The sequence below is a fragment of the Mya arenaria genome, chromosome 9, assembly GCF_026914265.1.
Source record: "Mya arenaria isolate MELC-2E11 chromosome 9, ASM2691426v1".
Lineage (NCBI taxonomy): Eukaryota > Metazoa > Mollusca > Bivalvia > Myida > Myidae > Mya > Mya arenaria.
The window spans coordinates 31,648,241-31,779,961 of record NC_069130.1 but is presented as its reverse complement, the minus strand read 5'-3'; the positions used below and the strand labels follow the sequence as shown (position 1 = coordinate 31,779,961).

The 131,721-nt window shown below is 35.8% G+C and overlaps 3 protein-coding genes and 5 long non-coding RNA genes across 11 annotated transcripts; 5 read left to right on the top strand and 3 right to left on the bottom strand.

The window, feature by feature from the left end:
• Nucleotides 1–17,223: 17,223 nt before the first annotated feature.
• LOC128246818 (solute carrier family 25 member 36-like) lies at nt 17,224–44,472 on the bottom strand. Its single transcript, XM_052965280.1, has 7 exons — nt 44,346–44,472; nt 41,123–41,362; nt 40,485–40,562; nt 30,094–30,194; nt 23,605–23,671; nt 20,731–21,002; nt 17,224–20,148 (listed from the first exon to the last, which is right to left on the bottom strand). The coding sequence occupies exons 1-7, from the start codon at nt 44,387–44,389 to the stop codon at nt 19,934–19,936; spliced, it is 1,017 nt and encodes a 338-aa protein (XP_052821240.1). The 5' UTR covers nt 44,390–44,472; the 3' UTR covers nt 17,224–19,933.
• A 198-nt stretch (nt 44,473–44,670) lies between these two features.
• Nucleotides 44,671–49,753, top strand: LOC128246821 (uncharacterized). The gene is made up of 3 exons (XR_008263372.1): nt 44,671–44,991; nt 48,676–48,739; nt 49,121–49,753. It is a non-coding gene; the product is annotated as an uncharacterized LOC128246821 (long non-coding RNA).
• Nucleotides 49,754–52,847: 3,094 nt separating this feature from the next.
• LOC128246817 (pleckstrin homology domain-containing family M member 2-like) lies at nt 52,848–117,627 on the bottom strand. Of its 4 annotated transcripts, XR_008263368.1 has the most exons (20): nt 117,422–117,627; nt 114,475–114,581; nt 110,007–110,116; nt 108,089–108,213; nt 107,897–107,959; nt 107,112–107,249; nt 100,600–100,623; nt 95,501–95,691; nt 92,901–94,195; nt 92,477–92,657; nt 82,584–82,656; nt 78,488–78,643; nt 76,482–76,570; nt 73,466–73,598; nt 69,008–69,174; nt 68,596–68,827; nt 67,235–67,408; nt 66,717–66,836; nt 63,604–63,756; nt 62,727–62,973 (listed from the first exon to the last, which is right to left on the bottom strand). XR_008263368.1 is itself a non-coding variant. In XM_052965278.1 (19 exons), the coding sequence occupies exons 1-19, from the start codon at nt 117,524–117,526 to the stop codon at nt 57,355–57,357; spliced, it is 3,579 nt and encodes a 1,192-aa protein (XP_052821238.1). In that variant the 5' UTR covers nt 117,527–117,627; the 3' UTR covers nt 52,848–57,354. The 4 variants fall into 4 exon arrangements, 2 of the variants coding, with proteins under 2 accessions (XP_052821238.1, XP_052821239.1); XM_052965278.1 differs by lacking the exons at nt 62,727–62,973; nt 63,604–63,756 and adding an exon at nt 52,848–57,450; XR_008263369.1 differs by lacking the exon at nt 100,600–100,623.
• LOC128246820 (uncharacterized) lies at nt 61,442–63,468 on the top strand. Its single transcript, XR_008263371.1, has 2 exons — nt 61,442–62,630; nt 62,877–63,468. It is a non-coding gene; the product is annotated as an uncharacterized LOC128246820 (long non-coding RNA).
• On the top strand, nt 83,225–85,794 carry LOC128246822 (uncharacterized). Its single transcript, XR_008263373.1, has 3 exons — nt 83,225–83,366; nt 84,086–84,207; nt 84,515–85,794. It is a non-coding gene; the product is annotated as an uncharacterized LOC128246822 (long non-coding RNA).
• On the top strand, nt 87,134–89,979 carry LOC128246819 (uncharacterized). The gene is made up of 3 exons (XR_008263370.1): nt 87,134–88,062; nt 88,275–88,406; nt 88,587–89,979. It is a non-coding gene; the product is annotated as an uncharacterized LOC128246819 (long non-coding RNA).
• Nucleotides 117,628–121,560: 3,933 nt separating the features above from the next.
• LOC128245626 (uncharacterized) lies at nt 121,561–123,396 on the bottom strand. Its single transcript, XR_008263196.1, has 3 exons — nt 122,534–123,396; nt 122,102–122,251; nt 121,561–121,945 (listed from the first exon to the last, which is right to left on the bottom strand). It is a non-coding gene; the product is annotated as an uncharacterized LOC128245626 (long non-coding RNA).
• An 813-nt stretch (nt 123,397–124,209) lies between these two features.
• On the top strand, nt 124,210–127,290 carry LOC128245935 (zinc finger MYM-type protein 1-like). Its single transcript, XM_052964156.1, has 2 exons — nt 124,210–124,487; nt 125,232–127,290. The coding sequence occupies exons 1-2, from the start codon at nt 124,210–124,212 to the stop codon at nt 127,288–127,290; spliced, it is 2,337 nt and encodes a 778-aa protein (XP_052820116.1).
• Nucleotides 127,291–131,721: the final 4,431 nt, after the last annotated feature.

The window sequence follows — 131,721 nt, the reverse complement described above, 5'->3', positions numbered from 1 at the left end:
TCAATAGCCACGACAGGCACACCGAACCAAGGATGACACAAAAAAGAGAAAACTCTTATTTTCATTGAGGTCGTTTGTTTTGGTGGCTTGGCATAGGGAGGCATTGCATATTTAAATAATAATATAGCTGTAATCGAAATTGCACAAATATATTAAAAGTTAGTCTTTATGCATTAAAAAAAATATTGCCGTAATTATATCACAGTCACTTTACATAATTTAGTAACATAAAGTTATAAGTTGTGAAAGTTAAATGTAATTATCACAATATAGTATGAATATGACAGTATGTAGTACTTATAAAATGCGAAGTTAAAATAGTTCCTTTACTGAAAATCTTTGAATAAATAATTGAAAAAACAAACAAAACCTTTTAATAGCATAATTAATTATGCCAAATTATCTAAAAAAAAAAGAAGATTATTTACTAGCTATTTTAAAACAGGTAATTTCTTCGTCTGTGCGATACAAGATGGCAACTTGTTCCATAAGGAAATACGAGAAAAGAAGAAGGACTTTAACCCAAAACCTTTGACCTCTGACACAGCATAAGCCCCTTTCTGACATAACCTTGTCCTATGTGTGTGCACAGTATCTTGGGAGATGTAGTCCGGGGCTATACCATTTTTTATTCTAAAGACATGACCCAAAATAATCTGGTCTACACGTTTGTTGACAGGTAACCAGTTGAGTAATTTAAAGTGTTCTGGGCCAATGTGAGACCTTGCATCTAGATCCAAAACAAACCTCATAACTTGGTCAGACCATGATACCACATAGAACAGGCATAATCAAAATGGCATTGAATTAAGGCCATGGCAAGGAGTTTCTTGGTGTGTTCCTTTCTTTCGATATAGATATTTCAATCTTGCATTAGCCTTTTTTAATTTAGAATGAGCCATAGAATCAAAAGATAGAGTCTGATAAATATATAGTTGCGACAAGATATTTAACAGCAGAAGTTGGTTCAATAGTGGTACCATTACATGTAATATCAAGTGTTGAGTTTGACCTTATTTTATGTTTAGACCCAAATAAAATTGACTCAGTTTTGCCTAAATGAAGTGACAACTTATTATCAACCAACCATTGACTGACAAGATGCAGGTCATCTTTCAATGGTGTTCCACAGAAAACTTGCATTTAGCTGAAACAAGTATGCCAGAATCATCAGCGTATAACAAGAGCTTGTTTTTAACAACGGCTGACATATCGTTAACATCAATCAAAAATAAAAGAGGGCATAGTATGAAACCCTGTGAAACTCCACATGTAATAGTAGAAGTAGTAGAATGTGTACTGGAGACAGCAACCAGTTGCTTTCTATCTGAAAGATAGGATTCAAACCATCATAAAATGTCATCACCAAGTCCTGCTGATCGAAGCTTCATAAGAAGGATGGAGTGGTCGACTGTATCGAAAGCCTTTTGGAAGTCTAACAGAATCATACCTACTACGTGACCTTTGTCCATTTCCATCATTATGAAATCTGTTAAATTAATTTGACATGTATCTGTTGAGTAGCCACTTCTAAACCCAGACTGAAATTTATACAATAACTTATTTACTTTGAAGTATGATTCAACTTGGTCATATACAACCCTTTCATAAATCTTTCATACAATACTTAAAATAGAAACCGGGCGGTAGTTACCTACATAAGTTTTGTCATTCTTTTTAAATATGGGAACTACTCCAGCTGATTTAAGATCATCTGGTACCACACCTTGAATAAGGGATAAATTTATGACTTGAGCAAGAGGTTCGGCAATAACAGAAGCTCCATCTTTTAAACAAGAGGGCCATGGTGGCCCTAAATCGCTCACCTGAGTAAAAGAGTTTAAACTTTGTAATCAATATAGCTTGATATTTGTTGTCAAAGAATATTGAAAAACATACTGGTCAAACATGTTGCCTGGATAATCACTGACAGGACTTGTCAGAGTTCCCTGCACACTGACTGGACTTGTCACAGTTTCCTGCACACTGACAGGATTTGTCGATTGACTGAACACTGACAGGATTTTGTATAGTTGCCTGCACACTAACAGGACTTGATGATTGACTGCACACTGACAGAATTTGATTCTCATACCTGCACACTAACAGGACTTGATAATTGGCTGCACACTGACAGCACTTGGTACAGATACCTGCACACTGACAGGACTTTTTTCAGTTGCCTGCACACTGACAGAACTTGTTCTTTTGCCTGCACACTGACAGGACTTCATTCAATTGCCTGCACACTGACAAAACTATGTTCAATTGCTTGCACACTAAAATAACTTTTAGTATAGATACACAAACAACAAACATTGCACAGCACCATCCAATAACATCAATAATCTGCCTTAAGCTCTAAAAATCAATGAACAGTACACATTCATATTTTCGATTATTGCTTCTTCCATCTAGGACAACATCACCATCCTTCAAATACTGTACATAATTTATTTCTGTGTTAGGCTTATTCACTATCCACATAAAAGATAAGATTTGTTGTTTTGAATAATCTACAAGTTTACAATAATATACTTCAATGGAAAAGTCTGATTATTAAATTTATCATTAAGTAAAAATGAAATTTCTTCTATGGAATAGAGTGTATAATAATTATTTTAATCTATGACCCTAAAACCCCCCAATAATTACCATATAAGTGACTATGTTGAAGACTTAATAGACTTTTAAAATCTTTTCCCTTGTTACTAAAAATAGAAAGAGGTGGAATCTCCAACAAAAAGGGAGACCATATAGCTAGACTTGCTGCCCTGGTTTCAAAGGTAAACTTATCATAAATCAAAAATAAAAGAGGGCATAGTATGGAACCCTGTGGAACTCCACATGTAATAGTAGAAGTAGTAGAATGTGTACTGGAGACATCAACCAGTTGCTTTCTATCTGAAAGGTAGGATTCAAACCATCTTAAAATGTCATCACCAAGTCCTGCTGATCGAAGCTTCATAAGAAGGATGGAGTGGTCGACTGTATCGAAAGCCTTTTGGAAGTCTAACAGAATCATACCTACTACGTAACCTTTGTCCATTTCCATCCTTATGAAATCTGTTAAATTGATTTGACATGTATCTGTTGAGTAGCCACTTCTAAACACAGACTGAAATTTATACAATAACTTATTTACTTTGAAGTATGATTCAACTTGGTCATATACAACCCTTTCATAAATCTTTGATACAATACTTAAAATAGAAACCGGGCGGTAGTTACCTACATAAGTTTTGTCATTCTTTTTAAATATGGGAACTACTCTAGCTGATTTAAGATCATCTGGTACCACACCTTGAATAAGGGATAAATTTATGACTTGAGCAAGAGGTTCGGCAATAACAGAAGCTCCATCTTTTAAACAAGAGGGCCATGGTGGCCCTAAATCGCTCACCTGAGTAAAAGAGTTTAAACTTTGTAATCAATATAGCTTGATATTTGTTGTCAACGAATATTGAAAAACATACTGGTCAAACATGTTGCCTGGATAATCACTGACAGGACTTGTCAGAGTTCCCTGCACACTGACTGGACTTGTCACAGTTTCCTGCACACTGACAGGATTTGTCGATTGACTGAACACTGACAGGATTTTGTATAGTTGCCTGCACACTAACAGGACTTGATGATTGACTGCACACTGACAGAATTTGATTCTCATACCTGCACACTAACAGGACTTGATAATTGGCTGCACACTGACAGCACTTGGTACAGATACCTGCACACTGACAGGACTTTTTTCAGTTGCCTGCACACTGACAGAACTTGTTCATTTGCCTGTACACTGACAGGACTTCATTCAATTGCCTGCACACTGACAAAACTATGTTCAATTGCTTGCACACTAAAATAACTTTTAGTATAGATACACAAACAACAAACATTACACAGCACCATCCAATAACATCAATAATCTGCCTTAAGCTCTAAAAATCAATGAACAGTACACATTCATATTTTCGATTATTGCTTCTTCCATCTAGGACAACATCACCATCCTTCAAATACTGTACATATTTTTTTTCTGTGTTAGGCTTATTCACTATCCACACAAAAGATAAGATTTGTTGTTTTGAATAATCTACAAGTTTACAATAATATACTTCAATGGAAAAGTCTGATTATTAAATTTATCATTAAGTAAAAATGAAATTTCTTCTATGGAATAGAGTGTATAATAATTATTTTAATCTATGATCCTAAAACCCCCCAATAATTACCATATAAGTGACTATGTTGAAGACTTAATAGACTTTTAAAATCTATTCCCTTGTTACTAAAATTAGAAAGAGGTGGAATCTCCAACAAAAAGGGAGACCATATAGCTAGACTTGCTGCCCTGGTTTCAAAGGTAAACTTATCATAATCAAAAATAAAAGAGGGCATAGTATGGAACCCTGTGGAACTCCACATGTAATAGTAGAAGTAGTAGAATGTGTACTGGAGACATCAACCAGTTGCTTTCTATCTGAAAGGTAGGATTCAAACCATCTTAAAATGTCATCACCAAGTCCTGCTGATCGAAGCTTCATAAGAAGGATGGACTGGTCGACTGTATCGAAAGCCTTTTGGAAGTCTAACAGAATCATACCTACTACGTAACCTTTGTCCATTTCCATCCTTATGAAATCTGTTAAATTGATTTGACATGTATCTGTTGAGTAGCCACTTCTAAACCCAGACTGAAATTTATACAATAACTTATTTACTTTGAAGTATGATTCAACTTGGTCATATACAACCCTTTCATAAATCTTTGATACAATACTTAAAATAGAAACCGGGCGGTAGTTACCTACATAAGTTTTGTCATTCTTTTTAAATATGGGAACTACTCTAGCTGATTTAAGATCATCTGGTACCACACCTTGAATAAGGGATAAATTTATGACTTGAGCAAGAGGTTCGGCAATAACAGAAGCTCCATCTTTTAAACAAGAGGGCCATGGTGGCCCTAAATCGCTCACCTGAGTAAAAGAGTTTAAACTTTGTAATCAATATAGCTTGATATTTGTTGTCAAAGAATATTGAAAAACATACTGGTCAAACATGTTGCCTGGATAATCACTGACAGGACTTGTCAGAGTTCCCTGCACACTGACTGGACTTGTCACAGTTTCCTGCACACTGACAGGATTTGTCGATTGACTGAACACTGACAGGATTTTGTATAGTTGCCTGCACACTAACAGGACTTGATGATTGACTGCACACTGACAGAATTTGATTCTCATACCTGCACACTAACAGGACTTGATAATTGGCTGCACACTGACAGCACTTGGTACAGATACCTGCACACTGACAGGACTTTTTTCAGTTGCCTGCACACTGACAGAACTTGTTCATTTGCCTGCACACTGACAGGACTTCATTCAATTGCCTGCACACTGACAAAACTATGTTCAATTGCTTGCACACTAAAATAACTTTTAGTATAGATACACAAACAACAAACATTGCACAGCACCATCCAATAACATCAATAATCTGCCTTAAGCTCTAAAAATCAATGAACAGTACACATTCATATTTTCGATTATTGCTTCTTCCATCTAGGACAACATCACCATCCTTCAAATACTGTACATAATTTGTTTCTGTGTTAGGCTTATTCACTATCCACACAAAAGATAAGATTTGTTGTTTTGAATAATCTACAAGTTTACAATAATATACTTCAATGGAAAAGTCTGATTATTAAATTTATCATTAAGTAAAAATGAAATTTCTTCTATGGAATAGAGTGTATAATAATTATTTTAATCTATGATCCTAAAACCCCCCAATAATTACCATATAAGTGACTATGTTGAAGACTTAATAGACTTTTAAAATCTATTCCCTTGTTACTAAAATAGAAAGTAGTGGAATCTCCAACAAAAAGGGAGACCATATAGCTAGACTTGCTGCCCTGGTTTCAAAGGTAAACTTATCATAAATCAAAAATAAAAGAGGGCATGGTATGGAACCCTGTGGAACTCCACATGTAATAGTAGAAGTAGTAGAATGTGTACTGGAGACATCAACCAGTTGCTTTCTATCTGAAAGGTAGGATTCAAACCATCTTAAAATGTCATCACCAAGTCCTGCTGATCGAAGCTTCATAAGAAGGATGGAGTGGTCGACTGTATCGAAAGCCTTTTGGAAGTCTAACAGAATCATACCTACTACGTAACCTTTGTCCATTTCCATCCTTATGAAATCTGTTAAATTGATTTGACATGTATCTGTTGAGTAGCCACTTCTAAACCCAGACTGAAATTTATACAATAACTCATTTACTTTGAAGTATGATTCAACTTGGTCATATACAACCCTTTCATAAATCTTTCATACAATACTTAAAATAGAAACCGGGCGGTAGTTACCTACATAAGTTTTGTCATTCTTTTTAAATATGGGAACTACTCTAGCTGATTTAAGATCATCTGGTACCACACCTTGAATAAGGGATAAATTTATGACTTGAGCAAGAGGTTCGGCAATAATAGAAGCTCCATCTTTTAAACAAGAGGGCCATGGTGGCCCTAAATCGCTCACCTGAGTAAAAGAGTTTAAACTTTGTAATCAATATAGCTTGATATTTGTTGTCAAAGAATATTGAAAAACATACTGGTCAAACATGTTGCCTGGATAATCACTGACAGGACTTGTCAGAGTTCCCTGCACACTGACTGGACTTGTCACAGTTTCCTGCACACTGACAGGACTTGTCGATTGACTGAACACTGACAGGATTTTGTATAGTTGCCTGCACACTAACAGGACTTGATGATTGACTGCACGCTGACAGAATTTGATTCTCATACCTGCACACTAACAGGACTTGATAATTGGCTGCACACTGACAGCACTTGGTACAGATACCTGCACACTGACAGGACTTTTTTCAGTTGCCTGCACACTGACAGAACTTGTTCATTTGCCTGCACACTGACAGGACTTCATTCAATTGCCTGCACACTGACAAAACTATGTTCAATTGCTTGCACACTAAAATAACTTTTAGTATAGATACACAAACAACAAACATTGCACGGCACCATCCAATAACATCAATAATCTGCCATAAGCTCTAAAAATCAATGAACAGTACACATTCATATTTTCGATTATTGCTTCTTCCATCTAGGACAACATCACCATCCTTCAAATACTGTACATAATTTTTTTCTGTGTTAGGCTTATTCACTATCCACACAAAAGATAAGATTTGTTGTTTTGAATAATCTACAAGTTTACAATAATATACTTCAATGGAAAAGTCTGATTATTAAATTTATCATTAAGTAAAAATGAAATTTCTTCTATGGAATAGAGTGTATAATAATTATTTTAATCTATGATCCTAAAACCCCCCAATAATTACCATATAAGTGACTATGTTGAAGACTTAATAGACTTTTAAAATCTATTCCCTTGTTACTAAAAATAGAAAGTAGTGGAATCTCCAACAAAAAGGGAGACCATATAGCTAGACTTGCTGCCCTGGTTTCAAAGGTAAACTTATCATAAATCAAAAATAAAAGAGGGCATAGTATGGAACCCTGTGGAACTCCACATGTAATAGTAGAAGTAGTAGAATGTGTACTGGAGACATCAACCAGTTGCTTTCTATCTGAAAGGTAGGATTCAAACCATCTTAAAATGTCATCACCAAGTCCTGCTGATCGAAGCTTCATAAGAAGGATGGAGTGGTCGACTGTATCGAAAGCCTTTTGGAAGTCTAACAGAATCATACCTACTACGTAACCTTTGTCCATTTCCATCCTTATGAAATCTGTTAAATTGATTTGACATGTATCTGTTGAGTAGCCACTTCTAAACCCAGACTGAAATTCATACAATAACTCATTTACTTTGAAGTATGATTCAACTTGGTCATATACAACCCTTTCATAAATCTTTCATACAATACTTAAAATAGAAACCGGGCGGTAGTTACCTACATAAGTTTTGTCATTCTTTTTAAATATGGGAACTACTCTAGCTGATTTAAGATCATCTGGTACCACACCTTGAATAAGGGATAAATTTATGACTTGAGCAAGAGGTTCGGCAATAATAGAAGCTCCATCTTTTAAACAAGAGGGCCATGGTGGCCCTAAATCGCTCACCTGAGTAAAAGAGTTTAAACTTTGTAATCAATATAGCTTGATATTTGTTGTCAAAGAATATTGAAAAACATACTGGTCAAACATGTTGCCTGGATAATCACTGACAGGACTTGTCAGAGTTCCCTGCACACTGACTGGACTTGTCACAGTTTCCTGCACACTGACAGGACTTGTCGATTGACTGAACACTGACAGGATTTTGTATAGTTGCCTGCACACTAACAGGACTTGATGATTGACTGCACACTGACAGAATTTGATTCTCATACCTGCACACTAACAGGACTTGATAATTGACTGCACACTGACAGCACTTGGTACAGATACCAGCACACTGACAGGACTTTTTCAGTTGCCTGCACACTGACAGAACTTGTTCATTTGCCTGCACACTGACAGGACTTCATTCAATTGCCTGCACACTGACAAAACTATGTTCAATTGCTTGCACACTAAAATAACTTTTAGTATAGATACACAAACAACAAACATTGCACAGCACCATCCAATAACATCAATAATCTGCCTTAAGCTCTAAAAATCAATGAACAGTACACATTCATATTTTCGATTATTGCTTCTTCCATCTAGGACAACATCACCATCCTTCAAATACTGTACATAATTTTTTTCTGTGTTAGGCTTATTCACTATCCACACAAAAGATAAGATTTGTTGTTTTGAATAATCTACAAGTTTACAATAATATACTTCAATGGAAAAGTCTGATTATTAAATTTATCATTAAGTAAAAATGAAATTTCTTCTATGGAATAGAGTGTATAATAATTATTTTAATCTATGATCCTAAAACCCCCCAATAATTACCTTATAAGTGACTAAGTTGAAGACTTAATAGACTTTAAAATATATTCCCTTGTTACTAAAAATAGAAAGTAGTGGAATCTCCAACAAAAAGGGAGACCATTTAGCTAGACTTGCTGCCCTAGTTTCAAAGGTAAACTTATCAAATTTTAACAAAATATATTTATAATGAAAACTGTGTTGAGTGAGTCCAATTTTTCTTCAGGGGCATAACATAAATAAACATGGTAGGTAACCAATAGACAATGTAACACACCAAATATTTAAGCACTAGGCCTAATAGTATTTGCCAAAAAAAGTTTTGTAATTTTGTCCTTTAGGTTGCCATGGCAATAGTTCTGCATGGAATTAATTTCTTTGAACAATTTTGAAAAAGCACCAACCAAGGATCATTCCTATGAAGTTTCATCAAAATTGTCCAAGTGGTTTAGGAGAAGAAGATGATTATAACCTATTGTTGACATTTTCCTTTAGGTTGCCATGGCAACCAGACTTCTGCATGGAATTCATTTCTTTGAATAATTTTGAAAAAGCACCAACCAAGGATCATTCCTATGAAGTTTCATCAAAATTGTCCAAGGGGTTTAGGAGAAGATGATGATTATAACCAATTGTTGACATTTTCCTTTAGGTTGTCATGGCAACCAGAGTTCTGCATGGAATTAATTTCTTTGAACAAATTTGAAAAAGAATAATACGCAGTTGTTTAACTGGTGCAATATTGTTAACATATGCATCACATAAGAAATCAATATTACAATCTAAAGAAAAAAACTAATAAGCGATATAAGTTATATTGAATCACAACTAGACAAAAGTACACCTGACAATATCGACATCATCATGCAAGAAATGATACAAAAAAGAAAGAACTAGATTATATTCGCAGTAATCAAATAAAAGGAAATATTGTAAGGGCAAAAGCAATACACGTGGAAAATAATGAAAAAAAAACACAAAATATTTCGCAAACCTTGAGAAAAAACATGCAGAGAAAAAAACAGTGTATAAATTAAAGGTAAACAATGAAATAGTCACAGGCGTAACAAATACACTAAAAGATGAAGTCAAATTGTATAAAAAAAACTATATAAAAAAGACACAACCTTAGATGAGAATATCAGAGCCTTATTCCTTAACGATAATAATAACAAACTTTCCGAAACTAACAGCAACTCCTGCGAAGGCTTACTTACAGTATATGAATGTGGAAATGACCTAAAAGACATGAAAAATAATAAAAGCCCCGGTTCGGATGGTCTCACTGCAGAATTCTATAAGATTTTTTGGAACGATATTCAGAAAATTTTAATAGACTCTTTAAATTACTCCTTCAGAAATGGTCATTTAACACCACTTCAAAAACAAGGTACAATCTCTCTTATTCCAAAACGAGATAAAGACTTAGAAAACCTTTCAAACTGGAGACCGATCAGCTTATTAAACACTGATTATAAGATAGCAACGAAGGCAATTTCGAACAGAATAAAAAGAGTTTTACCTGAACTTATTGATAACGAACAAACGGGCTTTATCAAAGGCTGATATATTGGTGAAAACGTTCGTCTAATAGTTGAGGTCATTGAAAAGAATAATATGCCCGGACTCCTGTTTTTTGCCGAATTTCAAAAAGCCTTTGACAGCGTTGACCACTCTTTTATATTAGACAGTTTGAAAACTTTAAATTTTGGCTCGGATATAATACAATGGACGAAACTCTTCTACAACGATATACAAAGCAAAATAACGAACAATGGTCATTTGTCTGAAACATTCCAAATTGAAAAAGGGGTAAGACAAGGATGTCCACTTTCATCGATTTTATTTATTATCTGCCTACAAATACTGTCTAGCAATATAAAACAAGATACCAATATTAAGCGAATCAAAGTTGTTAATACGGAAATCAAACAATTGCTCTTTGCTGATGATGCAACTTACTTTATTGATGGTTCTGAGAAATCTTTTGAATCCTTGATCAAATCATTAGAGTCCTTTTCTAAATGCTCTGGCCTAAACCTCAACATTAATAAATGTATAATCCTAAGAGTGGGAACGTTAAAGAATACTACAATTAAATTATGTCAATCTAAATCCTTTACATGGACTTCAGAATGTGCGACAGCGTTAGGCATCACATTTTACAATCACAAGCAACAAACAATCGAGACAAATATCAACAAAAAGCTAAACGAACTACATAATACATTAAAACAATGGGAACATCGAAAACTAACTTTGTTGGGTAAAGTAACAGTTGTAAAAACGTATGCGCTACCAAAGATAATTTATCAATTTACCGTGCTGGCGAATCCAAGCAAACCCGTTATTGAAAATGTTAAAAGGGCTATCTTCAAATTTATATGGGATGGGAAGCCAGACAAAATAAAAAGACAATACTGTATCAAAATTACGAATATGGAGGATTAAAACTTACAAACATTGAACATTTTCTTGACTCAATAAAAGCGTTATGGGTTAAACGATACTTGGATGATAATAATAAAAGCCAATAGAAAATCTTCTTTAAAAATAAACTGAAAGCACATGGCAACCAACTAATATTTGAATGTGAAATGGATAAATATTTCATTGATAAAGTGTCAGGACAATGTGCATTTCTAAACAATGTGCTTGAAGCATGGAGCAAAATAAAACAAGTTTACGATCTAAATAAAATAAAAATAGCCAAAACAGTTATATGGAATAACAAAAACGTCCAAAACCTAGGAAACACACTTTTCTACAAACATTGGTATGAAAAAGGTATAAAACTTTTTGAACACATTTTCGATTATAGAACCAATAATTTTTATGTTTTTAATGAAATTGAATACGGCATAGTAAACACCGACTTTATAAGATATCAGACCCTCATTAAATCTATTTCTGCAGAAACGAAACAACAGCTGATAAAAGACGGAATTAACCACATAAACGGCACGTCGCTTCGAGAAACAAGAGGCCCAAAAGGGCCTATGCTCTACTGGCATGGCTTTTGTAATCATATCAATCCAGAGCATGTATGTATGGGTAAAAGGCAACAGACATATAGTTTATGTTTTGTGTTTGGGTTACCTGAAAACGTAGCACGTTCAACATCTGAGCCCAGAAAGTATTGTAAGCAGATTAGTTACATGAACTATTTTAATATGTGTCAAGTAAAAGTCATCTGACAAAAAAAATGCTTTCAAAACTGTACTCATAGTAAAAATTTCTGTAGTTTTAAAAGTTAAAAAAAGTTGGTCAAAAGGTCAAAGTCAAGGGCATCCTAAGACAACATTGATCAATTTGAACAAACATTCACAAACAATTGTGCTGAGATGGATGCACGAGCACACAAAAAGATTTTCAAACCTTTCCAGATTTATGTTTACCAAACCTGTGAGCCCTGGGTGTGGCGAGTAATGACACCAGGTGCATAACTTAAACATTCACAACCAATTTTGTTAAGATGAATGCGCAAACTACAGAACTTAAAGCTAAAAAATGGCCTTTTGGCTTTCAACAAGAACAAGGCAGAGTAATTCACAAAATCAACTGCAGAAGCAAAAAGCAAATTGTCTCTCAAAATCCTAGACTTGCAAATTGTCTCCCTTAACTCTAGACTTGAATTTACATATACATGTAAACTTGGCTAAAAATAGAATTCGCTCATGCAGACCTGGCTAAAAATAGAAAGCATTTCTTTAAAACTTTCATGGCCCATAATCTAGGCATTCATGGGCGGATCTTGCTGGTTTTCGAAAGGAACCAAGCTCTAATGGATATCTGGATACTGTACAAGTTTCATCGAGATACAATCAAAACTGAAGACTGTATCGTGTTCACAAGCAATTGTTTACAGACGCACGACCGCACGGACGCATGGATGCACATACTATGTACACATTACCATCGCATAAGCTCTTCTGGCCTTTCCTGTACTTAATATTGAACAAAGCAACTATTACATCGCCAGCTTCAGAATTAAAATGGAATGAAGCCCTGGAAGAAAATATTGAGTGGAAAAAAATATACTGTAATATATACATATCTATAATAGATACTAGGTTACGTAGCTTTTACTACAAATTTCTTTTAAGGACAATACCAACCAACAAACTGCTTTTTAAATTGAAACTTGTCGATTGTAGCTTATGTACATTCTGTAACTCAGGTATTGAATCTATTGAACATTTATACTGGGAATGTTACAAGACACAACAATTATGGAATAAATTAAACAACTTCATAGCTTCAACAACAATTAACATAATTATAGGTAAACGCGAAGCTTTATTGGGAACAGTGACAAAAAACAAATACAACAACATATGCAACTTTCTTAATATTCTTATGAAATTTTATATACATTCAACCAAGTATAATAACAGAACACTATCCTTTAATGCATACTTGACGTATTTGAGATTAAGGATTAAAATAGAAGAACAAATTGCGTTGAACAATGACAAACTTGAAACTCACAACAAAAAATGGGAAGTACTTAAACATACAATATAATTTGATAATGAAATACACAATTAGCCATACAAAGAAATCTTAGACTTAAAAAATATAGAAAAAACATTAATGAAATCTAATACAGGGGACACCGATCGTATAAACATCATACGATCGAGTGTGTATGAAATGTGTATGTGTGCGTGCATGTGTGCGCGTGTGGGAGCGAGTGTTTGTGCGTGTGCATGAGTGAGAGCATTATTTTTTCTGAATATATGTATTTCCTATCAAAATACATAGATATGTTGTATATGTTGAGAATTTAAAGCTGTATTGATATATGTATCTATGTGAAAAATAAATGAGAAAAAAACAAGAGCTGTCACAGTATGTGACGAATGCCCCCGAATGTGATATTGACCTATGAACAAGGTCAGTACATGAAAAGTTAAAGATCAAACAAATACATATGGCAAGTTATTTTAAATTGCCTCTGAACATAAAAAAATAGCACCCATACTTGACAACCTACATTCTTATGTCCTTATATTCAGCATTCCATTGTGAATAAACACAAAGTGTATCTTTCACCTTAGAGGTAGGGACATGGGTCTTGCACGTGACACGTTGTCTTGGTATGTCGAACACATGTGGCAAGTAATTTTAAAATCTGTCCATACAAGAAAAAGTTACAGCCCGGACATAACAACCAATACTCTGTATCCTTATATGCAGCACTCCATTGTGAATAAACACCTAAGTGTGACCTTGACCTTAGAGGTAGAGACACGGGTCTTGCACGCGACACGTCATATTGGTATGCCGAACACATGTGGCAAGTTATTTTAAAATCTGTCCATACAAGGGAAAGTTACAGCCCGGACACGACAACCTATACTCTATGTCCTTATATGCAGCATTCCATTGTGAATAAACACTAAGTGTAACCTTGACCTTAGAGGTAGGAACACGGGTCTTGCACCCGACACATCGTCTTGGTAATTCAAACACATGTACCAAGTTATTTTATAATCTGTCCATACAAGGGAAAGTTACAGCCCGGACACGACAACCTATACTCTATGTCATTATATGCAGCATTCCATTGTGAATAAACACTAAGTGTGACCTTGACCTAAGAAACCTACATTCTTATGTCCTTATATTCAGCATTCCATTGTGAATAAACACAAAGTGTATCTTTCACCTTAGAGGTAGGGACATGGGTCTTGCACGTGACACGTTGTCTTGGTATGTCGAACACATGTGGCAAGTAATTTTAAAATCTGTCCATACAAGAAAAAGTTACAGCCCGGACATAACAACCAATACTCTGTATCCTTATATGCAGCACTCCATTGTGAATAAACACCTAAGTGTGACCTTGATCTTAGAGGTAGGGACACGGCTCTTGCACGCGACACGTCATATTGGTATGCCAAACACATGTGGCAAGTTATTTTAAAATCTGTCCATACAAGGGAAAGTTACAGCCCGGACACGACAACCTATACTCTATGTCCTTATATGCAGCATTCCATTGTGAATAAACACTAAGTGTGACCTTGACCTAAGAAATAGGGACAGGGATCTTGCACGCGACATGTCGTCTTGGTATGCCGAACACATGTGGCAAGTTATTTTGAATTCTGTCCATACAAGGGAAAGTTACAGCCCGGACACGACAACCTATACTCTATGTCCTTATATGCAGCATTCCATTGTGAATAAACACTAAGTGTGACCTTGACCTTAGAGGTAGGGACAAGGTTCTTGCACGCGACACATCGTCTTGGTATGTCGAACACATGTGGCAAGTTATTTTAAAATCTGTCCATACAAGGGAAAGTTACAGCCAGGACACGACAATCTATACTCCATGTCATTATATGCAGCATTCCATTGTGAATAAACACCTAAGTGTGACCTTGACCTAAGAAGTAGGGACACGGGTCTTGCACCCGACACATCGTCTTGGTAATTCAAACACATGTGCCAAGTTATTTATAATCTGTCCATACAAGGGAAAGTTCCAGCCCGGACAGGACAACCTATACTCTATGTCGTTATATGCAGCATTCCATTGTGAATAAACACTAAGTGTGACCTTGACCTAAGAAATAGGGACACGGATCTTGCACGGGACACGTCGTCTTGGTATGCCGAACACATGTGGCAAGTTATTTTAAAATCTGTCCATACAAGGAAAAGTTACAGCCCGGACACGACAATCTATACTCTATGTCCTTATATGCTGCATTCCATTGTGAATAAACACGTTAGTGTGACCTTGACCTTAAAGGTAGGGACACGGTTCTTGCACGCGACACGTCGTCTTGGTATGCCGAACACATGTGGCAAGTTATTTTAAAATCTGTCCATACAAGGGAAAGTTACAGCCCGGACACGACAACCTATACTCTATGTCCTTATATGCAGCATGCCATTGTGAATAAACACTAAGTGTGACCATGACCTAAGAGGTAGGGACACGGGTCTTGCACGCGACACGTCGTCTTGGTATGCCAAACACATGTGGCAATTTATTTTAAAATCTGTCCATACAAGGAAAAGTTACAGCCCGGACACGACAATCTATACTCTATGTCCTTATATGCAGCATTACATTGTGAATAAACACGTTAGTGTGACCTTGACCTTAGAGGTAGAGACATGGTTCTTGCACGCGACACGTCGTCTTGGTATGACGAACACATGTGGCAAGTTATTTTAAAATCTGTCCATAATATTCTGAGTTATTGAGTCGGACGGACGGACGGACAGTGCGATTTTAATATGCCCACCTTCGGGGGCATAAAAAATGAATAAACGAAAATTCCAAGTATGTTAATATACCCCCAATTGTGCCAACAGACACATACCAACATGTACCACTGGCACTGTAAAATTCCCACTGATTAACTGTAATAGCACTATGACCAACCTTCCTCAGCATTATTACCTATTTTTTATCAATAAGTCAAACAGTAGATAAACCATATTTCCCCACTTATAAGAGGGGGATATTGGGTCCCAATTTTAACCTTAAAGTAGGGGGTCTGTCTTATAACCGAGGCTTTCAGAAGTTCAGAATCGAGTCTGAGTAAGTAATATTCAACAGATGGTATTCGACCGACCTTTTTATTGTCTGTTGATGGCAAGCACTTGTTATAGGTCCAAACACAAGGTTAATCACAGGAGAAACATTTTGCTGCGTTTATAAAGAACATATATCGTTTGCCGTGCTGTTTTTTCCATGTCCGAAATGTACATGTAAGAAAGTACTACATCTTATCAATTCAACATTTTGTATCGCAGGCATCTTTCTTGCATTTAGCACCATCTTATATCCCCGTTTTTTTTTTACACACATTTGAAGAAAGCAGGCCTATGACTAACTAGGAAGCTGCAGCATTTATGCAGGTGACTGCAATTTTTGTTAAGAATACAACCTTTATTTTTAGCCAATGAAATCGCAGATCATGAGATGTGCAATCATTAAGTTTTAGGCTTAATCATAAATAATTTCAACTTTGGTGTGTGTTTAAAGTGTTGCCTACTGCATCTCATCCCATACACAGCTCTGCGTCGAATACTGCATCAAGTTTGTTGTTCGTGCTCACTCCGCCCATTCTAAACCATTAAGATTTTACTTCAGGTCATCTTACTACTACATAAAAATCAGACTGAATACAGATCAATCATTATACTGTTTCAGCTTGTACATTTATCTTTCTTCTGAACCAACACTGTTTCTTTCTCCTTGACTTATCTCCCTTACATCACAATATTCATACTAAAATTGATAACCAACACAGCAAATGTTTTCGAATTTTATTATTTTTTCTTTGACATTTTTTTCTGGGACTTTTTACAACCCCTTTCATTAGTTTTTTCACCATCATGTGTAATAAGCAAACCCTTTTACTGCATGCAACAGTTAACATTGTTCTCAATTTAAGTGGAATATTTTTTCAAATTTAATGGGAATTCGTACAGTGATAACCGTGGAACATACGAGTTAAGGTTAATTTCATTAGGAACTCAGATTGTTAAGACTGTAAGACAATATTGAGGTCGGCATGCCCAGGTTATGTAAAAGGATGACAGCTTCGACACTACACACATGGTCCCTAGCATAGTGTATGTGAATCATGACAAAACAAATCAACAAGATAATGTTTGCATTTTCCCCAACAAGGATACCAAACTGCAAAAGTTATTTACACAGCTTAAAGAAATACTTATAGTGACTGAAGTAACAAACAAGCGTGATTTCAGAAACATTTCAGAAATATGCATCATTACAGAACCAGACATCATTTTAGAAACAGATGTCATTTCTGAAACAGATGTCATCTCAGAAACAGATGTCATTTCAGAAAGATTTGTCATGTCAGAAACAGACATAGAAACAGACATAATTTCAGAAACAGATGTCATTTCAGAAACAGACATAATTTCAGAAACAGATGTCATTTCAGAAACAAAGTCATTTTAGAAACAGACATCATTTCAGAAACAGATAACATTTCAGAAACAGACATCATTTCAGAGAGATTGTCATTTCAGAAAACAGACATTATTTCAGAGACAGACATGATATCAGAACATGAAATTTGCATAATCTAAAGTACAGATTACTAAAAATTTAAGATTAAGTATATCTTGGTAATTTTACATTTGTTGAGGAAAACAAAACAGTTAATACTACTTAGGGAGAAGCTTTACAAATATAAAATTAGCGAAATAGTGGACCTTTTAGGTTAACAGTGATAACATGAATATCTACACTATGTACAATCAATCATTAAATGCAAACATGCATAAGATGCATGTCTCAGAAGCAAATTGTTGTTTTTTGTTTATGAAGTTATCACTTACTAACAAAAAGGTCACATTTTTTAGCAAGTAAGTCAAATATATTTATGGGATCCTAATCAAAAAGATCCGGATAGCAGTTTTTAATATCAGAATTTCATTATATCAACTTAATAGAAATAAGTAAATATTAAGGTACTTGACCCACAAATTTTACGTCTTCTTTCTCTACGCGTACATTATACCACCATAATATGAGGTGAACAGGTATCCAAGTTTCACATAGTGGTGAATCAGATACCTTAAAACACCTATGAACATGACTAATATTTACAAAACATACAGAAACAAAACACATTTCCACAAACATACAATGACAACAATCATATTTTTATCACAATGACTGAAACATTTGTACAATTATCACAAATACTCGAGATAAGATATAAAACAATTGATAATTATTGATAAAATTAACTTAATTTCTACATAAGTTTACGAAAAATGTAAATGTAACAGACCTTTTTGATATGTAACTTTTCTCAAACAAAGATCTTTAAACAAGTGCTCGCAACTTCTTACAGGAAAATCATGTTCTGTCTCCTGAATGCCACAACAATGAAAGGGATTTGTTTGCTGTTGCCTTCAATACTAAATTAAAGATACACACAACCATTTACACATTATGGCGATAATCTGCAGTGAAGGTGAAACCGCTGCAGATAGTTCAGTGCAAGAAATTATGAAGTTTTTATCCACAAACACAAACATATCGGTGTTACAACATTGGTATTTATCAGAAGTCATTTTCTATCTGGACAATAACTTTTTGCATTTACAAAACAGTTAGTTTGATTTTCATTAGTTATTTACTGATGATAAAAACAGCAAGAAAATTTGCATAGCTTTTAATCTTTATATTTCAATCTTTTATAATTCAATCTTTAAATGATGTATCTTAGCAAAGAATTGTAAAAAGTGTTCTTAGCATATCTTATGTTAAAATAACTTAGCATTAAATGCCCCACACTGTCCCAGGTCTCAAATCAACAATGTGTAAGCCATTGAATGATTGATGGAAACATGTCAAGGGCAGAAGCAATGGAAATGCTTAGTGACGCAAATTGCAGAGAAAAACAAAACCAAAGAATGAACATTTGCATGCTGATACTGACCAAAAAATATATATAGTTTAAAAAACAACAACAGAGTATGAAAAAATACCAACAGAATATGAAATATCAAACAGATGAAGAAAAAACTACTGTCATTAAAAATAAACTAGATCAGAATATTTAAAAAATTACATGATATTATAACAAAAGGCGATATCATATTTCAAATCAAACTAAATGTATCAAGAATGATTTTTCTTTTTCTTTATAAAATGGTTTATAAAATTTTCCTTTCAAATTTGCACCAAATAGCTAAATCTTTGTCCTTGAATGACATTTGGTTGTGTCACTTTACCCATCATGCCATTGCTCATTTGAGAGTCCTGATTGGCTGACGCCTCAAATGAGACAAACTTTATTCATGTATCACAACTTGACACTTTCAGCACCACAGCACATCAGAATCAGATGATTGAAGTGAGTCTCCACTTACACCTGTAGCCTCGATATTTCTACGGAATCACTGAACATGCGAAAAATGGTCAGTGGTGATTATTTGAAAGATGGCCAGGATCTAGGCCTGTCTTACATGAGTCATGTCTGGCTTGTTAACTGCCATCTCTCATACATGTAAACTACCAGTTCATAGGTTGCCATCATGGTTGCTGTGTTTGGAATTTGCCGTACAAGCTGCGTGACAAGGCCCCTGTATAGGCCCCGGTAACCCTCTTCCTTCGCAATTAAGACAACAGTCTGGAAAAACGATCGGTATTTGTTCCCTTCCTGTCTTAATCGGGTCCGTACAACCTCTGGAAATAGATTAAATAAAACATTTGAGTAACAAAAATAACATTAACTACATGTATTGCTTTCTGTTTTCTGTTGCTAGGCAAATATAGGGCACATCGAGCAACTATAAAAATGTCCATATTGCTATTAAAAGTAAATGTAACAATTGTTAGAATAAACAGGTTTTTAAAAAGGAGTCTTATGGTGTTTTTACAGAGCAGCAGTATGACAATGCAGGTAAAATGGTGTTGACAGTTTGCATTTGAAATGTGTTTATAGGTCACTAAATCCTCAACAATCACTAGACTTTTGTCTAACACTACAGCAATATTAACTGCCATTCTTAAATTTTTGGGGCAGTGAAACCTAAGTCTTAGTAGTAAAAAACAAATGTCAAGAAGAAGGTGTCCCTCCTAAACCAGCAAAAATGCACATACACAGTGAAATTGCACAGCTGATTTTTTTTTTCTTTAATCCCTTTTTTTATTATGGCAATGAAGGAATTGATAGAAACCTACTGCTCCTCTATTCACTATTTCCTGTATATGACAAGTTCCAGCTTGGTCCTGGTTCATTGAATGTCTCGTCCTAACTGTACTTACCATGCGGGTAAGCGATACACGTGGCACATGTCTTTGAGCAGGCACCAGCAAACATGAAACGCACAAAGTCCGAGGTACTGCGATCACCCAACTGGCTTGATGAAAGACTGTTTTCTAGAAGGTGGGCTTTAACGGCCTCATATATCACAAAGTGTATGACAGTCTCAGTAACTCCAACATAGGAAGCAGTGATGCCCTTGTAGAAGCCCTTCAGCCCGTGGTTGTGGTAGACGTCTCTCACACACTGGCGCACCGTTAACGCGTTATTTTTTCTGAAAATGCATAATGATAACAATGGGCTATGAAATATAAGTAGTATTTTTGCATTTAATCATTTTCAATGAAAAAACCTCAAAGCCTGAAATCAATGAAAACGTTATGAAACGCTATGAGCATTTAAGAGAATGACTTCTAGGTCTCTCTGTGGCTGTTTTAGTTGAAGTCAACAAGAGATGATTGTCAAACATTATACCCCCCCCCCCCCCCCGCCACTAAGCCCCATGTCAGGATTATTTGGACAATTGAATGAAATATGCATGGACCTCGAAGTCAAGTTTGAGGGCCATGAGTGCAGGGGCAGTGCCAAGTTATCAGACAAACAACATTTTCGCATTCAAGGTCACTGTGACATTGAACTTTAACCCGATGACCCCTAAAATCAATAGGGGTTATCTCATCTACTGCACAGGCCCAGCTTCCATGTCGAGTTTGATGACCATAGGTCTAGGCATTGTTGATAAATCATTGGGAAAATATTTAAAATCCTTTTACCATTTAAGGTCACTGTGACCTTGACCTTTGACCCAATGGCCCTTAAAATCAATAAGGGTCACCTACTGGTAAGGCCCTATCTTCATGTGAAGTTTGATGACCATATGTCCAGGAATTGTTGCATTATCACTCGAACAAGCTTTGGTCTACCGATGGACGGACGCACTTACCAACATGTGCAAAGCAGTATACCCCTCTTCTTCGAAGGGGAGCATAATTATCATTGTTGTCTGTTACTGGAGATTTATAAATACAAACTGTTGAATGAGCAACTTAAGGAGTCATATACCATGAATCTGTTGATAAATAAAAAATACTTCATGTAAGTTTAACACACACAAAAAAACATTTAACTTGCTCAAGCAAAACTATTTAACCGTAAGACTGCAAGTAATTTTTGATTACTTGGCATAATTATACTAGTATAATATTGCATGAACCTATTTTATATGAAAATACCCTATCATTCAGTGTGGTTTGAACTTACAAACATTAAGGATGTTGGATAATCACCAATAAAGATGTTATGTAAAGACCTAGTCTACATGTACACCATATCAGATTATCTGACACTTTTAAACTGAATGACATCACTTTGCCAAAAGTCATAAGCCTGATTATTTCAACTACCAGCTAAAAGGTTTGTCCTATCTGAAACATTATTTAAGGTGTGATATATATCATGTGTATAAATAAAATTATAAACTATGTATAGTGATAATTGCAGCAGTGCTTCAGCCAGGATTTGATGTGAAATGAATGAACCTAAATGAGGGTAATAAGTCTTGTAAAGGTCAATATGTTCAATTTATATTGTCTGTGTGACAGTGTTGAGACACTTTTCCCCACTGCTATTTATGCCTAGCTCTGTGGAGCACTGTTTCAGACAAGTAAGTTTCCAAGATCACTGACATTGAAAGTAGGACATTACAAGAATTCTCTGAGAAACTGCCAAACAATATGAGATTTTAAAGAGCAAACCCACATACATATATTTAACCTTTGACTACTAAACTCATTAGAATAACGCCTTCATTTCCAGTTCAATAAGTACACCAGTAGTTATGCTTGCTCCACTTCCATCATTTTACACAGCATGCTTGACTTATTCCATAAATTCTGTTCAAGCAATCTCAAAACCTGAATTTTTCTTCTATTCTTTACCCTATATGCATGTCTGAGAGTTCCAGCATTTCTTTCTTGAAGGACATTCTTTAAAATGAGTTAAAGAGATGAGAACATTTTGGCAATTGGCAATAATCCTATAGACTGCTTCTTTAACCCCAAATTGATTTGCTTCAATCTGTACAAATTATTTGAGTATGCCTAAAAACAAACAAATCCTGTCTGTTTATACTGCTGTGACCTGCAATAACCCAAAGCAAATATATAAACCCTGCACAGCTGTAAACACTTGCTCAATGGGTAATTGGAGGTCACGTGACCTAAGACTGTCTCATATAGGCTAAAAGGACAAGGTTAACATGAAGATCAGCCTGTTATTGTGTATAAACTTTAACATAATATATTGACGCCTGTGGTGATGAACAATATTGTTAAACACTTGCATAACAAGGTTAAATCAAAATTTAGTTTTAACGACATTTTTAATGAGGAATTTATTGTTGGGAACTTTGTGTTTGTAACTTTGTTCATACAATCTTAATTCAATTATGGTTCAAAATCAGGTATTCAAATGGGGTGAAATTGTAGTTTATCAATAGTTGTTCTTGAAAGTTTTCTTAAAATGATGTTATGAAATACTAACTCATTTATTTTTCAGTTGAATATTTGATTTGAAACTCTTCATTGCCATTGAAATGACATTGTTTAGCATAAAATATCCCTTTATTGTCATGTCAGAATCACGTTCATATGAACAGCAATAAAATAAGATGAACTTAAATTACATCACAAACACCTGTTTTTTTGACACAGACATTTTTATATATTTCATTTTAAACAAGGCAAAACTAGTGATTGTCCAAATGTACTCCAGCTCAACAAATATTTTTTGAACATTTATATACGGCACACTGACAGTAAACTAGGTTTACTGTATTATGAGAAACAGCATCAATAAATTGAAAAACCCATACTCACTTTTGGTCAAGTTGCAGTCTTGTTTTAATCAGCCAAATGGGATTTGTAGCCGTGCAAGCTGTCATACCTGTAAAGAGAAGAATGATCAGGTCAGAGAAATCATCACAGCCATCTCAAATGCAAATATATGTCTAATAAAAAAATATATTTGTACAAAGTAGTGTTATTTTCATGTATCAGACACTGTTAGAATACCCAATCCACTGATATACAAATAGCAATTAAAATGGCAGAAAACTGGACAGAAATCAAACTACATTGTAAATAGAACTTCATGTAGTGGCTTCTGCTTATTAATAAATAGAGGAACAAAAAATGGAAAATGAACTCCAAAAGAAGTTCCACAATGCATGTCCTTTGATAACATCATAATATTATTTAGATATGCAGCCATATTTGGCCATGAATTCCTGCTCATTGATAGCGCATCTTTCTTCAAGACTTATAATGTCATTGGCCTTGTTAACTTTGTTCCAATTCATTTACAATGTAATACCAGAGATACCCAGGGCTACAGCAGCTGGTAAGCTTGATCTCTTCAAAAACATAAAGCACTAGAATAATAGCACTGAATTTACTAGAAAACAGTTTAAAAATAATCCACCAAATACATGATATATTATCATAACGCATACAACAGAAAAAGCAATTGATATTCATCGCCATCCAAATGAAAATCACATGATTTACCTTTATATTACAACTTGTGACAATCATATAATTATTAAAGGCCATGTATACATGTATAACAGTTATATAACCATGTACATTTATGGAAATGCTTCCTACAGTACATAAAGATGACGTTATAAAAATGTTAGAGTTATTTGACAGATTGCTCCATTTTACCTCCGACACCAGGAGCCCAGATAGTGAATCTATGGCAGACCGTGTATCATACATGTATAATAACACATCCAAAGTCTGGTGAATCTCTATCAGTCTTTATGTATGAACATCTGAAAAAAGGTTCATTGTATGCACATAGCCAACATGTACATGTACATTCAACTGATTCAACTCATATAAGTCATTCAAAGTGTAGGAAAAGTTGCAATTGTATAAATCTTCCACAAAAACTATTTAAAGCACATGTCAGAGAAGAAAATTTCTGTTGAAAGTGACCTCTAAATTGTTTAAATCATTGCATAGTTTCTTTTTTTACAGCCATATATTACAATTGAAGACAGTGCATATTTTAATAGCTAGTAGTTTTAATTAACTTCATGTTTCTAAACATAGCACCACTCCAGACTACTATGTTTGTATATTTAGGATTATGAATGGAACATAAATGCATGACCTACAAACCACAATAACACTGTGTTGGAGTTATGCCAAACACTATTGTCCTCTAGTTTCAATGAATGATGGAAAAATTTGGTATTCAAAATTATAATAATAATCAATTTAACTTGTACGAAATCATTGAAATGTTAGTAAGTTTCATGATGTCAGCATGATTTCTGATGTAACAGTCAAGTTCATGCAAATTAAATACATGTAAGTCTCCATGTTTGGATGATCATATTTCATTATCTTGAAGCTAAGTTTTCCACAAACACATAATAGACATCAAGACTGTAGTTCAATTGCTTCTTATATTTTCATTATAATGCAGATTACAGTATGAAATCATTAGGTCATTTACATGCATTAAAAAAATAACAGAAGGGTTCTCAATAAGTTTACTGTTGAACAGTCTCAAATAGTAAAGTAACTGACCACCTACGACATATTCTAGTTCATTTATCTCCAAAATTCTTATTGAGAACACTGTATACTTCAACTTTTTTTCAGGCCACTTGACGACCTTGGCATATTCTAGGCTAATGAACTATGAACACATTGTCGTTCAGAAACTTACATAACTAGGCAGTATAAATATACATTTCAAAAAAGTCAAATATAAATAATGCCATGTTATTTTTAAACTTTCATATTTATTAGTGTTTAAATTGCTGACAAACAGATTGTATCTGGAGTAGACCAACACCACAACTGACTTGCAATTTCAGCCTAAAACAGACGCCTCTTGTCCAGTTTCAATATATATATATATATTAGGGATGGCAACGAGTACTCGATCGAACGTCCGAGTACTCGAGTACCAAATCACTTCTGTTCATTTCTGCAGTGCATACTTGTATAAAATGAAACGAATAAGACTAATTAAAAGCCTGAAACAACATTTGTTTTCTTTTTATATCATTTTTTGTTAAAATAGGTAATGAAAGTTTAAAGATGAAAATGACCAAAAATACGACCAACGCACAATATAAGTCACAATACATGTATACACAATCTTGTCTTTGCGAACCAATTCAATTTTTCCGAGTAATCGAGTACCCGAGTACTCGATCGAACGATCGTCCGAGTACTCGCGTATTAATTTTACTACTCGTTGCCATCCCTAATATATATATATATTAGTTGTTTTCCTAACACTGCATCAATGTAAAGGTGCTTATTCACACCTGTTATGGGCAGAATCTGATGCCATGATTTTCTTACTACATTTTTATAGTAACACAGTCAATGCCATTAAAAACAGCAAATTTATGATCTTAAAATCTTTTTGGAAATTTGGTGCTCTAGTGGTTCTGGCTAGTACCAGTAGGTTAGGCCTAAAAAAAAAAAATACATTTGGTTCGGGTTACCCGACCCTACCTACAGAATAGGCGCAGACCCTACCGTTTTTATAGTCAGTTTTTAAAAAATTGAAAAACTAAAAAAACTAAAAAATATTTTTTTTTGCTTTTTTTTTGCTTTTCAATATGTAGTTTAAAACCTTAAATGCTTATATAGAAGATAACTTTAACACCATTCTCCAATGATGAAAATGACATTCTTATATAAAGCCTAATAAAAAAAAAAGAATAAAAAACAAGAGCTGTCACAGTATGTGACGAATGCCCCCAAATGTGACATTGACCTACGAACAAGTTCGGTACATGAAAAGTTGATCTTGCCTTTACGTGTCAAATACATATGGCAAGTTATTTTAAATGGCCTCTGAACATAAAAAATACCACCCATACTTGACAACCTATACTGTTATTTCCTTATATTCAGAATTCCCTTGTGAATCAACACTTAGTGTATCTTTCACCTTAGAGGTAGGGACATGGGTCTTGCACACGACACGTCGTCTTCGTATGTGGAACACATGTAGCAAGTGATTTTAAAATCTGTCCATACAAGGGAAGGTAACAGCCCTAACACGACAACCTATACTCTATGTCCTTATATGCAGCACTTCATTGTGAATAAACACTAAGTGTGACCTTGACCTTTGAGGTAGACCACGGGTCTTGCACGCGACACGTCGTCTTGGTATGTGGAACACATGTGGCAAGTTATTTTAAAATCTGTCCATACAAGGGAAAGTTACAGCCCGGACACGACAACCTATACTCTATGTCCTTATATGCAGCACTCCATTGTGAATAAACACTATGTGTGACCTTGACCTTAGAGGCAGGGACACGGGTCTTGCACGCGACACGTCGTCTTGGTATGTGGAACACATGTGGCAAGTTATTTTAAAATCTGTCCATACAAGAGAAAGTTTCAGCCCAGACCCGACAACCTATACTCTATGTCTTTATATGCAGCTTTCCATTGTGAATAAACACCTAAGTGTGACCTTGACCTTTGAGGTAGGGACACGGGTCTTGCACGCAACATGTCGTCTTGGTATGTGGAACACATGTGGCAAGTTATTTTAAAATCTGTCCATGTAAGGGAAAGTAACAGCCCGGACACGACAACCTATACTCTATGTCCTTATATGCAGCACTCCATTGTGAATAAACACTAAGTGTGACCTTGACCTTTGAGGTAGGGACACTGGTCTTGCACGCGACATGTCGTCTTGGTATGTGGTACACATGTGGCAAGTTATTTTAAAATCTGTCCATACAAGAGAACGTTACATCCCGGACACGACAACCTATACTCTATGTCCTTATATGCAGCACTCCATTGTGAATAAACACTAAGTGTGACCTTGACCTTTGAGGTAGGGACACTGGTCTTGCACGCGACATGTCGTCTTGGTATGTGGTACACATGTGGCAAGTTATTTTAAAATCTGTCCATACAAGAGAACGTTACATCCCGGACACGACAACCTATACTCTATGTCCTTATATGCAGCACTCCATTGTGAATAAACACTAAGTGTGACCTTGACCTTTGAGGTAGGGACACGAGTCTTGCAGGCGACACGTCATCTTGGTATGTGGAAAACATGTGGCAAGTTATTTTAAAATCTGTTCATACAAGGGAAAGTTACAGAGCCGGCCGGCCGGCCGGACAGACGGTGCGATTTCGGGGGCATAAAAAGCCTACCTACCCTACCTTTTTTTTGAAAAGGATGTAACCCTAACCAAACAATTTTTTTTTTAGGCCTTGCAGCAAAAACTTGCAAACTAATATATAGATAATGGTGATGATCAGATCATAGAGGATGAATTTTGTAGTACTATACAGTGAAAAACATTGGCAACAATGAGCATTGCACTACTGCTAGACTAGGAACAGCGTAAGCTTTGCTGTAACTAATCTAGCAGTAGTGCAATGCTCATTGTTGCCAATGTTTTTCACTGTATGTACTACAAAACCATGGGTGAAAGTTGGAAATCATGAGAAGCCTGAAAATTTAGCTGGGGTGGGCAAAGCCCTGGTAGGGGGCCCAGCCGGAAGCTCCTGGGAATTAGTGGTTTTGAGTGCTTGTACAGCACCGTTCCTGGATTATTTGCCCATCTCCATTTGTTAGTTTGTTTACTTTCTAAGTCCTTAGTGTTGTACGCTGGGGGTAGAAACTTCATTTTCAATATTTTTTGCAACGATCTATTATCACAAGAATATTTTTGTTGTTTTTTGAAAGAATCACCTAACCGCCAAAATACCAGCTGGACTACATTGGACTACAGAGTACAGCGAGCCAATCAGAATTGTCGTATTATATCGTTATTCACCGCTACCTAAGTGTTTAAAAAGCGTCTGCAATGTCTCATTGTTCGCGAACATTCCCGATTGGGAGCGATTGGCTTTCCCGTTCGGAACTTATTGGCGGAAACGGTCGGACCCAGCTAGTCGATTTACGGCCGTAGCCGAACGCGCTCTGGGCTATCTAAGTTGCAATGACGAATCGTTACTAAAAATAAATCGCAAAACAAATCGAGTCACAGGAATTTACTTTCGTTTTCGTTTCAACAATTTGAAAGTCAAAGTTGAGTAAGGCCTATACCCCCCTCCACCTCTGAAATCTCAACGGATTTACACGATTTGGAAAAGTGATCCCTGAGGACATAGAAAATCCAGAACTTCCGGAGCAGTCAGAAAACTTTCACCCATGCATAACACTTGTTAACACCCCTTCATATGACTGGATAAACAAACACCTGCCAGATATCCCCAGGAGTAAGCACATGTATGGCATATGCGTATGTAAATGTGTTGTGCTAGGACTAGGGTGAAAATCCTTTGTTTCCCTTTTCAAATATAAATAATTTTCCATATTAGTTCATGTTTTCCACACAATTTGCATCAAATTTATTCATTGATGGACCCTCTCTCCTCTTTTTACAGAGCTATTTTCAAGATGACTCCCAAATGCAGATTGGAAATATGTTCATGACTTTTGACCTACTGACCTCAAAACCAATAGGGTTCATCTACTGAGCATCACCCACCTGTGTACCAAGGCCTAAACAATTGATTGAAAATAGTACTGTTTTACTAGAAGCCGATTTATAGCTCAATGTCACCAAAACCATGACCTTGGACCCAGCATCCTTCAGATATTCATTGTTTATTAACAACAGATTCTGAGCTAAAATTGACCTCAAAATCAATATGGTTAATCTGCTGGTCATCATGACCAACCTGGCTAACAAGTTTAAGATGCTACTTAGAGAAAAATCAAATACACATTTTAAGTTAAATATTAGCCTTTTTTTCCAAGGGAAAGACCCCCACAATTCCAATAACACAATGATTGTCATTAATATTTGAACCATAAAATTGTTATGAGAAAATGAAATACATGGTAAGTTAAGGTTTGAGTTCTTGCAGCATCTGAGAATCAGCACCAGATTTATAGTATTCTCATTTTTAAAACACACAGAGAAAAAACAACTGGCAAATGAAATATTCTAAAAAGGATTTTTGCAGAGACTGTTTTGAAAATCAAGACAAAAATAGAATTGTTATGTATGATCTTTTGTGTTCGTCGAAGATAATATACTATGATATCTTTCTCTTTCTAGAATGTTTCATGATTGTGCAGATCTGTGTGTGTGTATGTGCGTGCATGTGTGTTAGGTAGCTTAATGTGTCACTTTCAAATATAATTATTGTTATCATTATTAATACTTAGGAGTAAAAAGTCACAAAATGAAATGGAAAGTGGTGATATTTAACTATATTAGCAAGGTAATACAGTACCATGGATGTATCTTTGAAAGTATTCCTATTTACCTGCCGTGATAGCTGAGCAAATGTGGACTAGAGGTGTATCTGGATTCCATCTCGCATTCAAAAGTCGCTTGGTGTTTGCATAGCAGAAGAAATAAATAGCCCTGAAATTATCAAATATACATATATGTAATGACATGTAATTTTTCTGTGATATTAGAGTTGAGAATAGGAAAAAAATAACGGTACAATCAATAATGATTATGAGGGACGCAAAACCAATCAATGATTTCATTCATTTATATATTTATAAACACATCAGAGGCACCAACTTGGGTTGTTGGATATATTATAACCATAAGTTTTTCTTTATTATAGATCCTTTGATCGATTTTGGGGGATAATCTAGCATTTGCTGAATGAAATCATTTTAATGCAGCTATATATTTTTATCATAAGGCCAGAGTTTTTATATCTTTAGATTTACGGGAGCGCCGTACCTAAATATTGCAAAACCCAAATAAAAATAAAATTCATTTTCGTAGTTTTATTTTTATTTTTTCCGACGAACGTTGCTCCAATGTTAAGAAAACAATAAAATTAGTGTTCTATAACCCATATCTCAGAACCAACTGGTGTACCAATTGTCATTTATTATCGGTCTTTTTACTGCACAAACCATGTAAACCAGTCGGAAATACGCGGGGAAACATAACAGGTACCCGTTACCATAACAACGTCCTGTCAAAAGTGAAAGTACTTTTTGTCATACCCCTTTATTTCTCAGTTTCTGCAGCTCTGTAGAAATGTTTTACTACAAAAACGTTCCGATGTTTATGTTTCATTATTTAAATCAAACCGTGGTGGATTTAGAGCGTGTTTATTGTGATTTTTTTGTAGATTCAGTATGTTGTTCGCGTTTCGTGGAATGATTGCAAAACTTCCGGTCAAAATAAGGAGACAGAAATACGTGGGTTGTATTTTCTATTAAAAGTCGTTGGCGCACGTCGTATATTAACAAGGATAAATTGGATTACAGCGCAAAAATGTATAGCTTCTGACAAACACAAACTGAAAAATGATATCGTGTTCATCATAGTCAAAATGGATATTTTTTCTGAATTTGACTCTGGGGAGCATTGAACACACTGCTTCACGATCACATATTTGAAGAGAAAAACACAAGGTATCGTGATATTCGTAGTTGTTAATTAGTTTAATAATGATTTAGAATTTAAATCGTTATAGAATACTGAAAATGATGTAATAATAACATAGTGTGTGTTTCCGATAAAACAGAAAAAATCTGAACATAAGATATCTGGCAGTCAGTGCAAGAAGTCAAACTTATCCGTTGCTTATTGCTACGCTGGAATTAGAAGGATATTTTTCAGGACTGATTCTAAAATCAGTTCTTAGACCTGTTTTTTTGAAACACATAACACTTGTAAAATTTATCTTAATGCTCCCGAATTTTCTTTGGTGAAGTACATAAATGTAGATTTTGACTGTCTGTGTATCCCTAAGCCCTGTCAAACTTTGAAGTGAAGAGGAATTTCCATCAGGGCTTCTACTTTTTTTGGTTATATTTTCTATATAAAAACCACATCACGGTAAATTGTCACGGTGCTATTTCGTTAAAGACAGAAAAACACATTTGACCTCCTTATTATACCGTGTCTGAAACTGTGTTCAATGTTTGATTACTTCACAATGGAAAGGATATGCTTATATTGTGGGCAAAAGGTTAGAATTGGCCATTTAAACTTCTTTATTGCACTGACATGTTTCATAAAATCCATGGGTTGATACTATATGCACCTCATATGCATAGGCGCATTCGAACAAATATATACAATTAATTTCAATGATCAATTGAACTCAGTGTTGAGGTCAATATTTTCAGTCATTAAAAGGATCTTTTAATTATGCTTTTGAAACTTTATGGTGATCTATCACCCTTTTTCAGCCTATGATATAGCTGACACAAGTAAGGTGTGTTTTGTCTTCATGATATAAGAAGATTTAAAAAATAAAAAAAATCGGAGAAAAATCCGTTTTATTTTTATTTATTTCTCCTTTGGGACATTTTATGCATTTTATTTTTATTTTTATTTCCTCCTCCTTACCCAACTTTTTGAAAAATCTCCCGTAAATCTAAAGATAAAAAAACTCTGGCCTAATAACTCTGTAATTAGCTTTAATAAATATAGTTGAAATTCTTGAAAACTGCACTTCTCCTCATTGTGCTTTACCATTTTTTGTAGTTTGATTAGAATCCACCTGGAAAGTTTGCTCCAGACAAGAAAAAAAAAAGGCCAATATCCCTGTAATTAACTAGAATAGAGTTAAAGTTACTGAACACTGCACTCCCATTAATGTGCCTTATCATTTTATGAATTTATATAAAAATCTATCTGGTAATTTTCAAGTTACACTCCAGTTAAGAAAAAAGCAAAACAAAGGGCAATTACTCTGCAATTGGCTATTGAGTAATGGTTCTTGATCACTACAATTCCTCTCTTAGTGCATTACCAGTGATTGAAATTTCAATGAAGTACCAGAAGGCAATCACTCTTTAATTGCCTAAACTATTACACGACGGGCAATCCAGTCTGTCTGAAAGTTCGCCGCTATAATACACAGCTATATTGTAGGCCCGCGTGTCCCGCAATAATTTTTGGGGCAAAATGATTTAATAAATATGTGTCAAACGTTTAACTTGTTAATTTTATTAACTAAGCTATGTTTACTTGATCAAACCAACTTAATCAGGGCATTTATCAACCCGAGCTCCTTGGGTTTTGACGAATAGAAATCGTAAATGACTCAAAAATGATGCATAATAAATTTATAATATTATTGTAAATTTGTATTATTACCATTTGAAAGGAGCCGCAAGGCATGCTCTAAATGCCTTTTTAATCAATTAAAGTCAAGAGCAATTATCACCAGAAGTGACAACTTATTATCGATCTGGAATCTATACGGTTTCCATGTCAATTAGCAGCACTCAAACTCAATGATGTGATAACTCTGCCCATTATGCAAAATAACGGATACCTTCGATTTTTTCGCTTAGTACGATGGTTTAAAAAAAAACAACAACGCTTAAATATATTTTGTTTAAGTTTATTATACCATGTCTATATCAATTTAAAAATAGATTTGTATTAGATTTCAATGTGTAAGATAAAAATAAACATTTTTCGTAGCACATGGTCTAACAAGCGCGGGAAGCAGGTGCGCGCTTACCTTCTGTCAATCTTAATAAAAGTGAAAGGAGAACTGCGTAAAACGTTGCCAGTGTATATATAATATAATAATTTAATTGTAATGCCATTTGTGAAAAAATAAAAACAGTGTTGCAATATTGACAATAGGAACGTTGAATGTTTTAGTTTACTTCCGGACAAAATGAAAAACATGAAAGTGAAACTGAAAGTAGAAATGAGAGATGTCGGTGCAATTTAACAATCGCTGTTGCATGTAGGATTCTGACAAGGATGCATAGGGTTACATAAAGAATAGTAAATGCATATTTCCTGTTTCACTGAACATGCAGTAAATAAATAATAGTTCATACGAGTCAAAACATAAATGTCCAAGTTTTGACCCTGGGATTTTTTTAAACCACCTAAGAGCAGGAAATAATACAACAAGGTATAGTCCAGTGCTCAGGCTACATGTAGACCTAAATAGCAGGGTGTGGTAACCTGCTGGTCTTTTCCAGCCTTCTCGCTGCCTTTTTACCACACCCTTCAGTGCCCTTTTGTTTGACAGAGCAGTATTTCAGAAATTAAAGTAAACAAAATATACCTAATTTTGACACTACCGTAATTCACCTAAGAGTTCGGACACTCTAAATATTCGGACACCCATAATTATTTTCCAAAATAATTTATTTTGCGTACCTAATTTTCGGACACCCAAAGGACATCAATCATAACTTTCACAGTTACTGAGTTTCACAGACGAAGATTATTGATTTTTATCTTAACAATGCCTGGCTAGATTACCTAACCGTATACATCACTGTGATAAGTTAATTAGTTACTACCTATCCTAAACGATTTATTGCCCGTTGAAAAGGAAGTGTGATATATTTATTGGAGGATTTTAATCTTAGAAACAACAAGGGCAATCAAGGGATTAAGAAAACATAGACATGACATGTTTGTTAAACGATCTGCCAATAAACTTTCAAACTTGTACCTCACTAATAGACTGTTAGAATCAATAATCCTACAGTTATACATTAATCCTGCATGGCAATGTCCATGCTCTCCACGAGAGGATCTCGTGGGTATAACTGTAAGTTATGTGACTTCACACAGTGTGACTCTTTGATCTGAAGCCAATAGAATGTGTTTATTCAGTTCAATGCATGTATAAAATGGTGTTTTAATTAACTTGATGAAGGATTTACACTTATAGGCGTAATAAATAAGTTTATGACCATTTAAAAGTACGGATAAATTAATAAGTGGTAATATGCAAACATGAAGAAAAAAGGCAGGTTAAACAAACATGTAAATAAAATGTAAAAATGGTAATTTTCTATGTATTCGGACAGCGAAAAAATAATTAATACAAGGTGTCCGAACTCTTAGGTGAATTACGGTAATTAAAGTAAAGACAACAGCTAAGGTGTCCATAGCATGAAAGTAGTTACTACACATACACAATAAGAATTTATCATTGGCCCTTGCAATAATGATTCATGAAGGTTCATTCAATGTACATCAAAATTGCCTTTTAATGGCCTAGCACCCTACCCTTTTCAAATACTGACTGGAGCACGGGTATACTATTAAGTTATATTGATATTTTTTTCTCTTTCTTGAGATTTTTCTTGAATAAAAAGTGAATTAATACAGCTGATCCTAATAAAACACTGGAATTGTAATATTTTTTCATTTAAGTTTTGGAAGTATAGATAATCATGTACCTTGCCATCTTATGACAGATGAGAACTATAATTTATAAAGAAAGACCAAGTACTTAGAAAAACACGGACAGTGACACTTGAAGATCTGATTTTGACTCTTTAAAATCAGATCTCAAAGAGTCATTTACTCTTGGGTTTTAGACAATGTTGGAAGCGCTGACTCAATAAATATACAAAAAATGTTTGGTCCTGCAAAAACTGGTCCGGTCCTGCAATGTAGGCTGTATTGCAGGACCTCGTGTCCTTCAATGTGATAATGACTTTTGTACAGACTGGCAATCATTGGAGCCATAACATTTTGTTATGTGATGAAAATGCTCCAACGTGTCTTCTGTTATAGTGCCAATGAGTGGAATATGATGTAAACAGTGAGTATGGTTTCTTATTTTCATTTTTAGAGGTTTATATGAGTAAATTTAAAAAAATGGAGAATGTAGTTCCACATAAGAATGGCTATGAGTTGTTCTAAATGTAAAAGTTCTGAATAAAATTTAAAATCTGATCATCTAGAACTTGCATAACTTGCTAGAGGATAGTGTTGACAACGTAAAAATCTGGATTTTCGTAAGATTTGTTAATGTACCTTAGGTTTAAGCAATTTCTTTACATGTGTGTGACTTTTTATTGACAAAAGGTTACATCCTTACAAATTTTAAAACTTTGTTCGTTATACTTGCTGCACTATGCTGGATTTTCTGAACGTTGTGGTGCCAATGAATAGGTTGTGGTGCTCATGAATAGTAATTTAATAGGAAACGAATTGTGAAAAACTGGAGCATAACATGAAAATTAACAATAAACTCATTTTTGTAACAAAACTCAACATGACCTCTATTACTCTACACATTTTTATAAACCAGTATGGAAGAATGAGACAGAAATGTCATCTATCATTATCAAGCTAAAGGTGAAAGTTTTATCTAGAGTAAACACTATGGCCTTGTCTATCCTAAGTCTGCACTATCAAGGTGCATGTTTACCTGCAGACTTCAAGGTTAAAGATGCAGATATTCCCAAATAAGCAGTACCACATTACAAATTGTGTATATGCTTCCTACGAAGGATACCATGTTTGATTTGAAAGAAAGCTACACAAAACCTGGTATTTCCAACTTATGAAATCACAAACCAAAACAACAACACACACATGTACGCAAAAAGAAAGACATTGATACATCGCCAGCATTGTCACCACCACTACTTGACAGCGCCACCACTAGAGCAACAGCGCAATCAATTTTATAAATATATGCATATTTCCTTTTGTGTTGTGTTCCAGCACTAGTAATATACGTAACAGTCATATTTGCATGTCATGGGCCAAAGTGTTTTTACAGTGTGTGTAAACAATGAAATATACTTGAAGTAATAGCATATCTCAAATTATGCACAAGTCTGATTTGGGAGAAAAGCTCCTTTCACCACAATTTGCACAATATTGAAACACAGCCTGCAATAAAAGTATTCTTACATGGTACCATATTACATACATGCCATATCCCCCAGAATTTCGACCCATCCCCTGGTCCCCCGCTGGGGGATCCATATCCCCTGGAATTGAAAAAAATATTATTTTTTTTTCTTCAAAACTTGCTTAAGGTTGACAGTGGAAAGCATCAATAATATTATGAGTGTGAAATTCCATGAAGGACCATGATGACTAAGTCAAAAATTTATTGTAATTTGAATGTATTTCTGTATATATTCTTATAATATAAATGCAGGTATTGCGCAAATTTTCGTTGTGTAAAAATCCCCTGGTGTAATATCAAAATCCCTTGGAATTCAGACCAAAAAGGCTCTCAGAAATATGGCATGTATGGGATTATCCGATTTTCCAAATATGTCTGCTAAAATATCAAATAAAATATATATCATACACCTGTTTGTAGAACAAGGCACAGCTGCACTACAAGTGTCAACAGCTAATTTTCTTTGCACCACCATTAAGAGGTGGAGCTGGCTAAGATGTGGAGCTGGCGTTTAATGGACAAGCAAATCCCATTAACAAACAAAACCTAGCAGAAGACACGCTTTGACCAACACAGTATCTAAGATTGCTAATCTAAAGTACTCTCAGGTTCCAGCTCATTATGATACATTTTACGATTATTATCTTGCCATCCGAGCTTGTAGATGTAATTTAACAGTGGAACTGTTTCAACAGTGTACGAAATTCGGATTTGAATCTACTAGCCCATTCGGGCTACCAGATAGGAAATTTTACTAGCCCGAAACCAATTTCACTAGCCCAAACTTAAACGCTATAAAGTATCACTCGATCGGAATAATTTTTGGAAGTTTGAATATGATTCCACAACAATTCTGATCATCTAATCAAGCACGCTCATACAGTTTCAATAAATGTTCCCCAATCTGAACAATGCATCAATAATAAATTATAGTCATACATATAATAGTGTAGTCATCAAAAGTTCAGTCATGCTACGTTTACACTATGTTCCCGGCGGCCACGGCAGCCCTGTTTCAGACAACCGTGGAGAAAACGGGATAAAACTGAGACAGCGCGGGGGAACGAAATATGCAAACGTGACAGATTGTTATTGCCGTGCATGCCGGGCCAGAATTTTAAACTGTCAAAAAAATTGCCACGGCAGCCATGGTGTGGATGAGAAACGTAGTAGGTCGTAGTAAAACGGGGTAAATGCAATGACACGTGACAGTACGTAATAGGCCGTTACACAACTTATAAATCGTCCGTAGGGGGGGGGGGGGGGGGGGGGGAATCATATGTAATCCCCGGCATCTGAAGTTCCTTTCTAGTTTTGTTACGTCGTGCTTCGTTTGGTCACGGTTTTCACGGCAAGCTAAGGTGGACGATAGCCGTTTCGTTACGTTTCATTTGCGGTGAAAACACAAAATCGTCTTCATCTTGGGAATTCATGTTTACTTGTCAAAGTATTCTGATACAGCAATTGCTGTTGCCTGGGGGATTTTCTTTATACCGTGGACACAAACGTAATCCAAAGCTCTGCGGTGTTCGCGTTCGATGCATAGGAGGCCTTGACAAAACGTGGAAAACACATCATACCTTGATCAAGACGTGAACAACGAGAGGGATCCTATCAGAACGTATCAGACCAGGACGCAACGTACATGCATCCCTGGTAGACCGCGCCCGGACCTAAGTGCGCCTTGGACGAACCACTTTTACGCTCCTACAGCTTGTCATGGTTACCACGATAAAACGTGAGGAAACTTAGCACAACCTAACAAAACTTGTTTATGGAGACAAAAATCCAAAATCCCACGGCGCAATACGTTTCGGGCAAACGGGGCTGCCGTGGCCACCGGGAACATAGTGTAAACGTAGCATAACTAATGCACCAGTCAATTGTAACCACGGCCCCCCAAGGTCCGGGGTTATACCGGGGATAGCCGGGGAAATGGGCCGTGTTTTTAACTTCCCGGTGGCCCAGCAGTGCCGGGTGATTGTGGTGGTTTTGTATTCGCGCCAAATATAGTGGGGAATGTGCCTTACTTAGGGTCTCTGGGGTGCGGGGGCATTTGGCGGGGATTTTACTTATCAGTTCGGGGGGTTTACCTGGGCTTGGCTGGACCGAAAGTCAAAGTCCCCGCTATTCCCGGGAGCTGGAGGGGCCGTGGTTACAATTGACTGATGCATAATCAAGTTTTCAAAAAGGTAATAAAAAGAGAAACATGTTTTCTGGACATATCATTTATTTAATGGAAAGAATCATGCATGTACTTCAAGTTCTGTTATCCAATGCATCCTTGTCAAATCCGATATGCCCCAGCGATTGTGCAATGACATTTTTCTCTTTTCAACTTTCAGTTTCACTTTCAAGTTTCGGAAGAAACAACAAAAATATATCGATGTTTATATTGCCAATATTACTATAATTGTTCTTTAAAATAAATGGCAAAGAAATTCAAAGGTATAAAATAGAACCTTACTGTACTGTACACTGACAACGATTTACTATATCCGACAGTTCTCCTTTCACTTTGATTAAATTTGTGAGGAAATAAACGGGCACCTGTTTCCTGCGCATTTAAGACGATGCTTGTAGAATGATTATTTTCTGTTCGCATTACAAACTTAAATATCTTTCTTTTTATTTTAGCTAATAAATAAAATATATTTAAACGAAATAAATAAAATATCAATGTTGATATTTCTATTTTGGCATTGTTGATTTTCATAGCCATCGTAGTTGTCGAAAACTGCCGATGTCATCCGTTAATTTACATAATGGGCGGAGTTATTGACGTCATAGAGTTTGACTGCTGCTAACAGACACAGTTACTGGTTAAAAACTGATCGATAATTACTTGTCACTTCGAGCATTATTAATTTTTACATGTGTTTATATTCATTGATTAAATTGATTAAATAAACAAACATTCAGCACATGGCTTGAGCCCTGAATCGCAGAGCATTTAGCTTTTTGATCATCATAAATTTCGGCGAATCCGACTTCGCCGTTGTCAAGGCGACTTAGTCGCTCCAGTCGCCTTGAAGGACGCATTCTTAAATAATAAGGCATGGCGAAAAATAAAAAAAACGATGTGTTACGCATTTAATTGGCATAGTCTGGGAAAAATCGGTAGCCCCAGCTGAAATTTGGTAGCCTCGGACTATCGGGCTAATGCGAATTTCGAACACTATTTCAATGATTAAAACTTCCTACACAATATAAGTCAAAGGCTACACATTGCACATTGTTGGCATAGTTTAAGTTAAAAAAAAGAAAAGTTTGGTATAGATCTATAAAAGAGTATTCAAATTATGTTTCAGAAAAACTTTCAATTCTGCAGAACCTTCCACAGGCCATTTCAGCGCCTGGTACTGGGGTGTTTGTTTTGATCTAAATCTGCCAAGCGCTTGAAAATCATATTGCATTAAGATCAAGTCCCGTGGCTCTTGTATTTTCCAATGTAAAACTTTTCCAATAGCAAGAAAAATAGGTCCGCAGCATTTTCTTGACCAATTAGCCTGTGCCAAACATGGGTATTATGTAATTTAAATGACAGGATGTTGTTTTAGCAGCTTATTGATATCAGATTGATGACTGTTTTATGATTTGTGCCTATCAATAACTGATCCAAGTCGGTGTTTTTGATGCAGGGTTATTATTTTGCATGATTGGTATCATTAACACCTGGAATCTGTGTTTACAACATAAAATTAGCTCCTTTATTCAAACGAAACTAATGAGAGAGTTTGAAAACTGAAGCAAGATTCATACCAAATGGTAACTTCCTACTCTTTGGTATACTGATATTAAATAATTTCATATTCGCAACAAGGTATGTATTCTGATTTTCGAATATGAGTATCCCAATGAAGAAAGTTAATGTCGAAAAACAAATTGTCGTAATACAAACTTAGTAGTAATTTGGGTTTTGTTTTTGTGTGCGAGTTAATGTTTTAATAAGATCTACAATGCTGCTATATAGCTGACCTTGATTCAACATTCCCTAACTTTACAATTACCCTGACATCATTTTAACATACCTGGAAGGTGCAACTCCGACTAGATTAGGACCAAGTCCTTTGAACAATCCCATTGGACCTTCATTCTGTATAATGTACCTGAAATAAAGTCAGTAATAATGACAATGAGTTAGTAATAAACAAATTATAACACTGCATGTGGCGTCTTTAATTTATACATTTATTTAATACCTACATATAGACAGATTTTAGATATTAAAGGAAGTTTGAAACAGTTAAAAAATGTCTTAAGTAGTTTTGGGCTCAGGACTCATGGTTATACTTATATGTGCCCAAAGTGATTTGAAAATTTTTAAGCTGAGGGGGTGGTGGCGTATGCTTGTCTAATGAGGACTTGAGTAATTATATGGGTTTCCTTTATATATTTTACACTCAATGATATATTTCACTTAATAGGTTGTCTGGGATACACATTATGATCCCTGAATTCAAAATTAATTGAGGGACTCAGGTTTTCTGTGTCAGGGCAAACTCTGTCAGTCTGACATACAATACAGAACAGCTGTATTGATCGAGCTGACCCACATAGAAGATAGATGAAATTGTAATACTAATTTGAATAAATTTCTCATCATGTTGCCCTTCCATCAAGAAAAGACAATACTGCAATATGCTTTTAATAAAAAAGAAATAGTTACTTGAGACAGTAGTACAGTCCAACAGATCTACTCTGGGCCAGATTGAGTGAGGTAGTGTGAACTTTGTTCTGCAGGCTATGACACGAGTTGTAGTTCAGGTTTGAGGAAGTGACTAGGCCCACATTCGGAGCAGGTACTGTCTGTATGTAGACTGGCTGGAAGTTGGCACATGAAGACTGAAGTCGTGTTTTCACAACCTCAAGGGGACATGTCAAAACTGCCCCAACTGTCCCTCCAATTCTGGAAAATCACATAAAATTTTGCCATTACGCTTAATAGTGGAAAAAGTACAATTGGTTTAGATTTTACATTCAATATGTGTGACAAAAAAGCACCACCCAGTATTTCTGATGGTTGGATTTTTACATTTGCATCATTTCTCTTGAATGTCAATGAATATGACAAAGACTGAAAGAGGAACAGAACAGAACAGACATTTTATTAAGACTTATACTAGCGTACATGTATCATCTAATCACATACATTAATTCACTTAAATATGTCATGTGTATGTACAAGGTAAGTTTTAAAGTTGAACAAATATTTGTGTTACAGGAGCGTTATGCAATTATAATGAACTACTATTTATAAGGTATAAATATGTAAACGCAGTAGTGTAACAGCTTAATAAACAGGTTGTAAAAGAGGATGAACAGATTTATGTATCATTGTTTAGAATACAGTTACAGATACATAGTGATTACTTAACATATTTACAGAGCTTAATAAGCTCAAATCAATTAATGCGCAGTTTAATAGTTGATGATATTTAAACACGGAGGGGCGAACATAATGACGTTTTATGTATTTCTGTCTTATAACTAAATAACATGGGCATATATATAAATACAAAATGGTATTCATCTTCAATATCAAGATGGTTACAACACATACAGTAGCGTTCGTTAAAGACATTAGAGATCAATTGGATGTCGTGTCCGCGATGACCGAAATCCGCCAAGGAAAACAGAAAGTGGTAGTTCCGCGTGGAGTGTACTGTATAAATGTATAAAATATCTCATCATCCATTTCCATGTCCTGTGGCTGATCACCTTATGCAGCTCAAAGTCAAGTTCTAATGCACCAGTCAGTTGTAACCATGCCCCCCCCCCCACCCCATATCCAGGTGTATTCCGGGGATAAGTCCATATAAACCGCTGCTTCAGAGTCTTTCACGATTTTTGTTTTGTCCATATCCCACTTGGTTTTCCTAGCCAAGAATGACAGATCCAAGCACTAAGTATATTGCGCCGAAAGATAACGGGCACCTGCCAGATAGTTCAAAATGGTGATGCTTTGTTGACAGATCAATCTGAATTTGTGTTTCATAAAAAACATTAGTGTAATAAGAGAACTGTATTGGCTTAAAAATAATTTATGTGTAACTTTTGTGTTGTTATTATAAAATGCAGTGTTAAATATTGTGGAGTTACAGTTCAATGTAGAATATATTTTACATTGGTATGAATCAGTCGACTTGTGGCATTTAGGGAAAAAATGAATATCCAAATGTTAAAAAAGTTCCCTATACGCGCATTGTTGTGGCTAACTGGGGATAGCCAGGGAAATGGGCTGTGTTTTTACCTTCTCAGTGGCCCCACAGTGCCGGGTGAAAGCGGTTGTTTTGTCTTCGCCAAATTTAGTGGAAAATATGGCCTTACCTAGGATGCCCCTGGGGTGCTGGGGATTTTGGCAGGGCTTTCACCAGCAGTTTGTCCCTGCAGGACAGGGTTTTTACTGGGGGTTGGCTGGTCCCAGGGTTTCTGCCAGCCCTTTATGGCTTGTCGGGCCCGACGTGCCTTCCGTTGGCAAGGCTAATTACCGACACGCGTTATGCGACATGCTTTAATCCGCGTAGCTACAACCCTTATCAAAACAATTATCAGTTTTGGCAATACACAGATTTGTTGCGATTGCAACGGTTGACTGACAGCCAGAAGGCGTGTCGGGACTATTACAGCATTTGTATCAGCCATTCAGGATCGACGACAGCATGAAGGCGTGTCGGTGAGGTTCAACAGTGCAACCAAACTACTCCTATTCTTTATCAAAATGGGAATGTGTGAAAAACACCACTGTCGTAATTGGGACCTTCCTCCCTATAATCATCTATGAACACAAAGTAAACAATAAGTGTTAATTGATTTCGGTAATATAAATCATGTGTCGTTTTATTTTGTTTCTTAATCCCGAGTCCGTTTGTTAACCAATTATTAAATTATAATTGAGAACCGTGTTAAGATATCTCTGTTATAAGGGTTATGCTATGTCATCGTATTTTAATTGAGTAGCGTTCCCATCTTTAGTTTAAAGGTGTAAAGATATATTTTGTGTTGCTTATTATTAAACTGATTATTTTATCGTTCTTTTAATTTATTAAGAAAAAAGATAAATAAATCTGAAAATACACATTACATTCCCTTTAAGTTATTATTTAGCCGACCCGGAAAATATTAGCTGTTGCAGCTTTAAATACGAATACACACACGAGCAGTCGCTTTGCTCCGGGCTCTTTTGTGTTCCAGCTAGCGTGCTTTACAGGTTTTGCTGTAACGTCAACGGTGTCAATATAAATTATACCCGCACTAAACGAAACATGAGTCGATCGTTATCCTCGATATTGTTTTGTCGGAAAACTTGAGAAATACCAATACTTAATGAAGAGAAACCATTAAACCTTTTCACAAATAATTCTAATGTTAATTGGACTTGAGTTGGTAATTCTAAATCATAGGAACATAACTGTAAACTTGTTTAAAATGCAGGAAATTGCACCATTTTGGATACGAAAATATAAAAAAATCGACGTCGGGAGGGGACACCCCTCACAAACTCTCCATTTCCGACATGCCTTATGAAATTCCTGGCGGAAACCCTGGGACCGGAAGCGAAAGTCCCCCTATTCCCCGGATGGGGGTGTGTGACAGTGTTTACAACTGACTGTTGCATAACTGATAAAAAAACATGCTGATAACAAAAAAGTAAAAGTAACCCGTTCATGAACTGCCATTATACAATGTGTTACTACATACTTCTTAAAATTCTAACAAAGTTGCTGATTACCCTGATTAATCATTTTTGGAGTGCATATAGGCTGTACAGTACTGAATACTGTACAGTACACCAGCACTGACTTTATCAACCTCCAAACCGAAGCAAAATGGTAAAATAAGAAAACGAAAATCTATTAAGGAAACAAAAAAAAAATACAAGAATTACTTACCCTCCTGCAAATAAGTGAATTCCATAATTATCTCTGGAAGCCATGGACACATTTAAACTGGTCAATCCGCCATCGAAAAATGAATATATATTTCTGTTGTAAACACTGCAAAATTTTCCACCACGCGCTAAATGTGTACAATAATATCCGACCAATCAAAATGAGGAATATTTCGGTCAACAAATTTCATTGGTTAAGTGTCACACGTTGACCTCGTGAACAAGCAATTTCTGATCTGACCCGCAATATTGGGTCATTGATTCACATTTGTTTACTATACTGGAAATTGTAAACACTGTCATATTTGGAAGGAACGTGTTTTTACTTTAGTGAAAAAAATAAAATGTCGAAACTGTAGCATGAACCTTGAATAAAATGAAAGAATATAGCAATACGGAATACGGAAAGATGTGAATGCGAAAATATAGGTCATGCAATTTTGTTCAGGTCATAACGTACATGTATGTACTGTATATGCAAAGGTTGGAAATGTACTGTCTCTTTCACTGACGCATAAGCTCATTTCGACTATACTTGGGATTATGTTCATGCCAGTCATGGAATATTGTTACAGTACAGTGGAATCATTGAAACATGTCTTCCAATCATGTGGCTGCGGTCATGTTTAGCTACAAATATGTATCAGGTAGTTTTGAAGAAGCAAATGAAATGATTGGATTTTTCATACAACATTAAAATCTGCACCAATCCAAAATTGTTTCTAAGAACAGTATCGAAATATTATCAAAGAACGGTATCTTATATAGAACTACTTTCATACTAGCCCTTAAAAAAATCAAAGTACTGAAAGTACTGTTGGAAGGTGATGTATCCTGCTTTTGTAGCTGGGATCAATAACAAATCCTACTCCCAGTTTATAGTTAAATAAGTTATACATGCATTCGAACCATTAAGTCGAAAATACATAAATGACTTGTGACAGGCAAAATGTGTATGATTGAAAAGTTCATATCTACACAAAATGAAAAAGAATATGGAACTTTGATGCCTCATACATGATGTACCATGAAACTTGGATGTTTTGCACATTGATCACACATTATTCATAACCATATATACTGGAAATTTAAATAATTCGTTCTGAAAATGTTTTCCATACCATTGTCAAATTGCATTATGCCTCGAGAGGCAACATAATGCAAACATTCCCAAGCAGCACTTACAGTACTTTTATTAAGTTTGCAATTGTTTACAATTGTGTGCTTATGCCCCAGTCAAATGTAACCACGGCCCCCCACAGGTCCGGGGAATAGCGGGGACTTTGACTTTCGGTCCAGCCAACCCCGGGTAAAATCCCTGCCATGCGGGGATGAACTGATGGTAAAATCCCTGCCTAATGCCCCCGCACCCAAGGGACCCTAGGTAAGCCCCACTGCGGGCCACCTGAAAGGTAAAAACACAGCCCATTTCCCCGGACCTGGGGGGGGGGGGAGGGGGGTTACAATTGACTGGTGCATTACTAAGTCAAACTCAAAACTAAGACCACACCAAATTGATGTACATGTGTATTTGATAAAATATATAATTGCTAAAACACGAATTTAATTGACTAATTTAAATTCAAGAAATATAAAATTTCAAAGCTTTATTCACATGATTTTTACATAAACATTTCTGATAACAAGTAGGCCATCAACACTGATGGAGAAATCCAAGTTGTATCGATAGTGACCACACAAATGATGAATCGCTATAACAAAAAACATCAGAATTATTTGCTTCCTTTTGCTGTTATTTGTCTTTGTTAAGGGAAAGAGCTTTGCTCGAAAATTGTTTTTTTAAAAGGCGTTTTTAAGTGAAGTTTTATCAATAAGAAACACAGGGTACCATTAGAATATGTTATAGCATAACAGTAGAGACACTTCTAGTATTCTGCAATTTGACCGCTCCAATGGTTCCATTATGTATGCGCAAAGGTTGGGGGTTTAATACCCCGGCCATGTCAAACCGAAAGTAGAATATAATTATGGCACTGTTAGCTTCCCTTCCTAGTGCTGGGCATTTAAAGGGTAGTACTTGGAAATGGTGTACAAGTAAAACCCAAGGAAGTTGTATCCAATGTTTCCGTGCTATACAGCTCAAAGAAACAAGAAATATTCACAGAGAACTGGGATATCTTGTATCTCACTTAGTTTCTACATCTAGATTTGACTGGGAACTATCTCATGTCGTTTATGGCATTTATGGCATTTAAACAAAATTTAAGTAATGATAGCGTAAGGCGTGGGGAGACCTTGATAAACTTAAAAACACAAACAAACATTCAGGGCATTACTCGTTCAATATTGGGATCGTTAGAGCATGTAAGTATTTCATTCAAAGAAACCCCATATGTCCGCCATAACACATCAGCATAATGCTCAGTTTACTGAAATGCTAGTATACATACTTGCAAGTACTTGTATGAACATGATATCGAATGTATGTGTATGGAACATTTTCCACATTTATCCCAAATTGCTGTTTTTTTCTATCACTTATTAGAATGTTTATGCATATATGTTTTAGTTTACCTTTATTTGAATTGATTATGTAAAAAATAAATATATATCCACATTTTAACCTATAGATTCATTCTGTTCTTTGATGTCTCGCATTAAAATTTGTCTTGTTATCATATTACAATGGCTCAGATTTGTCTTGTAAATAATAAAAAAAAAATTATTGTGTCTAACCACGAAACACATATTTATGTATTATAGGTATGTTGTTATATATACTTGTTATATGCACATTTATATACATGTACATTATCTAACTGTTTGATTTGAATTTAATTCACATGTTCATATTATTTTGCAGAAATTCATTGTGCAAATATACATATTTCTCTACATTTGTTATTTTTGTTTTAATCAATGTTTTATGGTTGACATGAGATGAAATTAAAACAGATCAGATACATGCTATCACATTTGCAAATCATGCGGATTAACAGGGGAAAATACAAAGGGAGGCAAATCTTGGATGTACAGTACATTCGTACAAATAATTCAGTAATCTATTTTTAGAAATCCAGGTTACTATGTAAATCATTCTGATTCATTGGAGGGTGGCATAACGCTATTCATTCAAAATTTCAGTTGTCATTGGTCATGACTGGGATAAGATGTAACCCAGTAGAAACTAGAAATGTGTCCATAGGACACGGATGCCCCCACTTCGATTTTTTGTTTTTGGCAAAAAAGGGCCGTAACTCCTAAATGACTAAAGCGATTTCCATGACTATCGAACTTGATCAAGATATTATGGTCACAAACATGTGTTTAAAGTTTGGTGAGGATTGGACAAACAGTTTTTCAAGAATTAGATCGGAAACAATCTTCGGGACGTATTTTTCAAGTCTTTTTTTGCAAATAAAGGGCCGTAACTCCTAAATGACAAAAGCGATTTCCATGGCTAAGGAACTTGATCAAGATATTATGGTCACAAACATGTGTTTAAAGTTTGGTGAGGATTGGACAAACGGTTTTCAAGAATTAGATCGGAAACAATCTTCGGGACGTACGTACGTACAGACAGACAGACGTACGTACGGACAAGGGCAACCCTATATGCCGCCACTTTGTGGGGGCATAAAAATGTATGATAACAAAAAAAACGTTGATACATAGCATTATGACATGCGCCTCTCCCTCATTACCAAAATTTTATATCATTTTAAATGTTGGCGGGCACTTTTAGGGGGGTACTCCCTCCATAAATTTTTAACAACTCGAGGCAGAAATTGTGCATAAATACCAATATTGAAATAAAACTTAAAAGATTTTAGAGGGGCGCACAGAAATACTGCCTGAACCTTATCTTATGGATGTAAATTTTTCCATATAGTATCGAAATCCAAATGTGAATGAAAAAAGTTTGGACCGGACACAAATTATCATCAGTACTACCAGAGGCGGTAATCACGTGGTACATTGTTTTGATACCAAGCACTATAAACAATTTAATTTCCTAAAATCAACCATGTTCCAGCGCCCAATTCTCCCTGTAATATGGTACCTTCATTTTGTCAGACAATTCTGTAGTTTACTTGGAATATGTGTCACAAGTTTTCAATCGAGGCGAAATGTGATGCGGAAATCTTTGAACCAAGCATGAACTGTCCATTTTTTCAAAATTTCGTCCGTGATATATGCTTACATAACTATTCATAAACATTGACCTTACACCTATCGATATGTTTCCATAGCAACGTACGCATTTTGCGGATATAACACTACAACCATTTTTTGAACCAAGCACTTACGAAATATTATTCGAACCATGCACATCATCATTTTATACGCTTAATGTATTTCTTTTTCAGGCTGATAAACAAGCTGTTCAACAGCTGGAAACGCATACTACTCCTGAAGCATAGTACTATAAAGGTTGTAAATGTCTTATAATGTACTATACCATTTAATTTCAAGAAGAATTTTATTGAACAGTCCGGGCATTGCTATTTTTATGGTAAAACTCTTATTTAAAAACAAAATAACACAATTTCTCCGCTCAGAGTTATTTGAAAATCATGATCTATTAAAACATTCATCGAAGATATGGATTTAAAGTTATATAAAAAATATATCAGGAAATGTTTCTGCAATGACTGCACCATGTTGGCGGTGTTTTATTTTCGTCTATACATTAACTTGCATAATATAATGGCCATTTCTTTGTATACAACTCAACAATTCATTCATAAGTACTATTTTGTTGTGATCGTTTATTTTAAATCATAACTAAACTCATGTATTTTCAATTAACAGGTATCATATGCATTTGACTTATCAGCACAGAAATGGTTGCCAGGCCGGAAAATATACGACTGTTTCAACAGATAGAAACGCCTTGCTAAAGGGCAATCTGGGTGTGCATTAGGAGAAAGCCAGTAGAAATGACTCGAAAATGGCTACTACAAAACGGATAGGCTTTGAATAAATAACGATTTACCATAGTATTTATTCATTGTGAAGTGTACTGAACATCATTGTACATTGTATCTCTACTGAGTACAATATTTCGCATATTTTAACGTTTAAAATAAACCAAGAGAATATATGTTGCTATACATTTTAGCTCATAACATTGTATGCGCCTGTCGAATTGTCTCTTATTGATCTGCATACCTTAAAATATTGTATTTTATAGCATCCAGACTATATCAATTAACAGTTAGCTTATAAATTTCTTATACTTTAAGAGTATTAGTTTCGGGTAATGGCTAAGGAACAAATAATCAATTCGAATAAATGTTTATTTTCATTATTTTTATGACAAAAGCATGCAGTGTGAAAACAACACACATAACTAACGTAACAGTATGAGTGTATGTATAGAATGTGTGTAAACCATTGTTAACATGAACATGCTATATTCATGTAATAAATATTGTAAAATTATACTTTGACTTATGCAAAACATACAACCATGAACATATTACAGCAATTAAACAAAAATCGCGAACTGTATCATTAACATAGTAATTACAAATCGCAAACATAAACTGAAGATTATCACAGATTGATATAACATTCAATTGGGTTAAGAACCGATCATCGCAAGCAGATGATAACATTAGTCTGTTTAAAAAATATAAAAAAAACAGTTCACTCAATCACTTATTTGCGCACTTCTGGACGCTTCTATAGTAGCTCAGGCCGCAACGTGAAGCGTATTCTTTACCATAGCTACATTTCCTCCCCTCGGTGGAATAACAGATGAACCACCAGATCTTGTCGAATGTGGTATTTAGCACCACAAATTTCACATTCGATCTGGGCGTCTGTATGTACCATTCTCCGATGGTTAAACAAATCCCCATTTGTGGCGAACACTTTGTCACAGTTGGTACACTGGCTCTGCATTTCCTCGCTATGGGCACTATTTTAAGAATATTTGTATCCTGTATTTGCAAATTGTAACATTTAAAATATTTCTTTATATTTAAGTTAATATTTTATATGCATAAACATAAATGTAACGACTTCGAAATATGGCAGTCTGTAACGGATAGTGGCGTTTTGAGTGGCTTTGGCTAAAGAACATAAGCTCACAGCAACTGTATGGTGCTGAGCCTGTAGGTTTTCTTTAATGTATACTTAATGCGCCTTTGGTCTTGTATGTTTTCCCACAATGTCGGCATAACATATTCTGCAACAATATAAAAATTATATAGTGATTGGTTCGAATAATATTTCGTAAGTGCTTGGTTCGAAAAACGGTTGAAGCGTTATTACGGCAAAATGCGTACATTGCTATGGTAACATAACTTAGGGCATATCGATAGGGCTACATGCAATGTTCTTAAATAGCTCTGTAAACGAAATTGCATATATAAATGATGAAATTTAGAAAAAAAATGGACAGTTCATGCTCGGTTCAAAGATTTCCGCATTTCGCCTCAATTGAAAACTTGTGACACGCATTCCAAATAAACTACAGAACTGTCTGACAAAATGAAGGTACCATATTACAGGGAAAATTGGGCGCTGGAAATGGTTGATGTTAGGAAATTTAATTGTTTAATTATGGAGAGAAAATAAACAAAAATACATATCATCTCACTGGGAGCAGCATTTTGTAAGTGCTTGGTATCAAAACAATGTACCACGTGATTACCGCCTCTGACTACTAATTCAGAAAAAACTGATCAAGATTAGCGGCTTGCAGTGGCCTTGACTTTAAAGGTACGAACATGTGTCTTGTGTGTGACTCATCCTTATATAATGGTGGTTACTTCTGGCTATTTATTTTAAAATCCAAACATGCATGCCAAAGATATGTACTCGGTAAGAATTATCAACAGAAAGTTTATATAGCAAAACATACTAAGTTTAGAAGATTGCTGTGACATTGACCTCAAAGGTATGTTCATGGGTCTTGTGCACTACACATCTACATACTATAGTGGTCACTTCTGCCAAATTATTTTAAAATCTGACTTTGTACAACAAAGACATGGACTGAGCACAATTTATTATCAGTTAGACTTTATATATAGCAAAGTATACTACCTTCCAAAGGTTGCTGTGTCCTAGACCTGAAAGGTAGAAACAGGGGGTCTTAAGCACATCACATCCTGCCAAATAATTTTAAAATCTGACCATGACTGAGACCGGACACAAACTATTATCAGTAAGGCTTTTATAGCAAGTTCAGAAGGTTGCTATGACCTTGACCTCGAAGCCGGAAGGAACAAGGGCTTAAGCATGACATATCCTCATACTACTGTCACTTTTCCTAAATAATTTAAAATCTGACCATGAATGAGAAAGATATGGACCAGACATAAATGGGATGGAAAGACATGATGATGTGTGCGATTCCTACTTAGCCCCCTCTTCACTTTGTAAAAGGGTGTATAATAATTATTTTATGAACTCAAACTTGACTAACTATCCTTGATCGATAACTGAGAGACCAGTAGTATTGTAATACATTGGGAGGAAAACACTGCCAACAAGCATTAAATAGATACTGCTTTTTCTGAAAAAGCGATTGTCTCCCCAATTGGGTGGTCATTGCTGAGAATTAATGATTGATTGACATGAAATTTGTACTTTTGGACTGTAGAGGAACCAACGGTGACCTTGAAGTTTGGCCTATTCACCCATATTCAATAGTGAACATCTACTGCATAAGATCAGTGATCTCAAAATCAATAGGGGTCATCTACTAATCATGACCAACTTGCATATGAAGTTCCTGGCTCTAAGTGTTCTTTAGTTATTGAGCAGAAACTGTTTTTTCCTCAAGGTCACCGTAACCTTCACCTTTGACCTACTGATCTTAAATTCATATCATGTACCAACAATATGTTATATTCAAAGCAGTTTCAAAGTGTGCTTATATTCTAACTGGTACTTGATCTGTTACTAAATATGATTCAAACTGGTACTTGGTCTAGTACCGAATGTGAAGTCATCAGTATTACAGATTTTGCGCTCAACTTTAAGGAGTACATAGTTTGAATGGTGCCATATAGTATATATTCATGTTTAAATTAGATATATATATTTATATATATATATTCACTTACTGAGGAAGAGAAGAAAGTGTTGTTGATTAATCTTGGAAAATGTAAACCTTAACTTGATCACAAAATCAATAGGGGTCATCTCCAATGTACATGACCAACTTACATACCAAGTATGAAGTTCCTGGGTGCAAGCATTCTTTAGTAACTGAGCGGTAACCGTTTCTTCACCTAAAGGTCATGACGACCTTGACCTTTGACCTACTAATCTTAAAATCAATAGGGTTCATCTACTAGTCATGACCAACCAGCATACCAAGTATGAAGTTCCTGGGTCTAAGCGTTCTATAGTTATTGAGGGTAAACAAAGTGTGACATACAGACTAACGGACTGACTGACTGACTGACTGACTGACTGACGGACAGAGCAAAAACAATATGTCTCCCCATGAATGGGGGAGACATAATCATTTGCCAATGATTTCATATAGACCGCAATCAGAAATAGGAACCCAATGCCTCCTTTTTTTATATTTTATTAGATTACTTATGAACAAAGCCATAAACAATATCATTAGAATATTGCACATATAAACTCGATGAAATTAATAGTATAATAATATGAGTGTGAAATCATTGTCAATTCATTCAGATAAATATGTATTATCATATGACACTTGTTTTTGTTTATTTTACACAACATCATGTAGACAACATAACACTCATGTACAGTTATAAAATGGAAAAGAACTCTTGTTAATCTGTGACAATCCAGGGGACATAATACAGCCTAAGCAGCCTAAGAACATTTGAGAATAAATGAGTTGTAAAATTATTTGAAAAAGCTAAAAGTTTAGAATAGTGTGTGTTTTAACAATGACACCTTAGGCCAGGTAAGCAATGAAACATAGCTGCATCCATCATGCAAAGAATTAATGTTTTTTGTTCAATGTTTTAGTAACAAATCTGACTTGAATTTAGAAATAGAAAGGATTTAAAACTAATAAAATCCAAATAAATAATATGACAAGAGCCATCACTGTAAGTGATGAATTCCCCCAAAGCAGTACTAGAGTGTGATTCAAGGGTCATTTAGAAAGGGAAAAAAATTGCAATGAAATGTACGGATAAAGAAGGGAATTGAGCTGGAGGCAAAGATGGACTGAACGTAGGGTTAGGGACATGGGTCTTGCATGAAACACGTCATCTTGATGTCAAACACATGCCGCAAGTTACTCTAAAATATATCCATACCAGAGAAAGTTACAGCCCAGAAACAACCACTTGTACATTATGTCCTTATATGCAAAATTCCAAAGTAAACAAGCATTTTGTGTGACCTTGAACTTAATGGTGTGAACATGGGTCGTGCTCATAAACCTTGTCTTATTATGTCAAAACATGTGCAAGTTATTTTTAAATCTATCCAAGCTATTTTTAAATCTATCCATAATAGAGAAAGTTACCGCCCGGACATAGGCACCTGTACTCTATCATCTATGTCCTTATATGCAGCATTCCATAGTAAAAAACACTAAGTGTGACCTTCAACTTAAAGGTAGGGACACCAGTTGTGCTAATAAACCTTGTTTTATTATTTCACACACAATCCCATGTGACAAGTTATTTTCAAAACTGTGCATACAAAAGAAAGTAACAGCCTGGACATGACCACCTATACTCAATGTCCTCAAATGCAGCATTCCATTTTAAACAAACACTAAGTGTGATCTTGACCTTAGAGGTTAAGATAATGTTACAGTTCGAACAAGCGGGATGGTCAGATGATGCCATTCTATTATGCCGACTTTCAGGGAAAAAAACAAATGACAAGATTGCTATCTGCAAATGTTTGATAACTGCCATTACAAAAGCGTCATGAAAGATATATTCATATTATCATATCAAACCATCAAGATTCAAGACCCAATAACAAAATCAACTACAGAAATCACAGGATGCTATTATTAATACTTCCAATTGTCTCTTTGAAAGGACATGGCAGTTAATTATTTAGAAATACAACCTTAAAATGACAAGGGGAGGGTGTTTTTTTCTTTGTTCATTTTTTAAATGATTGATTTTTATCTTATGCAGTGAACAGGCTTACATTGCAATTTTTCATATGTCTTTCAGTTATGCTGAGGGACAAAATTTGGGTTGCAGAGAAATAAACAAAGAAGCACAAGAAATCTTCATGAATTACAATCAAACATCCTTTGCTTAAACTGCATGCATTCATCTCACCAACTTGGATCTTGGAAGTTTATTCAAACTGCTATCACAAGAAACAGTAACAAAGGGCTAGACAGAGTTATGGTTCTCATACAATGACCTGCCTTACATTGTGCTTTACCATTGTATGAAGTTTTAAATCTAGTAATCTAAAATCTATGCTCCGGTGTAGAAAAGGGTAGAAAGGCTATAATTAGCTAAAATACAGTTACATTCTTGTACACTGCACTTCCTGTCACTTAGCTTTACCATTGTATGGAGTTTCAAAAAATTTCCTCCAGTTATTGTCGAGACAAAATTTTGACAACCAAAAAGGGCATTAAACTGTGTAATTTGCTAAAACAAAGTTATGGTTCTTGTACACTGCACTCCCATTTACTGAGCTTTTCAATGACATGATATTGATTGAAATCCCATCCAACAGTTTTCAAGAAAAAAACCTCTTTAATTTGCTTAAAGTTAAAGAGTTATGGTTCATATACACTACAGTTGCTCTTGTTGTGCTTTTTCTGGTAGTTTTCAAGTTATGATCAGGACAAGAAAAAGTAACAAAAGCCACAACGGGACCAAACCAGGTTTTCAATAATTGACTGAAGAACTTCAGCCTTTGTTGTGAGATTCAGTTTCAACTGTTTTCTATTTTTAAAAACAGTGATCTTGACCTTAACCCTTTGCCACTAAATGTAATTCTATGAACATCTCCTTAAACTCTTCCAACAAACCAAGTTTGGTCACACTATTTCAACCAACAATTTTTCTATTTTTTAGCAACAGTGACCGTGACCCTAAGTCTCTAAACACAAGCACAAAAAAGGCCTCAATAAACTGTTGCTATATACCAAGTCTGGTTACTTTATGTCAAACCAAACTAAAATCATTTGATACCCTAAGTAAGTTTAATGCCAACTGCCTGAACAACAAAGTCTTTAATTCTAATAACCAGGTTTTACTTTGAGAAAATCTGGTTATCAAAGGGAAATAACTCTGTAATTAGCTAAAACCGAGTTATGGTTACTGAACACCTAACTTCCACTCAATATGTTCTATCTTTGTATGAAGTTTAATCCAATTATATCCATTAGTTTTCAAGTTATGCTCCAAACATGAAAAATTGCAAAGGACCAACCGACCACTGGGTGACTCCAATATTCCCCCTTCAAACTTCATTTGTTGGGGTATAAAACAAACTATGTAGAGGTACTAACACATTCATACTCCAAAGAATAAATAAATGTTTTGTATATAACAAATTCTGTCATCAATACAGAAAAGAAATTTAGCAAAAAGCTGCATAAAAGCACAACAGCTACAATTTGAAGCTCAACGTGGTTATTGCACAAACCCACACATAATTACAACATATACAACCATGTTAAAATATACTGGTATGTAATACAAAAATGGAAATGTTAGAAGAGCTTCACCACACTAATAAAGGATACCTGAACATATGAATTAAAATATATTTAAGGTGTTTTTATAGTATTTGGAAAAGAAGTTTAAAAAGTGACTGGCTCGACTAGCCATACATTTCCAGAAAATCTGGATTCCGGATAATCCCAAGCCTTAGGAACAAACCGCATATTCAGACAACAATGTCAGGTTTCAATTTGACTTATTCATACAGAAATGAAATCCACAAGTGTCATCTCTTAAACTTCTACCAGCTTTATTCCTTTGCTTGGACAGTAAACATTTATGCCATTGAATTGATGTCATTATTGGGGTGTGAACATGTACTTTGACTAGCCCAATTGCGTTCATATCCCAAATAATGACATCAATCCTGCAATTTTATTACTTATATTTGCACCAATAGCTCATTATTTTATTTGAATTGTTGAAAAAATACTTCATTCTATTTAAGAAAACCTTAAAGTAACTTTTTCTCACCCATCTTGTAAATAGAACGACCCGACTATAACTGGAAACAGTTTATATCTAATGACGCCATAATGACGCTGGAAAATATCAACCAATTAAAATCAGTTTTAAACATAAAATTGAAACACAAATGTCAATAATACATTGAAGATATCATAAACTAACACTTTCTTAAATGTTGATTTAATTTTTACAGGACCTGCTGACACAACACTTTCCATGTATATTGTTATGCGATGATTTGTGATCCGAACATATCCAAAGATGGTGCGTTCATTGGATGATAACTGCAATTGCTGAAAGGCAGTTCATTTAAGGAATGGAAGTTCAGGTGTAAATATTGTATTACAAGTCTCTACTCGGCCTGAATTAGACTAATGGTAGAAGAAAGCTTGGGAAGAGTTTACTCTTGCTGGGTTTTTTTCAAATGTAATAGTTCCTGTCAAACTAAATGCTTGGGAAGATCAAAGACCGTGGCTTTTACCTGATATTTTTTTAAAATGATGTAGCCATAAGCTCTTTTGTAATCTCTGGTGATAAGCACTTTTAAAATACAACAGACAGAATACACCAGCACCATAAGGATTGCACTGATGAAGTTTACTTAAACATGAAATGATTTCGAACCATATACTGACAACCTTATTTCTGAATGTCCACACAAAAATATACCACGGTAATGCAATTTAAACATATTAATGCTTATATCTATTATATATTCCCTTTCAAAACATTAGTACTGTTTTGTAGTCTTTTAATTAGGAAATACAAGGTTTATTTCTTCTTTTATATCATTTTTTTTAATGTGAAGTTATCTTGCTTGTATGGCTAATGTAACTTGTTATATATAATAGTGCACACAAACAACTGGAAGCTTTTGACAGTTTAACAGCAGATGGTGCCTGCCTAGGGTATGGGGTGGGTCTGTCTGAGGTGCTGGGCCATGTCTGAACACTTCTTTTGCAAGCTGAAATCATCTACAGGGAGCTCTGGAACTGCCACCTGTAACAGATAGGATGGATTACATTATGAACAATGAAGTTTTGCAAGCAAACATGACATTTTTTTGCTTCAGATGATAGACTGATCAAATTACTACAGTCCACCAAGGATTGACCAGTGCTTACAAAAACTATTCAGATCAAAGTTATAATTAACAAGAAGAATTTTGATGCAATGCATTAAAGATTCAGCTGAATATGAATCAAGGGAGAATATATTTTTATCATCATTTGAATGAGGGTAAACATAAATTTAAACGCTCAAATAAGTGATTAAAATAAGCAGGGATGACAAATATTCATAAACCGCGGTAAAACATATTAGATCAAGAGAGCACTATGTTGTCAGAAACATGTTAGAGATTTAATAAAACATGAATACCTTCCAACAGAATGGAAGCAAATAAGTCATTTCACATTAAATGTTTGTGGGACAATTTCGGAGATATGAAAAATGTTCCATACACAAAAGGTTGATATCTATGCAGTTATCACCTTCTTTGAGTTTATATATGTCTGCCTATTTCAGTAATCTCATAATTGCAGTAAGTCTGAGACTTGCACTCTGTGTTTCTCATCGTTAAAACAGGTACCCACATGAATATGCAGGGATTTTAAAGCACAGTGCTTTCCCTTGAAAAAAAAGGAAGTAACCAGTGCGTCTGACCAGCGATCAGTCTAATTGAAGTCAGCAAATAGTTATCAAGCTTACCAAATTTCCCTATATTTCATGATAGTTGAGTGGACTGTAGCTTGTATTCTGTTCATATCTTTTGTGTTCTAGATTCAGTTCATAATAAAGGACCTATGCATTTAAGGATATGAACATTTCTGCAAAAAGATACAATTGGTAAATATACAAGCGTATTCAGAATTAAAAAAAATCATGAATATGTTTGAACAATATAATTGGTCTTAACCTGATTAGCCATGGAGATATTGTCTTAATTCAGAAAATTCAGATTATATCAATTAAATGAACAATGGAAAGTGTGTCACAGCTGTCTTAAAATGTAATTAGTTTCACTTTTACACCGATTGTTTCCAATCGTTATTTCCAAACTGCTGTGTTCAACTTTCCAATCAGTACCTTTCATAAGACGAAGCTGTTTACTGATAATGCTTGTTATCTTTTAACTGTTTTCTGTAAACTATCAAATATTTTATGACTGGTCTGTTTAAAAAGACTTAATGGTTAATGGTTAAGATGGCTAATATGTACATACATAAGTAAATAGTTTGATGCCACACAGTCACATAACCATTTATTTTGTGCTGTACAATCTTAAAATTTTAAGTGGTCTACAATTTACATTACAGTCCAGACTCGCTATGTCGACGTCAGGTATGTCGACTTTCCGGTTGTGTAGACTTTTTCTTCCGGTCCCGAATTTATTCCTTCTTATTCTATATAAAATAAATCTGTTTGTTTCGATTTTTTTATCTCGACTTTTTTGCTATGTCGACCTCGTTTTTCAGTCCCTGTGGTCGAATTTCACACATTTCCTATGTTCTTTATGTTGAACTGTAGATAGAGTCGTAGGTGTGAAAATATTCATGATGGTTTGCGGCATGTCGGAAAATACTGTGCGTGTCAATATAACAAACTGTCATAATAGGAGGATACAAAAATGTAATTGGTAGGTGCGAAAAACAAAAGCTGTTTGTTTATGTTTTAGATTAAAGAGACATTTATTGCTCAAGCTCTTTTTGGTATTGTTTAAAACATGAAAATTTTGTTGATTTGATAACAATCCCGAATGGGCACCAAAAGAATAACTTCATAATGTCAAATGTTAGTTCCACTGCTCTGGTCGACCAATAAATACCGGTAATAGTGCTTGAATGCTTTTTGAGGATGTGCTATATTTCTGTGTATAAACAAAACACGAATGTGCTATTTTATAAAAGTTGTTGTCATATGTGCTATACCGTTTTCTTACAATGTACAAGTGTATGCGATTGTGGTTTTATATGTGTTTTGTGTGATCCATAAATGTAAAAGAAATAAATTTGACACAAATAATTATGCCCCCCTTCGAAGAACAGGGGTATATTGCTTTGCACAGGCATGTCGGTATGTCGGTCGGTCGGTCCGTCGGTAGACCAAAGCTTGTCCGAGTGATAACTCAACAATTCCTGGACGTGTGGTCATCAAACTTGACATGAAGGTTGGGCCTGACCAGTAGATGACCCCTATTGATTTTAGGGCTCATCGGGTCAAAGGTCAAGGTCACAGTGACCTTTAATGGTAAAATAATTTTTAAGCTTGTCCGAGTGATAACTCAACAATGCCTAGACCTATGGTCATCAAACTTGATATGAAAGTTGGGCCTGACCATTAGATGACCCCTATTGTTTTTGGGGGTCATCGGGCCAAAGGTCAAGGTCACAGTGACCTTGAATGGTAAAAGGATGTACGAGTGATAACTCGACAATGCCTGCACCCTTGGCTCTCATTCTTGACTTGGAGGTTGGGCCTGACCAGTAGCTGACCCCTATTGTTTTTGGGGCTCATCGGGTCAAAGATCAAGGTCATAGTGACATTGAATGGTAAAAGGTTGTCTGAGTGATAACTCAACAATGCCTGCACCCATGGCCCTCATAATTGACTTGGAGGTTGGGCCTGACCATTAGATGACCCCTATTGTTTTTGGGGGTCATCGGGCCAAAGGTCAAGGTCACAGTGACCTTGAATGGTAAAAGGATGTACGAGTGATAACTCGACAATGCCTGCACCCTTGGCTCTCATTCTTGACTTGGAGGTTGGGCCTGACCAGTAGCTGACCCCTATTGTTTTTGGGGCTCATCGGGTCAAAGATCAAGGTCATAGTGACATTGAATGGTAAAAGGTTGTCTGAGTGATAACTCAACAATGCCTGCACCCATGGCCCTCATAATTGACTTGGAGGTTGGGCCTGATCAGTAGATGAACCCTAATGTTTTTGGGGGTCATCGGGCCAAAGGTCAAAGTCACAGTGACCTTGAATGGTAAAAGGTTGTCCATGTGATAACTCGACAATGCCTGCACCCACGGCCATCAAACTTGAATTGGAGGTTGGGCCTGACCAGTAGATGGCCCCTATTGATTTTAGGGGTCATTGGGCCAAAGGTCAAGGTAACAAAGACTTTGAACGATAAAAGGTTGCCCGAGTGATAACTCAACAATGCCTGCGCCCATGGCCCTCAAACTTGACTTTAAGGTTGGGCCTGACCAGTAGATGACCCCTATTGATTTAAGGGGTCAGAGGTCAAGGTCACAGTGACCTTGAAAGCAAACTCGACAATTCCTGGACCTATGGTCATCAAACTTGACATGAAGGTTGGGCCTGACCAGTAGATGACCCCTCTTGACTTTGGGGGTCATCAGGCCAAGGTCAAGGTCACAGTAACCTTTAACGCAAAAACGTTAACAAATCTTCTCCCAGTGATATCTCAACAATGCCTGAATCTATGATCATCAAACTTGACATGTAAGTTGGGCCTGACCAGGAGATGACCCTTATTGATTTTAGGAGTCATTGGGTCAAAGGTCAGGTTCACAGTGACCTTGAATGCAAAAATGTTTCAAGTGATAATTGGACAATGCCTGCACCCATGGCCCTCAAACTTGACTTGGAGTTGTGTCTGACCTGTAGATGACCCCTTATGATTTAAGGGGTCATTGGATCAAAGGTCAAGGTTACAGTGACCTTGAAAGAAAAATGCTTGTCTGTGTGATAACTTGTCAATGCCTGCACCCATGGCCCTCAAACTTAACATTTCAATTTTTGACTACTATGGATTTTGAGGTCATAGAGTCAAAGGTCATGGTCATAACACACTCTATCCTCAAACTTTGAATGGTCATAATCTTAAAACTGCCTCAACGGCATAAAATGTTAGCGACAAATCAGCTGTCATTTCGGTCCATGCATATTTCATTCAATTGTCCATATAATCCTGACAACATGGCGCTCAGGGGGGCATAATATTTGACAAACATCTCTTGTTCTTCTTTTGTTTCACTTTTGTTTCACTTTATTATTATTATTTTCAATTTGCTGTTTTCACGAAGGAAATATGTAACCGTTCAATTGTGGATGTAAACATCGGACATCAATCTGACTCACACGTGTTGGAATTGACCTTACGACAGCGGCTTCTAAGCCACGCCCCCTGATATCAAGGGAGCGAACTCTGTCTATGTCCGTCAAACAAACGAGGAAGTAATGGCGTCTCGCGTCGTTTCACTTTCCGATATTCCTGACAAATTATCATAAATGTGACATTACAATGCGAAAAAAATAGAAGTCAAAGGAATTTGTAACTGGCTGCTACATCGGAAGGCTCGATATATCTTTAGAAAATGACGATATCTAACATTTACGGGGTGAAATCTATCCAAGTCAGAGGAAATTGGATAGCCGCCATGTTGTCAATATTGACATCGATACAAAGGAAAAGCGTGTGTGTGACGCATACTGTAAATGCAAACAAGGGTAAGTTTAACTTTTAATAACACCGGTCCTTCTTACAGTATTGTTGAAACAAAGATTAAATCATCGCACAATATGAGTGAATCATAAACGGCCCGAATGGGGAACCCGGAAGTGACATTAAATAACAGTTACATGCCAGCTATACAGTATAACCTTGTATTCTATAGTATGAGCAGAAATGGTTTATTGGGGTTATGCATAAAAAGTTTCAGTTCTAAGCGATTGAACACTCTCCCTAATGAATAATAATGTAATAGTTGACAAGTGACAATCGTGGGTGATACCAATCTGTAACTTTTGCATTGCTCAAACATTCACATGCTTTGATTTTTGTTCTTACAGAAATTGTGGCTGTAAAAGTAGACCTGGGAGGAAAAGTGCCCCCGGTGTGGGGCTCGAACTCACAACCACCAAAACACTAGCCCGGCACTCTAACCAACTAAGCTGACCAGGCAGCTGGTTCTAACCCACACACACTACCCTCCCCCCATTTACCGGTTAAGGCTGGTGGAGGGTCTCCTGCTATTTACCGTTGACACCATTAAAGTATTCTGATTGTCTTCAACAAGCCTACCGCCACAGGAGACCTAGCATAAGACCGGGAAACCGCCCCCCCCCCACACACACACACGATATTTGCCAGTCCAGGCAATGTCAACCGCAAGAGAAAACCAGTGATGACAAGTTTTACAAATAATCGGTAGGACCTATTTTAAAACTTTTTATTACATTTAGGTTTACTTTGCTGTACAAAAGTAATGGACTACCGGTATTTGTCCAGAGAAAAACAACCACAAAACATTAGCTATTATCTTGTCAATATTTCATTATGATATACATGTAGAAAGCAAACATCAAAGGCAGTAGCATTTACAGCTAGTATTAAAATATTTAACAATACATGTAACTGATTTATTTTAATATTGGCATCTTTTATTTATTTCAGGAAAGTGTGGTCTTTTGAAGAGAGTTCTTGAAGTTGTTCAGCATGTTGTTTTGATGGATTCTTGGAAGGATGTACCTCTATGATGTTAGCTCCAGTTCTGGAATATAACACCAGTTGTTGCATATTTAATATCAGATTTATTAAATACATTGTTGTTTTGCAAACATTACTTAAACTTTGATATTTCTTTGGTGTTTATGTATGATATTGTAGGTGAATATCTCTTTATTGCAATGGCAAATATATTTTAAAATATATAGCATTAGCAGAAGTTATTTTTCACTGTTAAAGCTGCACTTTCACAGATTGATCACTTTGACAACTTACACAGGATTCGATTGCATTTATCATATTTTGGCTCGGAGAAGTTTGCTTTGTGATTTATATATTAGGTCTTAATTTAAAGAATGCCAAAATAAGCCGATTCTGAGACAAAAAGTGTCAAACTAGAATTCTGTGAGAGTGCAACTTTAAGAATACTGTTAATCGAGTGTGCATGTGATCCGGACTCTGAACATTGGATGAACTATCATTAAATATTGTAGATTTACGTAAATGGCCCAAAATATAAGAATAACAATGAAAATATGTACATGTTTGACTTGTTCTTTATTCATAATAAGTCTAAGTCTTTACAGCACATGTTTGGCAGAATCAAGTTCTTATAAACATAATAATTGATTTAAATGTACAATGAAATAAATTTGTTTTATACAGAAAATAATACCTTAACGATTCAGACCGATCTGTTCTCGTTTTGTTTTGGTGGCTCAAATATTTATCTGAATTTTGGAGGAGGCCTAGCTGGTGTGAGCTGGTCAAATACAGTAGCTGCTTGAGGGTCAGGGTTTTCTTGATTGGATTTCCCGTCGACAAAGTGCTGATATGAAAATAAAAAATCTATGAAATGTGTCGGAATGACAGCTACAAAAGCCCTTGTTTACATAGGAACCATACGAGCAGATGAGATTCGGAAGCATGCGATGGTTCGGACAAAAATTTAGTTGTACGATATTTCCTGATTTACTTTGAAAGCAAAGCAGTTTATAAAAACTACATAACGGTATCAACAAAAATACCTCTATCTTGAATGAAATCAATCGTGTCCATGTTGAACCTGATATTAAATGGCCATTAATGCCGATTTGACAACACAAGCCAAAGCATAAATGTACGATGTTTATAGTTTAAAAATAGTAACACTTATTTAGGTCATGCACGGACAATTTCAGTATTAAATAAATTTTGAGTGGATTGAAATAAGTAGTTTTGTTCAAAAAAATACTTGTACAGACGTATAGATGTTTCGCCTTTGAACGATCTTTCAAAATTTCCAAGTTCAGCTGTTGATGAGGTCTTCCACAGAGTCTGATTCAGCACTTGCATTTTTCTAAATAACTCGCTGGTTTCGAATACGGAACGAATTAGAAGCCATCTTTAGTCGGCCTGGCTACCTTGTAACCGAATTACAAGTGCCATGACAACACCTTTTTACCATAATACTTAAAAAGGCGAGGAATTGCCAGCGCATGTATATGACGGACTCTGGTCAGTTTGACGGACAAAATGGCGGATAGCAACACGGCTTATCAGTCCTACATTCTGATTGGCTGATAGGACCTGTCAATCAAATCCTGTCGTAAGGTCAATTGGTGATATTTTTTGTAATTCGGATGAGTCGAATTTTCGTTATCTCGACTTTTTTCACTAGGTCCCGAAAAAGTCAACATAACGAGTTTCGACTGTATATTGTTTAATCAACCTACTAACTGGGCCAGCCACTGTATATAGCTAATTTTTCATCTGATTAAAATCAATAACAGCTGGCTGCTGACTTACTGAAATAAATGAATTGAAACACTGCCTTCTCATTGGACAAAATATAATATTGACCATTAATGATACTTTCGATATTATGCTTTGTGTGCATAGTGATTTTTATTTTACAAACCATATCTTATTTTGTTACTTAATACTGATAAATTTCTCCTATTAAATATTATACTTAAGCATAAACCCCCACTGTGTAGGGTTACCTGCTTTGAAAGGTCATAATACCTATTTCTAAAGACAATTCATATTAAAGTCTGGTATCATATTAAAGGGAATGAAATTTTCTTTTGTATCTCATTACTAATGTTTAAGTAGTTCCGTATTATATCATGCATAGGACGCACTTTTTTACCCCCAATTATCGTCTTAAAAATTGCCTGCGTCCTTTCTATGCTATTAGAATTTCATCTGTTTTTTTCCAAGTCCATTTCAGGTCGAAAATATCGGGCCGGGGAAGAACGCGGTAATAGTAAGTATCTGTACTGCGTCACCGAAGTGAACAACTGACATAGGTAAAATCATGCAAGTTAACACACGCAGAAATATATTGAAAGTTTACTTTAAAATGATTTATTGAAAAATAAATTGAAAACAAACATGAGTGTTTACTTTTTTACAAAAGGGACGCTACTCACAAAAACTCGATGTGAGTCAGCACTTTAACTGGATTGAGTTATAACGGCAACGGAAAATCAGGAAAGGAGGTATTTATCAATTAATCGTTGTTCATGATTTTAATGTTTCGATATTTTACAAAACATTTTGTTGTACGTTACTGTTTTAAAAAAATAATAAAGGAATGTGCATAACGCAAAGTAGCATTATTGTCACTATCAAATCTTTTCAAATGTGCGAAGGTGTGAAAAACACCCGCTGTCTGTCATTAGAAAAACATCAATAGAACAAACTATTGCGATGGTAATACCGTATTGTTGTTTGTTCGCACTTTACCCGAGATGCCTTCTGCTGGCAAGGCTAATTACCGACACGCAATAATTATGCCGACATGCTTTAATCCGCGCAGCGACAAGCCTTATCAAAACAATCATTAGTTTTGACAATACACAGTTTTGCAACGGTTGCAACGGTTGACTGTCATTCAGAGGGCATGTCGGGAGATAAAACGGTTGCAACAGTTGACTGTCAGTCAGAACTAGTCTATTACAGCATTTGTATAAGTCTTATATTATGCGTGAATGTTCTCAAAATGTCCAGACATATATCATTGTTGTGTACGTTTAATTACCGAAATACGACGATAATTATCGAAATACACAAGACACTTACCGAAATATGCCTTTTATACAATTTTTGTTTGTTTTTTTACTTCAATATATGTTATAAATACTTTACCAACCTCAATTTTTCGGCTCCGATTTTGACATTTTTCCGCTGCGTCCTATCTTATATATTAAGGGGTTTTACCCGTTTTCTCAACGATTTTTTTGCCTGCGTCCTATCTATGCTAGCGTCCTATACATGATATAATACGGTATATCATATGAAAGATATCAATTGTAATGTACAAACTGCAATAAGCCTTTTTCTTTCAATGGATTAGATCCAAATTTCACAGAACAGATGTACTTGCAATAGACTTTAAATCAGTACCTCAAATTCACTTTATAATAATCTGGAGGAACATCTTGTTTCCACCATACCGGTAACTAAGTCATTTTTTATTTTACCAGATAAATGCGATACGATTTTGAAGATCAGAGCTTCCGTGTCAAATTTGATTGAATTTGGTAAAAAAATATTTTTTTATCAATTTGGGGTGAGTTTATCCTTTCAATTCAGATTTCACAGACCAAACTGCAAATGTTATTCCTACAGACTTCAAGAGCAAATGTATTTAGATCAATATTATAAAGGTCCTTAGAATAATGCATGATCCCTAAATTATAAAAAGTAACAACCTTTATTAGATGCTACTTCACTGCAACATACAAGGGAAATAGCATTTTCAGGAACCCAAATATATTTCCCCTCCTAACAGTGTCATACCTGGTAGTGTGTGTACCAGCAGTCTGAGAGGGCTTTTGTAAAGCGTTCACACTCATGTTCACAGTTGAAGTAAACGACCCACTTGTCATTGTCCATCTTACCCTCGTCCGACTGGAACACCTGCAAAACACATTACCTATGTAACACACGGAAAGGCAAATATCAGCTAAATCACTTTCTTCAGGGCAACCGTCTTTACTTTGAGTTACAACTCAGCAGGTACCATGCCACCAACATTATATGTCATTTTCTTCCTATTTAGAACAGATTTTCATGGAAGGGACAATAGCAAATATAAGTTTCTATAAGTTTGCCATGCCATCCCTCCCTAATGCTATTTTTTTATGGTTTAAAGGTTGGTAATATATATTCTTGAACTAAGAAATGTGACGTTTTTCAACTCATTACATTTCAATTGTCTAAATCAACAATTAGTGAAATAAAGATGTACAGTTGACAATGAAATATAGTAAATAAGTGCACAACTTTCTCCACCACTGGACTATATAAGTACTGACCAGTACTATGTAGCTCTTGTTGAACTCATCAGTGAGAAGCGCAGATACATCATGCAGGTTAGCAGACCCAAGGGTGCGCATAAAGTTTGTCTCCAGATCCTCGTGACACACTAGAAGTTTGAACTTGGACACAACCATACAGCATGGTATGCATGATGCTCTACTGCACTTCATCTGACAGGGATAAGAATATATATCCTTTTTAACTGTTTTTTAAAAGTTGACAATCATTGGACTCATGCCTGATTGTACAAAATAAAAATTTCAAACTTGACATCTGACAAACAAAGCATTTAAAAGAAATCAACAATATCAGTATTGTTTTCAATGTGACACCTAACTGTGTATTCTTTGCACACTTTCAAATTAACATACAATTGTACAAAAGACAATGGCAATGCTACATCATGGATCAAACCTTAAATGGACAGAGCTAGTTAAATTCTGTATGGCAAGATTTTGCATAAGAATACTAAAGAAGTCGACACTTTTGGATATATTGTTTTCTAAATTATTTTACAAAAAAACCTCTCTTAATCGGTATTTGTGAGATTTTCTTTTGCCAAGTACCTTTTAGCAAGGGACTAACATCTTACATAATTCTCTGATAATAAATACTTCATTATTCTAACTTAAGATCAAATGACATCCCTATAATTGGATATTAATCATAACTCAAATTTTATGGTAAATTAAGAACTATGAAAGGACTATACACCAGATTGGCACCCAAAAAAGTTTTTTTTCTGTAACGAATCTCAGGACAATAATTTAATAAAGTGTTTTATTCTATGATATCATTATTGTAAAAAAAGGTAAAAAAAAATCGGAGACCGGGTTCAAACGGTGTCGCCAAAATTGCAGTCCAGTGTTGTATCCACTGTGCTACAAAGGCTTACCCTAAACGGTTGGAATATTTAAGCTAAATAGCTAACTTGGTAATATCACGCGACTAGCCAATCATGCATAAGGAATGAATTCTACTAGGTAGACATACCTAGTAATCTTTTTTAATGGAAAAATACGAAAAAACTGCGAAAAATAAATTAATTGTAAACTAAATGGTACTTCAGTTAGTAAGTTTCAATGCATTGTACACATTGATACCAAGTTTATGTCAGTTTTTGAAAATTTTCTTCTTTTTTTTTGCTATTTCATCATACGGAGTGCAGCCCTTTAAAATATAGACTACACATATATATGAATATCATATTTCATTTTTATGAAATGAGCCCAATTGATCAAGAAAAGTACTTTTGGTTCAAGTAGTTATAATTTTTCTCCTAGGGACAAGTCTATAAATGTATGGAAATGTATTGATTAATCTGATATTTATTGGAGTGAAACCCAACAGGTCATACCTTCAGTCCCTCAGACACAGCCTGACAGAGACACTGGAGCCAGTTGTTGGCCTCAGGCTCCGTCTCCAGTGCCAAGCTCCAGTGAGTGCCGTCCTGTAGGATAATCTTCACTACGTTGTTACGGTCATTGTTGAAGTCCCTCTTACACCCAACACACTGGCCCTCGCTCAGACTTAGAAAGTGGGCTGGTTTGTTGTCCTCCCGACTGTGGTACAGGCACAGCATACCATCCCTAGCGGGGGAGAGATCAGGATACTTGTACTCGTAAACATTACTTTTGTATTCCTTCATTCTCTTATCTTGCAAAAAAGCTTAAATACAAATTGTAAAAAAAGAACAACATAAACATTGAACATTAACCTCTTTTGAACTAAACAAATCAACCATAACCTCTAAATGTTCACACCCTTACTTGAGGACAGCATATCCGTGCTTCCATGTTGGTTGTTTGAACATGTTGAGAGTCTCGTTTGACTTGTAAAAAACCATGCCATCCCTGTCCCACTCACACGAAGCCACATGAGATCGCGGGTCCTCCCAGTGCACCAGCGAATAACACACAACCTCCGCCTCTGATGCCTTAAAATGAAATATTCAATATATTTATTTATAATGCTTATTCCAAATAAGAATACCTTTTAATTAAGGATTGATCTTCATTTTAGTGCGTTTCATGAAACTTTGAAATTGCCCTGATCAAAATGGCAATTTCAGTGAAGTGCCTCCAACCTTATATTTACATTTTAATGCACACTCCAGTAAACTAGTTTGTCTCAAAAAAAGGCTTAATGTTTACATACCAAGGAATCAACTTGTCACTATAGGAATGAACTGAACAGCAAAGTACCACCCCTTATTTAATCTCATCATACCAATGCAATTTTATCAGTACACAGAAAATAGTTCTGTTATACTGTGTCATATTTTATCTTTATTTTATCTTAAAAAAAAAAAGGAAACCTGCCGCACATTTTTCATTAAATGACAGCTCATATCTATCCTTAAAGGAATTTGAAAAGTTTAGCTTTTACTAAAACTCCACAAGTCACTGTGGTATGTGGTCACAAGAGTGAAGATATTTTTTTGTAATAAACTAGAGATTGCTTTTTTGAAAAAGCGCTTGTTGCAAGTGTTCTTTAGTTACTGAGCGGTAACTGTTCTTCACCTGATGGTCACGGCAACCTTGACCTTTGACATACTGATCTCAAAATCACTAGGGGTCATGTTCTAGTAATGACCGACTAGCATACCAAGTATGAAGTTCTTGGGTGCAAGCATTCTTTATTTATTGAGCGGAAACAAAGTGTGACGAACAGACTGACTGACTGACTAACGGACTGATCACAAAATCAATAGGGGTCATCTACTAGTCATGAACAATTTGCAAACCAAGTATGAAGTTCCTGGGTGCTAGTGTTGTTTAGTTACTGAGCGGAAACCGTTTCCTCACCTCAAGGTCATGGTGACCTTGACCTTCGACCTTCTGATCTCACAATCAAAAGGAGTCGTCTTCTAGTCATGACCAACTAGCATACCAAGTATTAGGTGCCTGGGTACAAGCGTTCTTTAGTTATTGACCAGAAACCATTTTTAAGTTTAAAGTCACCGCCAACATGTTTTTTTTACCTGAAGGTAACCTTGACCTTTGACCTTTTGATCTCAAAATCAATAGGGGTCATCTTCTAGTCATGAACAACTAGCATACCAAGTATGAAGTTCCTGGACCCAAAGGATCTTTAGTTATTGAGCCGAAACCGTTTCTTCACCTCAAGGTCATGGCGACCTTGACCTTTGACCTACTGATCTATAAATCAATAGGGGTCATCTACTAGTCATAACCAACTAGCATACAAAGTATGAAGTTTCTGGGTTCTTTAGTTAATGAGCGGAAACGGTTTCTTCACCTCAAGGTCAAAGTGACCTTGACCTTTGACCTACTGATCTTAAAATCAATAGGAATCATCTACTAGTCATGACCAACTAGCATACCAAGTATGAAGTTCCTGGGTACAAGCGTTCTTTAGTTATTGAGCAGAAACCAATTTTAAGCTAAAGGTCACTGCCAACATATCGTTTTTTACCTGAAGGTAACCTTGACCTTCGACCTTTTGATCTCAAAATCAATAGGGGTCATCTAATAGTCATGAACAACTAGCATACCAAGTATGAAGTTCCTGGACCTTAAGGATCTTAAGTTATTGAACAGAAACCATGTCTTCACCTCAAGGTCACCGTGACCTTGACCTTTGACATAGTGACCCCAAAATTAATAGGGGTCATCTACTAGTCATAACCAACTAGCATACCAAATATGAAGTTCCTGGGTCTAAGCATTCTATAGTTATTGAGCGGAAACGAAGAATGAATGGGGGAGACATAATGAGATTAAACAAATTTATCAGTAAGTAAAATAATTATAGTATATAGTTATATTCCTTTGAACATAGTTCTACTTAGTTTTAACATATTCTGTTCAACATATATCAAACAAGAAACGCCGCAATGTGACAAAACCAGGTTTTTAATGATTGACAGAAGAACTTCAGCCTGTGTCTTGTTTTTCTAATTTTAGTAACAGTGACCTTGACCCTAGGGACCCCAAATGCAATCCATTGAAAGGTATCCATAAACTCTTCCTTTATACCAAGTTGTGTCAGAATATGTCAACCCTAACTTAAGTTATTCAGTTTCAACCATTTTTCTATTTTTAGTAGCAGTGACCTTGACCTTGAATCTAGGGACCCCAAACGCAATCCCATGAAAGGTATCTATAAACTCTTTCTATAGTCCAAGTTTGGTCAAGATATGTCAACCCTTACTCAAGTTATTCAGTTTCAACTTTTTTTCTATTTTTAGTAACAGTCACCTTGACCTTGAACCTAGGGACCCCAAACGCAATCCCATGAAAGGTCTCCATAAACTCTTCCTATAGACAAGATATGTCTACCCTTACTAAAGTTATTCAGTTTCAACTGTTTTTCTATTTTTAGTAACAGTGACCTTGACCCTAGGGACCCCAAACGCAATCCCATGAAAGGTCTCCATAAACTCTTCCTGTACACCAAGTTTAGTCAAGATATGTCATCCCTAACTAAAGTTATTCAGTTTCAACCGTTTTTCTATTTTTAGTAACAGTGACCTTGACCTTGACCCTAGGGACCCCAAATGCAATCCCATGAAAGGTACCCATAAACTCTTTCTAAAGACCAAGTTTGGTCAAGATATGTCAACCCTTACTAAAGTTATTCAGTTTCATAGGTGAGTTTGACGCCGCCCGCCCGCCTGAACAACGACGTTCGCCATTATAATAACATAGCAGCATTGTATGTCATAGAATTATATCCATGATATATTGAAACAGATTGAAACAAATTAAAAGCAGAGCTTATAATTATTCTCTCATGATCACTACTTGCTACATGCACCTAGTGAGTATAAAAACCTTTCACTAATTGATCAGTCTATATGGAAAAGCTACTATTACTCCTCCATCTTTGAAATTAATCCTAAATTTCGAAAACTTTGGACATCAATGACATTTAAGCTTATCATGCACCATGGCTCATTTTAGTTGGGGACCAAATGTAACAAACTGCACATATATGCTACCATACGACTTCGCCGCGTTGACTTAGAAGTGAATACTATTATACAATAACAATGTAATATTACCAAGTTTGGTCTGTTTATATCAAACCTAACTAAAATTATTCAATACATAAGGTGACTTTGATGCTACCCTTCCACCACCCAGAAAATGTTGCAAGTCATTCAAATAATTTGATTTCCCATTATGAAAATGTGGTAAAGAATATACAAATATATACAAAAAGGAAATTAAAATAAAATTTAAAAAAATATATATAATAAAAAAAAATTCAAGGGCCATATAGTAAAGCCCTACTTGTTTTCCCTTGGAAAAAAACTGCTTAAGATTCAATGTAAAAATGTGCCTGTAAAAAGAAATTAAAAAAAAAAAATCCAAGGGAGATAATTTGTATTTAGGGTTAAAATGAAGTTATGTTTTTTGTTGTAAGATGGTTGTTAATAATTTTGAATTTTATTAAGTGCATTGAATGAAAGGTATAGAAGTTTTTTTTATTAAAATCCCAACTTGCCCTTAACTTTTACTTGCCTTAAACTTTAACCTAAGTCAATCAGGGGCCATAACTTGTATTAAGGATATGGAGTTATGTAACCTCATTGGGTGATGGTTCTGAACAATTGTGTGAAGTATTAAGTCAATTGAATGAAGGGTATAGAAGTTATTAATAAATATCCCAACCTGCCCTAAAACTTTAACCTAAGTTTCATAGTCAATCAGGGGCCATAATTTGTATAAAAGATAATATGGAGTTATCTAACCTCATTATGTGATGGCTCTGAACAACTGTGTGAAGTATTAAGTCAATTGAATGAATGGTATTGGAGTTTTAAGTGAAAATCCCAACTTGCCCTAAAACTTTAACCTAAGTCAATCAGGGGCCATAACTTGTATTAAGGATAATATGGAGTTATGTAACCTCATTGTGTGATGGTCCTGAACAACTGTGTGAAGTATTAAGTCAATTGAACAAAGGGTATAGAAGTCATTTATAAATATCCCAACCTGCCCTAAAACTTTAACCTAAGTTTCATAGTCAATCAGGGGCCATAATCTGTGTAAAGAATAATATGGAGTTATGTAACCTCATCATGTGATGGCCCTGAACAACTGTGTGAAGTATTAACTTAAATGAATGAAAGGTATTGGACTTATAAGTGAATATCCCAACTTGCCCTAAAACTTTAACCGGACGCCGACGCTGGGGCGAGTAGTATAGCCCACCTATTCTTCGAATAGTCAAGCTAAAAATGAAGATAAGCTCACCTCACACTTGCACTCTGCTGTGATATACTTCTGTAGTGAGACCTTCTGTATGGTGTTACTGGGGTCAACCTCCAATCTACCAGGCCGGAAATCACACTTTTCCATGCTGTCTGCCAGGCAGTCCACTATGCCACTGTAATACAAGAAATAACTTTTACTGGGGTCAACCTCCAATCTACCAGGTTGGAAATCACACTTTTCCATGCTGTCTGCCAGGAAGCCCACTATACCTCTGTAATATAAGAGAACTTTTACTGGGGTCAACCTCCAATCTACCAGACTGGAAATCACACTTTTCCATGCTGTCTGACAGGAAGCCCACTATACCTCTGTACTCTTACTGGGGTCAACCTCTAGTCTACCAAGCCAGACACACGTTACTGTTGCATTGTCAGTAAAACAAACCTAGAGATATCATAGGATGTGACAAGGGCTCAAAATAATAGCATATTTGAATGGGGAAGTAGTTTGTTGGCATGTTAAAAGTGAAGTGGTTTTACTATGGAAGTATGAGCTATTCTGAGAAAATGATTTTTTTTTCCCAAACATTTTCCCTTCAATTTCCATATAAAATATACCGACACTGCATCGAAACATAAGTTGAGGAGTTGTGCACAGTAGCCGGTCCCAAATAAACAAATCATGCACAAAACCTGATGACTACCTCAAGGTCATAATTTCACACTTTTTCCTGAACGCATGTTCCAAAATAAACAAACAATTGCTAGGTGTTTTCGCAAGTTGTAAGAATTGCAATGACAGTTGAAAGGAAATTTGATACGGTGTTAAAAAATGTTTATCACTGTTTACGCATGACCGCTATTAGTTGAGAAGGGCATTTGAGAAGATAATTATGATCATAATATCTGTCATATTTCAATGTTGCTAGTTTAGAAAATGTGTTTTTTGTAAAAATAAACTTTACTATTTACTCATTTGTTGTTGTTTTTCTTTTGCATTGAGTATACGCCAGCCTTTGAACAAATGAGTGATTTCCACAAGGCAATACATAATCGTCAAAGTAAACATTCGGTTTGACAAATTCAAACATAAAATACACTGAAAGATCATTCATAACAGATTGGGAGCTGAAACTTGGGTCATTCGAAACATCCGTTCCTTCGAGGTTCTAGCTCGGACCCTGGCGTCCTCGAGCAATCACAGTTTAACTGTATATGCCAAAACTCGCCCAATATCAACAAAAGTTGGCCAATGTGAGATTCTGCCATTTTGATTGGCTACTTAACTTGCCAAATACAGGAATCGAGAAACGGACCATTTTCATTGGAAACTCACCCTAATATAAGAATGCTGTAATTTATTTTAATAGCCAGCCATTTTGTTTTCTGTTTTATGGACTGTTTTGAAAATTGTGTGACTTGTTTTAAACATATCTAGAATTACTAGCCTATAAAATACTTCACTCTTACAAAAGTACAATATAACACAGTTGTATTTAACATGTAGGTAGATTTTAAAACAATTATTCTATTTGGAAAAAGACAAAATGGATGCCAAGGTGAAAATCATAGCGAAAACAATTTTTGGGAAACGATTAACGAAATAATTATGAAAAGAAATGCTTCCTTAGACTGTACAGTTCAATCGGTTTTAATCATAAGTCTGTGCAATGTCACTATAAAGGATGCTTGTCAAAATCATCAAAGTCCAGTCTAGAAAAACAGAATTCATGACAAGAGCTGTCACATTATGTGACGAATGCCCCCGATTGTGACATTGACCTATGAACAAGGTCAGTACATGAAAAGTTGATCTTGCCTTTACATGTCAAATACATATGGCAAGTTATTTTAAATTGCCTCTAAACATAAAAAAATACCACCCATAGTTGACAACCGACACTGTTATGTCCTTATATATGCAGCACTCCATTGTGAATAAACACCCAAGTGTGACCTTGACCTTTGAGATAGGGACACGGGTCTGTCATGCGACACGTCGTCTTCATATGTGGAACACATGTGGCAAGTTATTTTAAAATCTGTCCATACAAGGGAAAGTTACAGCCCGGACACGACAACTTATACTCTATGTCCTTATATGCAGCACTCCATTGTGAATAAAGACTAAGTGTGACCTTGACCTTTGAGGTAGGGGCACGGGTCTTGCACGCGACACGTCATCTTGGTATGTGGAACACATGTGGCAAGTTATTTTAAAATCTGTCCATACAAGGGAAAGTTTCAGCCCGGACACGAGTTATTGAGCCGGACACACGGACGGACGGAAGGACGGACGGTGCGATTTTAATATGCCCACCTTTGGGGGCATAATAAGCTTCAGTAATATTAATTAAGGACTTAGAATGGTTTTAACCAAAATGTTGTAGCATACCTAATAGTTTATTAATAAAATACTTAATAATTAGGTGTTTTCATATTGGCCAAGTAATTTGCCCTCAGTCAGAAGTATTGGCCTGAGCCCGAATACAGCTAAACTCAAACAAATAACTGGGCCAATATGAAATCACCTAATTGATAACATTATAATAAACATTCTTTATACACTAACTAAACTATTTACAATGTAAGAAGATTAAGCAAAAAGGGATGATCAACATACATGTTGTTGTTTTTTCCAAATAAGTAAGTTGCATCCACTTATCCCTTTAAACATACTCATATTTTCCTATAGAAGTATGTAAGAGACTTGTGATCCCCAGGGCTGGGCCAGTTTTGACCGAAGGGGCATAATTTGAACAAACTTGGTAGACAATGTAACACACCAAATATAGAAGCTCTAGGTCTCATTGTTTTTGTCAAAAAGATTTTTGAAGATTTTCCTTTTGGTTGCCATGGCAAATGGTCGCCAAGCACTAGACATAAACCAATCAATACCTCACCTTGAGCTCTTCATGCTCAGGTTAGCTTAAAACCTGCAGGGAGTAAGATGATTTTCAAACTGAGCAACTATGAAAAGGATAATCTTTCAAATATACAGCTAATATATCATCCTCAAGCAAAAGTTCACATAAAATTGCATTGATTATACATACATAGTGATTCTCTCATCCCCGGGTGTGAGTCGGTACTGTTGTCGTTTGTTCTTACATGCTATGAACAGGACCTGGCTGCTACTTCCAATCTACCAACAATGAAAAATTTACTTCATATACCTTAAAAACTTATATCTTTCATGAAACACTTTGAAGTCAACTTATCTCAAGTATTTTAAGGTCAAGAATCTACTACTTTTTTCCAAAAAATTATGTTTTCACTTTTTAATGGTTATTTTTATCCCATTGAGTTGAGAAATAAATGCCACAGATGTCCACTATAGTGTCCCATATAACAAAAATGTTGCAGTCACTATATTAAAACAATGGTACAGTCACTATATTTCAACAATGGTACAGTCACTATATTCAAACCAAGTTACAGTCACTATATGAAAACAATGGAACAATCGCTATATCAAAACAATAGTACAGTCACTATATTTAAACAATGGTACAGTCACTATCTATAAAACAATGGAACAGTCACTATATTAAAACAATGGTACGGTCACTATATTAAAAAATAGGTACAGTCACTATATTTAAACAACATTATAGTCACCAGGGCTTCTAATAGTTTGGAACCTCAATTGGTCCGGATCCGGCGACAACCCCCCCCCCCCCCCAAAAAAAAAGAAGATAAACCTGTTCAAAAGGCCGATTTTTAAAGAAATGTCACACATTTTCGCGACGTGTAATCTGTCAATAGTTTTTCGTGATGTGGCAATTTGTAAGAGGGCTCTAGAGTCATCATAGGCGATTTAGATAGTCATTGATACAAGCTTAATTCAATTAGATTCTCATCGAGTTCTGTGGCGTTTATAACAAGAACGACTGCGATCGTAATTTACTACAGCCGGCGGGAAGCGGTCAGACAACAAAAAGTGAAACAGTATTACGATGAATTTGCTTAATGCTTCTACCTTGGGTCAATATTCAACTGATTATCTTGAATAATAATATATATCTAGATTTATAATTGGAGCTTCAAGCTACAAGTTTGATTTCGATGACAATTTTTTCATTACTGCGAATTAAAATGACGTAAGCGGCGCACTCAGCTCGCAGACTCTGTAGTTTATTAAGCGTGTCGCTGTTGATATCGTATATGACTAGGTTAATTAATTCGGAGTTTTAATGCTTTCGCGGATTAACAATGGCAATTGCATTTATCTTTTTTAAACCGTTTTTAACCAGCAATGCTTCTATATTATAATTTCAATTTAACAGTTTGGTAATCAACAAACGGCTATATATCATGTAATGATCGACGACGACATAGCATATTGCCATGTAAAAATATGGACCGATTTTAGCACTTAATCAGGATAGCTGCAAGCACATAATTAACACATAGTTTGTTTAATTGTGTCTTCTGCGACCTACCAATACACGTGATTGGATCGATTGCAAGCGTCTGCTAATTAACAGATAGGCCATAGAGTGTTCAGCGTAGCAGAAAAAGCAGCTGGTCGCATTGGTCTGATGGTAACTAGGACACTTTTATTGGGAGTAATTTTGTGTGAATGACCCAAGAATGTTTGTGTTTTATAATTTTTACTGACTTAGTCGTTTTGGACCGAACTTATAAAAAATGAGAAAATTTTGGACCGATTTTTTTACACTTTTTGAAACTGAAATCAGTCTGGCTTGGTCAAAATCGGTCCAGACCGGCAAATTGTGGTTTTTAGAAGCCCTGACAGTCACTATATTGAAAATGGTACAGATACTGTATTAGAAATGGTAAAGTTGGTTTTTGAATCAAGAAAAAAAAGGTATACATATAGTCAAAATTGCAACTTTTAAATATTCGTTAATAAATTCTTTAAGTTAGAAAATTTCAGTCATTTCACTTCTTGACTTATGATCTAAGTTTACAATTGATATAGATAAATAATGAAAGATGATAAACTGCTGCAGAATACATCAATCAAAATGAATTATGGACCAATCTTTCAGTGAGAGTACAATTTTACAAATAAAACACAATAACTTCTACTTACTGAGACAAAGTCTATGTCGAGGAAGGAAATTGAGACTTGTGTTGTGAACTTTTTCTTGCCGTCATGTCGCCGCAGAATATAGAGGGAGCTGTTTGTCACCAGGACATATACTGTCTGTAATTTCCCCTCTGTGTGACCCTCGTGGCAAGTGAACATCTGAAATGCATGTCTTTATTCTTGTAAAAAATATGTGTATGTAACATTAATGTTCTATAAACACATTGGGGATGAGGCTTTTTTTAGAAAACTATGCGCGCTGAGAACCATTTTTCCCCATTCAGCAAAGTTTTAAAATCAATAAATTTCAATGATCAGTCATGTGTAGGGCGAATATTATGAATTACTTTTTCGTTTTGTTAATTTGAGTTTTATCAAGGTCTGCCTGCGCCCATTGTTTGACCCTGCAGAATGCCATCACAACTTAAATTGTGTTTAAATGTCATAAATGACATGAGATTGAAGTGACAGCAATTCACAGTCAAATCTGGACATTGGAATACTTGAAGAAACAGAGTGAGATACAAGAGATCCGGGTGCGATACCCTTGCTCTTTGCGAAGAGAACTTTGGTTCTTTAAAGTGCTCGGTGTACAGCACCGATACACGGGATACAACTTTCCTGGGTTGAACCAGTACTGAGTAAACCACTTTTCCAAGCACTACCCTTAAATGCCGAGCGCCAGGCAAGGGAGCTACTTGTACCAACTTTTAAACGTTTTTCGGTATGGCGCGGCCAGGGATCGAACCCATGACCTCCTGCTCCGTAGGCGGACGCCTTAACCTCTAGGCCACGGAGACAGAATATTTATGAATTACTGACTACGCTTGTCACATTTATCCATCACCTAGATGTAAGGCGGAGTCGAAATCACATGAATGACCAATCAGCAATCAGTATCTGCAATGATATAGATGTATACACCCCCTAGTGTGTAAATTCAATAAAATGGTCCACTTAACACATGGCTTCAATATATCAATACACAACTTTTAACAAGAATAAGGAATGTTTGTTTCTTTAACAAGTAGAAATGATGATAAGTTTAAGACAAAAAGCCTGATTTTCATTTATTTATTGACGAAAAAATTGTCCAGAAAATTTGTAATTGATTTTTTTAAATTCGTAACTGTGTTACAATGACAATAGTTTGTTCAGAGCTGTATGTCTGTGAAAATTGTAACCTTGGCAATGGTTTCTCTAGGGATGGCAACGAGAACCTGAGTATTCAAATACTAATTTACTACTGGAATACTCTGAAAACCCCTCGAAAAACATAATTAAATTTCAATAAATGCATGATATACAGACCATGTAACAGTACTGGTGCGTTGCAAATAAGATGCAATGTGCGGACCTTCTTATCCCTATTATTGACCATATCAACTTTAATGACAGTTGTTGTGATACTCAACTGCGTACTTAGGGCCTCAATTTGCACCAATGTTAATTAGTGAAGTTTTTATAGCGGTAAATATGAACATTGGTTGACTACTGGGCGTATTTTTTATCATCACTATTGATTGGAGGATGCCTTTAATTGAGAATTATTCATATTAGAAAGGTAAACAAAAATATTACAGTATAAAGAAATTTCATTCTTGAATTGTATTTCATAGAGTCAAGGCAATATTTTTCTCAAAACTGGCATCTGACAGCATGACATGTTAATATACGCTGTGTGGTGTAGAATGGCATTACAAGCATGCTCAACCAGCTGCAGCTGAAACATAAATGCAAAACAACTCCAAAAAAGCAGCCAAAGGAGCACAAAAGTTAAGATGAACTTTTATTTTCAAGACAGAAGCTTCCATCAACCATGTTTTTTGCTCAGTTTATTAACGCTCAGTGTTGCTCATATGCTGATTTTATGATGTGATACTTTTTGACATGTATACACTTATAAAAGGATGAAAAACAGACAGAAATGGCCAATATAAAGATGACCAACGTACAGGGAAAATCTTCTTCATAAAGTTCAACTGCCAACATTCCAGCAGGGTAAGATACATTGGTATTGAAACCTACAAATGTTTTTACAGTATCTCACCAGAATATGTTCAAAACCTAGTACTAAGCTTACAATACATGTAATTTTAATTTAAGATATGAAAACTGTGTAGATGTGCCATCACTAAGAACAACACAATATGGGAAGAACCCTTTCCATTTTGAGGCCAGTCAGGTATGGAACAGCCTCTGAAATCAAATAAGGTGCTCTCAAAACTACCTGGTATTTAAAAGGCTGATCCGCACCTGGACCAGGACAGGTTCCTCTTGTAAATGTTCAATGTGCAAATAATATGTTATTACTTAAGAAAATGAAAAGAAATCGAGAATTATAAGATGTTTCACTGAATATCATTTATCATTTGTCTCAAGGGAAAATGAGTTTTGTTTTCAGTGGGATGGCCTACTGGACAAGATATGTCTTTCAAATACCAGAAAAAAATTCAGCTGGCATTTTGAATATGAATAAGAAAAAATCAAATTAAATAACAAAAGCTTATATCTATTATGAGTGTTTTAAATTCATATAACATCTGTCAAACACATACAACTTCTTGTGGGTTCATTTTGGCAAGTATTTGCTTAGGTGTTACAATTTGGCATTTTCAATGAACATCCTTACACAAAGGTTGGTGCCACCTTGACAATGGTTTCGTAAGATTTATATGACTGTTACTGTGTTACCTTGACAATACTTTCCAAAGAGCTATACGACTTTAACTGTGTTTCCTTGACAAGGGTTTTCCTATGAGCTATATGACTGTTACTGAGTTACCTTGACAATGGTTTCCTATGAGCTATATGACTGTTACTGTGTTACCTTGACAATGGTTTTCCTATGAGTTATATGACTGTTACTGAGTTACCTTGACAATGGTTTCCTATGAGCTATATGACTGTTACTGAGTTACCTTGACAATGGTTTTCCTATGAGTTATATGACTGTTACTGAGTTACCTTGACAATGGTTTCCTATTAGCTATATGACTTTATCTGTGTTTCCTTGACAATGGTTTTCCTATGAGCTATATGACTGTTACTGAGTTACCTTGACAATGGTTTCCTATGAGCTATATGACTTTAACTGTGTTTCCTTGACAATGGTTTTCCTATGAGCTATATGACTGTTACTGTGTTACCTTGACAATGGTTTCCTATGAGCTATATGACTGTTACTGAGTTACCTTGACAATGGTTTTCCTATGAGTTATATGACTGTTACTGAGTTACCTTGACAATGGTTTTCCTATGAGCTATATGACTGTTACTGAGTTACCTTGACAATGGTTTCCTATGAGCTATATGACTTTAACTGTGTTTCCTTGACAATGGTTTTCCTATGAGCTATATGACTGTTACTGTGTTACCTTGACAATGGTTTCCTATGAGCTAAATGACTTTAACTGTGTTACCTTGACAATGGTTTCCTATGAGCTAAATGACTTTAACTGTGTTACCTTGACAATGGTTTCCTATGAGATAAATGACTTTAACTGTGTTACCTTGACAATGGTTTCCTATGAGCTAAATGACTTTAACTGTGTTACCTTGACAGTGGTTTCCTATGAGCTAAATGACTTTAACTGTGTTACCTTGACAGTGGTTTCCTATGAGCTAAATGACTTTAACTGTGTTACCTTGACAATGGTTTCCTATGAGCTATATGACTGTTACTGAGTTACCTTGACAATGGTTTTCCTATGAGTTATATGACTGTTACTGAGTTACCTTGACAATGGTTTCCTATTAGCTATATGACTTTATCTGTGTTTCCTTGACAATGGTTTTCCTATGAGCTATATGACTTTAACTGTTTTACCTTGACATTGGTTTCTTATGAGCTAAATGACTTTAACTGTGTTACCTTGACAATGGTTTCCTAAAAGCTATATGATTTTAACTGTGTTACCTTGACAATGGTTTCCTAGGAGCTAGATGTCTGTCACTGTGTTATCTTAACAATGGTTTCTTAGGAGGTATATGACTTTAACTGTGTTACCTTGACAATGGTTTCTTAAGAGCTATATGACTTTAACTGTGCTAACTTGACAATGGTTTCCTATGAGCTATATGACTTAAACTGTGTTACCTTGACAATGGTTTCTTCCTCCTCACTGTCCAGCACATCCAACATCAAGTACAGCGTCGTGTTGTTGTCAAGTCTGAAATAAAGCTCTTTTGCTTAGAAGGACCTAATATTAAAGCAAGCAAGCTGAAACAAAGGATTGTTTATGACATGATCAAATCATAAGTGCCAATTATTCAGAGGTTTACATGACTACATAACATTAAAACATACAACCCCAGTTAGTATGAATGTGAACCAAACACATCAATAAGTACAATGACTCCTGAAATGTTCATTATTGTAGCCAGTGGGAGAGAACATCATAGAAACATACCTTCAATATTGTGTTTAAGACACAGGCACAGACAAGAGGCAGGCAAAAAGATATGAGAAAAATCAGAGGAAAAAAACTTAATACCACTTATACTATAGACAGAACGCTGTGAAAAAATGTCAAAATCGGCAGTCACCATATGTGACGCGTCATGAGACTTTTGGCCCGAAACCGATAGCCTCGATTTCGAGAAAAACGTGCGCAAAATTGAAGCGTAAAAAATAAGAAAATAATGAAGTTTTTATCGTAAAAACAACCATTAAACAATTTGTCACCCTAGATTGTTCGGTCAAATATATTCTTTAAAATGTAGTGTTCATAGAAATAGTGTTTTTTAACCACTTTCTTTCGTATTGTTTATTACTTTTGGTGTTATCTCCCGTAGTTGTCATGAGCTATTTTTTAACCCAAATTTGAGGATGTAGGTCAAGCTGAACCAAAGGCATTTACATCATATTAGGAATTTGTTGGTAAGTAGAATTATTTCATTGTTTAAGCATATAATTTTACAAATGTGTATATCTTTAATGTAATGCAATATATTCTAAATTCGGTCAAATGGATGGAAATTGATCGCAGGAAAAGAAAGCGGAAGTGAAATTTGACAGTCTGACATTGAAAATGTAAACAGATCAAAATCCAGCAGATATTCTCTTTTTGCATACTTATGATGACTGAAAAAGGCCATAATCAATCTTTTATCATCTTACTGCGGCCAACTATCAATACAATTATTGATGGATTTAACGAATTACTTTTGAGTTGCAGTTTAATTGTCTTTTAAGCTATGTTGATGAATTTAAAGTTGTAGATGAACTTTTTTTTGCAATGTTGATTTATGTGCAAAACATACCATCTCATGAGGTTCAGGTACATTGAAATAAATTTCTGTTATGATGAAGATGATCATGATGATTATGAAAATAATAGACTAATGCAGATGGGGGAAATGTTTATATAGAATTAGAGCACAATACTCTAAAAGCCAGGACCAATATTAATGACTGTAGCTGCAAGCTGCTTTTTGAGTATGCATGACATTCAGACTAACAGGAAATTTCTTTAGCATGCAATATTGTGTACATGTTGAACTGCCGGGACATCACCCCAACTATAAACAGTTCAAGATTTGTATTTCTGTACTATACTGTACATATTCTAGAACATTATGATCAAATGTGAATTTCAGGTCAAGCACCTGCTGTACATAGAACAACAATCCATTACAGCTTTGACTATGCCGAGAAGGTCTTCTACCCATACTAGGCACAGCAAGAGTGCCCTGCTTTGAAGTGTTCTGTCAATCATATGGTAAATTTTATTTATAAATTGAGTGGTTAATACAGTTTTGCCATTTGATTAAATTATTTCAGGGGAAATGGAAAACCTTTATATTTTGTAAATTCACTGAAAAAATAGAGAAGTGCTCACATTTGCTCTGCGGCACTATTGTTTAAATATTTTATATCACCTTTATTCAAAGTTCTTACTTGAACATAAATTTAAAGTGGAAATAAATATATATATATTAATATATATATATATATATATATATATATATATATATATATATATATATATATATACATATTTTCTATTTCAAAGTGTGTTTTTTCAGGTTCACAGATATCTCAGTGATAAGGGTTTAGCTGTTATGTGGCCAATGGTGTGGTACCTCATTTTCAACATCATCCATATAGAGAAGACTCTGCATACCTGCACATTGACAACTGTGTTGGGTGGAATAACAAGAGGGCCAAATGGCCCTGAATCGCTCACCTGTCATATATTGCACATTGGTTTGATAAGAAATCTGGATGGTTCAAAGTAGTTAAGTTTTTTTAGAAGTCTGGGTCATTTTTTACCCCAATGCCAAAGTTTGGACAATAAAGGTAGAGGTCCACTTAATGATGTATTATGCCAAATAGCTCTAGTCCTTGTGAATTCGGAGAGAATTTTTTTTTTATGCTTCTATTATATACAAATATTGAAAACCTAAGCCTATTAACACGGGGCGTGGCCAATTTTGACCCCAGGGCTAAAGTTTGAACAATCTTAATAGTGGTCCAATAAATGATGCTTCATACCAAATATCTAAGGCCTTCGCCTTTTGGTTTCGGAGAAGAAGTTTTCATCATATACATATATAAGGAAACCCATGACCGCCCGGGTGGGGCCATTTTTTGACCCCAGGGCCAAAGATTGAACAATATTGGTACAAGTCAACTAGATGATATATCATGCCAAATATCTAAGCTCTTGTCACTACTTGATTTTACGTGTGTATCTATATATGTATATTTGTTATTAATTGTTGTATGTGGCCCATATTGAAAATTGGTATGTGTACTAAATATGTTATCCAGTTTAAATTAAGACGTTACTTGTCTTTGTGAGTTCGGAGAAGATTTTTTAAGTTTTCACTATAACAGATATAGAGAAAACCCATCAGCCCCTGGGTGTGGCCAATTTTGACCCCAGGGCCATAATTTGAACAAATTTTGTAGAGGTCCACAAGACGATGAATCATGCCAAATATCTAAGCTCTAAGCCACGTAAGTTCAGAGGAGATGATTTTTGAAGTTTTCACTATAAACATATAGAGAAAACCCATGACCCCCCAAGGGGGCGGGGCCAATTTAGACCCCAAGGCCATAATTTGAACAATCTTTGTAGAGGTCCACTAGACGATGAATCATGCCAAATATCTAAGCTCTAGTCCAAGTAAGTTCAAAGGAGAAGATTTTTGAAGTTTTAATTATAAACATATATAGAATACCCTAACCCCCCGGGGCGGGGCCAATTTTGACCCCAAGGCCATAATTTGAACAATCTTTGTAAAGGTCCACTAGACGATGAATCATGCCAAATATCTAAGCTCTAGTCCAAGTAAGTTCAGAGGAGAAGATTTTATAAGTTTTAACTATAAACATATCAAGTATACCCATGACCCCCCGGGGCGGGGCCAATTTTGACCCCAAGGCCATAATTTGAACAATCTTTGTAGAAGTCCACTAGACGATGAATCATGCCAAATATCTAAGCTCTAGTCCAAGTAAGGTCGAAGGAGAAGATTTTTGAAGTTTTCACTATAAACATATAGAGAAAACCCATGACTCCCCGGGGCGGGGCCAATTTTGACCCCAAGGCCTTAATTTGAACAATCTTTGTAAAGGTCCACTAGACGATGAATCATGCCAAATATCTAAGCTCTAGTCCAAGTTAGTTCAGAGGAGAAGATTTTTGAAGTTTTAACTATAAACATATAGAGAATACCCATGACCCCCCCCCCCCCCGGGCGGGGCCAATTTTGACCCCAGGGCCATAATTTGAACAATCTTTGTAGAGGTCCACTAGACGATGAATCATGCCAAATATCTAAGCTCTAGTCCAAGTAAGGTCAAAGGAGAAGATTTTTGAAGTTTTCACTATAAACATATAGAGAAAACCCATGACCCCCCGGGGCGGGGCCAATTTTGACCCCAGGGCCATAATTTGAACAATCTTTGTAGAGGTCCACTAGACGATGAATCATGCCAAATATCTAAGCTCTAGGCCAAGTAAGTTCAGAGGAGAAGATTTTTGAAGTTTTCACTATAAACATACAGAGAAAACCCATGACCCCCCGGGGCGGGGCCAATTTTGACCCCAAGGCCATAATTTGAACAATCTTTGTAAAGGTCCACTAGACGATGAATCATGCCAAATATCTAAGCCGTAGTCTAAGTAAGTTAAGAGGAGAAGATTTTTGAAGTTTTAACTATAAACATATCAAGTATACCCATGACCCCCCGGGGCAGGGCCAATTTTGACCCCAAGGCCATAATTTGAACAATCTTTGTAAAGGTCTACTAGACGATGAATCATGCCAAATATCTAAGCTCTAGTCCAAGTTAGTTCAGAGGAGAAGATTTTTGAAGTTTTAACTCTAAACATATAGAGAATACCCATGACCCCCCGGGGCGGGGCCAATTTTGACCCCAAGGCCATAATTTGAACAAACTTTGTAGAGGTCCACTAGACGATGAATCATGCCAAATATCTAAGCTCTAGGCCAAGTAAGTTCAGAGGAGAAGATTTTTTAAGGTTTTCACTATAAACATAAAAAGAAAACCCATGACCCCCCGGGGCGGGGCCAATTTTGACCCCAGGGCCATAATTTGAACAAACTTTGTAGAGGTCCACTAGACGATGAATCATGCCAAATATCTAAGCTCTAGGCCAAGTAAGTTCAGAGGAGAAGATTTTTTAAGTTTTCACTATAAACATATAGAGAAAACCCATGACCCCCCGGGGCGGGGCCAATTTTAACCCCAGGGCCATTATTTGAACAAACTTTGTAGAGGTCCACTAGACGATGAATCATGCCAAATATCTAAGCTCTAGGCCAAGTAAGTTCAGAGGAGAAGATTTTTTAAGTTTTCACTTTCAACATATAGAGAAAACCCATGACCCCCCAGGGCGGGGCCAATTTTGACCCAAGGGCCATAATTTGAACAATCTTGGTAGAGGACCATTTGGTGATCCTACCTACCATATATCAACGGCCTAAGCCTTGTGGTTTGGGAGAAGATTTTTAAAGTTTTTCCTTTTGGTTGCCATGGCAACCAGAGTTCTGCATGGAATTGAATTCTTTGAACAACTTTGATAGAAGACCACCTAAGGAACATCCCTATGAAGTTTTATTAATATTAGCCCAGCGGTTAAGGAGGATATGTCTTTTAAGTAAATTGTTGACGGACGACGCACGCCGGACGCCGGACAAAAGGCGATCACAAAAGCTCACCTTGTCACAAAGTGACAGGTGAGCTAAAAACAATGCAGACATTGGGTATGATTGACAAAAGCAGTGTTGAAGTACATCACTTATGCACTGCATATTGACACATGAGAACATTAGAATAACAAAACAATGTAAGATTTGTTATTTTTCAATACAAGTAATCAGAAATCTCAAAATATTCATTAATCTTATAAAAATAGTTGGGCTTAAATCTGTTCTCTTACTTCTCTAAATGTCATGGATTGAAGGCAATCAGTTCAATATATTGTATGTAATTCTATGTTTAAGGGTCTGATGTATTCTGAAGGGAGAGAAACAGCATTTACTTAAATGGAAGCAGGTGACATAAAGTTCAGACCTGTGTGAGATTTGGTCTGTGGAAGGTAAGTTGTAAGAATGTTGTTGTTTTGTTTTTAATTATGGTGCTTTAAATTTTGATTTAAAGCCAAATTAAAGGATTTTGTGTATACAAATATTGACGTTTGGTTCTTTTTTTAAACACTGAAGTTGGTTATAATACCTAATTATGTAAAAGAAAGCTTGTGTTAAAACAATTACTTATATCATAATATAAACAACACGTTTATTTATTCAGACCAAATGGAGGCAGCACACATCCTTTGTGGATTGATGACCTTGGCAAACTGGTTATATTCTTTGACTGGTTGGAGTACACCAAGTGACCCCTGAAGTCCATTCCAAACTTGAGGAAATATCATCACTTCAGGTAAAACAAAAGTATTATAGACAGTATCACTGCCTGTGTATGTATATCTATGAACATAAGTCAAAAACAATTTGAGATATTTTGTCCATTTTATTCAGATGTGAGTTTTGATGTTCAAGTTAATTTGCATAATTTATTCCAAACACTAAGTAATGTACATATATGAACATTATTTTGCAGAACTTCAGCTGACAACCCAGTGAGTGAATTCATGAGAGAGCATGCCAAGGACATTGAGATTGAAGTTAAAATTGACAAGCCCACAACAATGGCTTTTCCTTGGAGAGTACCCTGAACGCATCCAACTAAAAGGACTTAATGCAAAAAGGCTCTGATCCCTTAAATAAGTGAAAAAACTAATATACTGATATGTGATCTTTATAAACTAAATATAAGATTTGAGAATGAGCTCGTTACTGAGTTGATGAAAACGTGTATCAATTTTTTATTGACAATTATTTATTCAATAGGAACATGTTCATGTGAAATGAAGCTACCAGTGATTTTGAGTGAAAAACTGTGGTTTTAGCAAATGAGTGATAGAAGGGTTACACTTTTGTCGGTAGAGCCCCTCTGCCATAATGGAGACCACTATATGATTATTATTAATACAAACTTTAAACAATCTGGCAGTTGAAGCCTAATAATGCTTGAATTGAAGACTTCTATTATATTATTTGTCAATATTAGTTACTTCACAGCCTGATAAAATGTACTTTAGCAACCTTTCAGTTTTTCTTCAATATCTTTATTTTAAAACCTTCTTGAACCCTATAAACATTTTCAGCTTTAACTTTTACCTATGAATAAGCATCGAAAATATAATTTGTCATGTACTATGTGACCAATTGCATACCTCTTGAAACTACATAATGACGTGTACATGCTAAGAAGTTAGTATGTTAAATAAATTGTTTTCATTTTTGTAAAATGTAAATGTGCCCATTCATTAACTGATCTAATTTTACAATAGTGTAAATTGTGTAGAATTGTTTTGTTTATTAAATGAAGAGTATATATACTACCATTTCATGTTTTATGAGCAATGAATTACTATACAAAAAATCACATTTGAGGTAAATTGGTAAAGTTGGTGTGATTATAATCATGTTTGTGGCTTGTTGCCATGGTAACCAGGATAAAAAAACAAACCCTTAAATACCGTTCAAATAAGATAAATTATAGTAAATTACAGGAGTAACATACTTTATTTTCTAGATATACATTGGTTTGTATTAGGTGCAAGTTCCAACCTAATCAATTTATTGTGAAAAATTGCCAATAAACTACGGTACTTGGCGAACAGTTTTTATTTATTCTGATTTTTTTTTGAATGTCAAATACATACACCATGCACAGCAAGGTTTGAGGATATCAATTAACAAATCAATTATTATTGAATGCTTCATATGGCATTTGGTATATTTAAATGCAAATTTAACCCCAAAACGCCTTTTTCAATAATGGTTGCCATGGTAACCAATTATTTACATTTTATTTTCTCAATAATAATTGAGAATGGTTTTGAAAATATGTTGTTGTCGTTATAATGTGGGAATTGTGTATATTGTAGTGATGACTATTTATTGCATCTGTGAATACAAATGTTTCAATAAATTCTTGAACTTTACGGAAATTCCAGCTGTTTCTTAACCAAGTGCCCTTCTAGTTTTTGTCATAATTTCGTTAAAAATAGGAATTTTTGAATTTTCTTTTCAGTATTTTTATCCTAAAGAATAGTACAGTCAGAAATTACTCCTATCTCATTTTCGCCCAAAAAGTGGTTTCGGGCCAAAAATCCCGTGACTGGTCACATATTTGTTTTGACCAATTTTTTTTTAACATAAAAATGGCAAAGGTTATTATATACTTTAGCACAGAACATGTACATAAATAACAACATTTAATTGAAATAACAATCACAACCGGTATAAAGCGCATGAATAGTTAATTTCAATACTGTATTTCATAAATAATAAACAAAACATTCAATCAGTCATCCTGCTGTCACTCTCTTTGAAGCCCTCAAATTATTTGTTCTCGTCAGCAATTGTAAAAGTAACAGCCGTATATTGTATGTAAATGATCTCAACATGTCAACAACTGCAGCTAAGAATTTCAAAAATATGGTGTCATGCGACATACAACACTGTCATCGCAATAGTTTGTACTATTGGTATACTTTAGTAGGGCCAAGATTAGGTTTTTTTCTTTAGACATTGACAATGCACAATGATGCCACTTCACGGTATGCATGTCTATAAAAAAAAATATACCGTAATTCACCTAAGAGTTCGGACACTCTAAATATTCGGACACCCATAATTATTTTCCAAAATAATTTATTTTGCGTACCTAATTTTCGGACACCCAAAGGACATCAATCATAACTTTCACAGTTACCAAGTTTCACAGACGAAGATTATTGATTTTTATCTTTACAATGCCTGGCTAGATTACCTAACCGTATACATCACTGTGATAAGTTAATTAGTTACTACCCATCCTAAACGATTTATTGCCGGTTGAAAAGGAAGTGTGATATATATTTATTGGAGGATTAAAGAAACAACAAGGGCAATTAAGGGATTAAGAAAACATAGACATGACATGTTTGTAAAACGATCTGCCAATAAACTTTCAAACTTGTACCTCACTTATACAGTAGACTGTAAGAATCAATAATCGTTCAGTTATACATTAATCCTGCATAGCAATGTCCATGCTCTCAACGAGATCCTCGTGGGTATAACTGTAAGTTATGTGACGTCACACAGTGTGACTCTCTGATCTGAAGCCGATAGAATGTGTTTATTCAGTTCAATGTCTGACGGACTGATGGACTGACAGGGCAAAAACAATATGTCTCATCATGAGTGGGGAACACTGAGTAAAATCTATAATACAATTTCAAAACTTTGAAATAATTAACTACCATTTCCTTTATTTGTAATCACCTGCTGATGCTTACAGTACTGGATTCTCAACTACCAATACAACTAAATCCATCAAATGATGTGGGGGGGGGGGGGATGCCACCAATGTCTTTACCAATACCTTAACATTTTTTATTTTTTTTTAAAACACAGATGCTCAAATTTTACATGTACCTTAAATGACTGATTATAAGATGATAGTTATTATAAGACTCCGGCAAAAAAATCCGTGAAAAACTTTTAATCTATGTTATGGGTTATAGGATACATTGAAAAAAATCATCTGCCTCCATTGGTCACCATGTTTGTTGACACTGATGATTTTATTTTGTTTTCGTAAATAATGGCGATGGTTTTTTTAAACCATGCAAAACAAATTGTGTTCTTAGCTTATTTGTTTCATGTGTTGAATATTCCCCATTATGGGAAGCAAGTAAGGTAGGCACCGAGTGTACCATTTGTGACGATTTGTAACTGTATGGCACTAAAAGGTACCTTTTATGACAATTAGTCAGATTTCTTTCTGACGGTGTATCATAAACGATAACCTGTCAGGAATGAAGTTTTGTAAAGCAAAAACCTTATATTGTACATGTTTGTTCTCAAAATGTCAACACCTACAGGAAAGTATAAAGAACATGGCAAAGTGTAAAAAAACAAGACTACGATAGTTTGTACTATTAGTATGTTAAACTGCTTAAAGGTAGTGCTAGTTTTTCACACCTTATCATATCACTGACAAAAAATATTTTGACAATGCACAGCTATGCTTCTTTATATGCATGTTTTATTATTCCTTTATACAAAATAATATTGAATAATTTTAATCGAACAATAATGAAAATTTAAAATAATAAATGTTTAACAATACACCGATCTTCAAGTGCCCTTTTAACCCGAATAAACTCAATCGAGATAATGTGAGTGACATCCCTTTCAACATAAACAAACTAGTTTTTTCAATCAGTAATTTCTCTAAAGAGCCAATTTCTGCCTGAAATCGACATCAGAAAAGCTTGTTACTGTTTATAAGACGCAGGCATTTTTTAACACAGATATCTGAGTGAAAAACGTGTGTCTTATAACCAATCATTTACGGTATTGCCGAAAAACAACAAAGAACATTCAACTCACTCTACTTCTCCTGGCTGCAGACTAGCACTGCGAGGTCTTACGAAGCTGGCTAGGGGAGATGTTCGGTCATTCATGTCCATCTCCTCCTCCCCAAATGTCAAGTGTGTGTACTGGTTCAGTTTACGCTGCACAATCAACTCCTCTACCTTAGCCTGCAACACCTGCTGCTGATGACAAGAACCTGCAAGGAAAACAAAGTTTGTTATACCTTTAAATGGATATGTAAAGCATGGATGTTATAAATGTAACTTGATATAGAGTGCACTAACTTACTTAAACAGCTGAGCAAAAGTGTGAACACTGACTTTTCTGTCATTATAGCACAATAATTCTAGATGTAGCAAAATAAAAACCATTATTTATTACTATAACTTACACAGCTCTTTTAAATATTGAACAAGTAATAAAAAGTCAAAACACTAACCTTCCAAATCTGAGCTTGATCTTCCAGTAGTTGAATGCAGACTACCAGTGTCATTTCCTGGTAGAGGATTGGGTGAATTTCTGGAAGCTATGCTCCCATTGGTTGAGTCTCCGCTCAGTGGTCTGGAAGCTGGCTTCTGATTAGTCAGATTCAAACTCTCCTCCTCACTTTCAGAAATTGAAGAGCATGACATCACAGATTTGCTTCTTTTCTGATTGGTTGACAAACTGTCTGGAGTTTTTCTATTGGTTGAATCAATTTCAGATGAAAAATGAAAAGCAACACCTCTGCTTTGTGACCTTTCCATACTATGACCACTAAATGCAGGGGTACTCCGACGTCTTTGTGTGATGTTCATGTCTTTAGACATTGACACTGGTGTATTTCTCTCTGATTTGGCACACTGTTGCTTACTACCTTCAATATTTGACTTGTGTGAACTAATAGACAGGCTCAATTCATCCTCATCATTGTCACTCAAATCTGAGTCAGACTTTTTACTATATATACTTGGTATTTCTGAAACTAGCTCAGGACTACTAGTATTTGGCACATTATCTGGTAAAATGTCACTTCTTGTTTTAACTGTATCCTCAAATGTATTTTTGCATTCTCTTATATTCTCATTGGAAGTATGAAACTGGGCTTCAGTTTCCCTGTCATGTAACCCTTGTTCCTCCTTCTGCTCCTCTGTTTCTATCTGTTTACCTGTTTCAATGATTGTTTGCACCTTTGCATTTAACTGATCAAGAAAACTACTTGAAACCTGTTCTGTCTCTTTATATTTATCTACAGCACTAGAATCACTTATATTTTTTACACTAATATCAATATTATCATGTTTCCCATTAAGTGTATTATAATCATCAACATATTCTTGATTAATATCACCAGCATCTTCATGGTAAATATCATCTTCAACAGTGACGACACCATCTTGAACATAATGAGTAGTTACTGGTGTAGCAGATTTATTGTTAATTGAAGCATCATTTAAATGTTCACTACCATCACCAGGGATTCTTTTCCCTGGATTATTAGCTTCAACATCTACAATGTCTTCATCATTGTTATTTCGACTGTTCATTATTGCACTAGAGAGTTTTAAACCATCTATTGGAGGTATCTCAATTACAGGGCCATCGTTGGAGTCATAATGATCTCCTACATCAGGTTCTGATATACTCGACACAGAAACAAACTTTTTGCGTTTCTTCTTACTTTTATGAGACTTTCCTTTCTTGCTTATGTGTATGACTTCAAGATTATCACCAAGTGTAGAGTCAACTTCATCACTGAAAGAACAGGCAACAACACGATGAATGTCTGTTGTTACATTTGTAAACAGGTGAACAGATTATTAGTTGCACATCAATTTTAGTTCCCTGTACATTTGTTATCAGGTTAAAATGGTTATTGCTTGATGCACATTTTTGATCAGGTGAACTTAGTTATTGTTTGAAGCTTTGTTGTTGCACATTTGTGATCTGGTTACCATGGTTATTGTTTGTTGCACATTTGTGATCTGGTTACCATGGTTATTGTTTGTTGCACATCTTTCATCAGGTTACCATGGTTAATGTCTGTTGTTCATATGTGATCAGGTTGCTATGGTTATTGTTTGTTGCACATTTATTATAAGGTTACCATGGTTAATGTTTGTTGTACATTTGTGATCAGGTTGCCATGGTTATTGTTTGTGGCACATTTTTTATCAGGTTACCATGATTATTGTTGTTGCACATTTGTGATCAGGTTGCCATGGTTATTGTTGTTGTACATTTGTGATCAGGTAACCATGTTAATCGTTTGTTGTACATTTGTGATCAGGTTGCCATGGTTATTGTTTGTTGCACATTTTTTATCAGGTTACCATGGTTATTGTTTGTTGCACATTTGTGATCAGGTTGCCATGGTTATTGTTTGTTGAACATTTTGAATCAGGTTACCATGGTTAATGTTTGTTGCACATTTGTGATCTGGTTAACATGGTTATTGTTTGTTGCACATTTTTGATCGGGTTACCATGGTTATTGTTGTTGCACATTTGTGATCAGGTTGCCATGGTTATTCTTTGTTGTACATTTGTGATCAGGTTGCCATGGTTATTGTTTGTTGCACATTTTTTATCAGGTCACCATGGTTATTGTTGTTGCACATTTTTGATCAGGCTGCCATGGCTATTGGTTGTTGCACATTATTTATCAGGTTACCATTGTTATTGTTGTTGCACATTTGTGATCAGGTTACCATGGTTATTGTTTGTTGCACATTTGTGATCTGGTAAACATGGTTATTCTTTGTTGTACATTTTTCATCAGGATAACATGATTATTGTTTGTACATTTGTAAGCCCTTAGTATTTAACTTATTTATATGATGACTATCCCATGCAGTTTGGAAATCTATATCGCTTACATATTTAAATGTTGTTTTTTTCAACACAAGGTCACCACAATCTTGACCTACAAAGTTTGAGGTCCCTGGGCTCCAGTGCTCTTTAGAAAAATGTCTGAAACAGACGTTCAAGGTCACCATGGCCTTGACCTTTCAACCACTGATCTCTAGGTAACATGTTAAATATAACCCTGAAAGAATACCTGACAGTAGAGACATTTAGGCTGTTTATTGGAGTGATACTGCGTTGACGGTAGTTAATGTCAGAGTGGATCCCGCTATCAAGGGATGGGGATTCCCGCATACCGGTGCCCAGCTCTGCACTGCCCATACTTGCAGAGTCCCGGTCTGACGAGGGACGATACATGGATCCAACCCCATCCTCAAACACAGTCTGTATGAGAAAGAGTATAAAGGGGTTTAAAGTGTTTGAAATACCCACAAGCCCCGCACAAGTCAGGATTACATTGCTAAATGTCATCAAAACTGAAACTGTATACAACTGTCAGAGTTAAGTGTCCTTGAACATACCAAATGAACAATCATTTATGCCCATCTTCAAATCCTTGTCTTTGATAAGAATGAATGACTGTTTAAGGAAAGTGATATGTTTAGATGAACAGCTCAATTTAATAAAACGAATATGTTTTAAATAACAACTGCTTTTTCATTATTTGGGATTCCTATAGAAGATGAGTACAAGGTTTCCAAATCTGCAACAGTTTAAGTGAGGATTTTGAATCTGAGCTGCAAGATGGTGGCGAAACGTTAAAAAAATATAATTTTTGGAACCTGTTTTCGCCTTGTAACTATTATGAATTATATTTTTCAAAAACATCTTGACACACATTTGGGTCTACAATCACCATGCTTCTCTCGGCTTTTATTTATTTCAAGCAATTAGGTTACAGAATAAAAAAGTTATTGAAGGAAAACCTTTGACCAGTCTTATATTTACAAATGTGGGTAGTGAAATTTTGATCCTTTAAATGTCATGCTTTCTTTTTTTCTGCTTCAACATTATTCAAATGTGGTATTTTAATTTCCTGACACTTTCTTTGCTGTACAAGAGCTTTCATGGTCAAATTGTTTTGGTTTAACCACCTAAATGTGTGCTGATAACAGTTTAACCATGTTCGGGCATCTGAGCAGAGTGAAATTTGACAAATATCAATTTATAAATAATAGCAAACTGTGTGACATACAGTACACTCAACGAGTTAGACCCACTTTCTGTTTCCCTCCGCGGATTTTTGCTATCGCGGCCAACGCAATGATTTTATCGACTGTCCGCGTTCCTCAGAGTTTGAATTTAAGGCCCTCAGAGGGTGATCAGTCGACCGAAGAATAACGAACTCGGCATTCCTCGGAGGGGTTAACTCCGCAAAACTTTGCGGACACTAGACAAGAATCTACGCTAAAGTTATATTTATTTTATTAAAATTTTCAACCAGTAAATTGCTATTATTCTTTTTCCTTTGCCCATTTTTCTTACCACAAGAATGCAGTCGTATTTCATTAGTTGCACATGCATCTTATAAACATGTTTTTGCTAATGACTGATAGACACATTTCTTCCGAGAAATTCTAGGTTACACATTTTCGGAAAATCAGGAGGTCAAACATGTGTTCAAAGTTCACAGCGCATGGTTTTGAAGGCCTTCTTGCCTCGTTTTCTGTGGAAAATTCCATGAAACGTCATAGCTATTTTTAACCATCAATAATAAATAGTATATTCTACATTGCATTGATGGTTCAGAATCCTGTAAATAGTCGGCTGCTTTATGATGCAATAACTTAGTGGATATAGTTTAATGATTCAATGTTTATAATTCAAGACAGTATTCAATTGGCGTTTACGGACATAAATACAAATTAAACGTTGGTACAAGTAAGAATCTTTTATGTTTAACAATGTGCATAAGCATAAAAATAAATAACTTCTAAACAAGAATGATTTCTTGCTTATCTGATTAGAATCGGAGTTCCGCCGCGGGATCATAAAATCAGACGATTCTCAACGCTATCGTTCATATTAAACTCGGAGGTAAGCCAGCCACTCGGAGAAACTCGGGGGGATTTTAGCGAGGGCAACAGTTTTACCCTCAGAGGAAACCCGCGATCATCGACTTTATCCCTCGGAGTGAGCGAGAAAAGTGGGTCTAACTCGTTGAGTGTACTGTATTGAATGTGTGACCACTTTTTATAATATTATACCACCACATGTTTATTACTTTCAATACAATAATATTTAGGTTGGTCTGTTTGATTGTATGTTCCTATTTTACAACTGTTTACAGGGCGAAAACAGGTTCCTAAAATCCTATTTTTTTAAGTTTTGCCGCCATCTTGCAGCTCAGATTCAAAACCATCACTTAAACCATTGCAGATTCTGAATATGTGTACCCCCTATATAAACAAGAGCTGTCATAGAGACATTGCGCTCCACTCTTCTGCTCCTTTTAAGTTAAGAATTGTTGTTGTGAAAAATGCATGGATCACTGTTAAATTATATTAAATGCAAAGTCAAATAATAAAGGGTCAAAATTTGTATTAAATGCAGAATGTTTAAGACAAATAATAAAGTGTCACAAATTGCATTATATTCAAGATACAGTTTACTCAATTGATCAATTAAGTAAGTTGGATAGTTTGGAACACATGTCTAAAGATTCAATGCAATACAAGATGTGCTTGCTGTGATATTGACTTAAAACATGATTACATGCAAAACCCAGAATTTAAAAGTTGAATAATAAAGGGCCATAGTTTGCACTTTGTACATAATAGAGTTATCTTACTGGGTAATTGAAGTAGGTTGGATGGTTGAGTACCATTGTATAAAGTCTCAATGCAATACATCAAGTAGTTGCTGAGATATTAACCTATGTGTGCTTACATGCAAAATCTTAACCAGAATTTCTAAGTCAAATATTTTGCATTTTATATCAAATTAGTGTTATCTACTTGATTAATTAAGTAGGTTTGATAGTTGGAAATACATACCAAAGTTTCAATGCAATACCTAAAGCGCTTAACCAAGGTGTAAGTGGACTCCGACTAGGGTGAATAGTATAGCTCTCCTTTGTATTCCAATGCTCAGATAAAAAAGAATTGTATTTTTCGTTGAGTTTACACATACACTTTTACATACAAAACAATATGATTTACTACTACTGTAAGCTATGGAAAGTTCATGTACAAACTAGAGATTGCTTTTTCGAAAAAGCGCATGTCTCCCCCATTGTGTGGTCGTAGGTGAGAAATAATCAATGATGGATCCCAAAATCAATAGGGGCCATCAACTAGTCATGACTAACTGGCATACCAAGTATGAAGTTCCTGGGTGTAAACGTTCTTGAGTTATTGAGCAGAAACCGGTTCTTCACCTCAAGGTCAGTGACCTTGACCTTTGACCAACTGATTGCAAAATCAACTAGACATCATGACCAACCTCACTTCAAAGTTTGGTGAACCTAGATCAAAGCATTCTCCTGATATTGCACGGAAATATTTTTTTACATTAGAGGTCACAGCGACGTTGACCTTTGACCTTGTGACCCCCCAAAATATAGGAGTTTTCTAAACCTCATGATCAACCTCCCTACCAAGTTTGGTGAACCTAGGTCAAACCATTCTCAAGATATTGAGCGGAAATGTTTTTTACATTGGGGGTCGCCGCGACCTTGACCTTTGACCTAGTGACCCCAAAAACAATAGGGATCTTCTACACCTCATGACCAACCTCCCTACCAAGTTTGGTGAACCTAGGTCAAACCGTTCTCAAGATTTTGAGCAGAAATGTTTTTTATATTGGGGGTCGCCGCGACCTTGACCTTTGACCTAGTGACCCCAAAAACAATAGGGATCCTCTACACCTCACGACCAACCTCCCTACCAAGTTTGGTGAACCTAGGTCAAACCATTCTCAAGATATTGAGCGGAAATGTTTTTTACATTGGGGGTCGCCGCGACCTTGACCTTTGACCTAGTGACCCCAAAAACAATAGGGATCCTCTACACCTCACGACCAACCTCCCTACCAAGTTTGGTGAACCTAGGTCAAACCATTCTCAAGATATTGAGCGGAAATGTTTTTTACATTGGGGGTAGCCGCGACCTTGACCTTTGACCTAGTGACCCCAAAAACAATAGGGATCCTCTACACCTCACGACCAACCTCCCTACCAAGTTTGGTGAACCTAGGTCAAACCATTCTCAAGATATTGAGCGGAAATGTTTTTTACATTGGGGGTCGCCGCGACCTTGACCTTTGACCTAGTGACCCCAAAAACAATAGGGATCCTCTACACCTCACGACCAACCTCCCTACCAAGTTTGGTGAACCTAGGTCAAACCATTCTCAAGATATTGAGCGGAAATGTTTTTTACATTGGGGTCGCCGCGACCTTGACCTTTGACCTAGTGACCCCAAAAACAATAGGGATCTTCTACACCTCATGACCAACCTCCCTACCAAGTTTGGTGATCCTAGGTCATGCGGTTTTCCAGTTATCGATCGGAAACGAAGTGTGACGTACGGACGGACTGACGGACTGACGGACTGACGGACTGACGGACTGACGGACTACCGGACTACCGGACTGACGGACAGGGCAAAAACAATATGTCTCCCCCAGAGAGGGGGAGACATAATGACAGAAATTATCTTATTTTCATGTATGACATATTAAGAACCCATTAAAATGAATTGCTTGAAGCATCTGTTTCTCACTGTTAACTCCTTAAGCCATACTTTTACTCTTACTTAGAAACAAATATTCCAGCATGCAAAAAATATCAACAAAATAAACAGTCAATCACATTCATTGATAACAAAAGTAAAAAGGCCAGACACATATTCAACAAACCTAAGGCGGCACAGTTTTTAATAATAAAGTTTTGTGGCAAGTAAGCAAAACATTCAGTAACAACAACCAGGTCCCAGTTTCTTGAAAACTCTTTACTAAAAAAATACACTATTTTAATTCTATGTATATTGAAACTGAAAAGGAAATAAGCTCTGAATCTTTCATAATTTCTTTTCTTTCTTAATATTTTAACAAAAATGTGTGGATTTTCTCCCTCTATAAGGTCAATAAGCAGGCAGATAACAGTTGAGAACAGTAATATAAATTCAGTCTTCAATTCTTGAACAATTTTTTTCCAACTGTTCGACCAGAGAAAAGGAATTAATTTTTATGCAAGGCTGTATTAAGCGGTAAAATGAGTTGAGTAGGTCAAGTATTTTCTAGAAACTGGTGCCATGACCGTGCATTACTACATCCAAGACTGTGCTTACTGTTATTTTCCTTGACAGCTTAGTCTGTTTGATAAAAAGTTAGACAATTGTAAGTTATCATTAACTAAAACTAGAGCTATCACAGAGGAGATGAATATCCCCAGACAAACTTGGACACAGGAAGGGAAATTTACAACATGAGCATATATGTGTTATAAAACTGACCAACATTCAGTATCACTTCAAGCAACTTTTGATGCAAGAATTTACAGCAACACCAAATTCAATATAAAACAAGTCACATGTGCCCAATTTCCAAAATAGACCAACATTCCTACAAAGTTTTGTGACTGTAGATTCAATACTTTTGAGGCTGCATACAACACCAGATTGTTCAGACCATTTTTTTAAAAAGTCAAGGTCCATAACAATTGTTCGACCAAGTAAAATGTCAAACTAATCAGAAATCCCATGTTGACCAACATTCCCTTGAAGTTTCATGAATGAAAGCTTGTGTGCGCAGTATGGTTTTACACATTTAACATTTTTTGACAAGTTTTATTAATATCTGTCCAGCAGTTACTGTTACATTATATGGAACCTTAAATGACTGGTTATAAAACACACTTTTTTTACTCAGATTTCATTCTAAAAAATACCAGCGTCTTACAAACAGTAAAAAGCTTTTGATATTTTTCTGAAGTTGATTTCAGGCTGAACTTGGCTTTTCAGAAAAATAAATGAGGAAAAACTGGTTTGTCTACGTTTTTAAGAAAGGGATATAACTCACATCAACTCGATTGAGTTAAAACGGCAGATCGGGATACGGTGTATCATCAAAGGTTTATTATTTTAAATTTTCATTATTGTAGAGTAAAATTATTCAATTTTATTTTATATAAAAAACATGCATACATGTAAAATAGCATAGCTGTGCACTTTCGAAATATTTTTTGTCAGTGATATGATAAGGTGTGAAAAACTAGCACTACCTTTAAGCAGGTTAACATACTAATAGTACAAACTGTTGTGATTTATAGAATAGTCTTGTTTTTTCACACTTTGCCATGTTCTTTATACTTTTATACAAAAGGTGTTGACATTATAAGATTTTTTACTTTACAAAACTTTTCAATCTCGACAGTTTATCATTTATAGTGTTTTTCTCGAGTTTTTCATGATTCTTTTGCCTGCGCCTTATAACCCCTATCGTTTTATAACCAGTCATTTACGGTAATTGTTTTGGACAGAGATGGACACACGTACAGAAAAAAGGAACAAACAATCTTCAGCAGGGAATACTAAACTTATTGTACATTAATTTATGCTAAATACTAAGTTATAAAAGAATACAGCAAGTACCCGGCCCACATACTGGAATTGCGAAAATACAAAATCTCAATCTCAACTCATTTTAACAAAAATGTTTTTACAATGGTTAAAAGCCCATTCTCTCATACTATGTTCATTTAAAACTTTGGTCAAGATTCTTGAGGAATAGTAACTGTCACAGGAATGTGATAAAATGCCCCTAAAGACCTCATTGGACAGATAGCCATTTGTATTCAGGCCTATATGGACAGAGAGCCATTTGTATTCAGGTCTATATGGACAGAGAGCCATTTATATTCAGGCCTATATAGACAGAGAGCCTTTTGTATTCAGGTCTATATGGACAGAGAGCCATTTGTATTCAGGCCTATATGGACAGAGAGCCATTTGTATTCAGGCCTATATGGACAGAGAGCCATTTGTATTCAGGTCTATATGGACAGAGAGCCATTTGTATTCAGGCCTATATGGACAGAGAGCCATTTGTATTCAGGTCTATATGGACAGAGAGCCATTTGTATTCAGGCCTATATGGACAGAGAGCCATTTGTATTCAGGTCTATATGGACAGATAGCCATTTGTATTCAGGTCTATATGGACAGAGAGCCATTTGTATTCAGGCCTATATGGACAGAGAGCCATTTGTATTCAGGCCTATATGGACAGAGAGCCATTTGTAATCAGGCCTATATGGACAGATAGCCATTTGTAATCAGGCCTATATGGACAGAGAGCCATTTGTATTCAGGCCTATATGGACAGAGAGCCATTTGTATTCAGGCCTATATGGACAGATAGCCATTTGTAATCAGGCCTATATGGACAGAGAGCCATTTGTATTCAGGCCTATATGGACAGATAGCCATTTGTAATCAGGCCTATATGGACAAGCCATTTGTAATCAGGCCTATATGGACAGAGAGCCATTTGTATTCAGGCCTATATGGACAGATAGCCATTTGTAATCAGGCCTATATGGACAGAGAGCCATTTGTATTCAGGCCTATATGGGCAGATAGCGTATAGTGTATAACATACTTCCATGTTGACCTTCCCATGCAGTTTGGTAATATTGATTGGTAACAGTTATATAGAGCAAAGTCAGATCACAAAGATGATAAGTTCCTGTAAGATGGAGTGGATATCAACTTGAGTTGTTTAAATGAGGCAGTCTGGAAATGTTACATACATTAAATTCATAACAAGGGAAACAGGTGTAGTGTACAAGTTCATTTTGAATACAAACATTAAAATAATTCATTCATTGATAATAAGCACTTGACCCTGATCTCCCATTAGTTTTGTCGATTCCAAGTCCTATTACCATAAAAAATACTGAATTTCAAAAATTTACTTAACTTTCATTATTCAATTCAAATTTTACTGTCTGATAATTGAATTCCAGGTTCAAACCTTTTGTATTCAGGTCTATATGGACAGAGAGCCATTTGTATTCAGGTCTATATGTACAGAGAGCCATTTGTATTCAGGCCTATATGGACAGAGAGCCATTTGTATTCAGGTCTATATGGACAGAAAGCCATTTATATTCAGGCCTATATAGACAGAGAGCCATTTGTATTCAGGTCTATATGTACAGAGAGCCATTTGTATTCAGGTCTATATGGACAGAGAGCCATTTGTATTCAGGCCTATATGTACAGAGAGCCATTTGTATTCAGGCCTATATGGACAGAGAGCCATTTGTATTCAGGTATATATGGACAGAGAGCCATTTATATTCAGGCCTATATAGACAGAGAGCCATTTGTATTCAGGTCTATATGGACAGAGAGCCATTTGTATTCAGGCCTATATGGACAGAGAGCCATTTGTATTCAGGTCTATATGGACAGATAGCCTTTTGTATTCAGGTCTATATGGACAGAGAGCCATTTGTATTCAGGCCTATATGGACAGATAGCCATTTGTAATCAGGCCTATATGGACAAGCCATTTGTAATCAGGCCTATATGGACAGAGAGCCATTTGTATTCAGGCCTATATGGGCAGATAGCCATTTGTAATCAGGCCTATATGGACAGATAGCCATTTGTAATCAGGCCTATATGGACAGAGAGCCATTTGTATTCAGGTCTATATGGGCAGAGAGCCATTTGTATTCAGGTCTATATGGGCAGATAGCCATTTGTAATCAGGCCTATATTGACAGAGAGCCATTTGTATTCAGGTCTATATGGACAGATAGCCATTTGTAATCAGGCCTATATGGACAGAGAGCCATTTGTATTCAGGTCTATATGGACAGATAGCCATTTGTAATCAGGCCTATATGGGCAGAGAGCCATTTGTATTCAGGCCTATATGGGCAGATAGCGTATAGTGTATAACATACTTCCATGTTGACCTTCCCATGCAGTTTGGTAATATTGATTGGTAACAGTTATATAGAGCAAAGTCAGATCACAAAGATGATAAGTTCCTGTAAGATGGAGTGGATATCAACTTGAGTTGTTTAAATGAGGTTGTTTGGCATTATTGAACATGTATGTATGAAAACATCTTAAATAATGTTTAAGAAATATTTGCCAGGATTTAATTTTTTAATGAAAACCTACAATTGAAAAACTAAGAAAATAATAAACTTTTATCTTAAAGAGAATAAAAAACAAAATAACTAGCCCTGGCCCTGGCTAACTTGATGTAGGTAAATGGCTTTATCATTATTACCGTATATTAATCCTGGCATCAAGAGTCATCTGCTGTGTAGTGTTCAAACTTAACTATCTACCAAGGATGAGGTTCCTAGGCCAAAGTGTTCATCAGTTATTGAACTTAATTTTTGACCCAATGAGATTAAAATTGTTAGTGTTCATCTGCTTGTCATGACAAAACTGCCTACCAAGTTTAATGTCACCAGACTTAAACATTCTTCAGTTATTGATCAGTCACAGATTTTAAGATCAATGTGACCACAACCTTGACCTTGACCTTAAAACCAACTTACCAAGATTGAGGTCCAAAAACCATGGGGACAGACGGTCTAAGGGGCATAACAAGAGCTGTCACGGAGACAGCACACTGGACTATTCGGCCACTTTTCAGTGTCAAGACTGTCAATGGACTTAGAAAATATTTGAGGTTGTATGCAAACTTCAATGTAAATTCTAAGTCGAAAAAGGGGCATAATTCTGTCAAAATGCTTGATACAGTGACCTCCTCCTGTGTACAGGTTGGGGGCATGATGGTGAACAAGCGTGCAAACTTTCAAAGCCAGATGTCAATGGACTTTGAAAATATTTGAGGTGGTATGCAACTTTAACGTAAATTCTAAGTAGAAAAAGGGGCATAATTTGGTCAAAATGCTTGATAGAGTTACCTCCTCCTGTGTAAAGGTTGGGGGCATGACGGTGAACAAGTGTGCAAAGTTTCAAAGCCATATGTCAATGGACTTTGAATATAATTGAGGTGGTACGCAAACTTAAACATAAGTGGTTACGCTGACGCCGACGCTTGGGTGACTAGGATAGCTCTCCTTATTCTTCGAAAAGTCGAGCTAAAAATGCTTGAAAGCCAAAACTGTAATGGAGAATAATTCATGGGTCCATGTACAATAATTTGGACTGCATGACTTCAATCCTTATGAGTACCGTATTATATCATGTATAGGACGCTAGCATAGATAGGACGCAGGCAAAAAAATAGTTGAGAAAACGGGTAAAACCCCTTAATATATAAGATAGGACGCAGCGGAAAAATGTTAAAATCGGAGCCGAAAAATTGAGGTTGGTAAAGTATTTATAACATATATTGAAGTAAAAAACAAACAAAAAATTGTATATTAGGCATATTTCGATAACTGTCTTGTGTATTTCGATAATTATCGTCGTATTTTGGTAATTTAGCGTACATAACAAAGATATATGTCTTGACATTTTGAGAACATTCACGCATATTATAAGACTTATACAAATGCCGTAATAGTCCCGACTGAGAGTCAACCGTTGCAACCGTTGCAATAGTCCCGACATGCCTTCTGAATGACAGTCAACCGTTGCACCCGTTGCAATCGCAACAAAACTGTATTGTCAGAACTGAGGATTGTTTTGATAAGGCTTGTCGCTGCGCGGATTAAAGCATGTAGGCATAATTAATGCGTGTCGGTAATTAGTCTTGCCAGCGGAAGGCACGTCAGGTAAAGTGCGAACAAACAACCATTTTTCTAATGACAGACAGCGGGTGTTTTTCACACCTTCGCACATTTGAAAAGATTTGATATTGACAATTATGCTACTTTGCGTTATGCACATTCCTTTATTATTTTTTTAAAACAGTAACATGCAACAAAATGTTTTGTATAATATCGAAACATTAAAATCATGAACAACGATTAATTGATATTAACCTCCTTTCCCGATTTTCCGTTGCCGTTATAACTCAATCCAGTTAAAATGCTGACTCACATCGAGTTTTTGTGAGTAGCGTCCCTTTTATAAAAAAAAGTAAACACTCGTATTTTTTTTTCAATTTATTTCTCAATAAATCATTTTAAAGTAAACATTCAATATATTTCTGCGTGTGTTAACTTGCGTGATTTTACCTATGTCAGTTGTTCTCTTCGGTGACGCAGTACAGATACTTACTATAACCGCGTTCTTCCCCGGTCCAATATTTTCGACCCAATATTTTCGACCCGAAATGGACTTGGAAAAAACAGATGCAATTCTAATAGCATAGAAAGGACGCAGGCACTTTTTAAGACGAGAATTGGGGGTAAAAAAGTGCGTCCTATGCATGATATAATACGGTAAAAAGACTCAAAATAGTTAAAAAAGCTTAGAAAAGCGACAACTTGTACATTTATCATCATGACAAACATTTCACAGTCAAATGATACAGTAGGTATTTGTTGCGAGAACTGTTGCCTTTTGAAAAAAATATTTGAAGTTTTTCTTGAAATAGTGACTGAAGGTTTATATGAACACATACTATGAAAAAATAAAACATATGAGATTTTGAATAATACCGGTCCTATGTTTTAAGCTCAATGTGACCACAACCTTGACCTTGACCTCAAAACCTACCTATGAGATTTTGAATAATACTATGTTTTTATCTGGTAAAATGAGTTGTGATAGAGGTTTAGGCATGACATAAGACATATTTTTGTGATCTGGGGCCTGGGATCGAACCAGGGTCTCCTGCTTAGCAGAACCGAATAACTCAGATACATTCTGATCTTTGTGAGTGATTACCATGACACATAATTTACCAGTACCTGAGGCAGAGGCCGAGTGGGCAGGTGGACGCTTTCCATGCTGCAGATGGACAGCCGGTCAAAGTCTACTGTTGCCTCCACGTTCGTCGTTTGGCTACTCTTTGGTGGGTAGATGCACAAGTCCAGGTACGGAACATCCTTAAGTCAGGGAGAAAACATCCGCTGTTAATGTCTTATTATGATTGGCAGATGAACAGTGTCCTCCTTATTGCTGCACTATTAAAGGGTGGCTACTGAAGGATGGCTAGGAATCAGGGCAATCAGATTGCAGGAATACCCATAAAATAAATTTCAATGCGAATGCCACATAAATGCCATATCCCACGGTTGGGGAAAAATCCCCCAGAATTCCGACCCATCCAATGGTTCCAAGCTGGGGGCCTGAAATCTATTTATTTATTTTTTTAAAAACTAGCTCTAGGATGACAGTGGAAAGCATGCATCTATAATATTATGTGTGAAATTCCACGCAGGACCTTGATGACTAAGTCTAAAAATAATTGTAATTTATACGAGTTTCTGTATTTATTCTTATATCATAAATGTAGATATTGTAATAAATTTCGCTGCGCAAAAATCCCCTGATGTTATATCAAAATCCCCTGGAATTCTGAATTCATACCAAAATCTTCTGGGAAGCCTCTCAAAAATATGGCATGTATGATGCCAACATAAGATTTTAATTAAGTATACATACTAAGATGCAGATTTAGGTTGTTTTTCAAATAAAGTGATAATGAACGGCTGGTTAAACCTTGATAACACATAGAAACATTCATACTTACACAGTCCAGATAAAACTCCGTATTTTCTAAACCGGATATCAACGTCAGCAAAACATTGAACCTCTGAAAACAATTATGAACTTTCAGAGAAACATGAGGTTGGAACAACTTCCAATGGAAAACCAACATTAGAAGCACCACAATATTTACAATTTATATTGCTTAGCTAGAGACCCTCCTAGCTGTACTCACATCCTGGTCCCGCACAAGAGCATCCCTTACATAGAAGTCCTCAACCAGACTGTGGTTAAACTGGTAACAGCGCAAGTAGCTCTCCAGTAGACATTCATTTAGGGCCATCAGCAACCATGATCGACCTGAATATAAGGATATGGCAAGAATGTGCGATAAGAAATGGGAAAAGTAACACAATAGATAATACACAAATTGATTTTTTAATTAGTTAAATACATGCATTTATGAATTAATTTAAATTCCTGAGATAAAACAAGGGCTAATGATTGACAAAGTTCTGTGTGAGATATAATTCCCAGGCCCTTGAACTTATTATAAGAATCCATATACTATGCCCATCAAATGGCATCTGTAACATTAACATATGTATATGAGGAAGAATTCACTGTCCTGCATTTTCAGTTACATCTCAAATAATTGGATTTAGTTGTAGTTTGCGTTTTTTCTATGCTTCCAGTGTTGTAATCATTAGAAAGACAACATTGATGGAACTTTATGTGTATAATAATAATTTTTAAAAATACAGGAACTAGTTATTTTTTATAAAATTTGGTCAGTTTTGTTGGACATTTGATGAACATTTTTACCGTGGGTTCAGAAAACTGATATTGCCTCCTTCAGCACTTTGGACTTTTGGTCGCTTCAGACGATTTATCTTTATAGAAAGGTATATTTCCCAACGTCCATTTGCCAAATATGCATTTGGAAGAGTTGAAAACATATAAATCCCGATTTACTCTGAAGAAAACATGACGTAACATTTTGTGTCAAATATGTTACGTCTCGAATCGCTTGGTTTTTTGACAACAACAGACATGTATAATTCACTTTAGTGACCTGTTTTTAATTTTACCGAGGTCAGGTGTTCATTTGATGAAAACAATAGTTCCCATAAATACGTACAAAACGTGTATTGATCGACCGAAATATTTCGCCTAAAGTCGTGTCTCAAATGTTACGTCAAAATTATTCAGATTTTGTTCATGTACACAGCCCTTTGTGTATTTCGACAAACTTTAACTGTGTGGCATATAGCTAATACCATGACAGAAAAGTAGCACCAAACGCGCGCATTGATATTTTATGTTATGTCTACGAAGTCATTGTGTTTACATCGGTACACGCTGTATTTTAAGCAGTCATAATTCGCAATTTTGCATATAAACTGAGTAAATTTTAACCAGATAATTGGGAATTTCTTAAAAAATGCCTGTTGTCACACAGCCCTTATTACACGAATACGTAACGGTGACACCATTCATTACCGATTTTGACATTTGGGTAAAAGAGTCCCAAGTTACGTCCAAATAATTTTGAAAAGCATTTTAAGTCTCTAGTGCTAGTAAAAAAAGAATGTATAAACATGTTATGTACCTGTGTTACGCAATAATCAAGAGACATATATATACTAGAAATAAGCCTCAAATAGCTCATATTACTGCCACAAAAGTATATAACTTTACTCTTTGATGTGCGCCTTTGAGTCCAGTTACATCTGGATGTAAAGTCCTAAAACCGATTGAATGCTTCAAAACTCGGCATGGTTTGCTTGGTTTTTCTGCATAAAAACAACTATTTATGTGACAAAGCATTACAAATTATAATAAAGCAAATGTTTACAACAAGAAAGGGTTCCATTTATAGTGGAATGTCATCGTTACATCACCAATTTTTTTAAATAAATTGAAGGCTCATTACTTTTTTTGTGTGAAGTGCTTTATTTAAATCTTCTAAGGTATTTTAGAAGTGACAAAAACAAATGCAGTAGCATGTAAAAGAACTTACTAAACTATTGATAATTTTTTTTTTTTATGTGGACACCAAGCAATTTGTGATGTAACAAAACAAGCTGGACAGTGAATTCTTCCTCATATATTTTATACTATACTTCAACACTAAAGCAAACCCGCCTAACCTCTGCCGAGGTCTGTTGTAACATTCCTCATGCGTCTGATCTGTTTCACGCAATCTTTGTGGGTGAACTCTGACACTATCTTCCAGTAGCCTGGTGTGACATGACGCAGTCTGGAAATGTTACATACATTAAATTCATAACAAGGGAAGCAGGTGTAGTGTACAAGTTCATTTTGAATACAAACATTAAAATAATTCATTCATTGATAATAAGCACTTGACCCTGATCTCCCATTAGTTGTGTCGATTCCAAGTCCTATTACCATAAATAATACTGAATTTCAAAAATTTACTTAACTTTCATTATTCAATTCAAAATTTACTGTCTGATATTGAATTCCAGGTTCAAACTGAAAACGGACAAAAAATGTAAAAGATAACTAAAATCATTTCTGGCCTTAGATCTACAAATTCCTAGTTAAAGGTGGACTAAACTTCAGCACACATGACATGTGGTCATGTACAAGAATTGTTTGCAGGTATTTACTCTTTTGTTAATGAATTAAATACAGGACTGATATACATGCAAGAGTTAATATATATGTGGAGACACATTTAGGTAACTGTCAGAGGCTTAGACCTAAACAAAAATTACATTTGGCTCGGGTTACCCAACCCTGCCTACGAAATAGGTGCCGACCCTTCCGTTTTTATTGTCAGTTTGAAAAAAAAAATAAAAAAAATAAAAAATAAAATAAAATTGCTTTTCACTTTGTAGTTGAAAACCTTAAATTCTTATACAGAAGATATAGAGGATATAGCCACGAGTGAAAATGTTATTTTTCTGTGACCACAAGTGAAATAAAATATGATCTTACACTGAATTCAACAAATTTTCTTTTTATTTCATGCATATATCGTGTTTTTTCCCCCGCTAGAGTAAATTTCTGTGGCCTCTTTGCGAAGGGAAGTAACTGCGGCATAATCGCTATGTCAAAGTGGGTCACGGACACTACGGACCATGGACATTACGGACCAGACATTACGGACCAGATTTAGGGACATTACGGACCAGATTTAGGGGCATTACGGACCATCTTCAGGAACTTATATTATTTATGCCCTCATTGGTCTTAAATTTGTTAATAAATACTTGAATATGAGTGCTCAGTATGACACTTATCTTTAATGTAACTGAAAAATCCCATGAAATTCCAATGTTAAACATCAATGTATTTTTAATAAAATATTATAATAATGTGAATAATAATGAACGAAATATGTGTGTATCTTGTACTTGTAAATGTGAATATTAATGTTTTCATATGTGATCGATTGCTTTCCGTTTCATCTGTTTGAATTGAAAGGTTCAGTGAAAGTGCGCGGTCACAATGGGTTTTCACACTTTTATGATTGCCAATTAAAGGTTGTCATCTTGTTATTGTTTGTTTCTTTTGTAATATACCGCTGATAGTTACGGGTACAATTATAACTAATAATAACTAATTAAGGCAACAGAAATTGCCAGTTTTAAACATCAGTTTGCAAGAATTGTAACAAACACAATGTTTATTTAATATAAAGCATATTTATGGGCCTGTTTAGATATGAATGGTTGCTTTGGTGACATGTGCTGTTTATTTGTGATTCATGTAAACACTGTTTATGTTCTTATATGTGCTAGATTTATTTTGGGAAATAAACTGTTTTGGAAAATATTTCTGCTCCATTTATTTTGGGAAATAAACTGTTTTGGAAAATATTTCTTCTGTTGCTTTTAACTGATTTAACTGCCAATCTTTCAAATTTCGTTCATTATTTTTCACATAATTGTTATAAAAACATAGGTCTCTAACACCTTTTGGAATTTCACAAGATTTTATATTGAACTTTTCGAACTTCACGGGATTTTTCACAGTTATATGGAAGATATAACGTCATACTGAGCACTCATATTCAAGTATTTATTAACAAATTAAAAACTAATGAGTTTAATATATGTTTAAATCATGGTCCGTAAGTTTCCGAAGATGAACCGTAATGTCCCTAAATCTGGTCCGTAGTGTCCCTAAAGCTGATCCGTAATTACTGGTCCGTAATGTCCATGGTCCGTAGTGTCCGTAATTCATCAAAGTTACCTCCTCTTCGCGCAAGCAGTCCTTCCACTAAACTAGAACTCCGCGAGTCGGATGTGTCGCCTGACGAATTATTTACTGTCGACATAATAGCTGTTAGATTGGCATTTTATTCATTTATAGACAATGATGTTGCCATTTAACTTTCAAGTGTAGGTGGCATTTGAACCCTCAATCAGATATACCTACGGAATAAGTTTCAGGTTGAAACCTCCTATAGTTTACGAGATATGCCACGGACAAAACCTAAGCAAGAAAATTAACAAAGGGCAATAACTCTAAAAATATGGCAGCAAGAGTAACGGTTCTTGTGCACTGCACTTGCCCTCAATGAGATCTATCTAGCTATGAAGTTTCAAGTTGATACCTCTTATATTCTTCAAGATATGCCCCGGACAAAACTTTAAGCATGAAAATTAACAAAGGGCAATAACTTTAAAACTAAGAAAGCAAGAGTTACTGTTATTGTGCACTGCACTTGCCCTCAATGAGATATATCTAGCTATGAAGTTTCAAGTTGATACCTCTTATATTCTTCAAGAATTATGCCCCGGACAAAACTTTAAGCATGAAAATTAACAAAGGGCAATAACTTTAAAACTAAGAAAGCAAGAGTTACTGTTATTGTGCACTGCACTTGCCCTCAATGAGATCTGTCTAGCTATGAAGTTTCAAGTTGATACCTCTTATATTCTTCAAGATATGCCCCGGACAAAACTTTAAGCATGAAAATTAACAAAGGGCAATAACTTTAAAACTAAGAAAGCAAGAGTTACTGTTATTGTGCACTGCACTTGCCCTCAATGAGATCTATCTACATATGAAGTTTCAAGTTGATACCTGTTATATTCTTCAAGATATGCCCCGGACAAAACTTTAAGCATGAAAATTAACAAAGGGCAAAACTCTAAAAATATGGAAGCAAGAGTTACTGTTATTGTGCACTGCACTTGCCCTCAATTAGATCTATGTACATATGAAGTTTCAAGTTGATACCACTAATAGTTTAGGAGATATACCCCGGACAAGCGAAAATGGGATGCGGACGCCGCCGACGCCGCCACTGCCACCGCCGCCACCGCCGACAAAAGTAACCCCTATATGTTGTCTTTTCAGGCGACACAAAAAAAGGTTCCACACTTTATGAAAATGGTTGTTGGAATTGAAATTATTTTTAGATAAAACCCTAGTTCCATCAACGAAACCTATCATGTTTAACATTTAATGAGACAAAAAACAAGTATTTAAACAAAAGCATTTCGTAAATAAAAAAAAATGTATCGCGTAAAAATACAATTCAATGAAACTTGAGCATGTGACATTTTCGTACATTCAAAAACAATTTCAACAGATTTAAATTAACAATGATGGACTTATACAAGTGTGTATTCGTAAAAGCAACGGAAGTCTGTGTTTAGTGTTTTTCGTAGTGTATATCTAGTCACTGTCGCTCTCAGACTCTACGGGGGTTTTTCAGGGTGAATTCATGCTCACTGCAGCCAAAGGATGTTTTGTTGTTGAGACAGCGAATTAGTTTCATATCTATTAAAGTTGAATGTCACGTTCCCATGTGTTTATGAAGACCCCAGAGGAAATGTCGAGGATGTGCCCGAAGATGCTTTTGAGAGGGATGCAGCGCAAACTTTGAAAGTTTTTAAAAAGAAAAATGTATTGTTGAACTGATGAATGTAAACCGGAAATTGGTCAAATTCAAAATGCTTGTGCATACATGTACGCGGTTAGAGTTTGTAGGAAGAAATGGTCAATGAACTCTATTACTAGCACATGTGGCCAAGTAAATATTCAACCGATACCTACCAATTGTAACAGCATTTTCCATGAAATAGTTCATACATAAATTGGTAAGCTTGTTCTTTTTTAATAGTTATAATCAATCACAAAAAAATGTTTGTTTTATTAAAATTATTGCATAATTTGATTGTGACAATTCAATACGATTCGGTCAATGTGTATATATTACTGCACTACAGACGACAACAAACATGTACTTGTGACATACATGTATTTTTCAAAATCAAGGGAAGCAAATCTTCTAAAAGATGGAAAAAATAGTCCCGAGTTGTCTGTACAGAGTGGAATTGAGCAAGGGTTATCATTTCACTCGAGCCAAAGTGAAATGATCAAGTTATCATTCACTATTATTTTTCACTCTTTCACCGGTATGCATGAAATAAAACTTTAACACCATTATCCAATGATGAAAATGACATTCTTATATAAAGCCTAATAAAAAAATCAAAAAAACAATCAAAAAAACAACAACAACAGCCTACCTACCCTACCTATTTTTGAAAAGGATGTAACCCTAACCAAACAATTTTTTTTTTAGGCCTTAGAGCAATTGCAATTCACTGAGAGTTCAGCAAGCCATACCCATGTAATAGTGTATGGTCAAGATGTTCGCACAGGCGGTGACATTGCCAGTCGTAGTTTCCCAGTCTCACCGTCCCTGAGCTTGACAACACGTGCAACTCCTGAATCTGAAATGCATTAAAGAATTCTGGGTAGATTAAATGAAGTTCCTAGCAAAGCATGGTAAGGGCTACCACGCTTGTTAAATGGCATGCTTTTATCAAAGAACATTAAATGCTTGAATCCTCATTTTTTTATAGCAAAATGAAGGAGAATAGAAATTGCCAGTCTTCACCAAAGCAAGGGTTGAAATTAAGTCAGTCTAAATGTATAACTGGTTTTCCCATAGTTCAAGGGAGGTTTCTGGTATGATGTAAAATGGTTTCAGTGTTTGGAAAGTCAATGAGCGAGCTCAGTTAAAGGTGCATGTATAAATTGCAGTGTCCAATATCTTTTGCCAACCATTATATATCTGCTAAGGAGAATTGGTTGTATGAGTGTAGCTGCTGAGTTTACTGACATTTGTTTAACTGTAATTCATTTGTTGCCGGCAGCGCTCAATTAGAATGAGTCAATGAGAAGTTTTCAGTTGGCCTCCAACCTTAAATATATGAATTTCAGTGTGGTTATAGATAAAACCATCTTCAATTCTCCTCAATCTCCAGATAAATTTGTCAGCATAATAATATTGATTAACTTTATTGACTTTGCCCTTGTTACTCTTTACCATTTAACACGGGGCGAAAGAATATATAGTAATATTATGCCTCGATGTTGAATAATAATGACAAAATTGTTCGATATATACCTGACACTGATCTAAATTGGATTGAATTTGTCATTAGAGACTATTTTCACATAAATATATTCTGGGTCACAAATATCCTTTTATACATGTACACAACCTCTCAGATTTGTCCCAGATTTACAAATATCAGAATACTTGATAAACAATCGACACATCTAAGTGTTTTATGATATGTGAATATTTTTTTTGACATAAGTAAATATTAGTCCATATAAACAGCTGCTTCAGAGTCTTTTATGATTTTTGTTTTGGCGACTCTACGCGTCCATAACAAACTTGTTGTTTTCCTAGCCAAGAATGACATATCCCAGCGGTAAGTATATTGAGCGGAAAGATAATGGGCACCTGCTAGATAGTTAAACAAGAGCTGTTGTAAGACAGCGAGCTCGACAACGACGCTTTGACTTAGAAGTGAATACAATAACGAAGTATTATGTGCCTGTCAAAAGCAATAAAACAATGAAATTAAAAAGTGAACAAGAATTGCGATGTGACAAAACCAGGTTTTTACTGATTGGCAGAAGGGATTTAGTTTCAACTGCTTTCTTCTATTTTTTGTAACACTGTCCTTGATCCTGAGGGCCCCAAACACAATCCCATGGAAGTCATCCATAAACTCTTCCTACATATCAAGTTTAGTCACAGTATGTCAACCATAACTGAAACAGTATATTTTCTATTTTTAGAAACAGTGAACTTGACCCTAGGGGGCCAAAAGGCAATCCATGAAAGCTCTGCATAAACTTGACCTATATACCAAGTTTGGTCACACTATGTCAACCCTTTCTTGAGAACTAACCACATTTCTATTTTTAGCAACAGTGACCTTGACCTAGACCATAACTCTCGGGGGCCAAAACACAATCTCAGGAAAGGTCTCTATAAACTCTTTGGTCACAATATGTAGACCCTTACTTAAGTTATTCAATACCAATCCTTTTTCTATAAAAAGTAACCTTGACCTTGATCCTCGGGGCCTCAAACGCATTCCAATAAAAGGTCTCCATAAACTCTTCGTATTTACCAAGTTTGGTCTCTTTATGTCAAACCTAGCTAAAATGCTAAAATTATTTGATACATAAGGTGACTTTGACGCTGCCCTCCCACCAGCCCGCCTGAACAATGATGCAAGTCATTCAATATGAAAATCGGTTAAGAGTATAAAAATGTGCCTTTCAAAAGAAAAAAAAAAATCATTTAAGGGCCATAATTTGTAAGTAGGGTTAAAATGGAGTTATGTTCCTTGTTGTAAGATGGTCATCAATAATTCTGCGTAGTATTAAGTGCATTGAATGAAGGGTATATAAGTTTTTTTATTAAAATCCCAACTTGCCCTAAAACTTTAACCTGCCATTAAACTTTAACCGAAGTCAATCAGGGGCCATAACTTGTATTAAGGATAATATGGAGTTAATAAACCTCATTGTGTGATGGTCCTGAACAACTGTGTGAAGTATTAATTCAATTGAAGAAGGGTATAGAAGTTATTAATAAATATCCCAACCTGCCCTAAAACTTTAACTTAAGTTCCATAGTCAATAAGGGGCCATAATTTGTATAAAGGATAATATGGAGTTATCTATCCTCATCATGTGATGGCCCTGAACAACTGTGTGAAGTATTAAGTCAATTGAAGGAAGGGTATTGGACTTATAAATGAAAATCCCAACTTGCCCTACGGCGACGCCGACGTCGGGGCGAGTAGTATAGCCCTCCTTATTCTTCGAATATTAGAGCTTAAAATGACGATGCTTTGTTGACAGATCAATCTAAATGTGTTTAATAGTAGGAAATAGTATATTTGAAAAACTTTAACATTATAACAGAGATAATTTCAAAGTTGTGGCCACAAGGATTCTCTGCGAAAGGACTGTTCGCTACTTCTTGCTGGCATGGTGGTAGTCATGAGTCTACTATTGTCAAAAAATCGTCAGAATACTCGTTGACGGACAATTAGGTGGACTAATCTTGTACTGAGAGTAATCTGATAATATATCATTTTGTTGTAGAATCATGGTATATTGTTGTATAATGTTCCATGGCGTGATAAACATCTACAATGTGGCTTTGCATCATACTTTCTGGTGTACTGGATGTGACGTTAAACTGATACTGTGATAGCGATAATAACAATATTATTGTGTCAAAATTTCGACTAACACTTTTTACTGCCTTGGCCACATTTGCGATGATCTTGTCCTTGAGCCTCATCCGATCGTTCACTGTGTCCATTGCAACTGTAGACCGGCCGTACACAAAGTTCATGTTTGACTCTCTCGCTAATTAAATGCACAAAAGCTTTTTGACATTTCATTTTCCTGGTCACAGGACCAGTTTCGTTTTAACTGGACTGAGTCATAGGATTGATATTTTAAACAGCAAATTGTATATACAAATTGTGAACCCGTCTTATTTAAACCCAACGAAATTTTAAACGTACGCAAGTTTGAGAGTTAGAGACCACTAATTCACGTTGACATGGATTCATATGCTAAACATGGGACCGATAACAAATTCTACTCCCAGACCATGGGCATGGAGTGGTCGGTAAATACCCAGACTAGACATACTGGAGAATGTCGACATGCTATTTTCACCATATATAGTCAGTTAAAATATATGTTACGTAAAAAAATGGCATTTAAGAAATATCATAAAGAAGTAATTGCGCATGCAAAAACGGCAGAACATTGTCCCTCGTTATAAATAATATAGATAACAATTTGGGTGAAACATTCCAAATCGTAACACCAGTTTCCTCAATGTCCGATGATCAGACCCCGTATCTGTCCAACCACGACCTTGTCCAAATATAATCCATATGTTTTTTATCTAAATCATGAAATGAAAAACACGTCAGATTTGTAACATTAAAAACCTTGTAAACAAGTGACCAACACAAACATGTCACAAATACAGTGCTCGTTAACCTACACAGATCCTTTGAGCACTGAAAGTTTCGTCCCTTAACCATAAGTATTCATTAATTCCGTCATATCAAAATAAAATATATTTTTCCGAAATTCTAACTTATTGGCACCATTTTTTTGTGCGTGGTAATGGTTTATTTCAATTAGAAATCGAAATATAGTGGTCAAAATAATCAAAACAATGCACGTTTTTTTCGGCAAGTGTTTGTTAACGTGTTACGATTTGGCATTTTAATATTTTTACACAGTGGTGCGTGCTGATATTGTCAAGACGGTGGCCGGGCAGAGGTTTGGATGGTTACCTTATACTAGCTGGGAGTAGGATTACAGGATTGTATTATTGGTCCCAGATAATAGGAATTACCCAATCATAGGAGCAACCATGCCTTTGAACGCTACTGTTTCTGATAATAACAGCAAAATCTAGTAGTATTAAGATTACATGATAAATTAAGTACCTCCTATAAGCAATACGTTCCGAAGATTTTTTTCTGACAAGCTGAATTATTATAACATTTTTACCAACTATACATCAATTAAGTGCTGTATCTTGCTCAAGTTGCTGTTAATTCCATGTTCATAATACTACTTACACTTTTGCTGCTTTAAATGTTAACGATTTTCCATAATTTATACTCTTGAAATAACTATGCGATTAATAGTTGGTGAGCTGAGTAAGCTAGTGTATTGTACACATGTGTGAATGGTTTGATGTACTGCTAAGGTGAATATTTTAAAACTAGATTGCGTCGGTCGGTTCGGGCCAGGTTAGCTATATTTGACTGTGTGAAGTACGGTTGCCGTAGGTGTTGTATAGTCTAGTCTAAACTAACAAAACCAAATTACGTGATTTAGGTCTAGATCATACTGCTCTTCTAAATACAATTTAGTCCAGTTTGATGCCTGAAAAATATTTGATCGTTTGACTTATAAATTAATTAGTGTGTCCATTAAGTTGCGTCGCATTTGGGCAGAGCCTTGAATTTAAACATCTCTTATTGTATGCTTTTGTTGTTTTTTTTACTTTCAGAACCGAACATATACACTCGTTTATATTTACATTGTATCCTCAATTTAAATATACAAAACATACACATTTTGCTAAACCTTTAACTGCGCATTTATCTTCACTTAAGATAAAGTGAAATATCCGATTCTTGAGTGAAGGGTCGGCATTATAACACCAATCTTTAAGAAGGGTGTCCCAGATCTTGCAGCAAACTATCGGGGAAAAACATTTATAAACATTCTTGCAAAAATTAATTCACGATTGTTGGTTAATCTTCTGACAAAATGGTCAAACAAATACCAAAAAAATATGTAAAAAACAATTTGGGTTTCCAAAAAGGAAGGTCAATGATAGACTGCATTTTATGTTACAGTTAATATTTAATAAAGTCCTTGATTCAGGTGATACATTGTATGCTGTGTTCGTAGACTATGAACGTTGTTTTGATTGCATTGAAAAAAAAATGTTGTGGCATAAAGTGGTGGCTTAAAATATCCTCAGCCGCATGGCGACTGCTTTACAAGCAGTCTTTGACCCAAAAGTAGGGGTAAACCAGGGGACCCTAGTTCTCCGATCATTTTTTATAATTTTTGATAGAAAATGTTTATGAAAATATCGATGATATCTTCAATTGTAACGAACTATACGTCTTTTCCTTTTACTTTACGCAAACGACCAAGTTGTATTCGCAAAGTCAGCCCAGTCGTTACAATCAATGTTAGCTGACATAGAAAACTATTGCAATACTTGGGGCTAAAAATAAATACAAATAAAACAAAACTAATGATATTTAAAATAGGGCGACACACTAAAACAGATTTCTTCATATATGGGGAAACGCTGGAACTAGTAAAAAAGTTTAAATGTCTTGGTATAAATATATACTAGCTAGAATGGACAGTGGTAAGTCAAAAGACAATTGCTCAGCATGCATCATGTGCACTAAATAGACTATACTATAAAATTGATTTACGTATAAAGTTTGAAGTTTGACTCCCTAGTTTCATCGATTCTTCATTTTGAGTGTGATTAAATGTTTAAAAAAATCAACAAACAGGTCCGCCAGAGTTCCGTTAATAATTATCCGTAAACTCCGAATGCTAAAATATTGGGCTAAAATACTTAAATCAGACAAATATTCGCCAAACTTTTACAATGTTAAAATGTGACTCGCATAATAATATTACGTAGTTGCAACAACTGGGCTCACTAAGTAAAATCATGGCTTACAGTATATTTGGCAATAGTTCCTTAAAGTTACGGGATGCCACTAGCCTCTTCATCACGAGGACTATATGTTTTAGTGAAGTAGTGAGTGTTAGCGTGTCCGGAATAGTGGCTGGTCCAGGTGGTAGGCGAAAGTTCACAACACTGTCATCATCGCGCTCCTGTTCATGAAACGACTCAAGTATGTTCGCGAAATGTTCCAACACCTGTCCGGGTACCCGTTTACATCACATTTTTCGTTATACAAATGGACATGGTCAGCAACACTTATGTCCGGAGAGTTTTGCATCCTAGCAAATTTGTGTATTGATTTTTCGCTAAAAATATGAAAGTCACACGCTTATGTTTTTCAAAAAAATGTGTCTCTATCCGAAAGTGGAATCTGTTTATGGGTGACTGTTCTCTTTGAAACAAGATCTTTCACACAGATAAAACTCCTGTTTCTGAATCGCGAATTGAGTCGTTACAAAACCATTCCATGGCTGTCCTAATTCAGTCTCAGGCCCACCAACAGTTTAATTTCAAGCTCAGCTATAGCCTTTTAAGCGACTGGATTTTTATTTACACGAGCGGCTGATTACAAGTGATATTCGAAAGTTTTCGTCGTCTTAAAGTAATACAAATGCAAGCGCACACCGAATTAAAGCATAGTGATCATCAAGGGGATGTAATTCAACATAAGTTTCAATAGAGCATTTCGAAAGATGACTTATCACTTTCTACAGATGTCGTAAATGCGCTTACCCCAGCAAACATTTTATATCGGCCCGATGTCGGGCCGATATGGAACACTTCATCGGCCCGACATCGGCATTTACATCGGGCCGATGTCGGATGTGCAACACGGCTCGACATCGGGCCGATGTCGGCATATTTGTAATAGCCGACATTTAGCCAGCATGATGCCGAGATCCTTTTTCGTCCCTATTCTCATACAGCTGGATTGTTATGCTCAATGACAACAGAATATGATAGTTAAACACAAGATGTTGTCTTGGTTAGTATTCAGAGAGAAAAAATAATAATGCAGAGAAAATCTACCGTACACCTACAGGCATATTATATTCTTAAAATTCCTACACAAGAAAATAAGCCACTTGATCTTACATTTTTTTTTATTATCAGTGCTTTAAACATTTTAACAATAGGGTTATCACAGAATGTGGATAACACCCCAGAACAGTATTATCAAAATGTACAAGTAACAATACATAGGTATGCCATAATACACACATACTGTCACTGTATAAATAAACAAACAAAATAAGACTTGAAATAAGAGTTATTTCATAGAACAATACTTAAGGTAAAGCTCCTGCATTAAACATTAAGGGTTTTTAACATAATATTGTTCTGTTTTTTCATCCCGGAGTTCCAAGGATGCACTCAGACATCTGTGCCTGCCTCATTTCCCTCCTAATTTCCCTTCCACCATCTCTGTCCGAAGCTCTCCCTATCCAGGCGGCATATGTCTCTCGTACCTGTCCTGTGGGAAACGAAGGAATTTCACGACAGCCTCTGGAATAAGTGCATGTACTATTAATACATAGGTAGAAATAATAAGTTTTTTCAGGATACAGGTATTTATAAAATTTGTGTTCACTCCTACGCATATTTCTGGGGGATTATATACTTGAGCTTTGCTTGTAAACAAAGGTTTAAAACGGTATATACCTGTAGAGATGGTGCAACTGTTGGGGGATCTTGTAGTAACTGTTGTGATGCTTGCAGAACAGTTCTGCCATTGCCACTGTCACATTCAAATGCCTTGGTAGTGTTGTCACTGACACTTATTCAGCCTCATCTGATTAAAACACTCTTCCTCTGAAAATGCATCACATTTTGTTACAGTAACAAATGCATTAATCGGTTATCCTGATCATGTCTCCCCTTTATGTAAAGGTTGGCATAGTCAACCTGCGTTTTCTTAAGTGTGAAATAGCCTAAATCACCTGCTTTTTATCAATACCTTCGATCTTAATTCATTAACAGATGTATCATAAATTAATTAGCTTCACAAAAAATTATAAATGCACATCATGACAGACTGGTTGTAACTAACATAGTATGAATAAGTTCAGTATAAATGGTTACATTGGGATATACCTCCCCTATGCTGGCCTTTATTCCTCATTTTCAGAGTCTCAATTTGCAGTTGTCCGCTCTCTGCAACTTCGATCTTTCCACAATATACGAAACTGTAAATTAAAATGTGTCAATTATGATTCATAATTGATAACAAATTGTTCATTTTAAGTTTGTCTAAAATGGAAGCGGATAAATTAATCGTTCAAACCCAACCAAATCATTAATGTAATACTTTGCTTTTGTGTGCACATGCTACCTAAATGATGATTTTAATCAAACTCATAAAACAACAAAGAGAACTAGTCACGAAAATATATTACACGAATTCCTTTTCAACATATTTACTCGAAATAAAAGTATTTATAACAGAATAGTACTATAATAATTCCTTATATCTATTCGCTCAACAACAATTCAAATAGTACTTACCATTGATTAAAACCAAAAATATGATTTGACTTTCATCATAATCTTTGTACCGCAGTGAATATAAAACTAAATAATTTCGTAGAAAAAAAATCAAATAAACATGAACTGAAACTTTTAATTACAGAATTAATTAAAAAAAATAACAATATAAACTTAAGTTGGTTCTATTACTTAATGATAATGAATTTAAATATTTATTAATCGCCAGGGAAATGAACTGCTAGTGAAAGTTGCAACATATGCATTGCTCTCCCTTGAAGCAATACCACGTATACATCGGCCCAATGTCGGCCCGATATTGACATATTTACAAAAAGGTATTTGTCCATGAAAAAATTAAAGCTATTATTTATGTCATTATGTTTAAACATTCAAATTTAAATCAGATAGTATTATTACGCATACAATGTTTCAGTCAATATGCCCATATCGGGCCGATGTCGTGCCGATATCGGCAAACACTGGCCGATATGCCGATATTCAGCCGACATCGGCCCGATATGGTCATGTTTGCTGGGTATAGTCTCTCTTAACACCATAATTAACTGTTTAAGCACTGCGTTGCAGAACACCAAACGTGAAAGAAACACCGATTGTTTCAGGAGAGTCTTCAGATGACTGTTTTATGAGGCTTTCTGATTTCATTCCAAGGAAGCATATACATGATATGATTCACTTACTCTATCGATTGCTTGTCCTAGACATAAACGTTTCTCTTCATAACGAGCTGAAGTTGTTTTTTGAACAGTTTCAACCCTGTTCAGTGTAGCCACAAACTCGACACTCGCAAGATAAACTGCCTATTAATAGTAACAAGTGTCGTCTGCCTATTTACCACCAAAATATATAGTTTGAGAAAGTGCGGACTATATAAATTGCATGCTAAGCAGCTATGTTTCCAATAACCGAGCTAGATTTGACAAAGCAAGAAGCCAGGCGCGTAGCTGCCTTTACGCCAAGACGCCCGGGCGTGCACATTATTTTCACGAGTTTACTTTTATTGAATAAATAAAAGTATTTTTTTTTTAATGATTTAAACGAAAAAAGTGTGTAATACTTAAAGTAAAACGGCACATCAGGTCAATTACACGCCACTCTGGGTGACCCGGTCGATAACTGTGTCATACTATGACGTCACAACTAGTATGTCATCCACTACATATGAAAGTGACGTCAATATATTTTTAATATTTTATTAATTCATGGCGGTCGTCCTCGGGCTGTTGTAAAAAATGAAAAAAACAAAACCTATGACACTGGACAAAATGTTCAAGCGGATGTTTGAAACCGCGACAGCGACTGCGTGCCCAGAAGCAACCGGCACGGCACCTTCGGAGCATGCAAACAGCATGGACCTAGATCTATCTGCCACAGAATCTGACAGCACCAAACCTGGACAGGCTCAGCCAGTTAAGTCTACCCACAGTGGTCCTTCATATCCTGATATAGCTACTGCGGCAAGTGGAGAACTTGAAGCAAAGTGGAAATGGTCGATATTGAAAGACATATGGACTGACTGCCATATGTTCAACTTTCCCTCAAGGTAGGTTGTGTTGTCTTTTGAATGCAAAAAAATACAATTAAGTGACACGCAGATTTAAAAATCCCCAACTCAAGTAAAAATTTAAAATGCAAATTTCCAGTTTATTTTCAATTATACTTCATTGCAACATGGCATGCTTGTGTAAAACGTTGTTTAACATTTGAGCATACACAATTTCATTGAAGTGTTGTGGGTAAAAACCGAGAAATCTGCCTTTGAATTTATCACTCTAATTTGAGATTTTCCTAAGAAGCTTTATGAATACGCCCCCAGTCTGACAGACCTTTAAATCTCGATCACGTCGTCGATATTAGTTAAGTATGTAACATATATGTTTAGTCATGCTTTTTACCCTTAGCCGGGCGGCTACGAAAATTGTCGTCTGCTAAAAATATCGTCTACTTCAATTTTAAATATCGTCCGATTTTCTTCAAATTTGGTATACCCTTTTTCTAGTATTAAAAAAAACTTGGATCCAGATGAGATACTCGGCGTCTGGTCTGGATTCAAGCTGTTTGAGTAAGCATGAATAGTCGCGAATAGCAGGTACAGGGTTAGGTAAACAAAATAGTGTAGACCCTAGTTGCATTATATTTTAAACATTTATAGGTTATGGTAGTTGCATCAAAAAAGAGCTTTGGTAAATTTATAATACAATTTACCGGACACTTCTTGGTGAAAACTGTTCCTTGATAGAAGTCAGAACCAGGTCAACTAATACATCTTTTGTTTTCTCTTTTGTAGAAGCATCCATGGGAAAATGAGAAAGCTGTCATCAAGCTGGTTGACAGACCACCCCTGGCTCAGATACTCGATTTCTACAGATGCCTTATTCTGCGCCCCCTGTTTCGTATTTGGACGGAAAGATGCGAAGGAGAAAACTTTCATCAGTACACCAGTGAAGGATTGGTCCAACCTAGCCAAGTACGTCAAGAGGCACGAATTAGCAGAGTCAAACCATCACAATGTTACAGCTATGGCGGAACATTTTCTTGATATACAATCAGGTAAGATGGAACCCATCACAAGTTCTGTATCGGACAGTCACAGACGCCTAGTGGAGCAGAACCGCCATATTCTCAGGAAAATTATAGAAGTAATCGTCCTTTGTGGTAAGCAAAATATCGCTATCAGAGGTAATACAGAAGAACGAAGCAATTTTTTAGCCATACTGCATTCAAAGGCAGCAGATGACCCTATCCTAGCACAGCATCTAAATGTTCCAGAAAATCGTAGGGCAACATACACATCGCCCGACATACAGAATGAACTGATCTGTTTGTGTGCTGAGCAGATACAGATCGAAATTGTGCAGGCATGCAATGATGCAGTCTGTTTCGCTCTTATAGCCGATGAGTCGACCGACAAGTCAACAAAAGAACAGGTGTCCGTGTGTCTGCGATTTGTCCAACGTGGAAGCGGTTCCCAGCAATTTAGAGTCCGTGAAGATTTTCTTGGATTTGTTCAAGCAAGTAGAACAACTGGCGAGGTACTTGCAGAACTACTCTTGACCTCTCTTGAAAATCATGGAATCGAAGTAGATAAGATGCGGTCTCAGGCTTATGATGGTGCCGCAAATATGTCTGGAAAGCACAGGGGCGTACAGGCACGAATTCGTCAACGGGTGCCGTCTGCGCTGTATGTACACTGTAGAGCCCACTGCCTCAACCTAGCAGTTATGCATAGCAGCAAGGACCCATGCATAAGGTCAGTGATGACAACTGTGCAAGAGGTAGGGTTTGCATTTGATTATTCGGCCAAAAGACTAAACTTCTTTGTTGATGAACTTGCTGCTGACCAAGACGCACAGGAAAAGCTGAAGAAACGCACCAAACTGAGAACTCTGTGTGAAACTAGGTGGACTAGCCGAGCCGATGCCCTCTCAACGTTCAAGTCAGCATACAGCGTTGTTGTTCATGCCCTTGAACAGCTACAGGAGGATGGCGATGACAAGGCAGGCCAACACTTGGCGTCGATCATGAAGTTTGACTTCATAATCGGACTGGTCGTTGCTGAGCACGTTATGCAAAGTACAGTTCCGTTGTCTTATCTTCTTCAGGCAGTCGACTGCGATTTGCTTGAGGCAACGCGAGAAAGTCAAACACTCATCCGCCAGTTTCAAAACGAAAGGGCAGACCCTAATGTCTGGGAAGCATTGTTTCAGAACGCTAAAGATATTGCAGCAGAATTTGAGATTGAACCTTCAATGCCCCGTCTTGCTCAACGCCAACGAAACCGGGCAAACCCACCGGCCAATGATCCACAACAGTATTGGCAGCGAGCTCTCTACTTCCCTTTCTTGGACCATTTGTGTCAAGAACTTAGCGACAGATTGATTGTGGCCGAGGAAAGATTCCGTGCACAGTACTTGGTTCCATCCAAGTTGAACCTTTGCACAGACGGAATGGTGGATCTCATTTTTGCGGGGTATTCGGTGGACCTACCTCAGGGAAACCAGTCATTCCATAACGAGGTTAGGCGGTGGAAGGCTAGATGGCAATTGATGGATGAAAATGACAAACCAAGCACATTGGGTGGAACTGTAGCATCAACCAATCCGGATCTTTACAAGGGAGTTTATACAGTACTCACCATTCTTCTGACCATGCCGGCATCATCTGCTACTGCTGAACGGAGCTTTAGCGTTATGCGCAGGGTGAAAACCTACCTGAGGTCGACGATGCGGACAGAGCGCATGACAGGACTTGCCCTGATGCACGTATATCGGGATGTTAACATTGACATTGACCAGGTAGTGTCTAAATTCGCTGGAAGCAAAAGCCGAAGGCTTGACTTTGTTTAATGAATGTGTTCACAAATAAATAAATCAGATGTGAAAAGAGAAATTTGTTTCAGTATTTTAAGGCAATAATACGTTTCCAAAATGCGTCAGATGTCACCATTTACATTCAACAGTTTCAAAAAATTCCGGGGGGGCATGCCCCCAGACCCCCCTAGCACTTCGGCGGCTTCGCCGCCTCAATGGGCGTCCACATTGATTTTGATCCAGCTACGCGCCTGGAAGCAATCATAACATCATTTAATTTGTTGAACTTAAATAAAGATAATATTAAGTAGTATCCCTGCGCCCAAAAATGAATGAACATCGAAACGTAAACAAAGAATTACTATCCACTCAAAGCGCATCATTCCATTACGTGACACAATGATCTCATTGATCTCAATGATCGCACAGTTTCCCCCGCTTAAAACATCTCGTGATAGCCCACGTGGGAATAACAAACGCACGCCATTTTGACAGGCACGTACTAAAGTGCTGACGAGCTAGCTGACGATAAAGAAATTGAAGAGAGTTGCTGACCATATAGACAACGAAGGAAAAAAGGTTTGGAAATTAAAGATTTTTCAAGACTTAATGTTAACTTTATTTTATATACTTTTTATAGTGTACGTATAGACGGATGTTTGTGTATTTATTTTTGAAAATGGCATTTCATTGAAATGAATTGAGTAATATTTTTTGCTAGTTTGGTGTAAATATGAGTAAATACCATGGATTTAATAACTTTTTTAGGTGTTTCATCTACATTTGTTTGAAATCAATTATTTTAATTTTGATCATTTTAATTAAGAAACTATTTCTCTTTAATATGTTGTGTTTTCGAAGTTGTTTTGTGAATAACAAGGTAAACATAGGCAAACTCTTGCTAATGAGTAAACTTTGATTAGTATATATTTCATTTTCTTGGTTAGGAATAGCACAATCATTCACCCTTTTTTATATTTTCATTTTCTATTATTAAACCCCTCACATTTACGGGGAGGAAGGCTTCGTGTTTCTATGCTGTTTCAATATTTCACCAGCCGTTGCATATTATCTCTTTATCGTTCCTCCCGGCTGAGAATCCATTTTTTCATTAAATATGTTGATCAAAACTTTGGTGAAGATTCCAATTGAAAACTTTTTTATAGCCAAAAATGTACTTGAGTTCAATTCATTGCCTTTTAACCAAGTTCCAAGTTCAAATATTTATTGTATGAAGGCCTCCGGCCCATATACAGATATGCATACATAAATACATATAAACCAAGCATAGAATTCACAAAATATTAGTTGTTATTATGGCATCATACATGTTAATCAACTATTGATAAATTGTCTCTAATTTTGTCTGCATAATACAAATACATAGCTAATATTTGCAAAACTTCTTCATTTTTTGTAGCTATTAATAGAAAGAACTTATGAAGACTAGGGTAGACATAATACTTATACACTTCTCTTATATCTCTATACACTAGACATTTGATAACAAAATGATATTCATTCTCAACAACCTTTTTACAATATAAACAAAATCTATGGTCCCTATCAATTCCAGTATGCCTGCCTGTTTCAATAGCAAGGCGATGCGATGTAAAATTTGCTAAAAATTTACGAAATTTATCAGCAATTACTCCAGTATATTTTTTTTTGCTCTAAAATAAGATTTCTTTGAACTATTGTCAAAATCTTTCAATAACACATTCTATGAGCAAATAGGTTTACAAAAGTATGAAAACATGCAAGATTTTGAATAATACGATGCTTGTATGTGGTAAAATGAGTTCAGAAAGAGATTGAGATATGACTTAAGTATTTTCGTGATATTTAGGCCAAGTCAAACACAGTATAGTTTTTTTTGTGGGTAAAAATTTCCAATTGGCTTTTCCAAGGGCTTCGAGAAAGCTCTTGATAAGAGTTACCACCGCAGTACTGGTCATCCGCTAATTTAACCACAATATCATGTAAACAGTCACATAGAACACACATAAGTTTTTCAAGGCTGTCTCCGAACCGGGCTTACCAATGTAGTGAAAACTCTGAGTCCATTAAAGGGGGCTTCCACTCCAAATCACTCTTTAAAGAATCTCTTGATAGTGGTATTTGGTAGAAAGCACTTGTGAGATCGGAAACAAGGATATATTGTGTTGGGGAAATTGAGCGAAAAGAATCTACGTCCGGCATCAGTGATGGATTGGGTTTGCTATACCGGCCGACATCATCAAAGGCTATTACAAGACGGTGGCCACCTTAAGGTCAAGCTAGGAAGAGTTCATGTATGCCAATATCCTCAGGGTGTTTAAACACATTTACTTTCAAAATCGTCAAACTTTTGTTGGAGTTGTAGTAGCTTACCTTTACCGTATTTTGGGACTGTGGAGGCTACACTGGGCCTATATTAACTCAAGAAGATTGCCTCAACGGTCCCATACCTCCATTGTAACCACTGATATCTGGTTTAAATACTGAATTAATCTGATCATGTAATGTATTAAACTTTTCAAGTAGAGTGTCATCAAGTAATTTATTGTCTGGTTCTAGTTTGACTGTTTCAAAGTATTTTGTTAAAGTACACCTGTCATGAGTTGGGGATACAAGCCTGAGCCAAGAGGAATGACTGGTTGAGTGTTATGAAACCGAGCCTATAGTACTGATGTAGTTAAATGGAATATTTTTATAAAACAGAGCAATAGCAATGGTGTTATCACGAATGGTGATATCAAACTATGTCAAAATGAATGGTTTTATAAAACAGCGGCATAAGAATGGTATTTTCAAACCTAGCTTATAGAAATTGTGTATTTAAAATGAATATAGACGAATGGTGTAATCAAACTGAGCTTAGAGGAATGGTTTTATTAAACTGAACCTAGAGGAATAGTGTTATCAAAATAAGCTTAGAGGAAAAGTGTTATCAAACTGAACTAGAGGAAAAGTGCTATCAAACTGAGCTTAGGGAAATTGTGTTATCAAACTTAACTAGAGGAATAGTGCTATCAAACTGAGTTTAGGGGAATGGTGTTATCAAACTTAACTAGAGGAAAAGTGCTATCAAACTGGGCTTAGGGGAATTGTTATCAAACTTAACTAGAGGAATAGTGCTATCAAACTGAACCTAGAGGAAAAGTGTTATCAAACTGAACCTAGAGGAATTGTGTTATCAACCTGGACGTAGGGGAATGGTGTTATCAACCTGAACCTAGAGGAATGATGTTATCAAACTGAGCTTAGAGTAAAAGTGTTATCAAACTGAGCTTAGAGGAATGGTGTAATCAAACTGAGCTTAGAGGAATGGTTTTATTAAACTGAACCTAGAGGAATAGTGTTATCAAAATAAGCTTAGAGAAATAGTGTTATTAAACTGAACTAGAGGAAAAGTGCTTTCAAACTGAGCTTAGGGGAATGGTGTTATCAAACTTAACTAGAGGAATAGTGCTATCAAACTGAGCTTAGGGGAATTGTGTTATCAAACTTAACTAGAGGAATAGTGCTATCAAACTGAGCTTAAAGGAATAGTGTTATCAAACTGAACTAAAGGAAAAGTGATATCAAACTGAGCTTAGGGGAATTGTTATCAAACTTAATTAGAGAAATAGTGCTATCAAACTGAACCTAGGGGAATAGTGTTATCAAACCGAACCTAGAGGAATGGTGTTATCAACTTGAACCTAGGGGAACGGTGTTATCAACCTGAACCTATGAGAATGGTGTTATCAACCTGAACCTAGGGGAATGGTGTTATCAACCTGAACCTAGAGGAATGGTGTTATCAACCTGAACCTATGAGAATGGTGTTATCAACCTGAACCTAGGGGAATGGTGTTATCAACCTGAACCTAGAGGAATGGTGTTATCAATCTGAACCTAGGGGAATGGTGTTATCAACCTGAACCTAGGGGAATGGTGTTATCAAATTGAGCTTAGAGTAAAAGTGTTATCAAACTGACCTAAGAGGAATGGTGTTATCAAACTGAACCTAGAGGACTGGTGTTATCAACCTGAACCTAGGGGAATGGTGTTATCAAACTGAACCTAGAGGACTGGTGTTATCAACCTGAACCTAGGGGAATGGTGTTATCAAACTGAACCTAGAGGAATAGTGTTATCAAATTGAACCTAGAGGAAATGTGTTATCAATCTGAGCTTAGATTAAAAGTGTTATCAAACTGAGCTTAGAGGAATTGTGTTATCAATCTTAACCTATGGGAATGGTGTTATTTGACTGAACCTAGGGGAATAGTGTTCTCAAACTGAGCTTAAGAGTATAAGTGTTATCAAACTGAGCTTGGGGGAATGGTGTTATCAACCTGAACCTTGGGGAATGGTGTTATCAACCTGAACCTAGGGGAATGGTGTTATTAGACTGAACCAAGGGGAATGGTGTTATCAACCTGAACCTAGGGGAATGGTGTGATCAACCTGACCCTAGGGGAATGGTGTTATTAGACT

Bases quoted from the DNA above. Each gene is read 5' to 3' on its own strand.
- LOC128246818 (XM_052965280.1), bottom strand. From the start codon at position 44,389: ATGGCTTCCAGAGATAATTATGGAATTCACTTATTTGCAGGAGG. The intron at 30,195-40,484 runs GTATGTTAAAAT...TGATAATTTCAG, and splicing joins GTCGGAGTTGCACCTTCCAG to GGCTATTTATTTCTTCTGCT. The intron at 20,149-20,730 runs GTAAGTACAGTT...ATCTATTTCCAG, and splicing joins GTGTATCGCTTACCCGCATG to AGGTTGTACGGACCCGATTA.
- LOC128246817 (XM_052965278.1), bottom strand. From the start codon at position 117,526: ATGAACTTTGTGTACGGCCGGTCTACAGTTGCAATGGACACAGTGAAC. The intron at 100,624-107,111 runs GTACTGGTAAAT...TTTATCAAACAG, and splicing joins CCACTCGGCCTCTGCCTCAG to ACTAAGCTGTCAAGGAAAAT. The intron at 82,657-92,476 runs GTGAGTTGAATG...GCTTTATTTCAG, and splicing joins CTGCAGCCAGGAGAAGTAGA to ACTTGACAACAACACGACGC.
- LOC128245935 (XM_052964156.1), top strand. From the start codon at position 124,210: ATGTTCAAGCGGATGTTTGAAACCGCGACAGCGACTGCGTGCCCAGAA. The intron at 124,488-125,231 runs GTAGGTTGTGTT...TCTCTTTTGTAG, and splicing joins ATGTTCAACTTTCCCTCAAG to AAGCATCCATGGGAAAATGA.